A 121,896-nucleotide genomic window follows, 5' to 3' on the forward strand; every position below is an offset into this window, starting at 1 on the left:
TGAGAAATTCTGAGAATCCTGAAATCCTGAGAAATCCTGAGAAATTTCATGTTGCTTCTGTTTTTTAAGTTTATTTATTTTGAGAGAGAGAGAGAGAGCACGCGAGCATGAGTGGGGGAGGGACAGAGAGAGAATTCCAAGCAGGCTCCACACGGTCAGTGAAGAGCCTGACGTAGGGCTCGAACCCACAAATTGTGAGATCATAACCTGAGCCAAAATCAAGAGCCAGAGGCTTAACCGACTGAGCCACCCAAGAGCCCCTCTCATGTTGCTTCTCACGTTTACCTACTCTGGGCTTGAGAATTCTTTTTCTCAGGTCTGCTAAGTCAATTACCACATGTCTATCTGCTTTCCAGCTTCCAAAGTTTTGTTCTTTTTCCTCTCTTGTTACCTTGTTCTTGTGAGATTTTTGTTTTTAATCTGCAGTTGCTTTAGTTGGATTTCAAGTGGGAACTGAGGCAAATGCATGTGCTCATTCTGCTATCTTTGAAGTTTCCTTCCAGTCTTTAATTTCAACAATTACATTAATTTTTAAAATACACTATCTTTGGGGCGCCTGGGTAGCTCAGTCGGTAAAGCTACTGACTTCAGTTCCCATCATGATCTTGCGGTTCATGAGTTCAAGCCCTGTGCTGACAGCTCACAGCCTGGAGCCTGCTTCAGATTCTGTGCCTCTAGCTCTCTGCCCCTCCCCCATTCATATTCTCTCTCTCTCTCTCTCTCTCTCTCTCTCTCTCTCTCTCTCAAATGCAGAACAATTTTAAAAATTAAAATAAAATAAAATACATTGTCTTAGATCAGGCTCCCTAGAAGCAGAACCTGAGATGAAGATTCTTGTGTAAGTGCCTTACTCAGTAAGGGAGCACTCTCAGGAAAAACCTGTACTTGAGACAAGCAGGGTAATGCAAAGGAAGATGCAGAATACAGGTGTGGTTTCTGCAGAAATTTAGCCCAAGCCTAAGCCCACAGGAGCTCTTGAATATGAAGGGTATCACAAATGTATTCCTGGCCTTTTGTACCCCATAAAGTTAGCTTTGACTATGTCTCCTCAACCTGATGTGAGGGCAGTTATGGGAGAAAGGGGCAGCCGTCAGTAAAGGTGATTTTGGCAGAGTGCATCAGCTCCATTCCCAACCTTTTACTTTTTTTAGAGTAGCCTAATTGTTAATTTTTCAGGGATGCAATAGTCTTCTCTAGTCACTCAGGAAATGAATTATCCCATTTCATTCTTTTTCCTCCTGATTTTGTTTCCTCTAGGTTAGTTCGGAAACGGAAGCTCAGAAACTTTAAGTTATCAAGCAGAGAAAAGGATCAAAACCAGGGCTAGAATCTAAACCAGTCTGATCCTAAAGCTCATTTCTTAACCATGTTAAACCACATCCTTTTGGTACATCTTAATGAAATAATTTAAATGTTACCTCTCCGGCTTTAAGGGTGTAATAGTCACTTGGATTTGGTCTCCTGGATAGCAAACACACTCACCAAAGCTACCTACCCTCTGTCAAATAGAATCCGTATTTGCCGGTAGACTCAAAAGATTTATTCTGCAAACTTTCACTGAATACCTACTGTGCGCTAGAAGCCACACTAGGCGTGTGTGCAAAGACGACCTAGACTCGGTGCCTTCAAAAAGCCAGTGATAACTCGAGGAGGCAGATACGAGCGCACGTGAAACCGTTTTTACAAGGCGTGAGCGCGGCTCCCTGGCCGAACCTAGAGGCTACCGACCGGCACCAAACCTGGGAATTTACCGGGGAGAAGAGATGGGTCTGGGGGTGCTCCGAACTCCTGTTCCCAAAGGTTTCCCCAAGGAAAGGGAACTCCGTTTTCCTCAAGGGAGATGTGGAAGTACTGGGAATTTTGGGGGGTATTCGTTTGAATGTGCAAGAGGGAAACAAAATGTGCTGCTGGGATTTCACTTCCCACTTTTCCGGCCCGCAGGCTGGGCGAGAGAAAGTGCAGTTTTCCGGGGAGGGAGCTGTGATTGGCGGCGAGACTCCCGCCTCTGCGAGTGCGGGGAGGGTGTCGGAGTAGCCCGGGGGCTCAAACCTCCGAGAGTGTAGGGGCGCCCGGACGCCGCAGACCCGGAGAGTCCAGCTGCTCCGAGTCTGCGGGGGCAGACGCGGAGCTGGGCGGTGCCCGGCAGAAGGTGCGATCCGGACGGGCGCCGAGGCCGGGGAGCCTGGACAGCGAGACCTGTCGCCGGCGGGGTGCGGGCACGTGCCCGGTGCACCCTCAGGCCTGGGGGCCAGATTGGCCCTCGCTGGGCCGCGGGGCGCGGCGGTGCTGGCCCCTGGCCCCAGGTGCGCTACGCCCCCCGGAGGATTTTCCGGTCCCGTGTGCAGAGGGACGACCAGGAACTCGGGCTCAGTCTCCACCCCGAAGTGGGGCGGGTCCGCCCGGAATAAGACCCGCTGTCCGGCCCCGGCAAGGGTGTGTTCTGCGCGGCCTCAGAGGACGAGCGCTGCCCATTCTCGGCACTAGCGGTAAGGGGGCGCCAGGACGGGGGATCCTGGGCTCGGGGAAGGGGGCGCAGCAGCCTCGGGGAGCCTCGCGGGGACAGCCCTGCGCCGCGCCCAGGAGGGGGTGCCCGCCGCCGGCCTGCGGGCGGGGCTCGGCGGCCACGGGGTGGAGCTGGCGCCGCCGGGCCGGGGCTCGCTCGTGGTGGGCCAAGCGGAGGCAAACGCGGCCCACATCCACCGGTACCTTCCAGAAGGAGCAGTTTATACGGCTCAGAAAGTAGACCAGAGACCACAACAGTTATTCATTGTGCCAAGCACTGTGCTGGCTTTGGGAATTAACTAGAAAGGATTGAGTTAATACTCCCTGCAGCCGACTCCATCTCATACCTAAGTTTTCTTTTGAATTCTTTCTTTCCTCTTTTTAAGAAACTACTCCCTTTCCCTAGTTTCGTACCCTTTTCTTGTCGTGTATCTAATGCCCCCAGCATAATGTCTGGCTGGCACATGGGAATCAGTTGTTATTATGAGATACATGACTTGAGCCTGAGAGTGGCACGGTCTCACTCTTTTGTCTTGGCTTTGACTAGCGGGAGATTTGGGGCCCAAGAGGCTATTGCTTTTCAACAGTCTGCCCCACTTGAAGTGTTTCCCAGGTTGATGCAAGTCTGTGAGGTGTAACGAGTAACCCACACCTTTTGTGACAAGTGGCCGGCCATCTGCTCTCTCCCGCTGATGGTGGGAAGAATGGATAGGGTCCCCCCCTCCAAATTATCCATCCCACCTCCTCCTTACATTGCAAGTAACACGACTGATAGCCAAACCCTCGCTCTTTAGCTGCCAGGGAATTGTCAGATGACAGAGAGGCGAAAGAGCAAGCAGGAGAGGAAGAGAACAGGAACGAGAAAATGGGTACTCACAGCCACCCGAAATCTGCTTCCTTCCTTCCTTGCCAGAGCCCAGCCCTATCTGGCCAAGGCCAGATCCCTTACATTCAGCTCAGGCCAGATTTCTCTTGTTTTGGGGAAACACACGCACGCACACACACTCAAGCACATGACTATTAGATCTAGGGTGTCTATGACTTTCCCTCCCAAATATTTTTACATTTGGCTAGGGATCGTTTTTCTCTGAAAGCAAGTTAGAGAGTAACATGCACAGTCAAGTCAAACCACACCAGCCCTCAGCATCTTGAAGAGTGAGCCTTCTGGTCATCCATAGACTCATATCCTTTGGCCCATTTCTTTGCTGATGTCTGGCCACTCATTTGTTTTCCCCATCTTGATCCTCTGCTTGTAGACTAAGCCTGCTCCTCTTAGGGGGAGGAGGGGGGATGGAGGTGAGTGTCAGGCACTGCCAGGGAATACTAGAAGCTTCAGAATAAATAAGGGGGGAGGGTTCCTTGGGTGTCAACTTTACCCAGACATTTGAGGTTAAAGTACTTTTTATGCTAAAACAATCATATATTTTGGAGTAGAATTCAGAATTTGTATACTTTTTAAATATAAAACAGGAAACTTAAAAAAAATTCTTCTGCTTGGGCTTTGGGCTGTGCTTTGGCCCAAAGCTAGCCCTTGAGAGTTTCTTTTCTTTTTTCTTTTTTTTCTTGAGGGTTTATTTTCACTGCAGTTAGGGCTACAATGGCGGCAATTTGATAGGCACTGTGATGTCTTCCCTGGAGGGACTTTGAATAACAGTCATGCTTGGTTAATAATTTAATCTTCATTTCCACCTGAGGTAGGGTTAGTAACCTTGTGTTACAGATGAGGGGGCGTGGAGACACGTATTAATAATGCCCCTACATTCTTGAGGGGCTTGGCCTGCGGATGAGAGAATAAACTCACTCATTGTGGCATTGGGCAGAGCTGGGTTGGATGGTAGGTTCTGTTGAATTTAAGTTGTGGCCTTTGAAACCCCTAGGCTGGGTGGACTTGGAGACGGAGAGCTTTCTCAGCAGAGGTGTCTAGGCAGGGGCCTGGTAGCCCCTTTTGGATGGGGCTGTGAAGGGCAGTAGGTTAAACTAATATGACCTCTAAAGCCATATTTTTCACTTCAGGGTACCTCAGAATCCCTCGGGAAGCTTGCATAGCATACAGATTCTTGCCCCACTCCCCACAATTCTGATCCAGTGTAAGAGGGTTGGGTCCAGGAAAATGCATATTTAACAGGTTCCTTGGATGATTGTGATTCAGGTGTTTCTTGGACCTTGTTTTGAGAAACTAAGCTTTGGAAACACTTAAATGAATGTGCATGCCTGATAAATTGAGTAAAGCATTAACAGAAACACAGGACTTCGGGGAACTTAGCCTGTCATTGTGCTGTAAACTCTAATAATGTGGTAAAAGCTGGAATTGTCCCCATTCTCAAGGACAGCTCTTTATTATACCTATTACATCAAATCCCATAGTCTTCCAGTGCTTGACACCCCGAGACCAAATAAAGGGTCTAAACTAAAGGGGTTTTGTCTGCTTGTTTTTAAGCCTAATTGAAACTGAGATGGATTACTATATTGAGGTTATTTTCCCTAATAATTTAGGATTTCTAAGGCCCGTTGCTTGTTTAAAAAAATTTTTGTTTAATGTTTATTTATTTTTGAGACAGAGCACAAGTGGGGGAGGGGCAGAGAGAGAGGGAGACACAGAATCCCAAGTAGGCTCCAGGCTCTGAGCTGTCAGCACAGAGCCAGACGCGGGGCTCGAACTCACGGACTGTGAGATCTTGGCCTGAGCTGAAGTCGGACGCTCAACCGACTGAGCCACCCAGGCGCCCCCACCTTGCTTATTTTGAAATTAGGAGTGACATGTTAGTGTTCAGTGTTTGAATTGGACTAAGAGCTTTTGCTATGGGAACCTGAAGCACCACTTTGGAAGAATTCTTTTTAAATGTTCAAGATACTTGAGGTCAGTAAATTGCCATACTGCTTCTTGGTCTGTTTTGCTAGGCATAAGAACCCAAGTGTATGTTTGCACTAGAATGAACCATAACAGCAAGAGGGGAGAATTGCAGCTATAGGCCAGACTGTAAATTGCTTTGGAAACGCCTTCATCCACCCTACTTCCCCCTTCCCCTTTAAGACGTAGATATAACACAGCATAAGCAGGCTGACTTAGAGCAGGAGGCCCGGAGAGTGCCCTTTGTCAGGTCAATAGAAAGACCTCCCCACCCAGTCACTGTGGATTCATTCCTGGGTTGATGCACTCACCTCACTCCTCCTAAGAGGTAACATTAAATTATTACCAGAAGCTAACATAGAAGGACTGGTTTGTGAGTGGGAACAAGTTCTCCTAATTTATGTGTAATTGAGTCATCTCCCCTGGAGGAAGTCCTTACTAGATACAAGCCTGTTGGTATAATCGGTCCTCAGCATCTTCCCTCTCCTCTCCAGGGGGCTCAGAAAGTTTCTGGGTCCTGCCTAGCTTTAACTTCTGCTATTGATGCTTTTTGGTGCTATACAAGAATCTCTTGACTCAGTAATTCTTATCCTTGTTAGTTAGGACCACTTTGAGAATCTGATTAAAGCCATGAAGTTCTCTAGAGAAAAAGAAACACATATTTGACATTGTTCATACAATTTCAAGGGGTTTATAGACATCTGTCTAAACTCAATCATGGATACATAGCAGTTATGTAGGTTTACTGTTCAGAATTGCCCTAAAAGTTGTCAGTTTGTCAAAATTTAAAAAATGGTTTTGCCTTTGTTCTGGCAATTTGAATTCTGAATTTATCATAAAGGTATACTTGGATATGTATGTAGAGGCATGTGTATAAGGATATATATACTGCAGCCTTGTTTGTAGCAGCAAAAGAGTGGAAATGAGCTAAATATCTATCACCAAGGGGCTGGTTAAATTATGGAACATCCATTCAGTGCAATACCATGCAGCTATTAAAAAGTGATGCAGGTTGAGGGGCTCCTGGGTGGCTCAGTTGGTTAAGCATCCATCTCTTGATTTTGGCTCAGGTCATGATCTCGCAGTTTGTGAGCTCGAGCCCTACATTGGGCTCTGCCCTAGCAGTGTGGAGCCTGCTTAGGGTTCTCTCTCTCTCTCTCTCTCTCTCTCTCTCTCTCTCTCTCCCTCTCTCCCTCTCTCCCTCTCTCCCTCTCTCTCTCCCTCCCCCACTCTCTCTGCCCCTCCCCCCTCTCTTTTTCTTTCTCTCTCTCTCTCTCTCTGCCCCTCTCCCTGCTTGTGCTCTCTCTCTCTCTCAAAAAAAAAAAAAAAAAAAGTGATGCAGGTTGATAGGAACAGATACAGATTGATATTGAAGATACATTTTTTAAAAAGCAAAATACAGGTGTGCATTGTATGCTGTTTCTTTTGTAAGAATGATGGAAGCTATTTGTAGTCTATATGTTTGTTAATGCATTAAATATTTCCAATAGTATGCACTATAACAGTGGTTGCTATAACTAGGTAGGGGGTAAAGTTCATCCAGATTTACCCCTTTATACCTTTATATATTATTTGAATTTTTATCATATTTTTTTAAAATAGAGAGTTACAGCTATCATCTACCCATTTAACATTGTTTGTGAAGAGGGAGAATGAAGTAGAAATGAAAAGTAGGTGGGCCGGGTGACTTAGTTAGCTGAGCGTCTGACTCTTGGTTTTGGCTCAGGTTATGATCCCAGGGTCGTGGGATCAAGCCCTGCGTTAAGCTCTGTGCTGAGCATGAAACTTGCTTAAGGTTATCTCTCTCCTCTGCCCCTCTCTCCTCTCCCTCTGACCCTCTCCCCAGCTCGTGTGCTCTCTCTCTAAAAAAAAAAAAAAAAGTATATTATCAAATTTTTCCAACCTCAAAATTAATACATGATCATATACTTTCTTATTTGTATACAAAGAGCTAACATGCAATTATGCTTCATTTTCCAATGAGATGTAATAGCAATTGCTCATTCTTGTCACACATTTCAGTTGGATTAATTATTTATTTGGCTTCACTCCAGCTAGTTCCAAAAGGAATGTAAGGTGCCTTGAACTGCATGGTGGAGAAAGCTCTGATTTAAATGGTCTGATCAGTTTCATGTGTGTTTAGCTGCAGAAGCAGAGAGAGGAGGTAGATGGAATATGTCCCAGCTTGTAGACTAGATAGACCAGCTTGCAGGGCCCTAGGTCGAAGTCCTAGCAGTGATATCAGACCTTGGCACTGAGGGGCCTGGCCTTGGCTCCAGAGCCTGGACCTCGTCTTCAGCCAGATGTGTCTTAGTCAATGAGGGCTCTGCCTCTGCATGTCAGAGCCTCCGTGTCACAGATATTAATAGGTAATATTCACCAGTGTTTCCTATGAGCCTGACCCTGTGCCAAACAACTGGCATGTTATTTATTAAATTTTCATCCATATTATGGGGGTGCTACCATTATTGCCCCATTCTATAAGTGAGGAAACTGAGGCACAAAGGGGTTGAGCAATTTGCTGGAGGCCACATACTAGCAAGCCGTAGAATCAAGATTTGAATATAGCAGTCTGATTCAATATTTTGTGCTCTATCACTCTTTTATACCATATAATGGATTAAGAATGGGGAATCAGCCTGAATAGGCAGGGCTGGGACATTAAGATGAAAGTGGGGCTGGACCCTTTCAGAGGGGAAGAGGTAGAGCCTGTGTCCATACCACTTGTCCATGATGAACTCGATCCTAACCTTGTAAGTATCCAAGGGGTCCCATGTGATAGATGAGTGAGGAGTGTGACAGGCGCGGACCAAGGCAGTGTGCTGCTCTTGGTTCCATAGGCCCATCCATGTGGTAGCAACACTTGGGGCAGCATTTAAAGGTAGGAGAGATAGGTCAGCACTTTGGGGAAGGGTCGTTAGGTGCTAGGCAGGCTGTTGGCAGCCCCTGCCACATGGATAAAGTTTCACTTATTTATTATATAATGTGACAGGCACTAGAGATTCAAAGATACAGCACACAGACTCCATCCTTAGGGAGATAAACAAGCAAATCAATAATTCAAAACTCCTAGGACTGCATGATAAATGATTTGATACACTATGCACAGACTGCCATGGAACAATAGAGGAGGTGTACCTAACTCCATCCATCGTGGGTGGTCAGAGAAGGCTTCCTGGAGGTGGGTAGGAGAAGAAAAGTTTATGTACAGGCTTGAGGATGACAAAGCAAGACCATTATTCACTGGAGGTGTGGCATATTGATCGGAGCTGGTCCCAGATGGAAGAGTGAGAGGGCGCTCAGAAATTCAGGTCATTCTGTAGGCCTGCGGGAGCCGGGACCAATCAGTGTTGGGGGACAGGTCCTAGCAGGTCCAAGGATTCCATAGTTAGAACTTCTGTCCTGGATTGTAGATCCCTATTTTCTTTCACATCTGTTCTATTGCTTAGTACAGTTATCTTTTTATTTTTTATGTTTTAAATGTTTATTTTTGAGAGAGTATGCCAGCAGGGGAGGGGGAGGGGCACCGTGACAGGGAGAGGGAGAGGCAGAGAGAGGATGGGGACAGAGGATCTGAAGCAGGCTCTGTGCTGATAGCAGACTTAATCTGGGTGAGGGGCCTCTCCATGCTCCTGTCTCTCTGTGATTCTCCTATCACAGGAACGGTCACACCTTATTGTGTCTAGTTCTAGGCCTCGCCGGCCCCTCAGCTCTGAGCTCCTCTGAGGGCAAGAACTGTACAACCTCCATCTCCTGGCCTAGCATATAGTGTGTATTACTGTGTGTGCTGAGTGAGTGTATGATTTCCCATGGCCTGGAAAATTTAGTCCAGCCTCCAAGCTCACAAAACGAACCATTTGTGAAAATTCTCTCTCCGGCCTTTGTCTCCCACCACTCTCTCCATGGTCTAAAGCTCCAGCCCCACCCTGAATGAAATATTTTCCAAAGCATAGCTGAAGCTTCATTTTTACTATTCTCTCTCTGCCTGCAAAACTCTTTTGTCATTGGAATCCTATCTGTCCTTGGAAGCATAAGTCACATGAGAGCATTTGACTGGGGAGGGGGCAGGGTTGGGGTGGGGAGCTTTGTCTTCTCCCACCATGCAACTCTGATAAGTTACCACATGCCGCTCTGTCTTTGAATTGGCTATGTATCGGTTTATTTCTCATACATGCTCCTTGACAGCAAGATACTGTCTCCTCTGTCTCTGTTTCTGTCACAATGCCTGGACCTGATGGGGTAAAATCAGTATTTATGTAAGGACTATGAGTGCCTGCATGCATGGTGAGCGGCAGTTTTGGAACTGGGGTCTCACACAAGGGACCACCTGTGTGAGAAGCAGGGCCTGGAACAGGATTTGAGGGGAGTAACCAGAGGTGCTTATTGTAACTAGATTCAATAAGGGCTTTGGGCCCCACCCAAGATTTACTGACTCAAGCTCTAGAATACAGCAGCTCCCAAATCTGTATTTCTAAACACTCCCCAGGTGATTTTTGTGCTCACTAAAATTAAAGAATTTTTTCCTAGAGATCATGTTTGGTGCTTTACAGTGTGTATTATAATTAGGATCCTTTTGAAGCCATAGCTACAGATGCGGTGTCCCGACATCATCCAAGGCCAGAAGAAAGGAGGAAGGTGGCAGGCTAACTTTGTCTTTTTAGCCTGGGGGGGGGGAATCTTTCTCCAAGCCTCTTGGTAGGTTTGTTCTTATTTCTCATCGGTCAGAGTGGGTCACGTGGCCACTTGAAAACTGTTTGTTGCCGTTGGAATGGGGTTGCCTTAGACCAATCATTCTTTCTTTCCTGGTTTTCCAAGCCCAACCACTAAACCCATGAAAAGTTCTCTAATGAGGAAAGAAGGTATGATGGGGATTGACATTATTACTAATCCTCTCAGAAATCCTGCACAACAGTCACTACTATGTCAAAATTTTATTCCAGAATAGAGTAGCCGTCTTAGGTGAGGTTAAATCTGAAGGGCAGAGCAGAGACTGGAATTTGGCCCTTGTTCTGGATTCCCAGCCTGCTATGTCCAGCACAGAATGAGCTCCATTACAGCCTCTGCCAGCATGTGGGAAGAGAATTGAATTCAGAGTTTCACAGATATCATAAAATAACAGATCGGGTCTGCCAGGAGTAATACATGTTTGCAGTGAATGTTTTTGAGAACTCTACTATTTAAATAATCTTGGTCGAATACATTTCCTGAGTCATATTTATGCAGATATTTGAAAAAAATGTTAATGTTGGGTGCCTGGGTGGCTCAGTCAGTTAAGTGTCCGACTTGGGCTCAGGTAATGATCTCATGGTTTGTGAGTTCTAGTCCCTGCATGGGGCTCTCTGCTGTTGGCACAGAGCCTGCTTCAGAGCCTCTGTCTCCCTCTCTGGCCCTCCCCCTGCTCATACGTGCTCTCTCTTTTTCTATCTCCCAGAAATAAGTAAGCATTAAAAAAATGTTACTTTATGACTTTTCCCTCATCGCTATAATTTTTCCTGTTTTTACCCCCATTCCCTTTTGCTTGATGTATGATCATGAATGGGAATCTATACTTAGGAATGACCATGAAGCATTTTGAGGACCTTTCTGAGCATCAGTAGTTGGAATCTAGAATCATTACTATAGGGCAATAGTTCTCAAGTTTGAGAATGCATCAGAATCACCTGGCGGGCTTCTTCAAAACCATATTGCTGGGCCCTGCCCTCAGAGTTGTAGATTCTGTAGGTGTGGTATTGAGTCCAAGAACGTGCACTTTTAACAAGTTCACAGCTTATGGTAACATTGGTCTGGAAACCACACTTTCATAAACGCTGAGTTATATGAACTTCTTTTAGATTGAAATACTGGTCTGGTATTTATTGAAAAGATAACACAATGAGATTCTAATTGTGCACGTGGAACATTCTATTCTTTCCAGGTTCTCTTGAGCTCCCTATTATAGCTGCCCTGGGGTCTCCCCACTGAGGCTGTGATTTGGACAGACTGGACTCCCCAGATTTTCTGTGGTTTGGTGAATCTGTGGGAGGGTTATTCCTTGGAAGTGAGAGGGTGGAGTGACACCCACATGCCCTCCCTCCAGGCCAGACATGGTTGTGAAATACTCGAGACACAGCAGTGGAATATGATATGGTTCCACATATGAGATACCTAGTAGCCAAATCCAGAGACAAGAAGTAGAATGATGGCTAACAGAGGCTGAGGTAAAGGAGAAATGGGGAGTTACTATTGAATAGGTACAGAATTTTTGTTTGGGATGATGGAGAAATTCTGGAAATGGATAGTGGTGATGATTGCATGACATTGTGAATGTAATTAATACTACTGAATTATACACTTAAAATTGGCTAAAATGGTAAGTGTTGTTATGTATATTTTACCACAATTTAAAAAAATATCTTGCTTTCGTTACTGTCTCCCAGTGGTCTGCTGGAAGGTCCTTGTATTAGTCTATTAGAAGTGATTGTTAAATTGTCAGGGGTTTGTGATCTGATGGTTAAATATAGTCACTATTTAAAATTCAATTATATAAATTTAGGAGTAAATAAATTACATTAGGGGCGCCTGGGTGGCTAAGTCCGTTAAGCATCTGACTTCGGCTCAGGTCATGATCTAGCCGTCTGTGAGTTTGAGCCCTGCGTCAGGCTCTGTGCTGACAACTTGGAGCCTGCTTCAGAATCTGTGTCCCGCCTCTCTCTCTGCCCCTCCCCTGCTCGTGTTCTGTCTCACTCCCAAAAATAAATAAATAAATGTTAAAAAAAAATTTTTTTTAAGTATCTCTTTCCCCGGGCGCCTGGGTGGGTCAGTCAGTTAAGCATCCAACTTCAGCTCAGGTCATGGTCTCACGGTTCATGAGTTCGAGCCCCACAACAGGCTTCCTGCCGTCAGCACAGAGCCTGCTTTGGATCCTCTGTACACCCCTCTCACCTCTCTCTCCAATATAAAAAAATAAACATTTTTAAAAAATGAATAAAAGTATCTCTTTCCCATTGCTAGAACAATCACTTTATTTTATTTCTACTAGTTTTTCTTCCACCCTTTTCATGTTCCAATTGAGGGCACTCCTGCCCAGGATGTTAAAGTAACTCATTTACTATATGACTCATTTTGTTTCCCACCCACTCAACTTAGCCACAACCTCTTCTTTTCTATGCACCCCAAAATACCCAAAGGCACGGCTGTTTGGAAAGGGCTAGAATTCAATTTAAGAAAGTTTCCTTGGAAGATCCCAAGTAGCTGGTGCGTTATTCCTACAAACATATTCCAATCCTGCCCCACCAGAAAGATATGGTAAGGCCAGCAGTTTGCAGATAAACTGAACAGCTGGGCCTCCAAAGAAAGAAAACCCTGATTTATGGCCATTTCTTTGGCATAAATGCCAACATAACTGATTTCAAGTTACCCATGTTACGTCACTGAATTTAGAACTGGAAATAGGTAGTAGTACACCATTATATTGTGTTTCCAGACAAAATAGATATAAGTAATCACAAGAACATATATGATAATAAAAGGTAGTAAAGTAATTAGAAAGTGATGTGATTTTAAATATAACTTATCTATAAATATTTATATTTTAATTTTATTTATTTATTTATGTTTATTTTTGAGAGAGAGAAAGAGACAGAGCATGAGTAGAGGAGGGACAGAGAGAGAGGGGGAGACACAGAATCTGAAGCAGGCTCCAGGTTCTGAGCTGTCAACACAGAGCCCAATGCAGGGCTTGAACTCATGAACTGACTCAGACTCCAACCGACTGAGCCACCCAGGCACTCCAAGAGATACTTTTAAAGAAAGTTTTTATTATGGACGTTTTCCATCATATACCAGAGTGAGAGAATAGTAAAATGTATCTATTCATCACCAAGCTCAACAGTTACCAATCTTTCACCAAAAAAGAGACCTTCCAACTACTGAAGTAATAAGGGGGAGGAGTACAAAGGAAAAAAATGGCTAGATAGATTGAAAATTTTCTTCCAAGTTTTGGCTGTACTGAATTAAAAGGATGATGTTAAATTGGTAAAATACTTAATAATACATTTAGATATAAAATATTACATTTTATAACATAATAATTTCTATAAATGTTAGTAAAGAACTAAGATGCTAAAAATGGGTGAAAAATGCCAACAGATAATACACAAAGAGGGATATGAGTTGAAAAAAGAGAGAAAGATTCAGTGTTCCTATAACTAATCTAAAAAGCAAGTTAGGGGCACCTGGGTGGCTCAGTTGGTTAAGGGTCTGACTCTTGATCTCAGCTCAGGTCTTGATCTCAGGGTTGTGAGTTCAAGCCCTGTGTTGGGCTCCATGCTGGGCATGGAGCCTACTTAACAACAACAAAAAAGCAGGTTAAACCAATAATAAGGTTTAATATTACACCCAAATATTACGTTATAAACACATAAATAAAGCAAGCAAGCATATGGCTGGCTGGGCTTTGGATACCCTTGTAAATTTGGAGGACAAATGGAAATTTTCATAAATATCAGATATCATAAGAAATAGGTCAAAAGAAGAATGAAATATCTTACAAAGATAATTATAAAGATTGTAGCCTTGTTTATATGTGTGTGTGTGTGTGTGTGTGTGCATGTACTATTTTAATATATAAATATATAAAATATGCTTCAGGGGCACCTGGGTGGTTCGGTCAGTTAAGCATCCAGCTCTTGGTTTCAGCTCAGGTCATGATCGAGCCCTGAGTCAGGCTCTGCACTGAGCACAGAACCTGCTTAGGATTTTCTCTCTCTCCCTCTCTCTCCCTCTCTCTCTGTCTGCCCCTCCCTTGCTATCACATGCTCTAAATAAATAAATAAGTAAATAAATAAATAAACAAACACATCTATCTATATCTACATATATAGATATAGATAGATATAGATAGATATACACTTCCCAGCATGCATTTGTGCGAAGGTTCTTCTCATTGGTCACCTTTCCCTGCATCCATTTTGCCACGACTGTGTCCACCTAACACCTCTTTGCTCATTTGGAGGTGAATAGGGTCAGTAACAGACCCATCTCACAACTCCTCAAGTCGGATTGGTGGGCTGGGATGAGGTTTTCTGGATGGATCCCCTTATCAGACAGAGCTGATAGGGAGTTATAACCCATCTCCCCACTATCATGTACACACATACAAACACATGCACATACACACACTTACTCTCCATCTGTCTTAAATTAGTTTCTATTCCTCTTGGCTTCTGACATAATCTCATGTCAGTCCTAGGCTTTTCAGTTTTGCCAGGAGTTTCTTCCTGCGCCTCCCCATGCCTTCATCGGGTTTTTGATGAAAAATTGGGAGAGGCTACGTCAGAAATAGCAAGTTCCCTATGTGAATCAGAATCCACTGTGGAAGAATTTGAACAGTTCTGTTTTTGTATTCTTCTGCCAGAGTCAGCTTGAATTCTGGCAAGATTTGGAAATAGAACCCCGCCCTGGCCCACCGAGGGAGTGGCTGCTCCGGGGGCTGTCAGCTGCCCACAAAGCCAGAACTTGCATATTTTCAGGGCATGGGAGGTGACAGGAGAAAATGTGACATTTAAGAGAGCAGTGTTTATTCTCTGCTCACTTCCAGATCTCAGAGGCTGAGCCGCTGTAAATCTACGAAGGAAAACTCAAAGCTTTCTCTGTTCATCTGGGAAGAGAGTTTTTCTTCCCTCCTGGGCAAAAAGTGGTGGTGTTGATAAGGAAAGGATTGGGCTGCATTGTACTCTGTTTTCCTACCTACAAATAAATAAAACCAGCCAGACAACACGGAGGCTGGCTGCATGTCTGGTTTCTCACCGACTCCTTCTTTCCTGTGCTTCAGTTTCTCATTCAGATCCAGATGTCTGTTCCCTTCCTGCATCGCAAGGCTTTTGTAAAGAAAGATGGAGTGGATTTTAGTTCTCTGGGAAGGAGTGTAAGAGAAAGAGTAGATGCTAGATTCAGGGTTCTTTTTTCTGAAGAGGTCCTCCTCTTGCCTTATCTCTAAGACTCATGCTTGCTGACACAAGAAAAGATACCAAGACCTTGGAATCTGGGTCTTGGGACATGGCAGCCTGAACTATGATTCATAAGGAGAGGCCGGGGTGACTCAAGTGCAGATGGACACATGAAAACATGATGCTAGAACAGACCAGAACTGGAGATCGGTGCAGGAGCTTGTGACGAGTTGCGGTTTCTGCATCAGATTCTCACTTGCCTGGAATAGTTTATTTCTGGTATTTCTGAAGAAGGAACATGGAATAAAGTGACCATTCACTTTTCCTTGAAGTCCTCTGATTCCAAAATAACTCTGAAAATGGGTCAGTAAACATAATGTAACCTGTTGGCAAAACCTAACCACAAGGAACAGATTTTCTCTTTAAATAATTGTTATACCTGAGGAGACATGATTTTGCCCATGATGCTGTTCAAAAGCTATATGGAATTTTAGGTTCCACAGAGTGAGGTTTTGCCTTAAAAGTGGGTATTGCTAAATGAAGGGTAAGAGCAACGTGCTTGCCCTGAGAGGGTACTATCAGCATACAAAGCTGAGACCTTGGCCTCTTAAGCTGTATAGATGTATATTATTTTATTGAGGTATAATTTACATACAATAAAATGCACAGGTCTTAACTGGTTAGTTTAGTGAGTTTTTTTTTTTTAACTTTTTTTAATGTTTATTTATTTTTGAGAAAGAGAGAGATCATGAGCAGGGGAGGAGAAGAGAAAGAGGGAAACAGAATCTGAAGTGGGCTCCAGGCTCCGAGCCGTCAGCACAGAGCCCAATGTGGGGCTCAAACCCATGAACCGCGGATCATGACCTGCACTGAAGTTGGACGCTTAACCAACCGAGCCACCCAGGTGCCCCTAAGGAGGTGTTTTGTTTTTTTTTAAGAGTTCACATTTTAAAAAATTATTTTTAAAAATTTTGGTAAAATAGACATAGGGTAAAATTTACCATCTTGACCATTTTAAGTGTATATAGTTCAGTGGCATTAAGCATATTTACAGTGTTTTACAACCATCACCACTGTCTAATCACAGAACTCTTCATTTTGTTAAACTGAAACTTTGTACCTGCTAGACTATAACTTCTTATTCCTTCCTTCTTTCACCACCTGACACTGCCATTCTACTTTCTGTCTTATGAATCTGACTTCTCTAAGCACCTAAAATGAGTGGAATTATATAGTATTTATGACTTTTATTACTGGCTTATTTCACTTAACACAATGTCCTTAAGGTTTATCAATGTTGTAGCACATGCCAAATTTCCTTACTCTTTAAGGCTGAATAATACTCCACTTTGTGTACATATGTACCAGATTTTGCTTATCCATCCACCCGTCAATTGAGACATGGGTTGCATGTGGTTCCACCTTTTGGCTACTGTGAATAATGCTGTTGTGAACACAGGTATACAAATATTTCTTCAAGGTTCTGCTTTTCAGTTCTTTTGAATACCTATGTACCCAGAAGTATATATATCTAGAATATATACCCAGAAGTGGAATTCCTGGACCTTATGGTAATTATTCTATTTTTATTTTGGGAGGGGGGAACTGCCATACTGATTTTCACAGTGGCTGTACCATTTCACATTCTTTTTTTTTTTTTTTTTTTAAGTTTTTGAGAGCGTGAGCAGGGGAGGGGCAGAGAGAGAGGGGAACAGAGGATCCAAAGTGTGCTTCACACTGACAGCACCGAGCCCAGTGCAGGGCTCGAACCCATGAACCGCAAGATCATGACCAGAGCTGAAGTCGGACACTCAACTCACTGAGCCACCAAAGCACCCCTGTACCGTTTTACATTCTTACAATAGTATGCAAGTGTCCCAATTTCTCCACATCTTCACCAACACTTTTTTCTCTGTGTGCGTTTTTTATAGTTGCCATCGTAATAGGTATGAGGTGAATTCAGTAAGTTTTGACGAATGCATACAGCTGGGTACTATTGCCTCAGTCGAGATAAGGAACATTTCCATCCCCACCTAAATTTCCCTCTCTCATGCTTCTCTACAGTTAGTATGCCCTCTGCCTCATCACCACCTCCAACCCCTGGAAAGTGAGGGCCCAGGATGGAAATCTGGTGAGCAGAGTCCAGGGGGGGTGCCATCTTAGAATTCAGACAGCTGTGAGGACCATGATCTTGTCAGAGGACAGACACACACAGACTTGGTGGCCAAAGGAAACATGTGGGAAATCTGGTTTGACGTGTCGGTAGACGTGAAAGCTGAACTCTGTACCTCTCAGGTGTTTTTAATAAGGATAGAGTTAGTAACCCATACCTTACACAGCTCACTATACAGGTAATGCTAGAATATGTAGATGTGGCAGTAAAGGTTACTTGGAGAGAATAGAGTAATAAAAAGAATAGCTTACATTGTTGAGTACATAATGTGTGTACCATTCTAAATATTTCATATGATGTAATGACTTGATTAATCTTTGCAACAACCCTATAAAGTAACTATTGTTATTAATTCCATGTTGGGGCACCTGGGTGGCTCAGTCAGTTAAGCCTCCGACTTCGCTCAGGTCATGATCTCATGGTTTGTGAATTTGAGCTCAGAGCCTGGAGCCTGCTTCAGATTCTGTGTCTCTGTCTGTCTCTCTTTCTCTCTCTCTCTCTCTCTCTCTCTCTCAAAAATAAATAAACATGAAAAAAATAATTGCATGTTCCTAATGAGGAAACTGAAGTGCAGAGAAATAATAACTTGCCCCAGGTCAAATAGCTATGAGTGTGTTTAGGAGAGTTATAAACCCAAGTGGTTGGGCTCCAGGCTGCAGCCACTTTGCAATGGAGGAAATATGACATGGTCTTTGAAGGAAGAGTTCCTGCCTGTCTGAAGGCCATCATGTAAAATTAGCAGTTAGACCACGAGGCTGGCTACACCACCCTCAGTGTGGACCTTCCTGTTCTGTCTCTCATCAGAAGGATGGCATGGATTCTCCTGTCCTCGGGGGCACCCGTGCTGCCCACCTCAGGTCAGAAGAGAGAACCCAACCCATTATTACTGTGCACATCACCCAGAGGCCAGACCCACCACTTACGTGTAGACACGTAGGCTGTTTCCCATCTGCAAACTGAAGGGGTGGGCTGGGCATTCTCTGAAGTCTTGTCTACGCTGACAGTCCTACACTGTCAGGAATGAGCTCTTTCTGGAGGCAAGTGTTTCCTCCCATTTCTGCTCCTGCTTTCTTTGGGCACTTATATCTCAACCTTGAAATTACTCTCTCACCTGTGGTTTGGTGGATATTTTGACCTGAAATAGGGGAGAATCAACTCTGGAAGATCGAAAAAATACTTGTTTTGAGTCTAGAGAGTCACTGCCATAGCACATAGCATAAGTAACTGCCATCTAGGGCTTGAGAAAACATGTCATAGCTGTGCCAAACCCATCTTAGGCTTTAAATGAAAGCATGTAATGTTTTTGGTTCATAGCGTAAGCCAGAAGAGCTATTTCTGGCATTCCTTTTTTCTCTCTACTGGTATGTACTGGATAGTCTTAATATTGCTGGCATTAGGGAGGGTCTGGGTGGCTCAGTCGGTTGAGCATCCTATGTCAGGCTCTGTGCTGACAGCCCGGAGTCTGGAGCCTGCTTCAGATTCTGTGTCTCCCTCTCTCTCTCTGCCCCTCTCCCACTTGTGCTCTGTCTCTCTGTCTCTTTCAAAATTAAATAAACATTAAAAATTTTAAAAATATTGCTGGCATTAGGATACACATAACAAAATGGGGTCATTATTTCTAACCTCCTTTGATATTCAATTCAGACTACTCTAAGAGCATGATGCATCCGTCTCTGACTCTGGGGGGTGGGGAAGGTGGACACAGAAGGTGCCTGGTTGGAATCCTTATGTCTCTCCCTAGGGATGGCACCACTCTCCCTAGGGATGGCAACATCTCTCACAGCAGACACGTTATCACAGAGCCGTGTTGAGTTATTCTCACACCAGAGAGGCTGGGTGGGTGAACTGGGCAGGGGCGTGTGGGTTAGAAATGTGCTTTCTCTCCAAATAGCCAACAGTCTTGTACAACACTTTGGACTGGGGGTTGTCTGCCAAAGGGTAGCTAGTTTCCACCAGATAAGTCTAGGAGAGGAGTATTTTTCTTGTTACTTTGTTTGATTTTGTTTTGCATCCAGCTTGTTAAAGATATAAAGAACAAGAAAGCACTTAGCCCAGCAAAAATGTGACATTTCAAGTTTTTAATTCCATTGTTACTCTAAAAGCTTCTAGCATTGCCACCTGCCTATATACACATGCACACCTGTGTGCGTTTGGCATGGTATAATATAAAGGTCTCTAGAGTCAGGCAGATCTGTGAAAAAACAACTCGTACCACCTACTACTTAAGTGATCTTAGGCACTATGCTTAACTTTTCTGAACTCACGTTATCAGGCCCAGTTCACTGGACAGTGAAAGGGCAAAATGATACCATTTGGATAAAAGCACATAGGGACTCAATATAACTAAGTGGTCAATAAATATTTATCTACAAATAAAGTCTTTTTAGCTCCAATTCACAAGGTAAGGAATACACGGCTAGCTTTCCTGGTGCCGAGCCACCCGCAGTGGCAGAGCCCACCCCGTGGCAGGTGAGCCCCATGACCAGAAGAAGGATGATTAAAGGCTGGAGGTGACCATTCAGGAACCTTTTGTAGAGAGTCCCTGCAATGGGAAGCAAGTTCAATGGAATTATCTCTAGCAGCCTCCAGGATTTCTTTTTAAAAAAAAAATTTTTTTTTTTAACGTTTATTTATTTTTGAGACAGAGAGAGACAGAGCATGAATGGGGGAGGGTCAGAGAGAGGGAGACACAGAATCTGAAACAGGCTCCAGGCTCTGGGCTGTCAGCACAGAGCCCAACGCGGGGCTCGAACTCACGGACCATGAGATCATGACCTGAGCCGAAGTCGGACGCTTAACCGACCAAGCCACCCAGACGCCCCTAGGATTTCTTTTTAAATGATAGACTACTCTTGAATAGGCAGAGCATAGGGGATATTTTCTGCCTGCAGGGTATATAGGTGGAAATTAAGATATGCCTTTTAGCACCTAAAATGGTCTCTGGAATGGGGCAAGCATTCCAATAATGTTTATTGAACGAATGAATGGACAAATGTGCATGAAACATCAGTGAAACTATCATGTAAGTCCCATGATTATGAGCAATAATCAGCATTGTCAGTACATCAACTTCTTGTTGCTATGTTCACTGCCCCGAGACCAGGGGAGTTCAAACAGTTTGTTTGCAAGTAAAAGGCGTAAGAGTTAGAGAAAACAAAAAAACACTGCCACCAACAAAAGACCAGCCAGTGAGAATGCCAAAGGTCCAGTCCACAGGTGGGACTGGGAGTTGCTCAGATAACAAGAAGAAAATCACTTAGGAAAATCCGAAGCCTTTTACTATGCAGGCTAAATACACTACCCAGAGAAACAAGGCAGGGGAGCTACACATCTACAAAGTTTATCAGAATTTGCTTTGATTGTGCCCTACTCGAAGCTTGTGCCTGGGGAAACTGAGGTATTATGTGAGGTACAGAGACATTTAGCAAGGCAAGCATTGAACTAAGAGTACAGGACCCAGCCAGTCTCCCAGCCAGCGCTTAGGCCATCTCAGCTGCCTTTTTATTTTTCTAATCTTATCTCTTAATACGATATAGAACTCACCATAGGCAGCTTTCATTATTATGTCATCCAGCTGGATTGTAAAGTGGAGATAATAATCATGACTCCAGGGACACCTGGGTGGCTCAGTCAGTTACGCGTCTAACTTTGGCTCGGGTCGTGATCTCTCGGTTCAAGAGTTCGAGCCCCACATCGGGCACTGTGCTGACAGCTCAGAGCCTGGACCCTGCTTCAGATTCTATGTCTACCTCTCTCTTTGCCCCTTTCCTGCTCGCACTCTGTCTCTCTCTCAAAAATAAACAAACATTAAAAAAAAATCATGACTGCAAAAGTTACTGGGTAGATTAATTAAGATAATGTAAAGGAGTATTAATAAATGTACCTTCCCTCCTTCCCCCTGCCTTTTGGACAAAGGAATCGTTGGAGTAGAGAAAAAACTTTAATAGACTTTGGCATGATGTGGAAATGGTAGAGGAGTGGGGATGTTTTAAATTCAGTGTAAAACATGTGTTTTAAAATCATTTGCGGATTGAAATTACTATTATTGTCCCCCACAGTGCTGTGAATAAGTGGCTAAAATTTGGACAAAAGATGTCAGTAAGTTATTTGCCAGGTCCTGGGTTGGAATAGATTCTTCCTCGAGATTGCTTAGCAGACAGGTTTCCAAATTCACCTGCCTTCATTTAGCTTAACACACTTTGTTTTTGATTAAATGTTTGAAAATTCTTATTTCTCCAGACTCAAACCCCATCACGGCAACAAGACTCCCTTTAACTTTAGAAAGATCTGAGTTCCAAGGGAAAAGGGTTACATTCATTTTCCTATTTCATGGACAGTTTTGAAAGCCCTTAGTGCTTGGGCGGGGCCCAGTCACACCCTTCACAAATCCCCAGACTAGAAGTTTAATTTTGTCATCCTGTGGCATGTAAAATGAAACCACGTACCATAGAAAAATGATGAGTGACTCACTCGCATGTGATCTTCCAGGGAAGAGAGGGATTCAGTAAGAATGTGCCACAAGGACAGCAAATCCCTTCATAATGGACGTTCTGGTTGCCTGTCCTGGGACCTGGGTCAACGTCATGAATCTGAATGGAGGCGACCAAGTTAAGGTGGGGTCTCAAGGGGAGCATCCGGCACTGGGGTGAGTTCGTCACTGTGCCACATCCAGCAAGACCAGAGCAATTGCATTCATCAGCACACTAAGAAAGGGTTCAACTCTCAGGGGCAGGTTCATATTTACAGGCCCACCACACACATGCCGTCAAATGCAGACACACACATGCTGATAATTTATTTATTACATTGAGAAATATAATTGTTACTTAGAAATACCCTGTACTTTGAAGACAGGTCCACATGGGAAGCCAAACTCTAGTTTGGGGTTGCTTTGCAATCACGGAATCAGAGCAAAGGGTATTAGATCTGTAACAGAGCAGGGGGAGATACCTGATTCTGGACCATTGGTTCCTAAGGCCAAGCCACCCTTTCCTCAGTACAGGGCTTTGATGAATATTTCAGAGTAAGCCTCTCAGGATTTTTTTTTTAATACTCTATGGTTTTTTTTGTTTTTTTTTTTAAGTTTATTTGTTTTTGACAGAGACAGAGCACGAGCATGAGCTGGGGAGGGGCAGAGAGAGAGGGAGACACAGAATCTGAAGCAGGCTCCAGGCTCCAAGCTGTCAGCACAGAGCCTGACGCGGGGCTCAAACTCACGAACTGCGAGATCATGACCTGGGCCGAAGTCGGACATTTAACCGACTGAGCCACCCAGGCGCCCCAAGCCTCTCAGGATTTTGTGTGGCATTTGCATTGCCTATGGACACAGTCTTTGTTTAAAAAGGCTAATACTTTCAGCAAGCGGGCTTTAGTGCAGGAGCCATTTTTTCTCATCGAAATAAATTTGCATATCTTTGTTGTGATGGCTATTTGCTCATTTTGCTAGTCTAATGCTCAGGAAACTAATTTGCCTGTTTTCCAAATTGTGGGTGAGCGGGGAGGAATCCACCACTCTGCTGTCCCCATGAACGGCCTACTGAAATATTACATGAAATCAGAGATCCTTGTTCCATGCACCTGCATCTGCCATAAGGACATAAGAATCTGGCAGTTGATACAATAGGGCAGTTTGTGGGATGGTGTGATAATTTCCTTTCGTACTTCCAAGCAGAAAACTATATGGATCCGTTCTCGACATATCTAATTTTTCATTAGGAACCCATCATAAATTACTTCTGCAAATTTTTGTAATCTTTCCTGAAGTAAGTTGAACTCACTTACGAATTAGTGTTCCCTTATGTAACTGCCCTTGGGATAGGTCTCTTCCTTATTGTTCTTTTAACGTTTATTTGTGTTTGAGAGAGTGCGGGGGAGGGGCAGAGAGAGAGGAGAAGAGACTCTGAGGTGGGCTCTGTGCTGAGAGCAGAAAGCTCAATGGAGGGCTCAAACTCACGAGCCCTGAGATCCCAGCCTGAGCTGAATCAGACATTTAACCAACTGACCCACCCAGGCGCCCCTCCAGGGATAGGTCTCTTCTGTTTAGTTCCCAGCTTTCTTTCAGTTGCTCTAAAACGATGTCTTAAAAATTTCAGGGGCCCTATCATGAGCCCTAGTTGTAGAGTTCAGATAATTATAAAGAAATTGCAGTTTCCCACCCAGATAGTGCATGACCCTTAGATTTTTTTCAGGTATCACTAACATATGGTCCCTTCAGTCTTCATCTTTCCATCTTGAAGAGTCCTCAAGGTGGAAGGTCATTTGAGCCATGCCCCGAACCTCAGGGTTTGCCTTTTTACTAAAACTGCAGCACAGTTACCAATTATTTTGCCCCGCCTATGAGCAGCAAAGAAGCTTTTAAAACCCCAACACTAAGTCTGAGTCCTTGTGAACCTGGTGATATTATTCAGTTTATGGACTTGCAGGCTGGCCTTCAGAGAGACTGAATGAGTGAATCAAGGAAGCTGAGGCAGGAAAGGGTTCCTGTAAAGAGTCCTTGGCTCTGTGGGCTGGAGGAAAATGTGGGAGGACTTTTAGAGGTTGAGCTCGGGGAAGAAGGGCCTGGCATTCTTTGGGAGCTGATCATTTTGTGCTGTTAGGAAGAGGCCCGCAACTGTTCTGTACCAGGGGAAACTAAGTGATTCCTTCCCCTCCTTTCTGCTCCCCACCCATCCTTGTGGAGAGTTACTCACACCCCACAGGTGCCAGACATGTTAGTGAGCGTTTGTGTGGGTTCACTTTACACGTATTTTCTGATATCTAATGACAGAATCAAGGGGTACCATTTCTGCATTCATTTCTATAATCGACTGAGAAACTCGTTTGGTACTAGTGAATAATAAATATACAACAGCTGTCTCTATGTAAATGGACTTATGCTGTGTGCTGTCCAAGTTTCAAAATAGATTGTCTGGCTAAAAGTACCCTGTTTTCAAGTATGATACATTTTTTTTTCCTTTAGTAAATTATTTCTAGCTCATTGAATAATGGCTCTCAGTATTTCCATAAGGTTTTGCTCAAGCATTTTTTCCACCTCTTGCTGTGGTCAGAAGGACTGGAAGTATTTATATTAAAGGCTGGCTTTTTGGAGAGGTGTTTCCCTTCCCTGCCCCCTTCCTCACTGCAATTACAATAGTTCCCCCTTATCCACGGGGGATACATTCCAAGAACCCCAGTAGATGCCTAAAACCACAGGTAGTGTGGATCCCTATATATGCTGGTTTTTCCTATACATACAGACCCTATGATAAAGTTTAACTTATAAATTAGGCACAGTAAGAGATTAACAGCAAGAACTGATATTAAATTAAAACAATTATGTTGATATACTGTAATAAAAGTTACATGAATGTGATCTTCCTTGAAAAATATCTGGTTGTACTGTACTTACCCTTCTTCTTGTGATGATGTGAGATGATAAAGTGTCTACGTGATGAGATGAAGTGAGGTGGATGATGTAGGCAGTGAAGTAGCATTAAGCTACCACTGACGTGATGGCAGGAGGATGACCTCTGGACTGTGATTGAGCAAAACCACAGATAAGGGAGGACTACCTTAATTCCCAAACCCCATAGAAACAAAGGGAGGGCACTTGCTTCTTAAAGCTGGGTCTGCTAGGTTGTCCACAGATTAGCAGAAGCTCAATCCAACTCACATGTAAATTATACTTAATGAGAGATATGGGCACATTTTGATTATTCATAGGATATGAAACAAGACCTCCAGACAAATTTAAGGCTAAGCTTCAAAGAGCCCTGCTCATAGCTTCCCCTGGCACATTCTGGACAGACAAGAAATACCCCTTCCTGTCCCCTATAGATAGTCTTGTCTCTACTCCAACCCCATCTCATGCCACTCTGGTCCTTGTTCATGATGCTTTTGCTCATTCCTCTAACACAGTCACTTCATTGCTGCCTCAGGGCCTTTGCATTAACTGTTTATTCTGCCTGCAATAGTTCTCCTCGAGCACTTTGAATAGTGAGCCTCTTCTCCTCATTCAGGTCTTAGCTCAAGTATCATCTTCTTGAAGATGACTTCCCTGGTCACCCTGTCCAGGCTAGCTCCTTCTCAGTAACCTGATCACATTATCTTCCAACCCAGGATTCAGCAAACTTTTTCTGTGAAGGGCCAGGTATTAAATATCTTCAGCTCTATGAACCATGTAGTCTGTCACAAACTCTCACTGTAGCCTGAAAGCAGCCATAGATAATATGTAAATAAATGGGTGTGACCACGCTCCAGTAAGTATTTATGAACACTGAGATTTGAATTTTATATTATGTTCATGTGTCATGAAATATTATTCTTTTAACTTTTGTCCCCCATTGAAAATGTAAAAACCATTCTTAACCTGTAGGCCATACAAAAACCAGATTTGGCCCATGAGCTGTGGTTTGCTGATCCCTGTTCTATAGCATTGTCCCGTTGTATTTTCATCTTACTGATCTGAAATTATCCTATTTGTTTGTCATCTGTCTTTCCTTGAAAGCTCCTTGAAGTCACATTCTTTGTCTTATTCGCTATATTATCTCTGTCAACTAGAATAGTGCCTAGAATATAGAGATACTTTATGAAAGTTTGGTGATTGAATGAATAAATTCATATAGACCGTGAGCCACAAAATCCAGCACAGAATTTCTTACAAATATTTTCCATATATATCCTGTTCCAGGTGCCACACCCTGCCCAGGCCTCTAACTCTGTCTGTCTGTTCCTTAGTGCTTTCTCAAGATTTCCTGACCTTCCTCTCACTCCTGTCTACCCTGTAGAATAGAGCCTTGCTGAAGCATGCCTTTTGTTATATCATTTCTCTGCAAAAACCAAAACCTTTCCACTATTTTACTTACCATTACCTACAGATCAAGTCTGACTCCTCAGTTGGGCATAGGAGGCCTTGCCTAATCAATCCCCACCTGCTTTTCCAACCTTATCTCTGAACCTTCCCTCAAATGAGACCTCTGCTCCAGCAGCCTCATCTCTTCATTGTCCCTGAGGCCACTGCTCATTCCCTCCTCTGCACCTTTGCTCAGGCTGTGCCCCAGAAGAAGTTGGCATTCCCCTCAGGAAGGAATTGAGCCCCTATGTAGCTATAAGGGAAGTGTGCAGTGAGTGATGGGATACAAGGAAGAATGGTGCTGAGCCTCAGGAGAGCTGCAAGATAAGTGGTGAACAGACCTGACTCAATTGGTAATAAAATGGGTTAAGCAGGACTTAGTTATTCTCAGGGAATAATTGAAAAGTGCTGCTTGGTAGGGCGATCTAGGCCAATGCTTTTCAAACTACTGTGCAGACAGGTATTGGGAGAATTTTGTTAAAATGCAGATTCTGGCAGTAGGTGTGGAGTGGGGGCCTGAGACTGCTCCCAGATGATGCCCATGCTTATGGTTCCAGGATGATTCTTTTGAGGATCAGGGAGCTAACAAAATGCTTAGGAAAGAAACCTTTCCCATAGGACTCAGATATGGAAACAGGAAGTCAGTTGGCCTATCCCTCAGAGACCTGCCTATCTATCATGAGGCCAGGACTCGTAGCCTACAATCAAGGCTCTCCTTGCCTTTTGAATGACTGAGTACATGTGTGAAGATCTGAGCGACCTTGCTGAAGAGAACCAAGCACAAAGCTGCGTGTATAGGGAAGAAGCACCTGTACGTCCTGAGATAGCGGCAGGGAGAGGCCATCTGGAAATGACAAGCCTAATGTTGGCTGGGCCACTGGCCATCACACACACGCACACACACATACACACATGCACAGAGTGTGGGTTGGAGTGCGATACTTCTCCCTAATGCAATTGGATTATCTTTTCTCCAAGGAGACACCTCTTCTCCACTAGAGCTTACAGTTCAGAATCCAGGTATGGCTTGAGTACAAGTAATATACTTCATCCTAACAAACAATAGCAATCACTTCTGTAACGTGTTATCTCCAAACAGAAGAGCAGGTAGGGAAGTATTTTGTCGGAGTGATACATTTGCCTGTTTGAGCAGTTTGTCTTTAATTATTACCCTGACCTTTCTATCTTTGGCTAATCAACAGCTGGCCTTCTGATGAAAATGGATGCTATTTCCTAATTGTTTAACTTTGTGTAAACTACAAGTTACCCTGTTTAATGATTTTAATGCTACATCTCTCATCACAGTAATTTCCCCTCTGCTTTTATCACAGAGGAACTTCTGCTTGGGTGACTGAACTCTGATCCTGATCTAGAGTCACGGCCATGGTAAGTTGGGGAGTGCCTCACCCTACCTGGTGCCAGGCACAGACAGGTACAGGATGTGTGTGCAGGGACTGTTGACTTTACAGAGGATTGTTTGCTTAACAGAGGGGAGAGAGAAGGAAATGAAAAGGCAGTTTCTTTCTTTCCTTTTTTTTTTTTTAAGCACTATTTTAATTTCTTTCAGGGGTGGTGAGAAATTTGACCCTGAAAATTAATTCAAAAGATAATCCATTTAATCTGTCTGACATCCTGAGATACAGAAATAAGTTGTAGTTATATCTCTGCAGGGGTACTACATGTTCATTTTAGGAATTTTCTGCAAATAAAAAAGAAAAAGAAAAACCCCACAGGTTCTACCTTTGGGAGACAAGTGCCATTCACATTTTGGTGTAACCTCATCAGGCTTATCAAGGGTGTTTGTTAGCCATATGGTCTTGTCATCTGCCTCCTGTTTTTGGCTGTGACTGGACTCCTCAGAGTTTCATTATCTGATCTTTGGGACAGGCAGGGAATTGGATCCCTTTGAGAGTTCCACAAAGTTCAATGCTGTTGTGGAAGCTGAGCCTCCTAGCTGCAAATAGGCTCTACCTGAGGCTGGCCATCTGCTCTCCTTCTCCCACCCAAATAAGGTTATCTGAACAGGCAGGTGGTTTTGGTTCCTGGTATTCTCAGCAGAAATAATAGCAATAGAATCTTACACCTGGAGAGGCCCAGAGTTTCCACCAGCGTTAAATGGCCTCCTTTAGGAAGATAGACGTGTAAACTATCTTGAACAACTGGTAATAGACTCATAACATTGTTTTACATTAGACATTCTACAATTTTCTTCATCATCCCTGACAGTCAAAACCTTGCTCATATCTACTCCAAATCTCTATGCATTATTTTAAAATTAATTTCCTTTAGGGGTGCCTGGATGGCTCTGTCGGTTAAGCGTCTGACTTTGGCTCAGGTCATGATCTTGCCGTTGGTGGGTTCGAGCCCCGCTCTTTGCTGACTGCTCAGAGCCTGGAGCCTGCTTCAGATTCTGTGTCTTCCTACCTCTCTGCCCCTCCCCCACTTGCTCTCTATCTCTCTCTCAGAAATAAATAAACATTAAAAATTTAAAAAAAGAAAGTTTTACGGTGTCCTGACTTTGTGCCAGGTGTGGTACTTGGCTCAGGGGACTCAAAGTTAATGGGACAGTCTTTCTGTCTGCAATAAGCTCACAGGCTTCCGATATGCAAAGCCTGTAACCAAGTGACCTTTTAGTGTGCTTTCCACTCGAGGAAAATTACCTCAGTTGCTCTCATCTTTCCTCCTAGGGCCTGTTTTCCATCATCGCTGTTATTTATTGGACAGATAAAAGACATTTTTAAAGAGTAGGAAAAACACAACATAGTCACGATATTGTAATTCCCAATTGTTGTCCATCATTTTATTTTAGACCCTACTCACATGTGTAATAATTTTTCAAACAGTAGTAATAAGCATAAATAACAATTATGTATTCATTATAATCTTCACTTTGCTAACATGTTTATATTATATTTTGTGGCATATTAAAATCATTTATTCTAGATGGTGGAATTATGGCTGTTTTAATTTTCTTCTTAATTCTTTTTTTTTAATTTCCCAAATCTCTACAATGACCATATGATACATTTCTAAAAACAAAATGTTTTTGTGTTTATCTATTTTATTTTTGAGAGAGAGAGCATAAGGTGGGGAGGGGCAGAGAGAGAGAGCGAGACACAGAATCCAAAGCAGGCTTCCAAGCTCTGAGCTGTCAGTGCAGAGCCTGATGCGGGGCTAGAACCCACGAACCATGAGGTCATGACCTGAGATGAAGTTGAATGCTCAACTGACTGAGCCACCCAGGTGCTCTGAAAATATATTTTAAAAGCTACCAGGGGCGCCTGGGTGGCTCAGTCGGTTAAGCGTCCGACTTTGGCTCAGGTCATGATCTCGCGGTCCATGAGTTCGAGTCCCATGTTGGGCTCTGTGCTGACTGCTCAGAGCCTGGAGCCTGTATCAGATTCTGTGCCTCCCTCTCTCTCTGACCCTCCCCTGTTCATGCTCTGTCTCTCTCTGTCTCAAAAATAAATAAACGTTAAAAAAAAAAATTTTAAAGCTACCGTATGTTTAATTTACATATAGTGGAATGCACCACTCTTAAGGTTACTGGTAGATGAGTTTTGACAAATATATGGACCATATAACCTACTCCTCTATCAAGATAGATAGAACAGGGGCACCTGGGTGGCTCAGTTGCTTAAACATCCAACTCTTGATTTCAACTTGGGTCATGATCTCACGGTTTGTAGGACTGAACTCTGCATAGATCTGTGCTGTCAGTGCAGAGCCTGCTTGGAATTCTCTCTATCTCCCTGTCTCTCTGCCCCTCCCCTGCTCATGCCCTCCCTCCCCTCAAAATAAATAAATAAACTTTTTTTTTTAAAGAAGCTAGAACATTTCCTCACTCCAGGAAGTTCATTTATGCTCTTCTGAGTCAGTTCCCATGCTACTTCCACTCCACCCCAGAAATGTAACCTCTCTTCTGATTGTTATTACCATAGATTAGCTTCAACTGTTCTAGAGCATTCTATCAATGGCATCATAGAATATGTACTCTTTTACGTCTGGCTTCTTTTGCTGGGTGTTATATTTTTGGCAATCCATCCTTGTTGCTGTAAGTATCAGCAGTTTGTTCCTTGATTCCTTTTTTATTGCTGATTAGTATTTGTTGGGGGATCATCTTCAAAAAAGACATGACCACTGACTGACCCATAAGCTGGACCTGGCCAATCGAAGGCTCCTCACTCCTTCCCCTGCTTTTGGAATGTGGGTCCCACTTATGCTCCCAGAGGCTGCTCCAAGGATATAGCCCTGAGATGGCAATGTGTTGAAGACAGCTGCACAGTGTATGTGACTGAGCCCATTTAGGACCTCTTTATAAAGTTTTAAGATTTGGAGGATGAGTGCAGGGATCAGTTTGTCTTGCTGCAGCCCAAGACGAGCCTCATATGTAAGTTCCTTTTGCTAATGTTAAAAGGGCCACCTACAGACGTGGAGTGGCCTGCCTCTTTCTTCAGTCTCTGCCTGCTCTCTGCCTGTGGGGCTAGGTTTCAGATTATACCCAGAAAGCTCCTGAGGAGGTTGTGAACCTACAATATTCCAGTGTATGGTATTCCAGTTTTTGGCATTATTACCTTCCTGATTATTGTAATAACTGAATAATATTTCATTGATTGTGATCTAACACCTGTTTCTAGCTGCTCATTTTTGTTATTCTTTCCTACATCACCCCTGTTTCCTTTGCTGCCACAAGAATCCCTCCTGAGACTCCTTTGGCTTCCCAGAACGGATAATAGTACATTATGCCTTGGAATTTGATCAATACAGTGACTTTAGGGCTAACCAGAACAAATTTTCTCAGCTTATCTTTTTCCGGGAAGAATGAGTCACTAAGAATGTTAATTGATAAGCTGAAACATCTTTGCAAATCCCTCCATCGATTCATCTTGTTAGATATTAGTTTTAATCCCACAGTAACATCCCTCAGCAATGCAGTTTGTGTTAAAGTCGACTGCAGAGTTTGGGCACCATCCAAAATTTTTTCAATACTGAAGCTCCAAAAGAACCCTGTGGAGTATTTCACTCGGAAAGCTGTCTCATAGTGGAGCCAGCGGCTAAGTTAGGCCATGTTGGAATTTTGACAGCAAATCACCAGTTTGCTTGTTGCTACTGATACACAGTAGAAGAATTAAAGTACCTGTATTCATTTCCTAGGGCTGCCATAACAAAGTCCTACAAACTGGGTGGCTTAAAATAATAGAAATTGGATGTCTCACAGTTCTGGAGGCCAGAAACCCAAAATCAAGGTGTTGGCATGGCCAGGATCCCTCTAAAACCTGTAGGGGGCCTCTTTCTAGCTTCTGGTGGTTTGCTGGCAGTCTTAGGCATCCTTTGGCTTTCTGCTGCTTAACTCCTGTGCGTGTCGTCATGTGCCGTCTTCTTTTTTTTTTTAATCTTTTATTTTTTTTATGTCTACTTATTTTTGAGAGAGAGAGAGCGAGCATGAGTAGGCAAGGGGCAGAGAGAGAGGTAGACACAGAATCCGAAGCAGGCTCCAGGCTCTGAGCTGTCAGCACAGAGCCCAATGTGGGGCTCAAACTCACGAGCCATGAGATTATGACCTGAGCCGAAGTTGGATGCCTAACTAGCTGAGCCACCCAGGTGCCCATGGTTTTTTCTTTTTTCTCTTTCTTTCTTTCTTTCTTTCTTTCTTTCTTTCTTTCTTTCTTTCTTTCTTTCTTTCTTTCTTTCTTTCTTTCTCTTTCTTTCTTTCTTTATGCCTTCTTCTTATAAGGACACCAATCATGTTGGATTAGGGGCTCACCCTACTCCAGAATGACCTCATCTTAATTTAATTAATTACATCTGCAATGACCCTATTTCCAAATAAGGATGCATTCCGAGATACTGGGGTTAGGACTTCAACATTATCTTTTGGGGAGGTTACAATTCAGCCTGTAATAGTGCCCAAGGAAGTTAATTTCATTGATTTCTACTTCCCTCTGTCAGGTGTATAGAGGGAGGTGACTAAGTATTAGATGCTGATTATATTAGATATCTAATATATCTAGCATTTTACCTAGATATCTAGATAAATATAGTAGGTGAAAGTTTGGATTTTCAGCAGATAAGGCCCACACTCTCTGGTACCTAAGGCCTTTGGATGGACTTGATGTGAGCCACAGTGATCAAAGTCTGACTTACTAGAGAACCACCCTAAGGGCATAAAAATCTTTTATTCCTTTATTTTTTTTTTAATTTTTTTAATGTTTATTCATTTTTTTTTTGCCAGAGACAGAGCACAGTGGGGGAGAGGCAGAGAGAGAGGGAGACACAGAATCCAAAGCAGGCTCTAGGCTTTGAGCTGTCAGCATAGAGCTGGATGAAGGGCTTGAACTCACGACTGTGAGATCATGACCTGAGCTGAAGTCGAACACTTAACTGACTGAGCCACCCAGGCACCGCCTCTATCCTTTTAGATGGTCGATGTTGTATCTTTGGATCGAGTTAAATCATCAGAGAGCCTTAGATATATTCTACACTGTTTTTGCTACCTGTACATATGCTCGATTCTGGATTTTGCTTTGGCATCATTGCCACATAAGCTTACGTTAAGAGATATTGTCAGAAATAGAAGAATCTCACTCTTCTATTTACTGTAGAGATGTTGTTGAAGTCATATTATTTTTAACGTTTATTTATTTTTGAGACAGAGAGAGACAGAGCATGAACGGGGGAGGGTCAGAGAGAGGGAGACACAGAATCTGAAACAGGCTCCAGGCTCCGAGCTGTCAGCACAGAGCCCGATGCGGGGCTCGAACTCACAGACCGCGAGATCATGACCTGAGCCCAAGTCGGCCGCTTAACCGACTGAGCCACCCAGGCGCCCCTAAGTCATATTTAATAATAGTGGTGATGATGATAGCCATGAGTGAGTTTTTGTTTTAGGGTGTTCTGTTTGCTGGACTCTGTGCTAAGTGCTTTGTTATATTATTCTGCTTCATTATTACAACAACTGTGTGAGTGGGTATCATTATTCTTAATGTACAGGTGAGAAAAATAAAACTTCCCCTATAGACAACATAGCTAGAAGGGGTTGAAGCCAAGACTCAAAGCCAGGTCTATCCCCACTCCGATGTCTGTGTCCCCTCCTACTAAGCTTTACTACCTCTCACTGTAGCCCACGGTGTCCCCTTTGCAAAGTACCCGCAAATGAAATCTCCCCCAATATTAGAATTCCCTTTATAGTGTTTGTGACCCCCAGAGTGATGTAGAAGAGACAGAACTGTCTCCATGAATCTTAGATTTTACTGGATCATGGGCACAAGGCTATGGGTACATTTTAACCAAGGCTATGTGAGATGTAATACCCTTCTCCCTTTGCAGTAATTCATATCATCTCCCTGTTCTGTTGCCTCCCATCACCATAACATCCTACCACCTTTTCACAAAAGGGGCATTATCAGAAAAGTCAGGAAAACTAGACTTACTATGTGACCTGAGCCCTAAATTTAGCCTTGGCTATCTCTTCTTACCCTCAGCTTGTGAGCTCTTAGCATCTTAAAAGCACATAGCACCAGCTAAGGACAAAGGAAGGTATTTATCTCAGTGTAAACTCTATTGACATCTGGGCACCAAGAATATCACTTAGTGGTGCCTGGGTGGCTCATTCCGTTGAGAGGCTGACTCTTGGGTTTGGCTCAGGTCATGATCTCATGGTTCATGAGATAGAGCCCCACGTCCTGCTTGGGATTCTTTTTATCTTTTCCTCTTTCTCTGCCCCTCCCCTGCTTGCATGCATGCTTTCTCTCTCAAAATAAATAAATATACATTTTTTAATAAAAAGAAAAAGAAATCACTTAGATCCTTCTTCATTGCAATCTAAGCCAATCAAATGCACACCATAATGGCAGACACCTGACAGATTAACTAAAGGAATGGAGATGAGGCAGAACAATTTTAGTGCTGTTATGAGTAATTAGGTCATTTAAAAATTATTGCATTTATTTATTTTGAGAGAGAGAGCAAGTGGGAGAGTAGCAGAGAGACTGGAAGAGAGAATATCTGAAGCAGGCTCTGCACCATCAGCACGGAGTCTGATGCAGGACCCGAACCCACAAACTATGAGATCATGACCTGAGCCGAAACCAAGAGTCAGACATTTAACCAGCTGAGCCACCGAGGCACCCTAATTAGGTCATTTTTAAAGAAAAGAAAACAGAATTCAGAATATCAAAACATAGGTTGCTAAAGGCCTTTATAATGCTTAGTGTCAGACACAGAGGGAAAGATATATTTAAAACCAAAGCTAGTTTGATTCTACCCCCTACTGCTAAATCAGGGAGCCCAGAGAGCTCTAGTAATGCAGATGTCCTCTCTGTAAACTCAGTACAAGGAGAAGCTGGGCGTTTCTTGGACAACTGGTCTCTTTTCCTTTTATAGACCCAGTGAGTCTCATTGCCGATTACAATTCCCTCTTACTTTGGCTTCTGTGCAGAAAAATCTGTGGCTTCCCTCTAACAACTACACAGGCTCTTAAGGTTTGCATTGTTTTCCTTCCCACCTCCCTAGTTTTACCTTAGTTTTCTGTGTTTTATACCCTGTCACTGAATTTCCACAACTACTTATTTATTTTTTATATTTAGTTATATGTATTTCTTTACACTACCTTCCACCACATAAATCACATATAAATACATCAGTAAATACATTCACAATATCCAGGGCACCTTGATCTTAATCAGTAAATTATCTCTAAATCATAATCCAACTGAGATGGTCCCTACTGGTCATTAGCCTATGTTTTGTTTGCTGATGTTTTTAGTTTTTCATTTTTATTTGAAGAGGGTCAGGCTAACTAATTTTTATTTTTTATGTATTTATTTTAAAAAATCCCAGTATAATTAACATACAGTGTTACATTTGTTTCAGGTGTACAATATAGTGATTCAACAATTCTTTACTCAGTACTCATAATAATAAGAGTACTTTTAATCCCCTTCACCTATTTCCCCCATCCTCCCCCCTCCCCTTTGGTAACCATCAGTTTGTTCTCTAGAGTTAAGATTCTGTTTTTTTGTTCATTCGTTTTGTTTCTTAAATTCCACATGTGAGTGGCATCTATAGTATTTGTCTTTTCTCTGACTGACTTACTTAACATAATACTGTCTAGATCCATGCTGCAAATGGCAAGATTTCATTCCTTTTTTATAGCTGAGTAACATTCCATTGCATCATATATACCACATCTTTTTTATCCATTCGTCTATATGGATGGACACTTGGGTTGATTCCATATCTTGGCTATTGTAAATAATGCTGCAGTAAACATAGGGTGCATATATCTTTTTCAATTAATATTCTCAGTCTTTGGATAAATACCAGTAGTGGAATTACTGGATCATATGGTAGTTATATTTTTACTTTTTTGAAGAACCTCCAAACTATCTTCCACAGGGGCTGCACCAGTTTGCATTTCCACCAGCAGCAATGAGGGTTCCTTTTTCTCTACATCCTCACTAACACTTGTTGTTTCTTGTGTTCTTAATTTTAGCCATTCTGATAGGTGTGAGGTGATAGCTTGTTTTGGTTTTGATTTGCATTTCCCTAATGATGAGTGATGTTGAGCATCTTTTCTTGTGTTTGTTGGCCATACATATGTCTTATTTGGGAAAATGTCTATTCATGTCTTCTGCCCATTTTTAATTGGATTTATTGGTGTTCTGTTTTTGTTTTTTGTTTTTTTGGGGTTTTTTTTGGTGTTGAGTTGAATAAACAATGTATATTTTTTGGATATTAACCTCTTAATAGACATATCATTTGCAAATATCTTCTCCCATTCAGTGGGTTGTGGCTTTGTTTTATTGGTGGTTTCTTTCACTGTGCAAAAGCTTTTTATTTCGGTGCAGTCCCAGTAGTTTAATTTTGCTTCATCTCTCACGCTCACTGCCATATCCCCAGCAGCTAGAATAGTGTCTGACCCATGGTAGGTGCTCAGCAGGTGTGTGCTGAATGAGATGATGGCTCTCAGTCACATCTTTCTCTGTGTGCTCAGGCATCCAAAGGAGGCACCGTCAAAGCTGCTTCAGGATTCAGTGCCACTGAAGATGCCCAAACCCTGAGGAAGGCCATGAAGGGGCTTGGTAAGTGTCCCATGGGGGTAAACACTCTCTTGTGTGTTGTATATCACAGAGTCACACAAAGGGTGCTGTGTCCACTGGCAAAAAAAATGAGGAGGTCTCTAAGAAAATACAGTGGGAACAAGTTGGCTTTTCAAGACAAATGGGACAGGAGGACATTAATTACTTATATTACAGAATTTAACATTTAAGGCACTCATTCTGGATTGCCCCAATTATTTAAATCTGTTTTGCATTACAACCATATAAATCTATATGTAAAACTTCAGAAATGTATTTGTTTTCCAATTAGTGCCGTATATGTACAGTGTTGTAAGGTTTACAAAGCACTTTCACAAATATTATTTCAATGGGTATACACAACAACCCAGTAATTTAGTGAAAGCGGCTATTGCTATTGTTATTTTCACCCCATTTCACAGATGTAAAACTGAGACCCAGAGAAATTAAGTCGCCTAAGAAGTGGAACGAAGCCACAGCAGGCAGAGGCCTCTGGTGGGTGTAGTCATGTGGGCATACCGCAGGCTGCGCTGGGTTAGCCTCTTGCCTGGGTGGACATTTGGCCAGAGAAGTGCCCATGGTTTGTAGCTGCTATTATAATCTCCTTGAGATATTTGGATAAAAACATTTGGTCACACAACTTTATTTCCCAATTTTTCTCCTCCCAAAGAGCTCATTTTAGTTAGCCCCAGTGTTACTAACAGCAACAGCGACAACAACAATAATAGAGAATGTTTATTAAATTCTACTATGCATCAGACACAATGCATTACATAGATTATCTACAAACACATTATGGGGATTATAACAATCAACAGTTTGTTTTACTGACGGGAAGTTGAGAGTTAGAGAGGTTAGGTAATGAGGTTAGCTAATGTGCCCAACATCTCGGAGCTAGTAAGTGTTAGAGTCAGGATTCTAGGCAATTCCAGGCAGTCAGACCTAGGCAGTCTGACTCCAGAGCTGTAGTTTACGTCACTATACTATCCTGTTGCCCACCTCTGAACACATTGTTGTTCTGAATCTAACGTCCTTTTCATTTTCCCTTCTTCATAAATAAGATGGAAAGTGTCCATGGCCCATCCTTTTTCCATGTTATCCTGCTTCTTTGGTATATAGCAAGAACCCTATAGTTCATAATGTGGACCACATGGCATTCAGAATTCTCAAAATAAAAGTCAGGAGAATTTGATAGCCAATTCTTGTCAGTGTCTGCTGTGTGGACCAATGCAAGGCAGACAGTTGGAGGAGACAAGCATTTTAAAACCTAGTCCAGGGGTGCCTGGGTGGCTCAGTCAGTTAAGCCTCTTACTTCAGCTCAGGTCATGATCTCAGTTAGTGGGTTGAGCCCCGCATCAGACTCTCTGCTGTCAGCACAGAGCCCCTTCAGTCCCCCTCTCACTCTGTCCCTCCCCCACTCATTCCCTCCTGCTCTCTCTCTCTCAAACAAGTAAATAAAAACTTAAAAAAAAAAAAAAAAGAACCTAGTCAGCTAGTCCATGGATGCTAGATGGTAAGGCATGCATGGAAACAACTATAATAATATGATAATAGCTATCACAATATGATAGTGATAGGAGGGGTGCAAATAAGATCCCATTAGGTTCAGAAAGGAGATCGCATTTAATTTGGGAGCATCAGGCAAAACTTCTTGGAGGATGCAGAATTTGAGAGGGACTTTGGGAGATAAGTTGTTTCAGTAGAGATAAGAGAGAATGTGTTTCGGGTGAGTGGAATAGCATAAGCAAAGGGCATGGGGTGAGTGTGAGCACTGTCCCATTTTCCAGTTTAGCGGAGGCTTAGGGGGAGTCACAGTAAATACACAGAAAGGTGGCTTGTGGCAGGAGGTACTTGCAAAGCAGAAGGTGGCTGCTACCAAAGGGAGGTCCTGGGGTTGCTACTGAGAAGACCATCTGTAGAATCATAGGCATGGGGGGGATGGCCCAAAGGCACTGGCCAGGAAACCAGTGCCACAATCATGGCACTACGTGGAACAATTAGGGAGACATACAAACCAGTAGACTGAGAATGAAGGAGGTCAGGAGAAAGGAATGTAGTACAGTTGGATCAAGTATAATAATTGAAGAGCTAAGTCTGTGAATTTGGCTGCCTGGTATCCTTTCGTGTGGATAGTTACAATAGCGAATGGGATATTGCAGAAAGTCTCAAATGCCAGACTGCCATTCCTGTAGTAAATCCAGCAGACAGTGGGGGGCCCTTGTGTATTCCTGAGCAGGGGAGAGACAGCATCAGAGTTTTTCTTTATAGGAAAATGAATCTGACAAGACTTTGGAAAGACCAATTAGGAGGGAGGTAAGAATACCAGTTAGCAGACTTTGCAGTTGTCTAAGACCCTAAAATCCTGAATTGGAGTGGTAGTGGTAGGAATCAAAGAGGGGACAGATGCAAAAAAGATTTTAGAGTTAGATTTTGTATGTCTTGGCAAGAAATTTGAATGTGGAGGATGAGAGGGCAGTAAAAAAAAAAAAAAAAAAAAAAGCTATGGGGCGCCTGGGTGGCTGACTCTTGATTTCATTTCTGCTTAGGTCATGATTTCACAGTTCATGGGGTTGAGCCCCACCTCAGGCTCGGTCCTGAGCATGGAATCTGCTTGAGATTCTCTCTCTCTGCCTCTGCCCTTCTCTCCTGCTTGTGCACTTGCTCCTTTCTCTCCCTCTCAAAATTAAAAAAAATTAAAAAAAAAAAAGTCAAAGCTGTTTTGAGGGTTCAAACTTGACTGACTGAAAGAAGAAAAATAGTGTTTTTTACAAAAACGGGCGGGCATAAAATGGACCTTTTCCCGCTGAAAGTTCTGAAGGAGACAGGATGGTTGTATGTACTATACCTCTTCTCCTTCTTCTTCTTCTCCTCCTCCTCCTCCCCCTCCTCCTCTGCCGCCACCACCTTCTTCTTCTTCCTTCTTCTTCTTCTTCCTTCTTCTTCTTTTTAAGAGAACAGAAAGTAGGTCCCTAAGATGTGTAAACAAAGTTTTACAGCTTCCTCCCTATAGCTTGCACTTTTCTGGATCTCTAAGCTTGCAAAGAATGACTCTGGTAAATCTATATTTTTTCATTTCTCTCTGAAATATCCCAATAGAAGTTCTCTAGTCCATCACAACTCCCCATACAGGATGAACCATGGGGAAGCAGAAAACTCACCCAACATACATGAACATCTAGCTGTTACTAAGATGAGGCACCAGTTTTGAAAAATCAGAATAAAGCACCCCCCCCCGACTCCCCTGGTAAAAGCTGCTTCAAGAAACAGGCAGGCAAAATTTAAGCCATTGAAAACTTGTAATTCTCATTATAAAGTTTTGGTAGGATATTGCGTGGTGGTAACTCATAAGCAGTTATAAAAAGGGAACCATCTGAGGTCAGGAAAGAGAGCTTTGAAATGAAAAACACATTTATGGATCTCTAAGTACAGTGCATGCAATGAGCGACCCATAAAACCCTGCACGTGCCAGGTGAAATAGGTGAAGGGGATTAAGAGTGCACTAGTGATGAGCACTCACTGATGTATGGAAGTGTTGAATCACTATATTGTACACCTGAAACTAATGTCATACTATATGCTAATTATACTGAAATTAAAAAAAAACAAAACTGCAAAGTGCTGAGTGAGAGTCTGAATTGTTTCCAAACTCAGAGGAAATGATAACAAGATTAAAAATAAGGAGAGAAGGGGCAACTGGGTGACTCAGTCACTTAAGCTTCCAAGCCCAACTCAGGATATGATCTTTTGGTTCGTGAGTTCAAGCCCCTTGTCTGGCTGTGCACTGACAATGTGGAGCCTACTTGGGATTCTCTTTCCCTCTCTCTCTGCCCCTCCCCCACTTGCACATGCATGCGCTCGCTCTCTCAAAATAAATAAACTTTTTTAAAAAATGAGGAGAGAAAAGGCAAGAACATAGAAGATCCAGGAGAACCAAAGACATGAAGAGAATTGCAGAGGAGGGGGAAAAGCCCGATGCCAGTCAGCATTTAGTGAATATTTAGTAACTGTGGGGCATTGTGCTAAGGAAGTCACGTGCTTGTTTTATTGACCGCTTGCAGCAGCTCTGTAAGGGAAAGTGCTATGATCACTTACATTTACGGGTAAGGAAACTAATGCTCAGACAAGTTAGCTTCTTTGTTCACTGGTAAAAAGTTGATTAAAGGAGGGCTAAGACTCACATCTAGTGTCTGGTTCCCCCAAAAAATAGACAAACCTACCGAACAAGGACCTCTTTTGTTAAAAAGGTGTAAGTTTGGGTAAAGCCAGTGTCCTCGCAGGAACCTGTTTTCTCATTCCTCTCTCAAAGCACCTCACTCACTGTCCCCACTCTCTGCCAGGCACCGACGAAGATGCCATCATCAGCGTCCTTGCCTACCGCAGCACGGCCCAGCGCCAGGAAATCAGGACGGCCTATAAGACCACCATCGGCAGGGTAGGCCGCAGCCTTTCCGGGTCTCTTCCCGATCTAGACTCTGGAAGTGGCCTTGTGTTTTCAAAAGGTGGACCCTTGCCTCATTTAAAGATGTTCTTAAGAAAAAACAGTTTCAGCATGTTACCTCCACTGTCCTTAGCCAGGAGTGATTTCTGGGAGCCCTTGGTTCCCAGAGCTCAAGCCAACCTTGGTGTCTTCCCACCCAGCCTCTTGTAGGGACTTGGTTGCTCAGTGGATTCCACCACCGCCCTTGTGAGCCAGGCAGGGCTGAGCCTCCAGCGTTGCTTTCCTGATCCTGGTCAGCCTTCTTTTAGGCCACGGTGGATAAAGCAGTATTTAAATCTAGTTTGTTTTGAATAGGCTCTCCTAGGATTTAGTCTATTTTGACTCTTCCACATAAACCCATCATTCCTTTGATGATTCTCAGTTGGGGGACACCCCCTCAAATTCTAGAATGGGGTTGTGACTATGTATATAATTTGTTAGCTTATGGATTCACAGGGTGTTCACTCACCCCTTCTGGTTTGAATCCTGCACCCCCGGGGGACCCTATTTCAAACTCTTGTTTTCAATAATTCACTCACCAGAGCCATTCCACCCAATCTTTCCTCATCACTGAAAACCTGTCTGTGTGGTGAATCTTTTTACTGAGTGAGGAAATGTTATCAATGAGTGTTCTAGGTCTCAGAGTACAGTAACTCTGATAAAAATGTCTATCCTGGAGAACCTTACAGCCAGTCAGACTGCAGCTGTTTCTCGAAGACTGGCCCTAAGCTCCTGGCTGGGACAGAGCTGGCTCAGCATTCCCCAGCACATCTGCAAGCAAACCTTGGCTGGGACCCCAGTAGGGAGTGGGATTATTCATAGCTCAGACTATATTTTGAACATTTGAAACTCTTCTCCATCCCAGAGTCCTTTAATGAGCATAAACGAGTGTGAACATGCATGTAATGCGTGAACTGGAATAGTTAGCCTCAGAACTAAGCTAATCTGATGACAATTTGTTAAGATGACCAACATTAATGAGTTGAGCCCTAATTTGTTTGTTCATTCATTCATTCATTCATTCACTATGTGTGGATGTGACCTAAAAATATGCACAAGAGATTGAAATATAGGGAGGGCTGTGCAGTCAGGTTTGTGAGAATCAGAGATCTGACTTAAACGGTATCTCAGCTCCTTATTTTGGTTGATCTTGAGCAGGGTCTTAAACTCTCTGACCTGTTCTAGGAGGAAATGTAAATGCACATCTTTAGAATTTGGTCCTTTGTCCAAAGAATTACATTTCTTTTTAGGAATTGAATCTTAAGAAATAATCATGAATGATCCCAAAGATATAGCTAAATGCGTGTGTACATAATGGCACAAAAATAGAAACAAGGGACTGATTAAATAAATTATATTGCACCTACATATAGAAATTTCAGCAGCTGTTAAAAATGCCATACGTGATTATTGACTTGGAAATATATTCAAAGTATATTGCTAAGTGAGTGAATACATTTAAGTCAGTGTCTACAAACTTTTTGATCTCAAGACCCTTCTACACTCTTATTGAGGACTTTTTTTGTTTTTGTGGAATATATCTATTGATATTTACCATACTAAAAATTAAAACTGAGGCATTAAAATATGTATTCGTTAATTTATTTAAAAAAACAATACATATATTACATATTAATATAAATAACATTTTAATGAAAAATAGCTATATATTCCAAAGCATTAACATTTAGTGAGCAAATTGGCATTCTTTTACATTTTGCAAAGTTCTTTAACGCCTGCTTTGATGGAAGACAGCTGGATTCTCATATATGCTTCTGCATCGTTTGTTGTGATACGTGGTTTTGGTTGAAGTATAGGAAGAAAATCTGGTCTTGTACAGATATGTACTTGGAAAAGGGCATTTTAATAGCCTTTCAACAGAATTGTAGAAATGTAGGTATGTCAAGTAGCCTTTGCAAAACTCCTCTGTAAAAATGGGAGAGAATGACAATGAAAAGGCAAATAATGTCTTAGTGTTATCATGAGGAGAGCTCTGACCTTGCAGGCCTCCTGAAGGAGTCTGGAGACCCCAGGCATCCCGGACCACACTCTGAGAGCGGCCAGGCTGGTTTAAGTTAGCATGGCAGTTAAACAGAGCCACTTGCTTGCCTTGCAGGACCTGATAGATGACTTGAAGTCGGAACTGAGTGGCAACTTTGAGCGGGTGATCGTGGGAATGATGACGCCCACCGTGTTGTATGATGTGCAGGAGCTGCGACGGGCCATGAAGGTGTGTGTCCCTCTTCTTCTGCAGCCACGGACCAGCTTCCTCAAGAAAGTGACAAAAACCCTGTGGGAGAGGGGAGGGAGAAGTTCAGGAGAAAGATTTTCCTTCACTGATGACAACTCGAAAACATGACATTACATTATAGCAATTGTAAACTTCAAAGCTGTTCTCCATAAAGTTATGCAATCATTTGCTCTTTCCTGTGGCTCCACGGGGAGTGGTTAGAGTTGTGCTTGTGGTGCAGCTTCAGGACCGTTCTTGTCATGTTAGCTGCTTTTGAGACACGAAACTTCATGGCTGACACAGTGGAGCCTCTGGGGCTGCCAGAGACTTACTACTGGCAGAAAGGGTTCTCAGCCTCCCTCAGTGCTAGATCCACTGTGCCTTAGCCCTAGGCTGACTGTTTTTAATGACCAACTACAAAATTCAAATACAGTTACCCTCCTCCCCGAACATGCCAGTAAATAGCCTTGTGGAAGGTTCTCGGCTAGGCTCTGGGAAAGCAAAGAGGTAACAGTCTTTGCCAGAAGATTCTGCCTTTCAAAGGAAAAGTACGGGGATGGGGGAGGCAGGCAACTGGGGGGCTTAGTCAGACTCTTTTTAAATTTTTTAATGTTTACTTTTGAGCGAGAGAGAGAATGAGCTGGGGAGGGGTGGAGAGAGAGAGAGAGAGAGAGAGAGAGAGAGAGAATCCCAAGCAGGCTCCACGCTGTCAGCACAGAGCCGCATGTGGGGCTCGATCTCACTAACCATAAGATGATGACCTGAGCAAAAATCAAGAGTCAGATGCATAACAGACTGAGCCACCCATGTGCCCCAAGCATTGGACTCTTGATATCATCTCAGGTTGTGAGATTGAGCCCTGTGTCAGGCATGGAGCCTGCTTGGGATTCTCTCTCTCCCTCTCTCTCTGCCCCTCCCCTGCATGTACATCTGCACGGTCTCTCTCTCAAAACAAATAAATTAAAAAAAAAAAAAGTACAGGGGAAGTCAAGGAAAGATGAAGCCTTTAGAGGGCAGACACTGCCCATAACCTGGCAAGATAATCAGCTGATAGAAACAGCCCGTAAATGTTTTTATTATTAAAAACAATTATGGTAAACATTGGAATTTGGGCAGGACAACTTAAAAATTAGCAAATCCTGTTGCTAGAACCCAATAGGTTGCTTTTTTCTCTGCAGATTCCTGGTTATATGCCTCTGTGTCTGGGATTCAACATTATAAACTGACTCATAACTCCCTCTTCTCTGGGTTTCGTGTTTAGGGAGCTGGCACGGATGAGGGCTGCCTGATTGAGATCCTGGCCTCCCGAACACCTGAGGAGATCCGACGTATAAACCAGACCTACCAGCTTCGTATGTAGCATTCTCAGGGGCCCCACTGAGGTTTCACTGTGATCTGAAAAGTAAACTAGCAGTGGGTAGTTACCTACTGATTAAACTTTCTTCTTAGAGGGGCACCTGGGTGGCTCAAGTCAGTTAAGCATCTGACTTCAACTCAGGTCCTGATCTCGTGGTCTGTAGTCCATGGGTTCAAGCCCCATGTCAGGCTCTGTGTTGACAGCCTGGAGCCTGCCTCAGATTCTGTGTCTCTCTCTCTTCCCCTTCCCCACTACACTCTGCCTCTCTCTCTCTCTGCACTCTCTCTCAAAATGATACATAAACATTAAAAATTTTTTTTTTAAATACTTTATTCTTACAAACACTGACCATGAGGGATCCTTAGTTCCAAGCTCCACTTTTAGGCAGTTTCCTGTCTAGGCAAATGACAATCTGTTTGCTTCTCAAGACTTCTTAGGTGAAGATGCCACTCCCAGTGCAGTGTTTTATTACCCTGAAAGTTGTTCCTTATTATGAAGCAGAGAATCAAACATGTTTGTTCAAAAGTGGTGGCACCAATGAATCTTAGCATTTCAGGGAATGCCCTGGAGGGGCTCTCTCGCCCAACTTCTTACCTCCACACTGGACTGTATACCCTCCAGCCACCTAAGAAAGATAGCCATTTATTCCCCTCTTAAAAATCTCCAGAGGATGATGTTTATGAAGAGTCTTTAAAAGATAATATGCCTTTTTGCCCTAAGAATGTAATTTAAAAAAAAACAAAACTGCTCAAAGGTTTAGATCCTTTGGTGCTTGTTTGGTATTGTTTATATTAGCTAAATATGTCCATCAGTAGCAGATTGACTAAACAAAATATGGTGCACCCACACAATGGAGTATTATGTAGTCATCAAAATGTATATTGAAGGATATTATTAAATTCTGTTAAATGGTATGGTATATGGATAAGTGAAAAAGACAAATCATAAAATAGCGTGCTATGATGCCATTTTTTTAAAAAAGAAAAATAACAGGGGCACCTGGGTGGCTTAGTCAGTTAAGCATCCTATTCTTGATTTCAGCTCAGGTCACGATCTTGTGGTTCATGAGTTCAAACCCTTCATCAGTCTCTGCACTGACAGCGTGGAGCCTACTCGGGATTCTCTTTCTCTTCCTCACTCTCTGCCCCTCCCCCGCTCATGCTGTCTTCCCTCACCCCAATAAATAAACTTAAAAAAAAAGAATAAAAGAAAAATAACATACGTATATAAGGAAAAATGAGGAAGGAGACTCACCAAGGTGGTATCAATGATTATTTCTGGGTGATTAGATTATGGTGGAGTTTTGTGGAGTCTTTTTCCCTCCATTTTACTTATTTGTTTTTCCCTGAGTTTTCCATGTACTACTCTGGTAGAAAGGAAACAAAACAGTAAGAGTTTTGGTAAGTGTTCAGGGCAGGAGATACTAAACCTTGGGAGCTTCGTTCGAACACTCCAATCCCCATGTCTGCCGAATGGATCTTCTACCCAAGGGCTGTGAAGGGCTGCAACTTCTCTGGGGAAGCTCTTGGTGGGAAGCTGCTAGAATTTGGGTCTGACAGCCCCCTGCATGTCCCCAAACACAGGCTCAGAAACTCTGCTCTGTTTGCCTTTCCATGTGCCAGTCAACAGTCACCGTTCCTTCCATCACTGAGAACCACGGTGGGGGCAGACTCCTGGACAGTAGTAACTGCAGGAGGAGGAGTACAGCCCCAGCCCTCTTGACCTTTCATTTTAAGGACCAGGAACATATTGTTTCTACTATAATGACAAGCTAAACTTGCCTTGACCATTTTACAAGAGTTCATTTTTGAAAAAACTGTGTGTGGGGTTGAAAACCCTCATAACAAACTGCTTCGGTAAACCGGCTGATCCTGGGGAGGACAGATGGTTCTGGAGCATGACGCAGCGCTGGACAGGACTCTACTCTGATGCAGCTAACTTTGCTCTCTTGCCAGAATATGGGAAGAGCCTTGAAGATGACATTCGCTCTGACACTTCATTCATGTTCCAGAGGGTGCTGGTGTCTCTGTCTGCTGTGAGTCGCGCCCTCAGTGGGCTGCTCCTGATGGGGGTTGAGTTCTATCGGGATGCTTGCTCCAAATCCCCTTTTCCAGCCTTGCTCATCCTTTCATCCTGCCAGATGTGAATATTCCCCAAGTGTTGTTCGTGGGCCTCTCTGCTGTTTTAATCCTCTCTCTTTTAGAGACTCTAGCTACTCACGCATGCCCATTTATTCAAATTTATATATATAAGTACCTAATACATGCCAGGTACCCTTGCTACTCAGTGCATTGAGACAACTTCTAGGCTTTAAAAGTTTATGTTGTCATAAAGGAATATATCAGGTACACAGATTGCTATAATAAAGGCATGAAAAGTGCCAAAGGAGGAGCACAGGGTAAAAGGAAGTTTCAAGGAGAGAGTCTGGTTGCAGAAACAAAGAGCAGCCTTCATGACAGAGGTGCTGGTTCAGAGAGGACTTGGAGGGTCGCTAGGATTTCAAGAGGCACAGATATAGGTGAGTGCGTTACAGGCAGGAAGAACAGCCAGAAAGAGGCAAGGAGGCAGGGACATGGGGTGTGGGGTGTGTTCAAGGAATTGTTGGCTGAGCAGTTGGTTGGTGATTCTAGGAACAAGGTGGAAAGATGAACTGAGATCCCTTGTTGGGAGAGCAGTAGGGAGCTGCTAAAGGTTTGGGATCGCTGGAGTGAACTGCATTTTTAGAAGAGTAATGTAACAGTGATGTGTAAGATCAGTTGAACTGGAGGCTGGGAGGCCTGGTAGGAAGTTACCTCAATATTCCAGATGAGAAGTAAAGCAGGACTGGGCTAGTGTGGGAGGAGGGGTACCAGAAAATAGAAGATGCATACATGTGACATCTCACATGACTTCCCAATTTTGTCTTTATCCTGACGTCCTTCCTGAGTGTAGGACTCTCATTTCTCACTGCTTTTTAAGGTGTTTCCTTATAGTCTACAATCACCTCAAATCAGTCCTCCTAAACTAAACCTGAACTCATCTCCCCCCCAAACCAGCTCATCTTCCTGACTTCCTGTTTCTGTTAATATTGTAAAACAATAATATTGTTTCTGTTAATATTAACAAGGCAGGACCCCGGAAATCATCTCCAACCCCACCACACTCTGCCTGTGATATTTACTTAATAATGCTGACCTGCTTTACTTGTTTCCTTATTTTTTCCTCACTCCTTATTTCTTAGCATTTCTTAGCATTTCTTAACCCATTTTGTTCTTTGCCTTTCAGATTTAGCACTCTGCCAAGCCATGCCTAGGCCATAGAATATTGAGACAGCATAGCAATAGAAGTAGTCTAACAAGGGGTGCCTGGGTGGCTCAGTTGGTTAAGCATCCAACTCTTGATTTCAGCTCAGGTCATGATCTCACAGTTTATGAGTTTGAGCCCTACATTGGCCTCTGCACTGACAGCTCAGAGCCTGCTAGGGATTTTGTCTCCCTCTCTCTCTGCCATTCCCCGTGCTCTCTCTCTTTTCTCTCTCTCTCTCTCTCTCTCTCTCTCTCTCTGTCTCTCTCTCTCAAAAATAAATAAATAATCATTAAAAAAAATAGTCTAACAATCCAGAGGAAAGTAGCCTGTTACTCCTTACCATTCCTCCCAGGCTTCAACCCTGCCCTTCCCATGAGCTGATGTTGGTGAGGGGTGAGGCGTTTTCACATGCTCCTTAAGCCCCACTGCTGGTCCTAGACTCTTGATTCTCCTTTGTTCCAAGCCCTTATTTGGCAGAATTGATCAATGTAGATTTGCCGGCTAGGGAGGCCTTGAGTCAGCTGGGAAGACATAGGAGTGAGGTGAGCTGGCAAAGGGAGGAGACAGCAGTGGAGGGAGCAGTCAGCAGGCAGTGTTTCTCTGCTTCCCCTTCTGCTGGCAGAGACTGCCCAGGCAGCATGAAGGAGCCGCTGGCTCTGGTTGGTCATGTTCTCTAGGCACAGACCAGAGCCACAGGAATAATGCAAACACATTCAGAGGACATCTGCCCTCTCTCCCTAGGCTGGAAGGGTGACCTCTGTGGGCATTCTAATTACCATGTCCTTGGGTTCCCAGACATTCTGTCCTAACAGTGTGCCCCACCACCATCTTCATGGATACTCTCTCATTCTCTGTTTTGTTTTTCTCAGGGTGGCAGGGATGAAGGAAATTATCTGGATGATGCTCTCATGAGACAGGATGCTCAGGTTAGTAGACCTGAAATTTCTTTCTTTTCTTTGGCCAGTAAGACATGCCTTAGTTGGTGGATCCCCTCTTATATTTCAGTGTATATTGCCTGGCTGGGATATATTAAAAAAAAAAAAAAAAGGTTCCCATAGATAACCTTTAATGCAGAAATTTCTTGCAGAGATACTTGGGGCTTGGGGGTGATACAGGGCATCATTATATAAGCCCCCCTGTGTTCTTGACATTGGGACCATGGTACGGCCACCCCAGAGAACCATGGACCATCTTTGGAATCACTTGAAGGTGAAGGGACCTGCCTTTGCTTTATTTACCTTGCATTTTTACTTCCCCAGAGAGAACATTTGACAGCACCTGTGTTAAACAGCTTGGCGCAGTGTGTACCCCATTGGGGTAAAATTAATATCAACCCCCAAGAGGCAGTTGTTTCCCTGGTGCCCAGCCCACTGATGCTGCCCTGGCACTGATGCCTGATCTATTTACTGCAGCCAGGTAACACTGACAATAAGAACTAATAAAAAGTGGGTCCTTACCAAGTGCCAAACACTGTTGAGCTCTTGATACAAAGTATGTCATTGAATCCTTGCAATAACCCTGTGAACCAAGTATTGCTATCCCCGTTATATGGACAAGAAAATTGAGGCTTACAGAAGTCCAGTTCCTTGCTCAAGTTCACAGATAATACATGGCAGAACTGGGATTTGAACCTAGGATCTAGATTTGGATCTAGATCCTGTACTCTCAACCAATATACAACCATGGGGAAGAACTGTTCCCATTCATTATGCAAGGTATGAACCACTATGGATTCTGCAGGAAAGAACCCGTTGCTTTCACCAAGAGGGAGAGGGGTATGTGTGTGATAAGAGTTCTGAGGATGCAGGGAGGCCCATCCCATACTAGAGAAATAGGAAATTGCCTCTAAAACAAAAGCTTTGAGGAGGGAGAAGGTATTGAAAACGCTGAACTCCTGGTTGCTTACATGAATTTCAGCTACCTCAAAGACAACATTTTTGGGTATGTTGGAAGGAGTCTCCGTAGTACAGGTGTATCTCAAACTAAATGAAGAGTTAGCAAGCAATTTATTCCTGAGACATTATAGCCACTGTCAATTGTTGGTGCGTTTCTTAGATGCCAGGCATTGCATGAACTGCTTTGCGCTTTTTCCTCATAACACATCTGTGAAGTAGATATTTTTACTTCTGCTTTAGAGATTAAGAAACTGATGTGAAGATTTAAATAACTTATCCAAAAAAATCATTCCTAACTACGGTAAATGATAAATAAATAAATAAATAACTTGTCCAAGATCTCCTAGCTGGTAGAATTGGGCTCCTTGAATCCAGGTCTGTCTGATTTTTTTAAACAAATGCAGTTCAATCAACTGTTTTGAGGGCTCTTCAAGGAGCCTCTTGGAAGTGATCAGCTGAAAGGGGTTTCCTACCAAGTTTGGGCTGGGAAAGTTGGACAGAGGAAGTAGAACTCAGAGTAGGTTTTTCTGGATCCTTCGCCAAGAGGATCCTTCGCCCACTGATATTTCAGCTCTTGTAGGATAAGACAGTAGGAAAACCTTGTCAGCCTTTGCTGTGGCTTGTATCAGCAGTAGGGGGAGTGGTTGCAACCACTAGGTGTTATAGCTGGATTTTGAGGAAAGTGAATGAGTTTGAGATGAGAAGAATGATCAGGGCAGGTGGAATCAGGTCATGGTAACTTACAAAAGGTAGAAATCTTAAAATTTAAAAAGGCTGTTATCCAACGAATCCAATTTCATCTGTTCTTGGGATGAAACTTGCACTGAAGGACATCATAGGGAGTGCTCAAAATTCCTACTTTAAAAAGAAACTCATGATATATTAAAACTACCCTAGGGGCACCTGGGTGGCTCAGTCGGTCAAGTGTCCAGCTTCGGCTTAGATGGTGATCTCAAGATTCGTGAGTTTGAGCCCCACGTCAGGCTCTGTGCTGACAGCTCAGAGCCTGGAGCCTGCTTCAGATTCTGTGTCTCCCTCTCTCTCTGCCCCTCCCCTGCTTGGGCTCGGTCTCTCTTTCTCTCTCAAAAATAAACATAAAAAAAGTTTTTAAACTACAGTAAAAATGCCCTTCAGAGCTTTGGCTGGATGACACATTTTGGTTCTCTTCTCCTGAAAAACAAACAAACCAGCAAATCTAAAAAAGGGAAAATCTGCATCAACACTGGAAACCATGGAGGAGGGCCGTTAAAATGCCAGATGGGCAGCAAACCTGGGCCAAGGATGCAGGAAGGACATTTCTGCCACAGAAAAGAGGCCAATGCCCCCAACCTCAAAGCACAGTGACTTTGTGCGAACAGGAAGAAATTCCTCAGGGAACTCCTGTGTCTCAGCAGCCCTCCGTGGACTAGCAACTGGTGCTCCTGCTGGAACTCCATCCATATAAAAAGTGAGGAGCTCCGAGAAGAATCCCCTCACCTTGTTCTGGAGGAAAAGAACAGATCTGGATAGACTGCTCATCACTTAAAAATGAAAAAGCATGACAGTCAGCAAATCCTCAGATCAGACACTATGTGGCCTGTGAACAAACAGAAGCAGCAAGGGAGGCAAACAGGGCCACACTGTCAGGAAGAGGCAGATTTCACATGGCTTTGGACCCTAAAATACACAAGAGAAAAACAGGTTTCAGTGAAACAAGAGCTAAATAAAAAGGCAGTGAGAAAAGAACAGAGATGAAAACGGAGCCAGATGAAGGGCAAGAAAAGATAAAGGAGCTAGATGAGCCGACAAGAAGTGATCTTAGACAAAACAGGAAAATCTGAATTTTAAAGCTTATTACTTTATTACTTAGATGAACTCTTCGTGCCCTCTGAGCTTTAAAATTCCATGGTTCTGTGAATTGACTCTAAAGCAGTGAGGAAATTAGACAAAGAAGTGAAAGAATAGGTGAGTAGATGGAGGGAAGCCCAATGAGTGACAAAAATGTGTCAGTTAAGGGCATTTTGAGAAACTTAACAAGCCAGCTGCTGATTATAAATAAACAGTAGGGTTTTAAATTAAAAAAATTTTTTAAATTTTTTAATAAATGTTTATTTTTGAGAGAGAGAGAGAGACAGAGTGTGAGTGGGGAGAGGCAGAGAGAGAGGGAGACACAGAATCTGAAGCAGGCTCCAGGCTCTGAGCTGTCAGCACAGAGTCCGACAAAGGGCTTGAACCCACGAGCTGTGAGATCACGACCTGAGCCGAAGTCAGACACTTAACGGACTGAGCCACCCAGGTGCTCCAAAAACATTTTTAAAATACAACACACATAACATAAAATTTGCCATCTTACCCATTTTTAAGTTCAGTAATGTTGGGGCGCCTGGGTGGCGCAGTCGGTTAAGCGTCCGACTTCAGCCAGGTCACGATCTTGCGGTCCGTGAGTTCGAGCCCCGTGTCAGGCTCTGGGCTGATGGCTCAGAGCCTGGAGCCTGTTTCCGATTCTGTGTCTTCCTCTCTCTCTGCCCCTCCCCCGTTCATGCTCTGTCTCTCTCTGTCCCAAAAATAAATAAACGTTGAAAAAAAAAATTTTTTTTTAAGTTCAGTAATGTTAACTATGTGCATATTCCTGTGCAAACAATCTCCATAGCTTTCTCACCTTGCAAAACTGAAACTCTGTACCATTAAACAACTCCTCATTTCCCCCTCCTCCCAGCCAGTGACAACCACTCTCTGGCTTTCTGTTTCTATGAGTTTGACTAGACACCTCATACAAGGTAATCGCACAGTACTTGTGTTTGTGTAACTGGCTTATTTCACTTAGCATAATGTCCTCAGGGCTCATCCAGGTTGTAGCATGTGCCAGAATTTCCTTCCTTTTTAAGGCTGGATCATATTCCAATGTTTGTATAGCCCACATTTTGTTTATCCATTCATCTGTCTGTCGATGGACAGTTGAGTTGCTTCTAACTTTTGGCTGTTGTGAATAATGCTCTGTGAATATGGATATACAGATATTTCCGTAAGATCTGCTTTCCATTCTTTTGGCTATATACTCAGAAGTAGTATTGTTGGATCATATGGTAATTCCATTTTTAATTTCTTGAAGCATAGCCATACCGTTTTCTATAGAGGCTGCGTTATTCTACGTTCTCATCAACAGTGCACAGGGTTCCAGTTTCTCGACATCCTCGCCAACAGTTGCTATTTTCCTGTTGTTTTTTTAAAATAGCAGGGAGGTAATATGAATAGTAGTTTTGATTTATTAGTAATATAGTTAAAGTGGCCAGAGTCAAATTCTTATAGTCCTACCTGTTTGGAATATAAACAATTACTAATGGGGTCCTGGTTCTACTGTGACACCTTGTGTAGCCTTCGGCAAATCACAGATCATTCTACAGTAGTGTTGTCCAGTAGAATTTTCTGCGATGCTGAAAATGTTCTACATTGGCACTGTCTCGTATGGGTGTCCACTGGCTAATTTTAATTAACTAAAATTAAATGAAATTTAAAAGTCAACTCCTCAGCCAGAGTAGCCACAAATGGCCACAGAGCACCTGAAATGTGTCTAGTCTGACTGAGGAGGTGACTTGTAAATTTTCATGAATGAAAATGTAAGTAGTCACATATGGTTAGTGACTTCTGTATGGTAAGCCTAGTCTAGGGCATTCCTTTCAGCTCTGATGATAGAACCATGTAGTCTGTATATAAGGAGCCGCTGCTGGTGCTTGCCCTCTCAAGGAGATAGTAAAAGGTCCTATTAGTCATATACCTAAGGAAAAGTCTTGAGTCATTGTTTGCCACTCACCAACACCACTTCCACCCTCATCACCAACAAAATAAAACGCAGCCAGCTCAGCTCCTTGAAGTTCTGGAAATATTTATATATTTCCTGGCACCTTCTCTGTGATGTTTTAAACTTGTGCTTTGTTTGGCTTCAGGACCTGTATGAGGCTGGAGAGAAGAAATGGGGGACAGATGAGGTGAAATTTCTAACTGTTCTCTGTTCCCGGAACCGCAATCATCTGTTGCATGGTAAGGCACTTGCCTCATCTTCCAAAGAAACTGTTTGAAGGACGGTGAAAACTATATTGTCCATAATTAATTTAGAACCTTTACCCCTTTACTTGGTACAAAGAACTGATTGCACTGAACTGTCTTAGATATCTTACCTTGGAAATGTAGGAGTGCAACAGTGTGCATGAGAGCCAATTTCTGAAATGTTAATGATGAATAATTAGTGGATATACAATGTATTCATAGGGGTTTGGCATTCCTGTTTGTAGGAAACCAACGTTCGCGGTCAGTCCTTTTTCTAAAGCAGCCCCATTTAATTAAAAAAAATTTTTTTTAAGTTTACTTATTTATTTTGAGAGAGAGAGAGAGAAAATGAGTGGGGTAGGGGCAGAGAGAGAGGGAGAGAGAACTCCAAGCAGGCTCTGCACTATGAGTGCTCGAACTCACGAACTGCAAGATCGTGATCTGAGCCGAGATCACGAGTCGGACACTAAACCGACTGAACCACCCAGGCACCTGCCCCATTTAATTTTACTTACATAAGAAAAAATCTTCAGTACATCAGTGAGTAATGAAGTAGAATTGTTGGTTGATATTTATTCCTATTTAATATCCAAGTTGTAAAGCTAATAGAAATGATTTCTTTAGGGAGTATGTGGCATAAGATAAATAGTGGATAGTTTCACATTTTATTTCCTATGTGTAATGTTTTTAATTTGCTTCTGGTAATGCTAGTCTTTGTAATGTGCTTTTAAACTTCTTTGGGAAAAAAATTGTGGAACATTTGTCGTCAGGTTTATTTTCTTGTAAACAGCAATAAGGATTAAATAGGATATTTCGTCTTTTATATAAGCTCTTTAGGTCTTTATGTTGCAGTACAATTTTATAAACCCACCGTGCTGTATAATCACACACAATTTACAAAACCTATGGGAAATTTGAGGATGAGTTCGCTAAATTGAAAACATAAAGTAATTGAAAATTACAACACATTTGGAAGTTGCAGTGATTTCAGATATTCCACAGTGCCTAAAAATAGGTAATTACACCTGTTAATAAATGTCACGGGCTACCATCAGATGCACCAACTTCTGACTCAGCTCCTTATTTCTTCCCCTTGCCAGATTACTAATTACATAAATCTCCACCTGGTGGTATTTCCCAAGAACTGCAGGTCTGCTAAAGACCATGCAAATACCTTTGTAACAATTTTCACTTCTCAGCACAATTGTCGGGAAGTTATAAAATATCTGCTTGTAAACGACTGGAAGAAAATCTAAGCACTATTTGGATAAAGAAAACTTCATAATTTTCTTACCAACAAACAATAATAGTGAGGATTCAAATAACTAGGGTTTTATTAATTATCTTCCCAGTGCAGTGCTAAGCATATGATAAGCATTGTTTGTTGCAATATCCCATTGGAGCAGCCATTATTTCCCCCATTTTACAGTGGAGAAAACTGGGACTTTGAAAATGTTCAATGAGATCTTTCGATTCCAAGCAATAGACACTGACTCCAACTTAAGTAAGAAGGAGAAATAATACAGAATGGGACAAGAGGGAAAATGGAAAAAACTGGTGGCTCATAGAATCGAAGGAAGAGCTGAACAATTCCAGGAAGAACAGAAATCAAGGCAGTTCTGGGGATCACAGTGGAAGGGAGTCACATATTTTACTTGTAAGGCAGAGTTTCTCAGTCTGGTCTTCGTTGAAAATGCTGGTTCTTGAACCCCTACTTCAGACTGGCTGATTTAGAATCCCTGAAAGTGACATCCAGGATGTTTCCCAGGTTCCCCAGTTAATTCGTCTGTTCTCTGAGGTTAAAGCTGACTCGGTGCTTTTGGCCATTCCCATTATCTGCTCATTTATAAAACCCCCAGGAGGGGGAAAGCCTGGGTGGCTCAGTCAGGCATCAGACTCTTGATTTCAGCTTAGGCCATGATCTGATGGTTGTGAGATCGAGCCCCACATCCCACTCCGTGCTGGATGTGGAGCCTACTTAAGACTCTATCTTTTTCTCTCTCTTTAAAAATTAATTAGTTAATTAATTAATTAAATTTAAAAAGTCCCCAGGAGGGTAAGACTGGCTGTGGTCCGATGAACTGCCCACTGATTTGGTAGAGCTTATGGTGTATGTTGGGGGGCAGGGGTGTCTGTGGGTTGACAGCCCTGTGAAAATCACACTGATGGGGCCTGGGGCAATACCCCAAGGAGAGCAATGTTAAGAAGAAAAAACAGATATCCACTCTAAGAAGGCTCCAGAAGGAGACAGCGAGAGGAAAATAGGTTCATCACATTTGAAAATACTTGGCAAAAAGTGAAAGAAAAACTAATTATGTTACAGTCTATTAAAAGAGGCAACCATTTGTGTCAAATGTGACTCAGTATTCAAGGGGTTGACTTACTCTAGTTTTAAGCCAAAAGGAATACACAGGTGATTGCCAAGGCCAGAATTACAAAAAGACATGTTCTGCTCATTAAGAGAACAATGAGAAAAGAAAGCACATCTCTCTAGATGTTATGTTCATTTTATGTGTGAGAAAACAGGGTCCCAAATAAGGGAAAGGACTCACCTGATCTCCTCCGAGAGTCAAAACATTCCTTCATCCTCCCCTCGCACCCATTCCACTTGCCTGTGCCTCCTGGGTTCTCACTGACACTGCTAATTACTTTCTTCCTGAGGTGTGCCAAAGAATAAATAGTGACTGCTTTGGATTCCGTGTCTCACTCTGTCTCACTCACACTCTGTCTCTGTCTCTCAAAAATGAATAAACGTTAAAAAAATTTTTTTTTTCGGGGCACCTGTGTGGTTCAGTCGCTTAAGCATCTGGCTTTGGCTCAGGTCATGATCCCACGGTTTGTGGGTTTGAGCCCCACGTCAGGCTCTGTGCTGACAGCTCAGAACCTGCAGCCTGCTTCAGATTCTGTGTCTCCCTCTCTTTCTGCCCATCCCCCACTTGTGTTCTGTCTCTCTCAAAAACAAACATTAAAAAAAATTTTTTAATTAAAATAAAAAATGGGGGTGTCTCTAATGTCCATTGATGGATGAATGGATAAAGAAGATGTGGTATACATATACAATGAAGTATTACTTGGCAATCAAAAAGAATGAAATCTGGCCATTTGCAACTACGTAGATGGAACTGGAGAGTATTATGCTAAGTGAAATTAGTCAGAGAAAGACAAATGTCATATGACTTCACTCATATGAACACTTTAAGATACAAAACAGATGGACATAAGGGAAGGGAAGCAAACAGGGAGGGGGGCAAAAACATAAGAGATTCTTAAATATGGAGAACAAACAGAGGGTTACTGGAGGGGTTATGGGAAGGGGGATGGGCTAAAAGGGTAAGGGGCATTAAGGAATCTATTCCTGAAATCATTGTTGCACTATATGCTACCTAACTTGGATATAAATTAAAAAATTAAATTAAATTAAAATTTTTAAAAATACTTGTAAAAAAAAAATGGGGACACCTGGGTGGCTCAGTCGGTTGAACGTCCAACTTCAGCTCAGGTCACGATCTCCCAGTCCACGAGTGCCAGCCCCACATCAGGCTCTGTCATGACAGCTCAGAGCCTGGGGCCTGCTTTGGATTCTGTGTCTCCCTTTCCCTCTGCCTCTCCCCCACTCACACTCTGTCTCTGTCTCTCAAAAATGAATAAATGTTAAAAAAAATTTTTTTAAATAAACAGTGATCTCTAGGATGATGCTCATTCTCTCCATAAATTTCAGTTTCCTCTATTCTTTTTATTATTTATGATTCCATTTTGTTATTGTTTGTAGTGTTTGATGAATACAAAAGGATATCACAGAAGGATATTGAGCAGAGTATTAAATCTGAAACATCTGGTAGCTTTGAAGATGCTCTGCTGGCCATAGGTAAGTTGGTAGAGGGTGGGAAGTAGAGAAACAAATGTTTACCAACTTTTCTCCTTACTAGTTTGTTGTCATGGTGATATAGGTGTTTTCAGGGATTTAAAAAAAAGTTTCAGTCCCTCATAATGGGACGCAGAATTTTAGACAAGAAGTATTATATATGATCTGATCATTATTATATTATGTAGCTTTATATATTTTATATCCTCTGTGCCTTTATATCTGAATATACCGGAGAGATAATCCTATATTAGCTGCCTCTTGTAAGTCTATGGATGGTTAGAACTAATAACTGTTTCATATGGTAGACATAGTAATCATTTTGAAACTATATGCTGCCTTTTGCTTTAATTGCCTTTATTAATTATTTCTCCATGGTCTATGTTCATAAAACATAGACCTTGGCTAAAATTCTTCTGACAAAGCAATCAAGAGAATACTACTTCATACCTTGTAGAAACAGAGGGAACAATTGCCACTTTTTTCTCATAGCTTTTATAATTTTTTTATTTTTTTTTATCTCTTAACAGTAAAGTGCATGAGGAACAAATCTGCATATTTTGCTGAAAGGCTTTATAAATCTATGAAGGTAAATGGCTCATTTTTAGCATCTCAATGACTCCAACATGTCTTATGTCCACCTTCATGTTTACTTCTGTTTCCCATACAAATTAACCAAAATCAGCTTGAGATACTCAGTTCAACTCATCAAATACTTCACCGAGTGCCTGCTAATGATAATACTAGGTAATACTTATTGAGTACTTATAACATGTGATCACCATTCCTAATGCCGTATACATATGGATTAATTTTATCCCTACAACAGCTCTAAGGGGAAGGTCCTATTATTAACCCCCATTTTACAGATGAGAAAACTGAGACATAGGGAGGATGTGCAGTTTGTCCAAGGTCCTCAGTGAGGAAGTAATGGAGCAAGGATGCAAATATTGGCAGTTTGGCTTCAGAGCCCAAGCGCCTAACCATGCATCATACTCTGTGCAGAGACCGCTGCTGGGAACCATGAGAGGTACAGGAGAGATCAGAAGGTAGGAAGGGGAAGACACATGTGTGCAAAATACCAGTAAGGACAAAATAGAATATAAGACAGTAGTTGAGGATCCAAATATATAGGAACACAGAAAGAAGAGTATCTTCCAGTATTTGTTTAGGGGGTGAAGATCAGAGAAGAATATTTAAAGAAGTTGGTATATTTCAGCAGGACCTTAAAGGAAATTTTACAGGGGCACCTGGGTGTATCAGTCAGTTGAGCGTCCGAATTCGGCTCAGGTATGATCTCACAGTTTTGTGAGTTCAAGTGCTGCGTTGGGCTCTACGCTGACACTTCAGAGCCTGGAGCCTGTGTCACATTCTGTGTGTATCTCTTGGCCTCTTCCCCACTTGTGCAGGCCCTCGCTCTCTCAAAAGTAAGCAAGTAAACGTTAAAAAAATAGATAAAGGGAGTTTTACGTTGGAGGATTTCATCTGGTAGGAAGGATGGTAAGGCTGGGGAAGGAAGGATGACATTCAGTGGGGAGGAATCATTGCAGGTGAGGCAGGCAGTCTGAGAACAGCAGAGTATGTGTCTCGAATGGCAGAGAGCAGTCTCCTCTGGTCTGAACACAGAGTGTTGGAAAGGTAAGTTGTGGAAAGCCCTGAACACCATGGTGAGGAACAGTATTCCACAGGCTTCTACAGGCTTTGTGGTGCAAAAGACGTCATCAGGAGAGCCATGCATAGGCTTGCCTTGATAGGCTAAAGAAGAGCACTGAGAACCAGCATGGATCTTGTTTTCTTCCCTAGGGCTTGGGCACCGATGATGACACCCTTATCAGAGTTATGGTTTCTCGAGCAGAAATTGATATGATGGACATCCGGGAAAACTTCAAGAGGCTTTATGGGAAGTCTCTGTATTCCTTCATCAAGGTAGGTCATGAGAGCCCGGCCTTGGCCCAGGGGAAAGCTCTGAGAAAAGAAATGGGGTTCTGACCTAGGTATTCAGACACTTCTTATCTGTTCCCTGGCAGATAGCACCACTTTTAAAGATCTTACTCTAATTCAGGTATTTCCAGTTTCTTTCCTTTCACACAGATGTTTAAATCTCTGCTAGGTTAGAAGCTGGAAATGTTTGCCTTCTAAATACAGTAATTATGTTGACCCCAGACAGAGAAAGAGTATATTGTAATGAATACTTTTAAAAGTGTCATTTCCTTGCCTGCCTGCTTACAGTGGAAGATAAGCAACAAAGTCAGTCATCCAGAACCCTACCCAGGGCCAGCTAAGATCTACAGTGGGAAAGCCTGTTAGTTACCCTGGATTTCTGCCTTTGTTTACCTGGCAGCAGACTTCCCGGAGTCCTAACTGGGCATGAGAATGACAAGAAATGATTCACATCCAGGGGCGCCTGGGTGTCTCAGTCGGTTAAGTGTCTCACTTCGGCTCAGGTCATGATCTCACAGTTCGAACCCCATATTGGGGGCTTCAGGCTGACCGTGGGGAGTCTGCTTGGGATTCTCTGTCTCCTTCTCTCTGTGCCCCTCCCCTGCTTGCGCGTTCTCTCTCTTTCAAAAGTAAATATTTTTTTAAAAAAGCAAAAATGACAAAAGTAAGAAAAATGTAAGTTATACTTATAAGGAACAACTAGAATACAGTGACATGTAAGCAGCTGTAAAAAAGAGGCCAGGGAAGAGAACATTATGCTATAAGGAAAAAGGGATTATGCTATAAGGAAAAAGAATTTAAGGAGAAAACACATTAAATAGGAAAAAAGTGATCACTTTATATTAATAAAGGCAACTATTCACAACAAAGATTAAGTCATGAAATTTTTAAGTGCCAAATAAGTGTTGCATTCAAATCTATAAATAAGAAATTTGAAGCTCCAAAAGAAGACATTGATGGAAAAATATGCCAGATAGAATTTAACACATCCTTATTCTTTGGCAGATTGATGAGACAAAACATAAAGATATATTAAGATTTAATTTAAGAGATATATATTAAACTTTGAATCCAATAGACAGAGATTCCCTCTTTTCTAGTGCCCATGAAGCACAAACAAAAATTGATCTAATAATTAGACCATAAAACATTATATGTAGAAATTATAGCACCTTTCTGGAAGGCTATTTTGCAACATGTACCAAAAGGCTTAAGAAAATGCACAATCATTGGGGCACCTGGGTGGCTCAGTCAGTTGAGCACCCGGCGGCTTTGGCTCAGGTCATGATCTTGTGGTTCCTGGGTTTGAGCTCCACATCGGGCTCTGTGCTGATATGACAGAGCCTGGAGCCTGCTTCGGATTCTGTGTCTCCCTCTCTCTCTGCCCCTTCCCCACTTGCATTCTGTCTCCATCTCTCTCTCTCTCTCTCTCTCTCTCTCTCTCTCTCTCTCTTTCTTTCTCTCTCTCAAAAATAAACATTAAAAAAAATGTTCTTTAAGAAAAGGCACCATCATTAATCTGGTAATTCTCATTTTATGAAAATCTATCCTGAGTAAATCATCAAGAAAATGCACAAAAATTTAACTACAATTGCTTATTATAACAGTATTTATAATAGTGAAAAATTAGAAAAGATAGAAATATCTAACAGTGGGGGAGGGTAAGCAAATTATTTTACCTATATAAAATGGAATACTATTTAACCATTAAAGAATGATGTTGTAGAAGAACATTTAATAAATTAAAATAGGGAAATAATCTCTATTATGTAAAAAAGCAGAATACAGAATATTGTACCCCCTCACATAGGAATCTATACACATAGAAAAAGGTCTGGAAGGGTATTGCACACACCAAAATACTAAGAATATCTCTAGATGGTGGAATTAGGGTTTTTATGTTCTTTTATGTCTTTATTTCCTATATTGAACAGGTATTACTTTTGCAATAAAAAAATACCTCTCTGAGAAAAAGCCAGAGAAGACTGAAAAAGTTAACATGGTTGACTCCGATCTGTGTATTCCTTTTGAAAACCCACTTATCAGATTGTTCCTTTGCTTCCCTTGCCCCCAGGGTGACACATCTGGAGACTACAGGAAAGTACTGCTCATTCTCTGTGGAGGAGACGATTAAAATAAAATCCAGGAAGGATAGGAGGATTCCCAACACTTTGAATTTTTTTTTCACTTCATTTTTCCACACTGCTATTAGTATTATCTCAGAATGCTTATTTCCAATTAAAACGCCTACAGATGCTCCTTAGGATATAGACTGTATTATTATTCATCTATAATTACTCATTATGATGCTTTAAAGCTGTACTTGCATTTCAAAGCTTATACAACTTGAAAGGAGATTTTAAATTAGAAATAAAAATGTACTCCATGGTTTTAACAGATTTCTTCCTTGTTTGTGTTTCACAGAAATTGGAATGTATTAAATTTATTTCATGGTTTTGGTGAAAAACTATTAAAGCAGAAGACTCAAAGACTGCTGTAAAATCACTTTGCTTCCCTAATTCTGTTTTCAAAGTGGCTAGTAATTTCTTTATTTGAAATTGTGAGCATGTAGTTCTTAAGAATATCAGTTCGATTAGCTGTTTTACATGGTCATACTTTGAAAACATCCACTAATCTCCTTTGTTTAGATTTTGTCTATACTGTTAGTTGATCTCTACAAAAGTTTGCATGGGAGACTTCCTTTCTCACATCTTATATTAAGATTACTTACTCTCTCCAGGTTGAAGTATACCAAAATCACCAACTCGTCTGAGCAAATTAAATTCTAAGTGTGGTTATACAGGTCATATATGTCTGGTTAGCAAACATAAATGCTGAACATTCCACAATATTATGGTTAATGTCTTAATCCAGCTGGAACATGAATGGAAAAAAACTAAGTGTCCAACCAGGTATTATACTGATGATGGTGTAATGTTCTGAATTTACTTTTATTTACAGGAATTTTTTTGTGCTAAAAGTAATTTTTTAAATATTTTTCAATTTTGTTGATTTGTAGTAATTTACATTTGCACTGTGCCTTTCAACTCTAGAATTATTCTGAAGTTGTACTTGATTTTATTCAAAGGTTCAGTTTATATACGACGTGGAAAAAATAATTTTAATAAAACATGGTGTCTTTAAAATGTCTTTAAAATATTCTTTCTCTAATTGACTTTTCCACTTCGGAGATTTTTCACCCTGGCCCCGAAAGAAGATATCTTTAAAAAACTTGTGTTAGTCAGTTTCTGTTAGAAATTACAACCTAAAGAATACATCCAGATGGCCAACAGGCACATGAAAAGATGCTCAACGTCGCTCCTCATCAGGGAAATACAAATCAAAACCACACTCAGATATCACCTCACCCCAGTCAGAGTGGCCAAAATGAACAAATCAGGAGACTATAGATGCTGGAGAGGATGTGGAGAAACAGGAACCCTCTTGCACTGTTGGTGGGAATGCAAACTGGTGCAGCCGCTCTGGAAAGCAGTGTGGAGGTTCCTCAGAAAATTAAAAATAGACCTACCCTATGACCCAGCAGTAGCACTGCTAGGAATTTACCCAAGGGATACAGGAGTACTGATGCATAGGGGCACTTGTACCCCAGTGTTTATAGCAGCACTCTCAACAATAGCCAAATTATGGAAAGAGCCTAAATGTCCATCAACTGATGAATGGATAAAGAAATTGTGGTTTATATACACAATGGAGTACTACATGGCAATGAGAAAGAATGAAATATGGCCCTTTGTAGCAACATGGATGGAACTGGAGAGTGTGATGCTAAGTGAAATAAGCCATACAGAGAAAGATACCATATGTTTTCACTCTTATGTGGATCCTGAGAAACTTAACAGAAACCCATGGGGGAGGGGAAGGAAAAAAAAAAAAAAAGAGGTTAGAGTGGGAGAGAGCCAAAGCATAAGAGACTCTTAAAAACTGAGAACAAACTGAGGGTTGATGGGGGGGTGGGAGGGAGGGGCGGGTGGGTGATGGGTATTGAGGAGGGCACCTTTTGGGATGAGCACTGGGTGTTGTATGGAAACCAATTTGACAATAAATTTCATATATTGAAAAAAAAAAAGAAACTACAACACTTGATTTCTGCTCGGTCATGATTTAATGGTTCATGTATTCAAGCCCTGCATGGGGCTCTGAGCTGAGTATGGGGCCTGCGTGGAATTCTCTCCCTCCCTCTCTGCCCATCTCCCCCCCCCGAAATAAATAAACATTTTTTAAAAAGAAACTACAACATTAAGAAAAAATAACATATTTAATCTTATGTGCAGTCACTGCTATAAAACTAATGTTTACATATACCAAACACTACTTAATAATATAAAATAATGTATTTAATTTATTCTCTGGAAATAAGTGATGCTCTCTTATAAGTGGAACATTTGTATTAAATAAGACTACTTGCCTTCTGGGGCACCTGGGTGGCTCAGTCAGTTAAGCATCTGACTTTATCTCAGGTCATGATTTCATGGTTTGTGAGTTCGAGCCCCACATCAGGCTCTGTGCTGACAGCTCAGAGCCTGGAGTCTGCTTTGGATTCTGTGTCTTCCTCTCTCCCTGCCCCACCCCAGCTTGCACTCGCTGTCTCTTCCTCAAAAATAAACATTAAAAAAATTAAGAAAAAGAATAGTTGCCTTCTTTTTTCCTTCTATAATATCTATTGTATTTTGATAGATGAAATACAAAGATTTTTTTTTCAATTTGTTTTTACTTGCCCATTATAAGTGCTTGAGCTAATGGTGAAGGCTATTTGTACAAATACTTAGTCATTCCAATTAATTACAGGAAATAGTACTGCTGCTTTCATATGTACCTAGAAGAGTATGGAATCTCCAACTTTATTTGGCTTTGGAAGCATTACAAAATTTTAGTAGTTTTAGCTTTAAATTATATATGATTTAACCAAATTTTTTAAAACAAATTGCATATGGTGACTGGATATTAACATTTGTTGACTGGAAGCAGGATAAAGCCACCTTGGAGGAATGTTTGTTTATTGTGAAGAACAAGCATGACTTTGGAATATAATTATGAGGCAACTTTGTTCTTCTGTCCCACTGTTTATTTACATTTATTCATGAGTCTACTTCTCCTGTCATTAGATGAAAATTCTGATAGTGCTGGAACTTTTCTGGTCACCCTTAGGTTTTAAAAAGTCCTACTGTGCAGTCCCTTATGGTCATTTTAGTAATTAATATGTCCAGTCAAAATTCCAAACTTGATTTATAATTGAGGCTTCTTCAGTTCTGGCCTATTGTTCAGCTCTGGACTATTGCCAGCAGGAGTAAGGAATATGGTGGGTTTCTCTTCTTTCTCCACTTTGGTTTCCTTCCCCACACCCATCCCTCCACCACAGCCCAAACTTAGCCAAAAGAGTAAAGGGGAGCAGGAAAGTTCTTACCCGACGGTTCTTGCTGTGGTGATAGAGGATCAGTACTGTGAAACAGCGGCAGATATTTAAAGCTGAATCTTAGGGACATTCTCCTGGGTGCCTTTATCAATTCCTTTCTCAGCCCCTAAGAATCTGATAATACTTTCAGGTTCTTGGCTGAAGCCAGTTTGACATTCCACCCAGGCCTCTGGGACAGAATCTAAGATGATCCCATGCTGGCTCTCTTATGGTGGCCCACACTTGCTCCATGGGAAACACGTGCGCGCACATCCCTTGTGCTGACAAATTCTAGGCATGAAGACTGATCCCCTTGCTGCCACCATTGTCTGCTCCCCCCCCTCCTGCCCCCACCCCACCCCCTACCAAATTGCCTCAGCCAGCTTCTCCTGATTCAAATTTCTCAGGCATGAGTCAGACACTAGTCCACTCAGGCCCCCAAACTACATGTGGTGCTGATGAGAGTATAAATTGGTTTAATCATTCCAGAGAACTTGGCAATAGCTAATAGAGGTGGAAAGTTCCCAGGAAATCTACTTCTAGGAATCTATTTGGTGAATCTTTGTACACGGTGTTCATTGCTACTCTATAAGAACATTAAAGTAGAAACAACCTAACTCCCTCAAAAGATAAACAAATTGTGGATTAGTGACACAATGAGCAATGAAAATTAACTGGAGATTAACTAGATAAGTCTTAAAAGTAAAATTTTGAGAAAGAAGAAAGGTGCAGAATGATAGATACAATATGATTCCATTTAATTACATGCCTAAATGTGCTAAAGAACATACAGTGCTTATGGGTATATGTTTAAGAACATGCATGGGAAAACGATAAACACTATTCTCAGGATAGTGGTCACCACAGTGGAGGGAGAGACAGAGATGGAGAGGGGCTCCGGGCTCTGAGCTGTCAGCACAGAGCCTGATGCGGGGCTCGAACTCATGGACCGTGAGATCATGACCTGAGCCGAAGTCGGACGCTTAACCGACCGAGCCACCCAGGCGCCCCAAAGCTATTTTAATTTTAAATTATCATACGTGTGGTGGGACCATAGGTGTTTACCGTATTACTCTGAGTAATTCATTGTAAACACTTTATTTAAAAAGTAGCAGAATGGTGTCAGGGAATGAAAGCTGGCTGTCCAAGGCAGACAGCTGTAAATTTTGCTCCGGCCTCCAGAAGGCACTGTAAGCCCTGCCAGTACTGGTACAGACCCTACTCAGACGTTTCACTGCAGCTAGAAGGGAAGCTGGGAATTGCAGGGAACCTTTGCCATAACCCGTCTAGGGCGGCAGAAGGCCGATGTTTAAGAAACACAAAGGCCTAACGAAACTCCACATAGTAGGTCCTCCTCCCCGAGGAAGCCTTGCCAAATGCCCGCAAGGCGTGATCCCAACTAGTGGTGAGCTCCTCTAAGGAAAAGCCCAAACAGCACCATCTTTTTTGCCCCTACTTAGCACAGAGCCTACTAGGTATCCGGAACTCAAGGAACTTTTGCAGAAACAATCAATAAGCTGGAACTCCCGGTCGGGCTAATACAAAGGGGTGTGTGAAGTAACGCTAAAATCCAGATTGGCCCCAAATCTCATGGTAGCGCGAGACCCAAGCGGAGAGCAGGCCGCTAGCCGCCTACGCGCCGGGAAGCTCCCCGGCTCCAACCCCCTTTACCTTTCAGCGCAGGCCCCACCCACCACGCACACTCGCCTTCCCCCGCCCCTTCCGGAGGCTCGCCGCGCGCACGCGCCTTCCGGTCCGCGCTTTGTTGCGATAGCGAGGGGGCGAGGTTCTGCGGTCCCGGCGCGCCGCGCGGCTGGACGCGGCGGGCGGGGCCGAGGATGGAGGCGGTAGCGTCCGCTGCGACGGTTGGGGCTGCGCGTGAGAAGGTGGCCGTGTAGGCACCTGGGCTGGGTGGAGGCGGGCGGCGGCCGGGCCATGGCGGGAGACCGCCTCCGCTGGGCTCCCTGAGGTGCGCTCCCTGAAGTCCTGGGGAGCCGTGGTCCATGGGCTCCCTGAGCAGCCGAGTGCTACGCCACCCGGGGCGAGCCCGAGCCCAGCAGGAGCCGGGTTCTGGGGCGGGGGGCTCGACCCGCAGGCCGGAGTCTGGCGGCGACGCAGCGGGCCACGGCTTCTGTTACTGCCCAGGCAGCCGCAAGCGCAAGAGGAGCAGTGGGGCCTTCTGCTACTGTCACCCCGACTCCGAGACAGACGAGGATGAGGAGGAAGGGGACGAGCAGCAGCGACTCTTCAACACCCCGCGCAGGTACGTGGAGGGACGCGCCCGCACCTGTTGGGCAGCTCCAGGGCCCCGCCTGGGGACAAGCCCGGCGCCGGGTGCGCTTGGGGGTGCGGCGCTCCCCAGCGGGTGAGGAGCGGACGTGCCCTTGACCGGGAAACGTGGGAGCCAGCCTGATGCGGGGCGGATGGGGATCGCCTTGGGAGGCGCCTGGTGTTCTGGATTATAAACCACAGACGCTGCCCGAGTGGTGTTACAGCCCCAAGATGAGACTGGCAAACGCCAAGCCAGAGCTCACGCCTCATTAAAGCTTAGGCTCCAAAGGCTGGCTGGCCTTCCGTAATACACCTTTGTCCTCCTCTCTGAGTGGGTGGCAGGAGAAGTTGTTTTGCATCCGGTTACCTTAAGGGGCACGTCCATCAGTGTAAAGGGAAGTTATTACACACACGAGAGTTCTCTTTAACTGTAAAGGTGAAATTTATCATTAGTGTGCATTTGTTCCTTATTGGGAACAAAGTTAGAGCCTCTAGTACTTGAACGTTGACCGTGGATATGTGTAAGTCATTGCTGCAGCTTGCTTAACCTTTTTTCAGAGTTGAAACACAGGATGTTTACTTGTGAATTAGAAAATTAGAACGTAGTTTATGCATAGAATACGTTTCCACATAAAGCAATCTGATTGCCTTTTTTTTTAAGATCAGTGGGATAAATGCAGTATTTTAAATGAAACTTCAAAAAAAAAAGATTGAAAAACTTTGCTACACAAATGTAACATATTTATTGTGAAATGAAAGTATCATGGATAGCCTCTGTTAATAGTGTGTTATCTAAAAATCTTTCATAGAGTTTTATGTATGAATGCTTGTTGTTTATTTACAGAAATGACCACCACCCACCCCCACCCCTGTCAAATTCTTCAGTTACCTTTTTGAAGAGTCAGTATAGTATAAAGAGCTCAGATTCTGAGCTTAATAGCCTTTTTTCCTCTTAAGTAAAATGGAGAAATTAATACTTGCCTTTTTTTAAGTTTGTTTATTTTTTGTTTATTTGTTTACATATTTAGAGAGTGTGAGCAAGAGGGGGATGGGGGGCAGAGAGAGGGGGAGAGAGAATCCCAAGCAGGCTCAGTGCTGTCAGCACAGAGTCTGAGGTGGAGCTTGAACTCACAAACCATGAGATCATGACCTGAGCCCAAACCAAGAGTCAGATGCTTAACCAACTGAGCCACCCAGGCACCCCAATACTTGCCTTTTAGGGTCCATATAATGCACAGGGCCTGGTATTGAAGTGCTCTGTAAATATTATGTCTCCTTGATAAATTGACCTCCTTTAACATTACAAAATGTCTCTCTTTATCCCTGGTAATATTTCCACTACTACTTTCCACTACTACTGGGTGTTTAAAATGTATATCTTTTCCATTGTTTTCTTTTTTACCTGTATCTTTATATTTAAAATAGGTATCTTGTAGAAAGCATATAGTTGGGTCTAGCATCTTTTTTAATCCATTAGGATAATCTCTGTCTTTTAATTAGTATTTAGACCACTTGTATTTAATGTCATTGAAATATATATGTCAGGATCCATTCAAAAGAGAAATCATGCAGCAATTTGAAAAAGGAAAATGTAATATAACCATTAACAAGGAAAGGGGAATTAATTACTGAAGGTAAACTACTAAGGTAAAGAGATTTCTAAAAATGTATAGGAATAGAAGATGGAGCAATTCACCACTTCTCAGACTGAGAACATCCAAGGAAGGAACAAATTTTGAATAGAGCCATCTTTCCCAGAGTGAGATTCAGATATTGGAGGAGGTAAGGCTGTAGCCCACTAGATGGTAGAGAAGCTGAGATGTGGTCGGCTAAGGCTGGTAAGCAGGCAGCTGCTCACTGGGATGCCAACAAATTTGCTTAGAGTCTGTCTGGCCCACAAAGCTGAAAATATTTACTGTCCAGACCTTTACATAAAAGGTTTGCCAACCCCTGAACTACATGAGTGGACTAGAATGGAAAGTCTTTAAAGCAAACCTTTATTAGAAAATACATGCAGAATTTAGGGGTGCTTAGATGGTTGAGCATCCAACTCTTCATTTCAGCTCAGGTCATGATCTCACGGTTTGAGGGTTTGAGCTTTGAGTTGGGCTCTGAGCTGACAATGTGGAACCTGCTTGAGATTCTCTCTCCCTCTCTCTCTCTCTGGCCCTTGTGTCAACATGGTCACATGGTGTCTCTCTCTCTCTCTCTCTCTCTCTCAAAATAAATAAATTTTTAAAAATTATTTAAAAAGAAAAGGAAATACATCCAGAATTTAGTATGTTTTATATCAGTGGAAGAGGCCTGGCTATTCAGCCCAGTGTGGTTGAAGTGTGTAAAAAGATACTAAGACCCGGAAATTTGTGTGTTGACACTAATTATGCTCCCTGAGGTTGTTCTGAGCACTCTCCCACCTCAACCAGCTACTCCATGAAAAGTTTTGGCTACCAAGCCCACCTTCCATTTCATTCATACCTTTTGACAATTGCATATTTTACTTTTACATTAACATGACTGTTGAAACTCAGCTGTTCTGCAACCAGATCTTGGTTGTTTGCTGTGCCTTGGTTGTAAAATTTGAAACCTAGTAAACAGTATTTGTTATTATAACTATGTAAATATTGTTCACTACAAAGTCAAGTAGTGTGCTAGGATTATAAACCATACTTCCTGGATCCAGTGTCACAACGCTTTGTTTTTCTATTGGAGAAATTTTCTAACCTTGTAGTTAAATGGAATCTTTTTTCTACATTCCATCAAGTTTTCAAAGTCAGACCCTGTTTTCATTTGTATCTTTTTATGATAGTTGGTTTGTTGTTGTTTTTGTATTGCTTTTTAATTTTCCTAGAATTTCTAACTGCCCCCCACCACCATTGACAAAAGAATAATATCCCTTCATTATATATTCACGTTTTCCTATCTTTCTAAACACGCTTGCATGGTGTCCTCCTCTAAACCCAAGACCCCCCTCTTGGGTCCCTTCACCCTCCTGTTCCATTCTGGAACCATTGCTTTCTGGGTCTGTGCTTATCCTGGGGCTTACTTTCATCCCATCTCTAGGATTGGATCTACTGTTTTCTGTAGCTTTTATCTTTTTCTTTCTCACCCATTTTGGAGAACTGTATCCTCATGTATTTTACTCAGAAGGGATGCAAAAGGAGGTAATTTGTGCTTATCTGAATGTAAATTTAGTCTCTAACTTTATTCATCCTTTGAGTATGGAAATCTAATCTAAAATAACTTCATATCCTTTATGATATTACTTCGTTGTTTTCTCGCCTACAGTGTTGATGAGAAGTATGATGCTGGTCTAACTTTCTTTTTAGGTGGCCTTTTTTTTTTCCTCTGGAAATTTTGGAATTTTTTCATCGGTGTTTTGGAATTTAACTAGAATGTGCTTAAGTATGGGTTTTTTAATGGCCGCAGTACTTGGTTGATTCTTACAATCTGGAGACTAGTTTGGAAAAATTTCCTTCCATTAATTTCTCCATAATTTCCTTTTTCCTGTTATCTTTGTTTTCTCTTTCTTGGACTCCTCTTAAACCAGATTTTGGATTTCTTGGATTGTACCTCTTTCTCTTTTCTTTTTGTCCTTTCTAGGTCTTTTTTGCTTTATGTTCTAGGAAATTTCCTTAACTTTCTCAGTATCCTCTCTTTTGGCTTATTAATTTTAGCAACCATGTTTTTAATCTCGAAGAGCTCTTTTCTTTCTTGTTTCCTTTATCATAGTATCCTGTTGTTTTATAAATGTAATAATCTCAGATATCTATATCTAGATGTGCTAATTTTAGAGTGTTTTAAGTTCTCTTTTCCCTGAATTAATGTATTTCCTCTGGGGCCGGTTTGTCTTTTTAATGGTCTTGAATACTCCAGATTCTCCTCATGTTGGGTGATCCTTGGTATTTATTTATTTATTTTTTTCAACGTTTATTTATTTTTGGGACAGAGAGAGACAGAGCATGAATGGGGGAGGGGCAGAGAGAGAGGGAGACACAGAATCGGAAACAGGCTCCAGGCTCTGAGCCATCAGCCCAGAGCCTGACGCGGGGCTCGAACTCACAGACCGCGAGATCGTGACCTGGCTGAAGTCGGACCTGGCTTAACCGACTGCGCCACCCAGGCGCCCCAGTTGGTATTTAGAATGAGTAACACGTGCGTGTGTGTGTGTGTGTGTGTGTGTGTGTGTGTGTGTGTGTGTGTGTTAATTGAGTAAATTAAACTAAGCCTTCCCTTTAAGTAGAAAGACTGATTACTAAATTGGATATGAGTGGGGCATGCTTCATTTTAGAGCAGAAATTCCCAAATTTTTTTTGTTCACAGCACCCTGAGAGTCTCAGTAGTTTTTTAAATGGTACCTCTGGTCCTAAAGAAATATCTCATAGTTAGTATGACTATGATAGTAGTAGGTAACATGGTATCTCAAAGATCTTGCTGTGTTTCCTTCAAATATAAAATATTCCACACACTTCCCTGAGTTTGGTGTGGTGCTCTAGGTGCTTTAACACATAGTTTGGGGACCATGATTCAGGGTGAATGGGTTAAGAGCTAACAGGCTACAGATTCCCCAAATGTCAGAATAAGGATTGCTTTGTGTGGGGTGCCACCACCTATACTAAAGTCTCAGCTTCTCCTGATAGATTTGTCCTCTCTCTCCTTTCTAGAAGAGCATTGGAATCTTTATGCCTGAGTTGTCTGTGCTCTGGTTATCTGTACTCTGTGTTCATACATTGTGGAGGAGGCTATTAAAGGAACACATTTCCCCACTTTGTGCCTTACTTCTGCCTTTTATTACCCCTGAGATCTCTCCTAACCCACACACACTTCTGAAGGGCAGATGGCCTTCAGCCTTCATCCTAGACCTTCAGAATATATTCTGGTCTCTTATCAGATGATAAACCCACCTTCCTTTTTGCTACTGTGGGCTTATTCCTTTCTGTACTTTTTTTTTTTAATTTTTTTTCAACGTTTATTTATTTTTGGGACAGAGAGAGACAGAGCATGAACGGGGGAGGGCCAGAGAGAGAGGGAGACACAGAATTGGAAACAGGCTCCAGGCTCTGAGCCATCAGCCCAGAGCCCGACGCGGGGCTCGAACTCACGGACCGCGAGATCGTGACCTGAGCTGAAGTCGGACGTTTAACCGACTGCGCCACCCAGGCACCCCCCTTTCTGTACTTTTAATGCAATCTGGGGATGGTGCTGTCAGGAACTAAAAACTATATTGTCTCATTTGTTTCTCATAGTAACCCAATAAAGTGCTTACTATTAATTTTTCTTTGCATCTGGAGTAACTGAGCTGTGGTGGAGCTGGGACTCAAACCCAAGCCTCTACTACCAAAGCATGTGCTGTTTTTACTGTCTGTTGGGAAGACATGTCAAACACATTGGTTCAAGACATCATCTGAAACAGTTACTTCATTTTTAAAAAGACTAAAAATTTTGGGGTGCCTGGGTGGCTCAGCTGGTTAAGTGTCCCACTTCCGCTCAGGTCATGGTCTCGCAGTTCAAGCCCCACATCGGGCTCTGTGCTGACAGCTCAGAGCCTGGAGCCTGCTTTGGATTCTGTGTCTCCCTCTCTCTGTGCCCCTTCCCTGCTCGGGCTCTGTCTCTCTCTCTCTCTCTCTTTTTCTCAAAAATAAACATTAAAAATATTTTTAATTAAAAAAAAAAGACTAAGAATTTTTAACTACTAAGAAAGCTTGTCAGGATTGGCCAGGAACACAAAAAGGTATTTATCGGCCTCTGCCTAGGGCTTTTCTTATTCATTGGACCATCTTGAGCAATGATTATCAAATTAAAATTATATATATGTATATGTATATGTGTGTGTGTATGTTGTGTGTATATACACATATATATACACACACATATATATACACACACACATATATATATAGTTATCTTTTAAATGAAATTTTATGCAGAAATCCTCAAAATGTGATGCTGCCCTAGTTGAAGTTAGTGAGGATGTTCAGAGTTCACTCCTCAGCTATCCCTGGTGGCTCCTAAGACGTTTCTCCATTGAGCAAAGTTTTGAAAACCTTTGATCTAAGGCTGCAAACCATTTGACCAATGAGGGTGAAAATGCTTTTAATGAGTTTAGGAATAGTTTGATACCAAAATAAGATTAGATATAAATTATTCTCAAAATTACTTGGATAGGTAAAATTTTTATTCTTGTTCTGCACTTTGTAGTTGCATAGCAGTAGCATTGAAGTTGTACTGAGATCCTCCATAGTACTCTTTTCTAAATGAGGAAATAAGCAAAAATCACGTGCTGACCTACAAGTAATTCACTTAGTTCGACAAACACATATTGTAAGAGTGTACAGTGAAAGGTCACCTGTACATGCTATCCCATCTAGCTGGCCACTATTAACCCTCTTGGCAATAGAGTACCCTAGAGATTACTACTATCATTAGTTTCTTACGTACTAATGCAAATTTGAATATATAATATCCCTCTTTCCTTTTACACAATGAATAACTTGGCTCTATTTAATAGAAATTGAACAAAAGGAATATTTTGAGTTTTATGCAAAATCAGTAAAACACTCAGTTTTACACATATGTAACATTTGCATTTCTTTTAACAGGAAAAAATTAAAGAGTACATCCAAATATATTTATCAAACCTTATTTTTGAATGGAGAAAATAGTGACATTAAGATATGTGCTCTAGGAGAAGAGTGGAACTTACACAAAATATATTTATGTCAAGTAAGTATTTTATTTTTCTATTTGAGTAAGCAAGGTAGTCACTTAAAAATAGCTCAAACTCTTTCAAGTCCTGTTCTTTCTTATTGCATTTCATAGTAATTGTTTTGCATGAATAGTGGTTGTCTAAATCCTGTCATCTTACAGAGTCTTGTTTTATCAAAATATGGCACACTCTGTTAGTGGAAACTTAGTTTAGTCTAGAAAACAGATTTTGAATTTTCATTGTCATACCAGCCTAGCAAATACCTTTTTGTCATTACTTCAATAAGGTTCTTATTTTAGTGCCCTCTGCTGACAAGAGGGAAAGGGGGGGGGGGGGAATGCCTAAAATTAAGATTGTTGAATTTGTTTATTTTGTATGTAGTTATTTAAATTGAATAAATTTAGCTGAAATGTTCCTTTGTAGTTACGGTTGAATGGAAAATGCAGTTAACTTAAAGACAAGACCCAACAAATATAGACCAACTTATTTAGCTGATATACCTATTTGGTTTGTGTGCTGAAAATATTACTATCTGCCATCCTATTGTAAAGATTCAAAACTCTCAAAAGGAAAAAAAAATGTTGCTCTAATGGCTCAAATATTTTACTCATTCTTTCATCAAATCTATCTATTCTTTCTTCAAATCATTGTTCTAGGCATTGGGAATAGAACAGGGAACAATTCAGTTTTTATCCTATGGAGTTTATATTTTCTGTCTTCTTCACTATTTGACAATAATTACTGGTAAGACAGTATAGTATAAGATTTTCCAGTAGAAGTATTTTAAGGGAACTTTTTCTATAACATTTTAATCATAATCATTATCATAATAGTCAAGTTTAATTTGGCCAGAGGTATATAGCCCAGGGAATATATCAGAATATTGCTCTCAACTTGACAATAGGGTCCTTTCTGTTTTTAATCTCAGAGAGCACTTTTGTGAATTTAAGGATGAGAATGCCTCTGTGTAGGCTTTCACTCTCAAGAGAAACTGTACTGATTATAGGACAAACTACATGCTACAGTCTAATAAGCCCCCTGAGGACAGAAACAGTGTCTGTTTTGTTAACTGCTATATTCACAGTGCCTTATACATACTAAGTATTCAGTAAAATTGTTAATATTTGATCTATTCCAAAGTAATTCTAGTTATGAGAGGTGCTATCTAGAAGGTAACTAAAGACTTCATCCATTCTGGTACCTTTCCAAGAATCAGGTTCATTCTGGAATTTTCTGATTAGATAAAACTAGACTTTAGATTTATCCTGATATCTGGGGATCATCCCATTAATGCTGACTTCGGACTGGCTTGGACCCTTTACAGCCCGTAATACAGTAAGGATTCAACAGTATGAAGGTTCTTAGCCTTCTGTCTTCCCCAGTACATGATTGTGTATTCACCTTGTGTGTTGTCATATGTTCATGAGAGACTTAAATATATATTTTCTAAGCTTGAATTTAGAATGCCATTGAGAAGGAAAACATACCTGTAATAGACTCAGAAATTGTTTTAACTAAGTAAAAAGCTAATGGGAGGCTCAAATAGTAATACAGGAATTCAGATAGTAATATGAGAATTTGGTTTTGTTTTCATTAAACTAATACTAAACTGAAAGTATTTTGACATACTTAAAAGTGTCCTTATCTTAATTTCATTTTTCCTGTAGACATATTTAGCAATTCTTTTTCTCCCAAAATAATATGGGTTCATTTTGATAGAACAGTTGTTTGGAATTAGAAATGGGAAAATAATTCAGAAGACCCAGAAAGTACTGGATAATCATTTTGTTTTGTTTTGTTTTGTTTTTTCAAGTCTGGCTACTTTTCTAGTATGTTCAGTGGTTCTTGGAAAGAATCCAGCATGAACATAATTGAACTGGAGATTCCTGACCAGAATATTGATATAGAAGGTAACCACCACTATAATTACTACTATGCAAAAATTATAACATATCCTTTTTATTCTTTTGGTAGAAAATAAATATTTTCTTCTAACTTTGCAGGCTAGATAAAAGCTCCACTTAACACCCCAGCGTGACAGCTTTGTACTGATTTGCTCCATAGTTCTATCAATTCTATTCTTTTTTTTTTTTTCTTTTTAACGTTTATTTATTTTTGAGAGAAAGACAGAGCACAGGCAGGGGAGGGGCAGAGAGACAGGGAGACACAGAATCTGAAGCAGGCTCCAGGCTCTGAGCTCTGAGCTGTCAGCACAGAGCTCAATGCGGGGCTTGAACCCACGACCCATGAGATCATGACCTGAGCTGAAGTTGGACGTTTAACTGACTGAGCCACCCAGGCGCCCCTTATCAATTTTGCTCTACCTATCCTTAATCTACTTAGTCATATGGGCCTTATCAGTCTGTTTATTTATTGTTGTAAATATATCCGCCTGGGGTATTGAGGATGTAGGGTGAAGGAAGGAAGAGTGTGACTGTTTTTTAAAATTACATAGTTAAATGTAATGGTTTAAAAAAAGAAAAAGAAAAGTGGGTAAATAGTGTTTATTGATTATTCCCCATGTATGAAGACTTTCTCTGGGAACAATAGGGTATGAATCACGTAATCAATGTTGTTTTAGAGCTATGAGTTCTTAGATGAGGAAGCTGAGGCCCAGAGGATTTAAGGGGCTTACATTCATCAGTCAGCCTGTACTCCTAATTTCTGTTCCAGTGCTCATTTTCTGTTTCCCTGTTTGATAACCCAAGTGGAAATAACCAGTACTCACCACATAGGCAAAGAGAAAAGTTAAGAATATTTAAAAACACAAGTGTGGCAGTGGAGAGAAGGAAGGGCAGGCTTAGATAGCTGGGGTGACTGGGGGAGCATGTGGCGTGGATAGGAGCCAAGAGCTATTCCCCACTCCCCAGCAGTGAAGCACTGGAAGCACCAGGGTTAAGATATCATGGGGTCTGTGTACTTACTGATTAGTCTACGCAGAGGTATCTTTATAAAACTTTTTCCAAGAGTGTCTTAACTCTAACCACCAACTAGTATCAAGATTAGATGTAGAAGAATCCAGCTCTTTTATTTAGCTAGAATAAATGGAAATTTATAACATTGTTATTAAACTAGCTCCATTAATCAGTAACCATTACTAACATTTTAATTAGCGTATTTCCCTTCTCCTGTTATGTACATCCTAAATTCAGATGCATGCCTGAATTTAGGCATACATCTGAAGAGTGGGAAGATGGTCATTGTTATTTTTGTAATAATTTATAGATAACATTGTATTTCATTCCATGCCTGTACTTTTGCTTTCAGCACTGCAGGTTGCATTTGGGTCACTGTATCGAGATGATGTCTTAATTAAGCCCAGTCGAGTTATTGCCATTTTAGCAGCAGCTTGTATGTTGCAGTTGGTGAGTATGTACCTTATTCAAAGAAAGGATCACAGTTGGACCTTTGGTTCAAAGTATCTATTGCAAAAACAAGAAAAAGCTTAGCTCTTTACAGCTTTTAAAATAAAAATGAAATATGTAAACATGTCACTTGTGATAAGTCATTTAAAAAGCTTAACCAAAAAAATACTAATAAAATAAAATTTATTTTTTTTCATTTTTTATTTTTTTAAATATATGAAATTCATTGTCAAATTGGTTTCCATACAACACCCAGTGCTCATCCCAAAAGATGCCCTCTTCAATACCCATTACCCACCCTCCCCTCCCTCCCACCCCCCCATCAGCCCTCAATAAAATAAAATTTAAAAGCAATTTATTATAGCTGAGGGGATCATCATGTCTGTGTAGCATGAATGCAAGGTATTTGGATGTAGATACTGTAGAATTACTATAGTGTGGTAAGAATTTTTTTGTCTAGGTCCATTTACAGATTTCAGTTCATTAATGGTTTATCTTGACTGTTAATAAGCAGATTGCTTTGATTACTAATTCATTTAGTTCATGGGTTTGAAAAACATTGAGTGCTTACTTTGTCAACTTTTTCTTAATTATGAAATAGTTGTGGTAAACCACATGAATATATATAATCTGTTGGTAGATTGACAGATTTGTTCATTCAACAGAAGTATATTGAGCAACATGTTAAACTTGCAATAGAGATCCAAAGGTAAACGAAGATATAGTCTGCTTCAAGGAACTCATAATATAATGTGTGTGGAATGGGGGAAGGGAGGGTTGATACACAGACCCAGAGATAAAGTAAGAACTGACCAGTGTACCATGAGTATGATAATAAACATCCCGTAGGATTTAGCAGATGAACAAAGGAGGGAGTGGTCAGTTCAACCTGGTGGTGCAAAGAAGGAAGTTGAGTCTTGAAAACTGGAAATGTATTTATGTTGCAAAGAAAGAAGGAAGCTTTTTATATGAGCAAATTAAGACCTGGAGATGTGTGACATGGAGGCCTAGAGAATCTGAGTGGAACATGACGCTAGCACAGAAAAGAAAAAGGGTTGGAGAGAAGGAGGCAGAGTCCAGATCATGAAAATCCCTCTGTACCTTTTAAGAAGTTTAGATTCAAATGTAGGTACTTTTGAAAGATTTTAATCAGAAGAAAGACAGTTATGTTTTAGAAAGAATACTTTGGAAATAATGTAAAGGATGTATTGAAGGAAAGAGGAGTACATTAGAGACAAAAGCTTACTGCAGTAGTCCCAAATCAGAGTCTGAAGTAGGGCAGTAGCAGTAAGAATGGAGAGGAGAAACTGGATCACAGAAAGATTAAGCAGGGATAATCCACTGGACAGATAAGATGTTAAGAGGAAGGTAGAGGGGGCAGGAGATGGGTAGTCTCCAGTGACTTCCAGGTAAGTTTAAAATCCTAATGGAGTCAGTGTTTTATTTTGATCTTTAAAAAATGTTAATAAAGTTTCTTTTTATGTGACATTTGTATACTGATTTATTTGAAGTATTAGTTAATAGCTTGCTCAGTATACATGGCTGAGATCATTTGGTTTTTTTAAATGTTGTGATCCTTTCAATACTTACTTCCAACAAGTACACTTTGTTTTCTAACTTTAGTCCTTTTGGTTTTGTCCTAAATCCCATTTTCTGCATTACCTTTATGACTTAACTAACTAATTTAATAATATACTTGCATGATGAATATATTTCAGAAATTTAAGTAAAAAGTGACATTCTTCCCATATATTGAATAAAGTTCATTTGAAATCTTACATATAAACATTTTAGATTAATATTGCAGTGTAAGTTTAAAATAATGTGTTTTAGGTGCACCTCTTAGAAATTGATGAGTGTTTTATACTTTAATAAACACTTTATGATGATTCATACTGTTTACTTGCCTAGCTCCATCACATAGTCAACTGAGTATGTTAAGAGATCTTAATTTAATGTTTTATTTATTTTTGAGACAGAGAGACAGAGCATGAACGGGGGAGGGGCAGAGAGAGAGGGAGACACAGAATGGAAGCAGGCTCCAGGCTCTGTGAGCCATCAGCCCAGAGCCCAACGCGGGGCTCGAACTCACGGACCTCGAGATCGTGACCTGAGCTGAAGTCGGACGCTCAACCGACTGAGCCACCCAGGCGCCCCAAGAGATCTTAATTTAAAAAGAACAGGCAAAACAGAATGCCGCTTAAATTTGCAAAGGTCCCAGAGTGTGGAAGAATAGAAAAGAAAGAGAAAAGCAATATTCATCTCTACATTACTACCTTACTGCTTTTACCCCTTGCCCCCTTCCATTTTTAATTCCAAGTATTCAGTTGAATACTTGCTGGATTTTTTTTTTTTTTCAGTATTTTTACTGGACTTAAAAATTTAGGCTTGCTGCACTTAATGAGTTTTCTTTCTTTCCTTCTTTCTTCCTTTTTTTTTTTTTTTTACTTTTTAATGTAAAAGCACATATTCAGAACTAATTTTTCCCATGTGAGATGGGCCTTTCCAGTGCTTATTTATATTTACAGGATGGTTTAATACAGCAATGTGGTGAGACAATGAAGGAAACAATTAATGTGAAAACTGTATGTGGCTATTACACATCAGCAGGGACCTATGGATTAGATTCTGTAAAGAAAAAGTGAGTTACCTTTTTTATTTTTCCTCCCATCCCACTTTTTGGAATTTGGCTGCTTTGGTTTCTTAAGAGAATGTATAGCTATAAGAAAGAAAGGGGGGAAAAAAAGATAGGGGACTAGAATTTTGTTCTAAAAAGTCCCTTTTTACATTTGGATGAATTAGTAAATTCCTTGAAGGTGTTGTCTTTATAAGTGACCATGAGTGGGTTATACATGTTTATATGTGGCTTATAAAAACTATGGCCATTCTTTACAGGGAATTTTCTATTAATTTTTTTTAAGTAGTAGGCATCATAGACATTGTATCAGTACAGTTACTGGCAATGTTTTTAACTCTTGAGAATTGCAGGACCTGTTTTCAAATTATAAAGAAGGTAATAGAAGTTTGTAAGCCCCTTCCTAAATGATTTAACATGAACTTGAAATGAGGTTTTCTTAATTAGAAATGCTCTTATTAATATAAAAGAAATATTTCCTTAATAACTGCTGACAAAAATAATACTAAATTTTCAGTTGTTAAATTTAAAACTTTGAGCATGTTCTAGCAAGACTAATATTCTGTTTTTATTTTAACTGTAAGTCCTACTAAGTAAGTCATAAATGCATATTTATGTATCATGTGATAAATAATTCCATGTTTTTAATTTCAGGTGCCTTGAATGGCTCCTGAACAATTTGATGACTCACCAGAATGTTGAACTTTTTAAGGAACTCAGGTATTTTAATTTTAAATAACTTTGCAATTAATTATCCTAAAGTAATATTTATTTGTTAAAGTGTTTATTTGTTTCATACAAAAACATATTCCTTATGAAAAAGTCAACAATTTAATGAAAGGTATCTTGACTGTATCTATGAACTAAAGAAATGCTTCAAAATTTCTTTGTCATAAATAACGTATATTATGTCTAGTATTTGAGCTAATTTCTATAGAAAAATTCACTGCTACTATAAAACCATAGAAGAAATCTCAAGTGTTGCTTCATTTTTGCTGGGCTCTTAGAGAATGTACAAGTTTTATTTTAAAAATTATCTTTACCATTCATTGTAAAAGTAAGTTTGAGGAAGTTGTTTTAAACTTTTTGCGAAGCCTAATGAAATTAAATTCATAATCAGGTTGGCCTTTTGAATTACCTTTGCTTGTCTTTCCTTCCTTCCTTCCTTCCTTCCTTCCTTCCTTCCTTCCTTCCTTCCTTCCATAAACACTTCCTGAATGTCCACTGTATATAACAGTACTCTGTCAGGGGCTGTGAAGGATGCAGAGGTGATTATGTCATGGTCTCTGCCCTTAAAGGGATCATTCCTGTGATGTCAATTTTACTAATTTTTTATTTATTTATTTTTTGTCAGGCGTGGGTGGGGAAAAAGATAAACATTTTTATGTTTAAATACAGTATGGAATATAGAGAATTCTGGAATATAGAGAATTCAAGTTTCTTTGAACCTTAAAGATGAAATACAAGAAGTAGTAGAAATGTTATTTTTATGGCTAGACCATCTCCTGGATTCTTGGATCCATTCCTTTCCTCTGCCTTTAAGAGGTCCTTTGGCAGAAAAGTTTGAGAAGCATTATTCTACACAGAAAAAAAAAAAATCATTTCCTAGTGCTATCAAGGTATAAATGAAGTTCTACATTATATTTGGTTTGGAAATCATTAGAAATCATTTTTCTCTTTTATAATTTCTCATTGAGCTTTTTCAAAAAGAAGATAAATTATAGTGGTCTTCCTAAAATCCTAGATGTTCTTCTGGCTTTTTATGGCTTAAAGGAAGGGGTGAAAAAGCTACTGGTGATATCATTTCCACTCAATCTAAGTTTAAACTAATATATACTTCTTGATCTTACTGTCTTTAATAGTAATAAAAACATAATTTATGATTAAGCAGTTCTCTTAAGCCTCAATGTTAAAGGTTATTTTGAAGATATAGATGATTCACTGAAATTTGACATTTTTTTTTTTTAACCAATGAATGAGTAGGAAAGGCAAAAGAGGAACACTGCCACTTTATCAGAGCATACTAAAAGTTACCTTCTTCAGGGCCACCTGGGTGGCTCAGTCGTTTAAGCATCTGACTCTTGATTTCAGTTCAGGCCATCATCTCACAGTTTGTAAGATCGAGCCCTGTGTGGGCTCTGTGCTGACAGTGGAACCTGTTTGGGATTCTCTCTCCCTCTCTCTCTCTTGCCCCTCCCCCACTCATGCTCACTCTTTATCAAAATAAATAAATATTTATAAATAGATAAAAGTTATCTTATTGAGTCCTTGTTTTAACTTTGATTACTAGCAGATCAGTGCTCTTTGTTTTCCTATGAATTCAAAGAAAGACCTTTCATAGTATACTATCTGAATTAAAAGTGTTCAGATAGGTTATTTCTAAGATTCTTTGTCTTGAGCAAAAAGACTGAGGTAATTTTAAATTCCACATTTGTTTTTCATAAGAAAGACTTAGATTTTTTAATTCTACCAGGGTGGTTTAGCCTGTGCATGAGGAAAACTCACTACTTCTATTTTATCTTTTCTAGTATAAATGTCATGAAACAGCTCATTGGTTCATCTAACTTATTTGTGATGCAAGTGGAGATGGATGTTTACACAGCTCTTAAAAAGGTATTGGCATAATATGTATGTAAGGGTATCACCTCAGCATTTCTTATAATAGTGAAAAGCTGGAAGCAGCTAGTGTCCATTGATAAAGGAATAGTGTAAAAGTAAGAAAAGTAAAAGGAAATAGGCCAAAATATTAAAAAGTCTTTGTTTAGAGATTTGCTATCCTGAGTGATTTTAATTGCATTCTTTATACTTGTCAACTTTAAAAGTAGAGCCAGTTATTTTACCAACAAAATGGATTTATTTGTGAATAGCAGAGGAATTGTAATTTGGGACATGTAAGCTATGGCAAACCATAAGCAAGTCCAGATCTCAAAGGAGAGGAACATTACTTTGTAGAGAAAAGGAGGAAGTCGGGAGGGGCTGCTTTGAATGAAAGTTGGTTGGAGGAAAGTGAGTTCCTTGTTGTCTGAGTTGTGGTATTTTCTTGTTGGCTGATCTTACAGCTAAACTGGGAAAAATTCTTTCTCTTGCTAGACTAGTAAAGTAGGCCTCTTCCGGTTGGGAATGTAAGATACCTCTCTTCCTGTTGGGGTCTACACTTGAGAACAAGTGGTGGGCCATGAGAGCTCCCATCCTGTTCCTTTATTTGGTTTCACATACTTTTCTATCCTAGGAATGTGGTTGTTTTTTTTTTCCCAGATTCTTTTCAACAACAAACATGTTATTATTATTTACATGCAAATGTTAAATATTTTATATGGTTTTCAGAAATGTTTTCAAAGTTGAGCTTTAGTTGAATTAATGACTTTATGAGGAAATTTTCACACTTTTTCTAGAAAATGTTAACATTCTAGGACACCTGGGTAGTTCAGTCGGTTAAGCATCCGACTCTTGATTTCTGCTCAGGTCATGATCTCATGGTTCATGGGTTCCAGCCCTGCATCAGGCTCTGTGCGGACAGTGCGGGGCCTGCTTGGAATCCTCTCTCACCCTCGCTCCCTGCCCCTCTCCTGCTTCACGCTGTCTCTCTCTCTCTCAAAATAAATAAATAAACTTAAAGGAAAAAAATGTCGACATTCCTTGAAGACCTTATTTGCACTTCAGGTATATGTTTCACTTCATACTTTTGAAAAGTTTTAACATTTTTAATGTAGTTTTATTTTCACAACTCTGAAGAGACAAATTGGCTATCATTCTTGTTCTATAGATGATAAGACTTAGAATTCTTATAGCTTTTAAGTGGCAGACTTGAGGCAGAACCCACGTCTTGTGAGTCCTACTCTTACTGCTTTTCCCACTTAATAATTTTGCCTTTAACCCTTTGTCCCCAGCAGCAAAGTCTGCATTTAACACAGCTTTGAAATCTGGGAATGGGACACTGTCTAAGTTGTATCATGGCGATTGTTTGGTTTTGCGGTAGGAATAAGATTCTGTTACTGTTTTGTTTTGTTTTGTTTTTTCAAGGAAGTGTAGTAACTAAGTTACGCAATCATTAAAGAAAGAGTAGACAGCCCATATCTATCTCTGAGCCACTGGTAGGATTCATTGTTTCCTGTTGTAATTGCTTTTATGCCAGTAATGATAAGTGCTTACTATGTGCCAGGCACTATTCAAAACATGTTACACTTGTTTTGTGTAACAAATTCTTTCAGTGCCCTATGAAGTTTCATGCTCATTTTACAAATGAAGAAATTAAGACCCAGAGAAATTGGGTAATTGGCCCAGCTGTTGATTGGCAGGTCCAGGATTTAAAAGTCCATGCTCCTAACTACTCTGCATACTGTCTCAAGAGTGAGAAGACAATAATGAGACAATATGAAACTTTTTTTCCCTTGTTTAGTTTATTTTTATAATCTTATACAATATTTAGCAAAATTTAGTTAATTAGTAGAATAAATTAGTGTAAAATTACTAATGTAATATGTATATTAAACCTTTTGATTGTATGAGTGTACTGTTTGATGCCTTAAATACTTTTCAGGAATTAGTTTGTTCCTTCTCACACACTTTTAGTTCAATCATTAATCATTGGACCATGATTAATGCCATGATGAATTTAAAGCTTGTAAGTGTATCATATGATAGTTCTACTTCTGTCAGTTGCATGTACTGGAAATTAAACTTTTTAGATATTATTTTTTAAGGTGGAAGCAGTTTGAATAAAAAATCATAACCTGGTGAAATCTTGTAATTTTTTCTTAAATTTACTTTTTCAACCTAGTGGATGTTCCTTCAACTTGTGCCTTCATGGAATGGATCTTTAAAACAGCTTTTGACTGAAACAGATGTCTGGTTTTCTAAGAGGAGAAAAGGTATGCCTGAAAACTTTATTTAGAACTTGTTTTAGGGGCCTTTTTAAATTGAAATTTATTAAAATCATGTCCTAACTTATTTGTAGACCTAGAGAATTTTAGGTCTGGAGAGGACTTTAAGCAGTTATCTAATTCAGCCCCTAATTTACACTGAGAAAATTAAAGCTGGATAAGAAAAATGCTTTGCCAAATATTAACTGAATTATTACTCCTTGAACTACCACCATAGTTTGATCCCCCAAACTATTATTTTTCCCATTTTATCACCAACATGTCTTGTGATTAGTTTACAGTAGCAGTTCTCAACTTTTTTCTCCTATCCTAAATAGCAACAGGACTGAGTATGCTCCCATGCATATACCTTGTTTAATAGAAAACAGGCTAGAGCTTATGCACAAGTTCCTGTTTGATAGTAGTAACTCTAGACCTTTCCTTTGCACTCATGAAAGCACATTGGAATGCAACTGAGAGTAACTATTTTTCTAGAAATATCCTTAAATTCTCCCTAAAAGAAAAAAATTCATGTACTTCATAAATGTGAATTCCTTTAATAATAAACACTACCCATGTGTTGCAAATCAGTGGCTGCAGTGTCTTTGTATATTCTAGTTTGAGGAGGGTGAATGTGTTAACTAATGGTGTTCATCTCATGTAGCTAAAGTATAAATTAGATGAATCCCAAGAGACAAATCCATGTCCTGTGTATCTTATGAAGACCCTTCAGGTTGGCATTTGAGCTCTGGAGTTCCCAGTGGAGTGCTCAGTCCCTAGGAGAGGGGATTCTGGAGAGATACCATAACCCAAACTACTATTCTCCAGCCTTCTTTCCCACCTGGCTGCACTGTAAGCTCCAAACCCCAGAAATAAGGTGCACAACTGAAGTCTCAGTCCAAGGGTCACTTGGGACCAAAGTTAATTTCCTGGAGCTACTTCCTAAATCTCCCTACGTTTTTATCCATACACCTCAAGTTTATATAATCTTTGAAAACTAGCTTATTTATTTTCTAATAGATGTGTGTGTGTGTATTAAAAACATTTAAGGATAAAATAAATAGATTTGAAAAGAATGCCTATTTAAATTGTTTTTTGTAGATTTTGAAGGTATGGCCTTCCTGGAAACTGAGCAGGGAAAACCATTTCTGTCAGTATTCAGGCATTTAAGGTTACAGTATATTATCAGTGATTTGGCCTCTGCAAGAATTATTGAACAAGATTCTCTAGTACCTTCAGGTAAGAGAACATGATGGAATTATGATTTTAAGTGACATCTTTCTGATTGTAATCGTACTCTACGTCATTGAAAAGAATAATAAATAGAAATTATCAGGGTGCCTGGGTGGTTCAGTAGGTTAAGTGTCCAACTCTCAATTTTGGTTCAGGTCATGGTCTCACGGTTCCTGAGTTCTAGCCCCTCATTGGGCTCCATGCTGGCAGGGCAGAGCCTGCTTGGGATTCTCTCTCTCTTCCTCTTTCTCTGCCCCTTTCCCCACTCCTGCTGTCTCTCTCTCTCTCTCTCATCTCTCTCTCTCAAAATAAATAAACTTAAAAAAAATAACAATATAATGATGAACCTGTTTTATTTACTTTCATCCCATATTTCTCAAACTCACTTTAGCAGGGATTCTTTTTTCTCAACATTGCATTTGAACCGTGTTCTGTGGACTTCCTTTTGGGCTGCTGGATGAACTACCAGTGACTAGAAAGATTTCCAGTTCAGCTTTTTACTCATTTAGATTAAGGCAAGAAAAGGGAGACAAAACTACGTACCCATTTTTTTAACTTGTTGAAGTGCTTTTAGTTCTAAAGGAGATTATTCAAAGGTTGTGAGAATCTTAAATTTTAAAATTAAATTAAAAAAATTTTGTAATGTTTATTTTTGAGACACACACACACACACACACACACACACACACACACACAGTGCGGGCCAGGGGGAGGGGCAGAGAGAGAGGGAGACACAGAATCTGAAGCAGGCTCCAGGCTCTGAGCTGTCAGCACAGAGCCCAACGTGGGGCTTGAACTCATGAACCATGAGATCATAACCTAAGCCAAAGTTGGATGCTTAACCGACTGAGCAGCCACCCCTAAAATTAAATTTTAAGACATTTTCATGGGCTATATCTTACATGATATTTGAGAATATATATGTATAACCCTTTCATTCCAATTTTATAAATGGATCATGAAAAACATATTGTTTCTCTAGATCAATGCATTTTAAACTATAGGCATAACCATTAGTGAGTTGAGAAATCTATTTTAATGAGAAAGGATCAGCTCTTCTTTTTTTTATAAAATACATTAGAAAAGAATTTAAAAATCAGAATGTATTCCAGCAAGATACAGAGTATGCATATGTGTATACTGACTCACATAAACTTTACTTCTAGTCTTTACCTACTGAAGACAAATGATCTGTAGCCTAGATATTTAGCAGTTTTCTGCATAATAGCAAGGATATTTTGAGAGAAACATTCAAAGTGTGTTTTCTAGAAAAGTTTAAAGAGAGATACTAATAATTCAGTGCAAATCGTCTGGATACCTTTTTTGAGTAGAGATTTAGGAAGTGAAAATCCAGATTTTAGTCACACTAGGGTTTGCCTTCTTCCTTCATGTAGAGATTGAGAAATCATTTAACTTAAAAAAGTAGAAAAACTGTTCATTTGGTTGGGATTAAATAAGAACAGAAAACCAAATATGGTACTAAGCCAATTCTACCTATATTTTTAACAATTTTTTTTAAGTTTTTTTTGTTGTTTATTTATTTCTTTTGAGAGAGGCAGAGAAAGAGAGAATCCCAAGCAGGCTCCACATTCAGCATGGAGCCTGATGCGGAGCTTAAACCCACGAGCTGTGATATCATGACCTGAGCTGCCATCAGGAGTCAGGGGCTTAACTGACTGAGTCACCCAGGCGCCCCTTTAGTAAATTTTTTAAAATAAGATTTCAGTTTACCAAGACTTACGGAAAAAAATTGTATGCTCGTTAAAGGAAAAATATAACTTTTATTCCATTTATAATAACTTAAAATGTCTTTTTAATGAGTTACCTAAATCTGATATGCCAAAATTACTTTTGACTATGCATGATTGATCTGATAATTCAGAGATGGTTTATCTCCCATTAATTAGCAATTATTTTTAGGTAATTTAATAAAGATACAATTTAATAGCTTTCTTCTATTAAAAGTTATATAAAAACAAAATACTACTTTAGATATGTTTCTCATAAAAATTAATATGAGCTATGAAAAAGAAACTATTAAATGCAAGAATCTACTTTCTTTAATCTACTTTAAATCTACTAAAGATTTAAATTCTAATTTAAATGCATGTAATCTAAGCAAAGTCCATCTTAAAGCAAAGCAAAATAATATTTACCACTCTAAAAATCATTAAGCCATATTGTTATAGCATATTTGTAGAATATAAACTACCAGCTTTATTGCTTTCTATTTTAAACTTGACTTTAGAAGTGGTAACAATTTTATCAACTTCTTAAAATTTTTAAATGCTTTATGTTCTTCCACATTTACCATTCTTCTTTTATCTTTGTTTATTTTTGTATCTTAGAATGGCTATCTTCTGTGTACAAACAGCAGTGGCTTGCTATGCTTCGGGCAGAACAAGACAGTGAGGTGGGGTAAGTATATTAGATGATATCATTGTTCATTAAAAAAAAAAAAACTTCTATGAATTTTTAAATGCATTTATTGTATTGAAAAATCAAGAGGTGTTAAAGTAGAGAAAAGATTATTAATCAACTTTTATTCTTACATCTCTATAACATTATCCATATTATTAATATCTTTCTGATCAATTAATGGAATGTTTGAATAGTCATTTGCTATATTTGTAAAAATTGAATAATTCATATACTTTGTTTCACCTAGTGTTATGATTTTCTTTCAACATACTTAAATATTGCTTAGAATAATGCTTTCACAAAGCATGATTTTCATATTTGTATAATAGGTAAAGCTAATTTCCTTATTTTGTGGTAGTGGGAAATTCTGATTAATTTTTATTAACTACTAGGTGTTTTTGAAGACCTTTGAGTCTGAAATGAATTAACATAATCCATTTACAAGGCCTCTGTAACCGTAACCCCAAAAGCATATGACACACAAAATATTTCTGTTTTCTTCATTTTAAGGGAAAGCAGATTATCTGTTCTTTGAATGTGCTTTGCAGTTCATAGAAGTACTTCCACATTTATTATTTGATCTTTATACTAGCTCTCTGGTGTAGGCTGTGTGAGGAGACAATCCATCCATGAGTGTATATGGAAGAGGCCTTAAGTTTGGCCTTTTGGGGTGCCTGAGTGGCTCATTTAGTTAAGCGACCAACTCTGAATTTTGGCTCAAGTCATTCAAGCTCCACTGCTGTGTGCTCATTGCACGGAGCCTGCTTCAGATCCTCTGTCTGCTCTCTGGCCCTCTCCCACTCGTGCTTTCTCTCTCTCTCTTTCCCAAAAATAAATAAACGTTAAAAAAAAAAAGTTTGACCTTTTTTGCTCCTGACTTCTTTTAAAACATTTTTTTTAATGTTTGTTTATTTATTTATTTATTTATTTATTTATTTATTTATTTATTTTTGAGAGAGAGATAACTAGAGCAGGGGAGGGGCAGAGAGAGGGAGAGAGAGAGAGAATCCCAAGCAGGCCCGTCACTGTCAGTGCAGAGCCCTGTGCAGGGCTCGAACCCACAAACCATGAGATCATGACCTGAGCCAAAATCAAGAGTCTGACGCTCAACCAACTGAGCCACCCAGGTGCCCCTGTTTTAGCTAATTTTTATACACCAAAAAACTTTCTAAAATATATGACCTAGTTATGTTTATATTCAAACAGTGAGTATATGAAAGTGTTACACAAACTCATGGTAATGATTATGAGGTTGTTATCCAGGACTCTTAGTTTCTATTTTATTTATAATTTCTATTCCATCTTTCTCCATATATAGTCACAGCATACTTATCCTGCACAAATAAAGTCAGATTGTTGAAATAGAAATAACAAAAAAGGAAGTTAACTATTTAATGGAATTCAGATTCAAAGCATTTTATAATGTATGAAGTATTTTCAAAATCATCCTACTTCTTTTGTATCCAGTTTTGAAATGTTGAGTGTTCTTATTTTTCAAGATTTTCCTCATCTGTATCTTTACTGAGTTCAACATAGAGTCTGACCTAAGAGACTGAGCTGAGAAAAGTGGGTTTCCTCCCCTCAGAAGTGTATGTATGCTTGTAGTAACCCAATGATTTGCTCTGTTTCACAGATACAGAGCATCTGCTCACTGCTGCAGGGCTACTAACGTGAGGAAGACAGTGTATTTTCTGGATGTTAGGTTCTAATCTAATAAAGTCTGTCTCCAGGGTTCTCCTCTTCCATACTCTTCCACATTTCTAACAGGTTATCTTTCTGAAGCAGAAATACAATTGTGTCACTTCCCTGCTTAAATATGTCCAGAGATTTGATGACAGGGACAATTGTTATTCTTTGTGTGTGATATATATTATGTTAACGTATTTTAAAAGTCCCCATCTTTAAGAAGTACATTCTGAGGGGCGCCTCGGTAGCTCAGTGGGTTAAGCCCACAGCTTCAGCTCGGGTCATGATCTTACAGTTTGTGGGTTCAAGCTTTACATAGGGCTGTGTGCTGACAGCTGAGCTTGGAGCCTGCTTCGGATTCTGTGTCTCCCTCTCTCTCTCTGCCCTTACCCGGCGTGTTCGTTCTCTCTCTCTCTCTCTCTCTCTCTCAAAAATAAACATTTGAAAAAAAAATACATTCTGAACTATTTACAGATTAAAGGATGTGATGTCTGGAGGATTAGCCTCAAAATGATCAGTCAGGAGGGATGTGGGGAGTAGTGGGCTTGGAGTAAAATTGAAACAAGAGTACTGAAGCTAGATGGTGAGAAAATGTGGCTCATTATACTATTTTATTTATCTTTTTGTTTGAAATTTTTCCTCATAAAATATAAAAATAACCCAAATATCTTTTACTTCGTTTCCTCTTATGCTCATCTTAGGCTCTGGTTCATACATTTGGTATTCTTTTATGCTCCACATTCTTTTTACCTACTATTCCTTCTACCTGGGATGCCCTTCCCCTGCATAGAATCCACTTCTGATCTCTATGCCAACAAACTCTCTTCTCTGTGAAGATCTCCCCTCTAATCCCAGACAGTAAATCTGTGCTTTCTTCATGCTCCTAACATCACAACTCTCTCCGCATTATTGTAATTATTACTTATGCCTTTAGTTCTCTACTAGACTGAACTCTTGGGTGTTGAGGATGTGTTTTATTAGTTTTTTTTTTTTTTACATTTATTTTTTATGTATTTGTTTCAGTATTTTAATTTGATGAAGTTTCTAAGCACTTAATAAATGTTGCCTATGATGAATATATTGTATTTTATCATTTGGAACTCCAAGCTAATAATAATGGCCTTTTCTTATCATAACTTGAAATACCAAGTTTCTCTTAGTTGATTAAGGGTTTTAAAGTAGGGAACCAAGTAAAGATCAATTGATAAAATTCTACAGCTGTTAATATTAAATACTGAATTTGCATGGTTATACTGCCTAAAAGATGGCTTGGATGTGAAACAGTAATGTCCAATGGTAATTAATACCAAGTCACATCTTAAATAATAGATTTTAACTTATTTTGCTTAATAGTTAGACTTTTAAGTGTTTTATTTTCTTGATGAGCACAATTTCTTATAGATTCGCCCCCCCCCCCTTTATAGATTTCCCCCCCTTCCCTGGTTTAGCTGAGCCTAATAAAAGTATTCTAGAAGTCAGGGCAATAAATGAAACATTAAAGTTTAATTTCTTTTTTTTTTATTTAGCAAAGGCAATGGACTAAATTTAATCAGTATATTCTAATTTTATACCACAAAAAGGTATTTTTATATCTGTTAGCAAGTTTTTCTCTTCTTTTAATCTTATTCTTTATTTAAACTATTGCCTATTTTTGTGAGATTTCACATCTTATGTGTATTTCTAGGCCTCAAGAAATCAATAAAGAAGAATTAGAGGGAAATAGCATGAGGTGTGGTAGAAAGCTTGCCAAAGATGGTGAGGTAAGCATGGGCTAAGACTCTTAATATTTTCATGAAAATTGTACTATTAGTGCAAAATACACTTTTCAGTAACAATCATGACATCTGCCATACCTCAGAGCTTTTTGGTACAGTTTCTATACCATGATCTCCTAGGCAAGGAGTTAGGTGCTCAGTGGTAATTGATTAGTCAGCCCTGCATGAGAATGTTGAGCTTTCTGTGTCCAGCTAAGAGGCCTAGAGAATCCCTCAGCAATCCAGAAATTACGATAAATAAGAAATTATATGGAAGCTTTTATGTAATCTTAAAAGTCCATTCTTTGTATAAGTACCCTAAATCAATGACATTCGATGAGCACTGGGTGTTGTATGTAAGCGATGAATCAATCATGGGAATCTACCCCCAAAACCAAGAGCACACTGTATACACTGTATGTTAGGCAACTTGACAATAAATTGTATTAAACAAAAATAAAAACAAACAAAAAAAGACACTCAAACCCTTTGATTGCTACCCACATTTAGACTTTTTCATTTTTTTTTCATTTTTTTTCGTTTTTTCATATTTTTCATTACCATATGTAAGTGTATATAAATGAAACAAAAGTATTATGAAACAGTATCTACTGCTGCTGTGTCCAAAGATCCTATTTTGTATTTAACTTTTTAAAAAGCTAACTGTGACTCATTAAATTGATTTTAATAGGACATGAACTACATTTTTTAAAAATCCCACTCTAATTATAATTGTCATCTTAAGAAATCATTCAGCCTGGGGCACCTGGGTGGCTCAGTCGGTTAAATGTCTGACTGAAGCTCAGGTCATGATCTCACAGTCCATGAGTTCGAGCCCCGCATTGGGCTCTGTGCTGACAGCTCAGAGCCTGGAGCCTGCTTCGGTTTCTGTGTCTCCCTCTCTTTCTGCTCTCTCATCTGCTATCTCTCTCTCTCTCAAAAAATAAACACTAAAAACATGTTTAAAAAAAGCATTCAGCCTAATTTAGGTAACCATTCAGTTATTTTTCTCCCAGATTTTCCCTCATTTTAACTTTTTTGTTTTTAGAAGTTAATTGTTTTATGTTTGCATTCATAATTGTGATGTGTGAACAGCATATGAAAGGGGAATAGGTAGGTGTCTTCTTTATTCCTTAGTCTTCCTTGTTGCCTCTTCCAGACCTTGTGCCTCCCTCATGCCTAATTGAACCACAGCTCCTTTGAAGCATGCGCTCTCTACCACACTACTCACTACTTACTATAGCCATCATGCACTGGGCTATCTGCGTTTATCCCTGTTCTTGTTGTCAGTCTTGGTGACTTTTGACCATCTTCCCCACTGTGATCTTATGCTCTACCCTACCTCAGGCACCCATTTCCTGGGAGCATATCCTCAGTTTTTGCATTACTAAATAATACACCCCCTTCAAAATCACCTTTTCAAGTATACCATTTTTAGACTCCACCTCCTTTTACCTTTCTAACACTCTCTAGTACCTGGACTCCCAGCAATTGTTGAACTCCACAGGGATGTACAACACATTGTTCTTACTCCTTTTTTCCCATTATCCTCTCACCCCATCCCTACTTTCTTTACTTACGTTTTATGTTCCATCTTAAAATTGGTCCCTAGCTAATAGTCTTAACTTCCCTTTTTACTCTGTCAAACTTAGCTGGCTAAACCCCAATTCTTGTTAAATCCTAACTTTCTTGCTTCCAGACAGATAAATACGCTTAAAGAAAAACAGCGTACCCCACAGGTTTCACTTGAATGGTTGTAACTGTAAACTTGAAACAGGTCTTTAGTGCTGCATGGTGATCTTCATTTCCCTAGTGAATTTATCTTGCCATTCTTTGAGTACCTCTTAGACCTTCTCAGAAGGGGCAGTGCTACCTGCCTTATTCTTAATCTGATGACCTTGTTTCTTTCATCACTCAGAAAATAATAGCAATAGGAAGAGAACCTATCCATCCACCTACCAAACAGTTCTGCCAGTCTACCTGCAGCTGTACCTGTGTGCTATGCTTTTCCTCCTATCAGAATGGATGAACCATCCATCCCCTCCCCTCGTTACAAACTCCATCCCTTTTCACCTATTCAGAACCTTTCAGTTTTTCTCTTCTACTGTGTCATTCTCACTTAGCATATAACATACTCTACCACCACCCATCTGGGACCACACCCTGACCCCACATTCTTTCCCCCCACCCCACCCCAGCGCTCCATATCTCTGCATCTCTTTTAAGCAAAAAACTCATTTAAAAATGTGGCCCATTGGGGTGCCTGGGTGGCGCAGTCGGTTAAGCGTCCGACTTCAGCCAGGTCACGATCTCGCGGTCCGTGAGTTCGAGCCCCGCGTCAGGCTCTGGGCTGATGGCTCGGAGCCTGGAGTCTGTTTCCGATTCTGTGTCTCCCTCTCTCTCTCTGCCCCTCCCCCGTTCATGCTCTGTCTCTCTCTGTCCCAAAAATAAATAAACGTTGAAAAAAAAAATTAAAAAAAAAAATGTGGCCCATATTTGTCTATACTTCCTGTTTTTTGATGCTCTCTTGAATTCACTCCAATTCATTTATCCCAGTAAATTCCAGTGAAACTGCCATGCTATTTGTTGTCAGTTATTTCCACATTGCCAAATAAGCAGTTTTAAAAGCTTTTTCCAAAAGCTCTGGGCAACATGACATATCTGCACTCACTCTTGGGGTTTTTCTCTTATTTGACTTTCAGGACAGTGTGTTCTGCTGGTTTTCTTCCCAATTCATTGGTTGCTCCTTCTAAGTCTTTCAAGCCTTCGCCTGCATCCTTCTCTTTCTCAACAGATGTTGGCATGACTTGAGGCTGGGTACTTGGACTTCTTCTCTGTCTGTGCTCACTCTGAAGTGATCTCATCTACTTCCTATGACTTTACACTGATGACTTCATATAGCAGCTACCCACTTGACAACTTTCTCAGAATCCTTATAGCATCTTGAGTATAATAGTCCCAAGCTGAACTCTTTGATTTTCACCCCCAAACTTTCTCCTTCCCAAGTAATTCTCTAACCCACAAATGGCCCCTCTGTTAATCCATTGAATAAGCAAGCTCCAAACTTTGGATTCTTCTCTCTTAAATACCACACCTGGTGTTCATAAAAAGTTCCTCCAGACTCTACTTTTGAAATACATTCTAAGCATGTCTACCACTACCACCCAAGTCCAAGTCCAAGTCTCTTGCCTGAACTATTGTAGTAGCCTCACAACTGCTCTCCCTGTTTTTACTCTTGCCCTTCTACGTTCTATTATCCTTACAACAGCCAAAGTCATCTTTTGTAAATGTAAGTTAGATGGTGTTACGTCCTTCCCCAAAACTTTCCATGAGCCTCTTACTGCACTCAGAAGAAATCCATGTCCTTACTGTGGACTACTAAGCCCTACGTTTTCTGGCCCCCAGCTGACTCTCTGAACTCATCCCCATCTTCTGTCTACCTAAGTGATTGCCCTAGTCACATAGCCCTTTTTGCTTTTCTTCAGATATGTCAAGCATGTTTTTATCTCCAGAGCTTTGTACTTGCGGTTCTCTTTGCCTAAGTCACTCTTTCCCCAGATAGTTACTGATCTGCTCCTTAGTTGACTCAGGGCCTTGCTCACCTAGTATCACCTTAGACTTTCTCTGACCACCTGTCTGAACCAGTAGGCTCCCCAGCTACAGGCTCCCCTTCTCTGTGTCACTCTCTCCTGACAGTCTATTCTGTTTTGTTCTCTTCCATTCCATTCCATCAATTCCTTCCACACAAACATATACACATATTAAAATACACATTTCCCAGGACAGAAACTTACTGCTATTCAGCCTAGAGCAGTACTTGGCACAGGATATGTGCTCAGTAAATATCTGTGAACTGTTGAATTAATGTTGTAATTCAGAGTGTCAACCAAATACTTGAAGCCCTAACTTTCCTTTGCTATACCATAACACATCACTTCATAGTCTCTCATTAACTATTAGGTGATAGATTAAACAAACAAACTTGTGAACCTCATGATGGTATTTAAAATAACTCAGTTGTGGGGTGCCTGGCTGGCTCAGTCGGAAGAGCATGCAACTCTTGATCTCTGGGTCATGAGTTCAAGCCCCACGTTGGGTGCAGAAATTCCTAAATAAACTTAAAAAAATAAATAACTCAGTCATGGCTCTGTTGGTTAGATATTTAAGAAATTTAGCGTGTTTTTAAAGGTAGATTTTAATGGGTTCTTATTACCTCCATTAACCTCCCAGCCCCCTAAGCTATACCTACTTAGAGTTGCAGTGAAAAGTCATATTTCTTTCTTTTTTTAATTTTTTGTTTATTTATCTTTGAGAGAGATAGCAAGCAGGGTAAGGGCAGAGAGAGAGAGAGAGAGAGAGAGAGAGAGAGAGAGAGAGAATCCCAAGCAGGCTCTGCACTGTCAGCACAGAGCCTGATGTGGGGCTCGAACTCATGAACCGTGAGATTATGACCTGAGCTGAAATCAAAAGTCAAACACTTAACCAGCTGAGCCACCCAAGCACCCCAAAAAGCTATATTTCTTATGATAGAATTACAGTGTGGAGAGAGAACGAAACAGATCATGAAGAGGTGATATTAGGAAAGTCCCTTAAAGAATGATGACCATAGAGCCTGCTTTTCTGGCTTTGAAATATTCTTTGCCTGTGTGATAAGCCTTTATATATCTTCACAGATATATTCTGTGTGGTAAGCTTTAAGGGAAAGGGACCCATGAGAGAAATATTTGGAATGAGGCAGAGAAAGAAAAGACATTTTGAACTTCTAATTTGTGACTTGCTAGTATGATGAACTGAAGTAAATCTTTCTCTTTTATATTTCTTAGTACTGCTGGCGGTGGACAGGTTTTAACTTCGGCTTTGACCTGCTTGTAACCTACACCAATCGATACATCATTTTCAAACGTAATACACTGAATCAGCCGTGTAGTGGATCTGTCAGTTTACAACCTCGAAGGAGCATAGCATTTCGGTAGGATGAAATTTCCCTGCCACACTCGTCCTCTAGGGGGGAAAAAAATGAAATAAAACCTGACAATTTACACCACAATAGTAGAGTTTTGGTAATACAATATATATGAATGTGCAAGGAAATAATAAAGCTCCATTCCTGTGAGGTGTTAGTAATAATCAAAATCGAAAAGTCTGGATCGAGTATGTCAGAAAGAATAGGCTGGAATATGAATGATATGGGATTGATAACTAGACTTAAAGCTGTTACCTTGCTGCTGTTCTTGCAAATAAAAGGTCCAAACTGGAAATTCAGCACGGTATTTTTCCAGGAAAACATGTCTGGTATTGTCCTTCACCCTATGGGATTTCAAATGTCCAACTTTGCTAGTTGAGCTGGCTGTCTTTCTGGAGAGGATGCTGACAAATTCAAAAATAGCTTAATGAACAGATTTTTTAAAGTCATATATTTATGCTTACCTTAACTCAAAATGGATCAAAGACCTAAACATAAGAGATAAACTAAAACTCTTGGAAGAAAACATAGGGGGAAAGCTTGTTGACATTGAATTTGGCATTGATTTCTTCAACATGACACTGAAGCACAGGCCACAAAAGAAAAAAATAAATTGGACTTCATCAAAATTAAAAGCTCTTGTATATCAAAAGACACTGTCGCCAGAGTAAAAAGGCAACCCATGAAATGGGAGAAAATATTTGTTAACCATGTGTCTGATAAGGAGTTAATATTCAGAATATCTAGAGAACTCCTGAAACTCCACAACAAAAAAATAAACAACCCCATTCAAACATGGACAGGACTTACATAAACATTTCTCCAAAGAATATATACAGATGGCCAATGTGCATTGTTTCATCTTTGAAAGATCACTAATCAGAGAAATACAAATCAAAGCCACAATTAGATACTTCCAGACCCATTAGGATGGCTGTTACCAAAAACAAAGCAAAACAAGTGTTGATGAGGATGTGAAGAAATTGAACCTTTGTGCCTTGTTAGTGGAAACGTAAAATGGTGTATGCTTTATGGAAAATGAAATGACATTTCCTCAAAAAATTAAACAGAATTACCATATGATCCAGCAATTTCTCTTCTGGGTATTTACCCAAAAGCAGGGACTGGGACAGATCATCTTCATACATTCATCATGAACCTGGTACATTCATCTTCATAGCAGCATTATTCACAATGGCCAAAAGTTGGAAGCAACCAAAGTGCCAATCAACAGATACCTGTGTAGATACTGTCCATACCTACAATGGAATATTATTCAGCCTTGAAATGGAAGGAAATTCTTAAACATGCTACAACATGAACCTTGGTGACCTTGTGTTAAGTGAAATAAACCAGTCACAAAAGAACAAATGTTATATGATTCCACTCATGGTACCTAGAATAGACAGGTTCACAGAGCAAGTACGATGGTGGTTGTTAGGGGCTGAGGTAAGGGAAATGGGGAATTCGTGTTTACTGGGTACAGAGTTTCAGGTGGGAAGATGAAAAGGTTCTGGAGATGGATGGCAGTGATGATTGCAAAACACTGGGGATGTATTTAATGCTGAGAACTATCCACTTAAAAATGGTTAAAATGGTAAATTTTATGTATATTTACAATAAAGGATCAGTTTAGAATGTGGAAAGACTTAAAAATCTTTTATCATATAAAAGAATATGGAAGATAAAAGTAAATATTAAAGTGAGGGGGAGGGCTTGTTAAAATTAATCTGTGGTTTTAAAAATCATGTTTAAGGGCACCTGGCTGGCTCAGTTGGTGGGGCATGCAACTCTTGATCTCGAGGTTGTGGGTTTGAGCCCTACACTGGGTGTAGAGATTACTTAAAACTAAAATCCTAAAAAAATCGTATGTTTATTTTTTTATTTGTGTTGTTTTTTTTAAATCCTAGATTACGCTTAGCCTCTTTTGATAGTAGTGGAAAACTAATCTGTAGTAGAACAACTGGCTATCAAATACTTACACTTGAGAAAGATCAGGTATGTCTGATTACTTTTCTGTTGTTTGGTTATAGTATTTGTCTTTTGAATCCTCTTTTGAAAATTCTTAAAGAATTAACATTTGATTTAAAAATCAGTTTACAGTTTTTTTGAAGGTAGAGATGGAAGCACCATGTTCACTTAAGCATAATTTACTCCCATATTATTAGAAGTGTAACTAAGACTTGTAACTAAGTGTAAAAAAGAAAACTCAGTTTGATTTGAGGGGCAGGGGAAAGCTGATAATAGAGAAATAATTGTTTACCCTGAATATCTTCCCCCAAAAGTTATGAATTTTAATTGCTTTATCCATTTGTGCATAAATGCATTTATTTATACATTAATAGCAAACACCATGAAGGTAACCCAGTGTGTCTCCATAGCTCCTGTATGTTAAGAGAACATTATCCTCTAGCGCAATAGGTTTCTAAAGTAGCATCTGTAATTCTAAGTAGCATTCCAAAATTCTCTCTGAAGCCATTTGTTCCTTTATATATCACATGCATGTAGAAGTTTCAAAATGTCATGATGAGAAAGTAAGCCATTTTCGAAAAGTTACATGAGAGCTGTTAAAATATTAAGGAAGTTTACTTCTATTAAAACTAACCACTGTGGGGCACCTGGGTGACTTAGTCAGGTGAGCATCCGACTCTTGATTTTGGCTCAGGTCATGATCCCAGGGTTGTGGGATCGAGCCATGCTTAGGGCTCTGCACTGAGCCTACTTGAGATTCATATTCTCTCTCTCTCTCTCTCTCTCTCTCTCTCTCTCTCTCCCTCTCTCTCTCTCTCCCCTCCCCCCCCCCCCGCACCTCCCCTTTCTCTGCCCCACTCCCCCACTCTTGCATGTGTGCACTCTCTCTCTCTCTCTCTCAAGTAATAAAAATTAACCACCATTCCAAGGGACATACTGTTTTAATAAAGGGTTCAGAGCCCATAGTTCACATAAATTATTAGAAGTTAGCAGTTTTCCTCACACAGAAGAGACTTATAGAACATTAGAATTTAGCATTGCAAGGAACCTTGGAGTGATCATTCTGGCCTCACATACCCTGTATGAGAACTCCTTTAACAGCATTCTTAATGGGATCCTCCACTAGTTGTTGCAATTCAGGCAACAGGGAGTTCTCTCACATAGTAGGTAATATTTGAGAAGGTAGATATATAATAAGAATGTTCAGATCTGCCTTCAGTAGGTCCCTCTGTTGGTCCCTCTGGTGCCCTCTGGAACTGCATGAACAATGGCTATCTTTACCTTCTACCTGGAACATCATAAAAAAATACTGTCATGGCTCAAAGCCAGAGACTTTTTTAAAAAGCACCAGGCCAAGATAATAGTTGTATTCCAGGTGTTCCTTGAGTTGTTTATTCAGCGAACATTTGAGTCCCTACTGCATGCTAGGTTCTGTACTAGGAGTTGGGGAAATAAAGAGGAGCTTATGTTATATAGCTTAGGATAAGTTGCATGGTGGAGATGAGCTCAGAGTAGTGTGTAAAGTTGAAGAAGTCTCTAATCCTTACTGTGGGATTGGGGGCAGGTGTGGTCGTTGGGAGAGGAAGAGAAGGGACAACAGCTCATGGAAAATTCCCTCTCCTGGAAAAGTTGAAAAGTAAATGGATACCTGAATCAAGCTTCAGATGATGAGTAAGAAGCAAGGGAGCACAAGAGTCAAAGAACTGAAAGAGATTTGTAAGAGTTCAATGGGACTAGAGCAAGGGCATGATGGGCTGTGGATGGAGTTTGGACCTTTTCCCAAGATTCTAGTGATCTGTAGAGAAAAATTGCAGTGGGGAGTTGTATATGTGTTTTTTACATAGGTTATAGATATTTGTTATAGAAAAAATAGAAAATATAAATAAGCAGAAAGGAAAATCATATGTATCCCTCTTACAGACGACACCAAAATTAGATGTGTAGAGAATCTGACAGGACAGAAACCTAGGGGTGGGCCAGAAAAGGTAACCTGGTGAGACTTTCAAGAGCTGGGATGGGGAGTCAAAGCCAAATTGCAAGAGTGAATGTATAGATAGCCTATAAAAAAGGAAAGAAGAGGTAGAAGCCAGTAGCTGATGGTTTGAATTTGAGTTGCTTTATATCCAAGTGAGGATTTCCAGTAGACAGTTAGATTTATAGATCCTGGAATTTAGACCTGTATGGTAGAATGGGGGGGAATAAGAGAACTATAGTACAGACTAGTGGTGTGAGCCTCAGAGAAGCAGGGATTGGTAAATGAAGATGGAGAAATAATGGCCTGGAAGTAGAAATGGACGTAGAAAGATGCCACCGCTGTCTGGTGCTGTGATATGTGGGCTCCTCAGCTTCCACTCTGTAGTGGAAGAAAGAAAATGGAACTTCATGGTGCTTCAATGCAAACATGGAGGTAAAGTGAGCCCTCAGGTGGAGTTAAAAGTTTAGTAAAGCTAGGATTAGATCTGTCTAGTTTGGGGACTGAGATTGGGAATTAATACAGTCTAATATTCAGAAATCTGTGTGTCCTTTTAGCTCTCAAGTGATGTCCACCTGGCACCCCTCTTTTCCCCAAGTTGGGAAAAGAACTACCCCCACCCCAGCCTTAACTATATTCAAATACTAGAATCTTCCTTGGAGTCTTTGTTTTGTTGTGGCACTGAATCTTGGTTTTTATCATCAAATATACCTATTGTCAAAGCATATGTCCTCAACAAATTTAGTAAGTGTGCCTTCACCTGGGTTATTGCTACAAACTTCGTCTATGCCAGGGTGACTCAACATCTAAAGACCAACTATGTTTGATATCATTCCTCTCTACTAACCCTGTTAGTGCCATCAGCCCAGGTGATCACCTCACTTGACTCATCTCATCCATCTTGTTCACTAACATTTTTTTTAAGAAACACTATTTTCCCTGTTTGGGGGTATATAGAGATAATGTGTGTGTGGAGGGGTCACATTTGTATTCCATACCTTCTTTATCCAGTTTATCTGCTTCTCCCCCAGCACACAAGCTGTGTCTAGTTAAACCTACATCAGTCATTTAAATGTTCCAGTATGTTAGTTGCTCTTCATCGCAGGAGCATTTTCCTCGTGAAAAAAACAAAAACTCTAGGTTTAAACGGTGTTTAATAGTATGTTCTTCAAAATGTATAAAATAAGGCAAAGCTGATATATATTACTGCAGAGAATGTATCCCAGTATTTAAAAAATGTATCCCCATTTCATTTAAAAAGTAGAAGTTCCAGGGGCGCCTGGGTGGCTCAGTTAATTAAGTTTCTGACTTTGATTTCCAGCTCAGGTCATGATGTCACAGTGTGTGGGTTCGAGCCCCACATCAGGCTCTGCACTGACATCATGGAGCTTGCTTGGGATTCTCTCTCTCCCCCCCTCTCTCTGCCCCTCCCCTGCTCATGCTTTCTCTCTCTCTCTCAAAAATGAGTAAACTTAGGGGAAAAAAAGTAGAAGTTCCAGTGCTGTTCGTTTTAGTCTGAAGACTTACTCTGTTCACCTAATGCTGTTCATACATGGTTCCAAATAGAGATCTGTAGAATCAGAGATGGCTACATCTGTGTCTGTCAAGTATAGGATCAACTCCTATCTCTGAGATTTCAAGGCATTCTCATGTGTACTGATATAACTGAACCTGGAATTGATTTTACATGATAATATATTTTATATTCCAAGAGACAAATAATATATTTACATTAGAGACAGTGGAAGATGTAGACAAGAGTAAGAACCATGCTTGTAGGTGCTAATAGTGACTTCCACCTTCTTCTCAACCATTTGCTATATCTAAGGGCCATCAGGAAATGAAGCCAAATGAGAAGTCTATATTTCTGGACTATATCTGTTCATAAGATATGTAGGTACTTGATAGAAATTTTTCAGTAACGAAAATAACTACCATTATTGAGTACTTCATACATGGCTGGCTTTGCTGAGCCCTCTATGTGCCTTTTCTCATTTAATCCTCACTATAATCATATGAGGCGGGTATTTTTACTCCTTTTACAATAAGGAAGCTGCAGTTGACAAGTCACTGACTTGCCCAAGGTCACAGCTAGTGGATTGGAGTTTTGAGATTTGAGCGGTGACTTTGAGACTTCAGATACAAGCTCTCTTAACCACCATGTGATCTCCTTCAGTTCACTCAATTCAATAGTTTGGTTTTCTGTTTTTTTGTCTTGTCATTAAAGCTACAAATTTGTTTTATAGGAACAAGTAGTGATGAACTTGGACAGCAGGCTTCTGATCTTCCCTTTATACATCTGCTGTAACTTCCTGTATATATCACCAGAAAAAAGAACTGAAAATAATCGTCATCCAGAAAATCCCGAAAACTGAGGATCTTATCAGTTGGAAACAGTAGCACTTTGAAAACTTTATCGGCCAGCTTTAATTTAATGGCCCTACTGATATTCACATCTAAGGTGACTAACAATGACAAAGGCCTTATGAACTGTACAGATGATACAGAAGACTTTTCTTATGCTCATTACATTTCTATGCATATATGAAAAACCATTTTGAAGCCAAGAAAATATCTGTCAAACCATTTCTGTGATAAAGATTTTGACTCATGCTTTTAATTTAGCATCAGTAGAAAATTGCTGTAGGTAAATTTCACATTTCTCTGCAACCCAATATAGATTTAATTTTTAGTTTAAACTTTGATCTTACCTGATGTTAATGAACCTCAGTTATCTATCTATAAACTTATTTTTATTTGGCTAAGACAATGCTGAAGGAACAACTTGGCCAGTTATAAATGCTCTTTCAGTTGGTGCATTTAAAGCTGTCCTTTAATGTTTTCATCTGCTCTTTATGATTTCTCCTCATATTCTGATAATGCCTCCAAGCTATGCTTGTTTTTAATCATTAAATACTTTTTTGTGGTTTTGGAGACTAAGCTGGGGAACTTTTTATTTAATGTGAGCATTTTCATGCTATTTTATTTTGCTTTTAATTTAGCTTTGTTAGGATTTTTAACAAAATCAGCTTCAGACTTTCAAATGAACTTGAATGGGAGAGAAAATCCATTTGAATCTGAGGATATTCCTTTGCCTTACATGGTCATTTCTTTGACATTCTATACAACTTTATTCTTAGGTCATGGATTATTTATGTACCAAATATTACACTTTAAACATTTTCATTTTCTCTGGTCTTCGGAGTTATTTATGTTCAAATTTTGGTTGGGAATCCTATTTCCTACTTAAGCTCAGGACCTTATAACCTCTGAATTGAGTGCCTTTGAGTTATACATGCTAATAGAAATTTCATGGTAAATGTAAATAAAGTCGGAGGATCTCATATAGAAGCTTATAATAAAGCATTAATGTAAAAATTGAACTTATTTTTGTCAAAAATGAGATGTATGGTTGTCATGATTTATATATGTTTGCTCCTTGTGTTTACTGCTATTTTGCAAATAGCCATGCACATCTTCTTTCCAGTCAGAGTAAGTGCTATTTGTGATTAATGTATATTTTTAGTATGTTTTAAAGAATGGGAATCATTTTTATGTATCTGTATAAATAAATACCCATTTGGAAAAAGAATAAATAAGTTCTTATATAAAATGGACAAAAACATTTAGTTGAAAACAGAATTTTTTTTTTCTTTCTAGTTAGATTTTTTTTCCAATTAGATTTAACTTTTGGAATTTGATAGTTTTCTTCCCCAGTAATATGTCCACAGGTTCATAAATTGCTTTTGTCCTTTCAAAATTCATCCCCTTTGACTTAAAGGAACCTTTTAAATGCCCCCCTCCCCCACTCCCTAAGCTGTAGTTTAAATGTTTCAAATACAATAATGTAGCTATATCAAGAGGCCAATTTTTTTTTAAGTTTATGTATTTTGAGATCACATGTGGATGCACTTGCACGAGCTGGGGGAGGAGCAAAGAGGAGAGAGAGAGAGAGAGAGAGAGAGAGAGAGAGAGAGAGAGAATCTCAAGCAGGCTCTGCACTCTCAGCGCAGAGCCAGACACAGGGCTTGAACTCATCATCCGTGAGATCATGACCTGGGCCAAATCAAGAGTCAGATGCTTAACCAGGTGAGCCATCTGGCACCCCAAAGGGCTACATTTCTCAGTTTTATATTTGACTATAATTATATCTTTCATGAGATGCTTTTTTTTCTCTTATTCTAGCATCAGAGGTTCCTTGCTAAAAAATATAAGTAATAATTTGAATTATGTGATTAATTGAATTTTTAGAAATATTGGGAGAAAGAGAAAGTTTGAATATATTAGTAAAATTAACTATTTCATTTTATAAATTAACCAAATTGGAATTCTGTATGGTTCTTGTCCATTGGTTCTTTCCTAGCCAAATTGCTTACATCATCCGCAAACAATAACTACTTCTTCAATCACAAGTAGGTTGTGTTCTAATCTGAAAAACTGGTAATTGTCAACTAGTGGTAGTAAAGATCTGCTTTTGTTTTTGTTTTCTTGGCAACTTTTCATTCTTTCCAATAGGAATATTTTCATTGAACTATTAATAGTGTCAGCTGAAGGTATCATATAAACCATTATATACAAAAGCTTTTGTGTTTGTCTGCCTTTGCCTTATAGCCTTTGCCAAGCCTTTTTTTTAAGCTGCCAAGGCCATAAAACAATATTTACCCATTAATAATTATTATCTAACTTGGTTATTAGAATCGATTAACTGGATTATCAGTAAAGAAGAGGTCTCTAAGAAAATATTCTAGAGTCTCATGCTAAATTATTTTTTTAAGTTTATTTATTTTGAGAGAGAGAAAGCACGAGCAGGGAAGGGGTAGAGACAGAGAGGGGGAAAGAGAATCCCAAGCAGGCTTCTCACTGTCATTGCAGAGCAAGACGGCAGGCTCAAATCCACGAACAGTGAGATCCATGACCTGAGTCAAAATCAAGAGTCTGCCGCTTAACCAACTGAGCCACCCAGGTGCTCCTCTCATGCTACATTATTAGAGGACTATAAACGTACCCTTTTTAAAAAAATGGATTTGCCTTGGGGCGCCTGGGTGGCTCAGTGGGTTAAGTGTCTGACTTTGGCTCAGGTTGTGATCTCACAGTTCATGGGTTCAAGCCCTGCATCGGGCTCTGTGGGGACAGCTTGGAGCCTGGAGCCTGCTTTGGATTGTGTGTCTCCTCTCTCTGCCCCTCCCCTGCTCATGCTCTGTCTCACTCTCAAAAATAAATGTAATAAATTTTTTTTTAAAAATGGATTTGACTTGAAACTTAGCAAGATATAGGCAAAATTAAAAGAACAGTGGTAGTCAGTAGCTTTATTTATTGAGTGTTCAGTGGCTGACACTCTATCACATTTTAAGTCTTTCAATGGGATTGCCATTATATAAAGATAATTTTCAATATCAAGTGCAAAAGGTTACCAAGAGTCACTGTGGCTATTTAAATTTAAGTTAATTAAAATTAAATAAAAGTTAAAATTTACTTCCTCAGTCACACTAGGCACACTGTGACTAGTAACCACAGGTAACTAGTGGCTACAATATTTCCACTGGTGGCTGCTAGTGGAAATATAGAATATCTCCCATCTAGTTGCAGAAAGTTCTATTGGCCCAGAATATTGGTCTATTACAATATTTGTATTTAACGTGTTAATTATAAGTTAATATTGGACTATTTATGTTGCAACTGTATCAGTTATAGTCCCTTAAAGATGACCCATGTAAATAATAGAAAAGATAACAGAGCCAGGGGTGCAAATGATAGATAACTTGTCAGTCACCTGAAATGATATGTTGAGTCATGATTTCAAGCAATGTGGACCTAAAAAACAAAAGGCATAGTACATTTCCTCCCCAGCCAGAGAGTTTGACATTTTTCCCAAGGTCCAGGCATAAGAGTATAAAAGCAAAAAGCCTCAAACATCATCAGTCACTGTTAACTAGTGGCCAGACTGCATCTAATTAGGGAAGAGTTAGGGGCGCCTGGGTGGCGCAGTCGGTTAAGCGTCCGACTTCAGCCAGGTCACGATCTCGCGGTCCGTGAGTTCGAGCCCCGCGTCAGGCTCTGGGCTGATGGCTCGGAGCCTGGAGCCTGTTTCCGATTCTGTGTCTCCCTCTCTCTGCCCCTCCCCCGTTCATGCTCTGTCTCTCTCTGTCCCAAAAATAAACGTTGAGAAAAAAAATTTAATTAGGGAAGAGTTAGATGACTTAATCAACAGCATGCATCCACATGTAATGATAAAGTAGGATATTTTTGTAAAAGCTGATGATTTCTTGTTAAATAAGATTAGCAATGCAAAACAAAATTCAACCAAGGCTAGAAAATAGTACATTTGAGACAATCACAGATTGTTAACGGTTCTAATGTAAGGGACATGTGTGCTTTAAATACAGTTTATTGAAAACTGTCTGGTTGGGGAGGGAACTTAAAAGTGTGATCACAGGTGTTGACCTGACCCCACTGAAATTCCATTAAAATGGAATGGGGGAACATCAAACTATCAAAAATATAGAGGATTTTCTTCCAGATACTGTGCTGAAAGAGACACAGTGCTCAATAATCTACATCCTGAGAGAAGGCAACTTGATCAGTAAGGAAGCCCTGCTGAACCCAATTTCTGTCCCACATATTAAAGGGGAAGGAGCCTTTTGGAGACACCATCTCTTTTCCCACATAAGGTTTAGTCTCAGGACTGTCCCTTTAGGGAACTTATTTCTTTGGTTTTTTCCTTTTCTGTATCTTTACTTTTTTTTTCTCTCTCTCTATACTAACTCACTCACATGAATACTTAAATGCGCTTAAATTTCTCCCATCTTTGAAAAAAACTTCATTTACTTCCACCCACTGCCATTATTTTACTTGCATCAGCTAAACTCAAAGGGTTCTTCAAATTTCCATCTCCACTTCAAAAGCCATTCACAAACACTGAGTCAACAACTTTGTTGCTAAATTTTATGTTAGATGTGGTTTTTTTGTCTTTTTTTTTTTTAACACTTAAAATTTACCACTTTTTGGGCACCTGGGTGGCCCAGTCAGTTAAGTGTCCAACTTCAGTCATGATCTTGCAGTTCGTGGGTTTAAACCCTGCGTCCGGCTCTGTGCTGACAGCTCAGAGCCTGGAGCCTGCTTCGGATTCTGTGTCTCCCTCTCTCTCTCCCCCTTCCCTGCTTATCCTCTGTCTCTGTCTCAAAAATAAACATTTTTTTTTTTAATTTACCATTTTGTCCTTAAAAAGAAGCCTTTTTTTAAACTTCTCTGACATCACACCCAGTTTTCATTCCGTTTCTCTGGCCACTCCTTAGTCTCCTTTTGATGACTTGTCTTAGTCACCTCTGGCTGTCTCTAGGCCCTTTTCTGTCCTGAGCCTGCACCAGGTGATTTCATGCACTCTTATGGCTTCAAATGAACCTCTATATTCTGATGATTTATTTTTCTGTAGTTCCAGGCTGGATTTCTCTTCCGAGCTTCAGATACACATCTAGTTGGCATCTCCTCTTGTGTGTTCAAAATGGCACCTTAAATTAGCTTGTCCGTATCTGAACATCCTCTTTCTCCAGAATTTATCATATATGCCTTATCTTAGCAAGTGATGCTACCGTCTATCTACCCAGTTTCACAAGCCAGAAACCTGGATGTCATTGTTGAATCTTCTAATTGGCTCATCCACTGTAGCCAAAATCATCAAATTTGTCCAGTTGTAGCAACTATTTCTCAAATTCGGCCACTTTCCACCTTACCTACTGATACCATTCAAGTACATGCCACTGTAATTTCTGATCTAGATTATTTTGCCAGCCTCCTAATATATTCTGCCTCTAGTCAAGTATCCATTATCAAGTGTTCTCTGAATACTCAAATCTGATTCTCTCCCATCCTTACAACCCTTCGAAGATTCCCTATTTCCTTTGCCTCAGGATAACACTTTACCATAGATTATGAGCCTATTCTAGCCTCACTTGCCTCTCCCTTGCCCCTTATCCTTGCACATTCAGTGTCCTCTGCCTGAACAATCTCTTCCATTTCTCCACACAAATGTCACCCCATTTCCCCTGGCTAATTTCTACTTATTTTTAAGGTCTTGTTTGGACATTATTTCTTCTTGGAAACTTCTTGACAACCCTCCCCCTCAAAACCAGTTAGGGATCTGTCTCGTGTGTCCTCACAATATCTTGTTTTTCCCCTATCAATGCACTGTTTACACTGTTTACTTGTTTGTATCCCTCACTGGACTGCAAGCAGCTCAAGAGCAGACTTCTGTCTTTTCACTGATCAATCCTCTGCTATATAGCTGTGCAATAAATGTTTGGGTGAAAGCTGTATTTGCCTTTTTATTTCTTTTTTGATGTTTTGCCATCTGGGGCCCTGCTGAGACTGCCCTTCTCAGGGCTAACTGTTCCTGGAGATAGCAAATGTCTCTTCTTCTAGCCAATAAAAGCCCAAACACTCTGACCACCTTCTTTATCAAACTTTCACAAGCGAAGGCAATATGGCTCTGCCCCAGTGACCTCAGAGCCAGGTACCAAACAACTCCAGATAGCCCCAACATCTCAAGGCTGGCTGAAATTTTTCTAACCAATCTCAAACCTCTTAGTCAACTTACCGTGTCTCTGCTATTCCTGCCTGCAAAAACCACAATAAAGTCTCTCATCCATGCCTGGCCCTTGCCCCTTCTGGTTCCTGCCCCACTCTAGCGCTTGCTTGTGTGGACTCAAACTTTGCATATGTTATGTTTAGAATTGGTTTCATATAAAATGTTTTATGCATGTCGGGGCGCCTGCATGGCTCAGTCAGTTAAGCCTTAGACTCTTCATTTTTCCGCTCAGGACATGATCTCACGGTTTGTTAGATGGAGCCCGGAATCTGGCTCCACAGTGCCAAGCTTACTTGCCATTCTCTCTCTACCCCTCCCCTGCTCATGGCACTCTTCTCTCTCTCGAAATAAATAAACTTAAAAAAAAAAATGTTTTATGCATGTGGACAAGAACTGGGAAGAAAAATGGGGGTGGGAGGAATAAGAACTGTATCGGGTGTAGGGTATTCAGCTTTACCAGGCCTTTCCATGGTATCTAGCACATTTTAACACCCGTCGTGGACACAGAAGATGGGGAAGCCACTGGGAAAGTGTGGCTGGAGCAGCGGAGAGGACAATTCTCTTCTCACCAAAATCTTGTTACCAAAGTGGCAGGGCTTTTTTTTTTTTTTCTTTTCTTTACTACTCAATACCGTTTGCCAAATAACCAAACATATTTGACGGCAAGCAAGTAATTTATTCAGTGGCCAGAGAATAGAGAAGGGGAGCTCATGCTCCAAAGTCACTTTTTCCCCATTTGGTCTGATGGTCAGGGTTTTATGGGGTTGGAGTAATTACGGGGCTGGTAAACAGTTGACCTGGAGGTTTTGAGGGGAAGGGAGAAGAGTCCTCTCAGAACCAGAGTGCCAACTCTTTTCTTCCCCAGAATGGTGCCCTCGAATCCATCAAGGCACTGCTAGCTGTGCTTTTTGTTGTTACGATTAGATGGTAATGATCCCGAGGCCATCTGGAAGGTTCCCAGGTAGGCTGCCCTGAATCAAATCGGTGGGTGGGTCACGGGGCGGGGGCAGGAGGCTTGTTTGTGGAGTTTGTGGCTTCCGGCATTTGGCCTCAGTTTCTGGTGGCAAGCAGCACCTGTAAGCGGGGCTCAAAAACTGGGCTTGTTTGGAACTTGTTAGCGAGTCCCTAGTGACAACGTCTGGGCTCAGGAGCCGTGGAATCCGGGCAGGCCGCTTGATTTCTGGGCAGGCCCAGCGCAGCCTGCCTTCTTCAGACGCCGGAACCTTCCAGAGAGACCTTTCTACGTTTTCCAGTCGGCGGTGAAAGCTCAGCGCCCGGCGCTCCCGGAAGTTGTTGCGCAATCATTTCCGGGGCAGGGTGAGGTGGAGGAAGGTTCCCAATGGGTCGTAGCCGCAGCCGTTCTCCACGGAGGGGTGAGTCCAGAAGGACTTGGGCTGGTCTGGGGCTTGGTCGGAGACGTGTCCTCCCTCTTTCCCTCTGCAAGTACGAACGCAACGTGGAGAAGGGCCCTTTTCTCCCGAGAAGAGTGAGAGTGGACAGGGGAACGAGGACCTAAGCCTTATACTCCAGCGGTTTGAAGGCAGTTCCTCCCCAGCCCCTAAGTTAGAGTTCGTGGACACCTTGTCATCCTCCTACAGTAACTTGTTATATTTGTGACTGAGGGATTTGAGTCAGACCACGATTCGCTCAATTTCTGGTGGCATTGTGCAAGTCATCCATCCTTTCTGTGTCCGAATTCCCGTAATTGGACATTGGGGGTGGGGGGTGGGGGTGATACTACCCATCTTTGAAAACTGACTTGAGAATTAATGTCGCATGCCATAACACTCAGCACGTGATAATGCCTGGTTCTTGAATGTTCAATGTTAGTTTCCTTCCCAGTTTATATAATAGGAAAATCGACATTTAGAATTTTGCGTTCAAGGAGCTCACCTCGTAATATCTTCTGGCTCCCACCCCCATAAATGAAGCAGTGGGATGTAAAGAACCCAGGACTTCGATCAGGAGATCTGACTTAAACCCTTGATTCTCCCCCTTCTGGTTAGTTTTTATCACCTTCAACTAGTCAAGACTTGATTTTTTAAAAAGTTAATGAGGCCGCGATGCACATACGGCTATTGAGCACTTAAAATGTGCTCAATCCGAATTAAGAAGTGCTTTTTAAGTGTAGAATACACTCCAGATTTCCTATTTAATACGGAAATAAATGTAATATCTCAATTTTTAATATTGAGTACATGTCGAAATCATAGTTGGGATATATTTGGGTAAATGACATAGTGTTAAAATTAATTCTACCTGTGTTTTTTTAATTTGACTATTAGAAATGGCTGGCATTATATTAATATTGATGGCACAGCTCTAGATATTTGAGGTAATATTTTGACTCTGCAAAAAGATTTTGTGTGTTTGTATTAAGAGCGCAGGCGGTCCCGGTCCACGTCTCGTGAGAGAGAACGCAGGCGCCGAGAAAGGTCCAGGTCTCGGGAGAGAGATCGTCGAAGGAGCCGCTCTCGATCTCCGCACAGAAGACGCTCCAGGTGAATGCAGAAAATAACCAGAAGTTTTACCACAAGTCCCAAAGAAACTAGTCGCTGCCCTTAATTTTGTTTTTTTATCACTAATAAGGCATTTACAGTTTCATGAAATGAGGAGAACTTAAGCCCACCTTATTTTATTTTATTTATTTTTAATTTTTTTAACGTTTATTTATTATTGAGAGACAGAGAGTGAACCGGGGAGGGGCAGAGAGAGAGGGAGACAGAATCGGAAGCAGGCTCCAGGCTCTGAGCTGTCAGCACAGAGCGGATGTGGGGCTGGAACCCATGAGCCACCATGACCTGAGCCGAAGTCCGACGCTTAACCGACTGAGCCACCCAGGCGCCCCTTATTTTATTTATTTTAAATAATTTATTTATTGTTTAATTTACATCCAAGTTAGCATATAGTGCAGCTATGATTTCAGGAGTAGATTCCCTAATGCCCCTTACCCATTTAGCCCATCCCCCCTCCCACAACCCCTCCAGTAACCCTGTTTATTCTCCATATTTAAGAGTCTCTTACGTTTTTGTCCAACTCCTTGTTTTTATATTATTTTTGCTTCCCTTCCCTTATGTTCATCTGTTCTGTATCTTAAAGTCCTCATATGAATGAATTCATATGATATTTGTCTTTCTCTGACTAATTTCACTTAACCTAATATCCTCCAGTTCCATCCGCTAGTTGCAAATGTCAAGATTTCATTCTTTTTGATTGCAAAGTAATACTCCATTATATATGTAGATCTAGATAGATCTATAGATATATATATATATCACATCTTCTTTATCCATTCATCCATCGATGGACATTTGAAGCCCACCTTATTTTAAACCCAACATTTCCATTGGTAAAATTGGGTTAATAACACCCTGACCTAGAGTTGCCTTGAGGAGTAAATAAGAAATAGTACATGAAAAACATTAGCATTGGGCTTGGCAGCAGTAAGAAATAAGCGTATTGTATATTGGGGGGTTTCTTTTTTAATTTTTTTTTTAAAGTAATCTCTACACCCAATGTGAGGTTTGAACTCATAACCCCAAGATCAAGAGTCACATGCTCCACTGACTGGGCCAGCCAGGGGCCCCTGTTTTGTTTTTACTGACTTTTGGGTATTAAGAGTTTATTCAAGTATATAGCCAAGAATGTGAGATCTTGAAAGAACCTTAGAAATTGACTCTTGATTCTTAATAAGTGTCAGTTGCTGTTTTAGTCAACTTTTTGTGTGTTTGTAATTATTAGAAACTTAGTTACATTTTCTGCCTTAAAAAATTTTTTTTTTAGCCCTAGCTGATGATTAAAGCAGTAAACTATATTTTTGGGTTTTGGTTAACAATCACAGGGCCTAGGCAGAACCTTCTTCCTTATTCTGCTATGGGGAATGGACTCCTCATTCTCCGGAGCCTGGCTTTTTGTTCAGCCTTTACCTTTTAGGAGCTCATGTATATCATTGCCAGTCAACACAAGTCACCAGGTATATCTCTGCTTCTGACATCTTTACTTCTTCAATATTAGATCCCCAAGACGGCATAGATCCACATCTCCTTCCCCTTCTCGACTAAAAGAAAGAAGAGATGAGGAAAAGAAAGAAACAAAAGAAACAAAGAGCAAAGAACGTCAGATTACTGGTAATGTTATTAGATAAATAACTGTAGGAAAAGTACAGCCTTGTTTAGATAACTTTAGTCATGATAAAATTATATAAGTATAATTTGAGCACATTTTAATATTAAATTTTTTATACTGTTCATTGCATATGGTTTTGAGATTTTGTTATCATTTGTACCTTAGTGAATTCGTATTTAGCTGTGGTGCTCCTGAGATAGGAAGGACAGTTAAAAACATGAGAATATTCTATTTTGGAAGTACCTTTAAAACTAGTGTCAAATCTGGTATTAAAGGCTCCAAATATCTCCTTTTAAATCAGACCTCTCTGGTGGAGGATAGAGAGCACATTCCTTCTTAGCATCTTAAGTTATATTGTGTCCAGACTGAAGAAGAATTTTTTCCATTAGACCCAAGTCTTTAGCTAATTGTTTTGTGTATTCTCTGCTGCTGAGGTGGAATGACTATTAACCTATTGCTACCTTTTTATACAGATGTCCCCCTCCCCCCATACAAAAGTCAAGCATTCCTATGAAACCTTACTTAAGCCGAAATGGCATAAAGCAAAGAGTATCCCTTACCTTCTGAAAGTTTGTGATATGCCAGTTTGCTTTTACAAAAGACCTACATTAGCACAGTAATTGCTTTTTTCTTAAAATTAAAAATCCTCTTTGGGTGTCTTTTGGTTAGCGAAAATAAGTACTAATGTAGGTCTTTCATAAAAGTAAAGTGTTGTATCACAAACATTAGGAAGGCAAGATACCTATATATAACGATGATAGAGTTTTCAAAAATATTTTATTTCTCTGTTATTTTTGCAGAGGAAGACTTAGAGGGCAAAACAGAGGAAGAAATCGAAATGATGAAGTTAATGGGATTTGCCTCTTTTGACTCCACAAAAGTAAGTAAAACATGCAGCCAGTTAAACATTCTGATTTGAATTAATCTATTATGATTATCACATTTTCCTATATTCTTTTGCTGTTGCTTGTAATGTCTTCCATTGATATGAGTCTTGTCTTTAGAAGACATTAAGTATCTATGTGAAGAGCATTGAGAACACAAAGAAGGAAGCAATGAACTGCCATTAGAATTCAGGGACTGTTTGCCTGATATTTGATTTTGATCTTAAAGGTGATCAGATGAAGAGGAGGAAGATCATTTCAAGTAGAGGGAAGAGCTCCTAAAAATGCCATGTAGGCATGAAGAAGCATAGTATATTGCAGGAATTTCAAATTCAGTGACTGGTAAAAGGGTGCTGATGGGATAGTGGCTGTGAATGAAGCTAGAAAGAGGGATGAGGGGTGCCTGGGTGGTTCAGTCGATTCAGCATCTGACTTCTGTTCAGGTCATGATCTCACAGTTTGTGGGTTCATGCCCCATATAGAGCTCTCTGCTGTCACCGTGGAGCCCATTTCGAATCCTCTGTCTCCCTCTCTCTCTGCCCCTTCCCTGCTCGCTCGCTTGCTCTCTCAGTCTCAAAAATAAACATTAAAAAATATCTTTAAAAAAAAGAAAAGGATAGGAAGCAAATCGTGGAAGGCTTTTGATACTCTTAGCCATGCTAAGGAATTTAGAGTTGATTCTTTAGGTGTTGAGGAGAGGAAGCAATGATTTTTAAGCAGGATTGCATGTGTGTTTAGTTTATTTTTTTTTTCAAAGTTATTTTCTTTAATGTTTATTTATTTTTGAGAGAGACAGAGCATGAGTGGGGAAGGGCCAGAGAGAAGGGACACACCATCTGAAGCAGGCTCCAGGCTCTGAGCTGTCAGCCCAAGCCCAACGTGGGGCTCAAACCCATGAGCGGTGAGATGACCTGAGCCTAAGTTGGACACTCAAACAACTGAGCCACCCAGGTGCCCCTATATGTGTGTTTAGAAAGATGAGCCAGGAGGGGCACCTGGGTGGCTGAGTCAGTTAAGCATCCAACTCTTAATCTCAGGGTCATGAGTTTAAGCCTTGTGTTGGGCTCCGAGCTGCGTGTGAAGCCTACTTTGGGAGAAAAAAGAAAGAAAGAAAGATGAGCTAGGACAACATGGAGGACAAATGGGAGACAGACGGTTTAGATTGGAGGCAGGGAGAACTGCTGGGTCATGCAAGTGAAAGATGATGAAGGTGTGAACAGAGACCAGAATATTGAGTCCCAGTCAGGAAGCAGAGTTGGTGGTGGTGTGGGGGGGGTGGGGAGTGGAGTGGGTATGAGAGTGAGTAGTCATTGATGACTCTCAAGTGACAGGCTGAGAGACTGGGGGATAGGCTTAACCAAGAAAGGTCCTAGGAAGGGGAAGTGTTGTTAAGAATTAAATTTAGCTGTAGAGAAAGATGCCATTGGGTAGCTGCATGCATATCTCCTATCTCAGAAGAGAGGAAGATTAGAGAGTGAATGCTGTCTAGCCTTGATCATAACACTGGAGAGAATAAGGAAGTGGGGGAGGAAAAAGAAAGAAGGTTTGTGGAGAAGAAGATGAAGAGGGATAATAGGGAGGGACAGGGGAAATGGAGAGAGGATGTAGAAAGGAGAGAAGGGATAGAGAGAGGGAGCTAGTAAGAATAAACAGGGAGAGGGCTGCCTGGGTGGCTCAGTTATTTAAGCATCTGACTTTGGCTCAGGTCATGATCTCACTGTTTGTGGGTCCGAGCCCTGCGCTGGGCTCTGTGCTGACAGCTTGGAACCTGGAACCTGCTCTGGATTCTGTGTCTCCCTCCCTCTCTGCCCCTCCTCCGCTTACACTCAGTCTCTCTCTTTCTCTCAAAAATAAACATAAAAAAAAATTTTTAAATAAAATAGGTGAGAATTCATAGATCCCATAAAAATTAAGGAATACCATGAAGACAAATGATATCAGTTATTTTTGTAAGGACATCTACAAGGATGTTAATTTAGTTTGTATGCAGTTGCCTTTATGGCTGTCATCTATAAAGTCTGCTCCTTTGTGTTTTTCAGTAATGTTTTTTGTGACATTTCATCATTGATCTATGGTGATACCTTTTCATATGCCAATGTATTCTCTTATTTTCCCTTTTATTTTCACATTCTGGAAAGCTTCAAAGTTTGGTTATGTTTATTAAATGATAATTTTCTATTTCAGCATGTAAATCAAAACAGGCTAATAATATACAACTCTGCAAATAGTTTTCAAAAGTCAGTAAGCCTTTAGGAAATGAACTTAGTAAAAAGGTTAGCATCGTTTACTTTTTTCTAAGCCAGTCTTTCCAAGTCATGCCTATTACCTATTCTTGGGAAGGCAAAATTATATACCTCAAGTAATTTCTCCCTCTCCCCGCCTCCCCCCCGCCTCCACACACAATATAATGAAAACAGGAATAGAAAAATAAGACCAAGGGGTGCTGGGTGGCTCAGTTGGTTAAGCATCCAATTCTTGTTTTCAACTCAGGTCATGATCTCATGGTTCATGGGTTCAAGCCCCACATTGGGCTCTGTGCTGACAGCATGGAGCCTGCTTGGGATTCTCTCTCCCTCTCTCTCTACCCCGCCCCTGCTCACTCTCTATCTCTCTCTCAAAAATAAATAAACATTAAAAAAATTAAAGAAAAGTAAGACCAAATATATTCATTTTTAGCTCCACCTCAAATATGTAGCTTACCTGTGCGTGCCTTTAGGCTAGTGGATAAAAATCCTGTTTAACCTAACACAGATACCTGGTAAGTGTGCTACACAGAAAGGGTATACTCTCATGAGCAGTAATGGGGGAGGGAGGGAGTTGGAGGTCGCATGTGTTTATGCATGCATGTATGTGTGTGTGTGTGAGATGGCATTACCCAGTGATGTTCATATATTTAATAGTCATTGTCTGAGCACCTGCAAGTACAGTGGCCTAGGATGTGAGAATGCAAAGGTGACCCACATCCATATCCCTCCATCAAGGAGCTTTCAGTCTCATAGGGGAAGTAACATCATGTATATATGCATCATGATAATTCAAGGTAGAAATGGAGGGTATTGTGAGGGAAGCACAGTTAACATTCTGCGGAAGGGTAGAGTGCGCTTTCTGGCAGCTGAATCATTTGAACTGGGCCTTGAATGATGGATAAGAACCAGATGGTTGGGGTTCTTGGATGGGGGTTGAGAAGGCAATTCAGGCATGAAGAACAGCAAATAGTAAGTTAACTTGGCTAAATCAGAAGACCCATAAAGGAATTAGTGAAAAAGAGGGTAGATGCCACCTAAGAAAGGCCAAGATGTAAAGTGACACTCAACAGCCTCTGTTACTCTATATTCTGATTCTTTTTATTTTTTATTTTATTTATTAATGTTTCTTTAAAAAATTTTTTAATGTTTATTTATTGTTGAGAGACAGCGCATGAGTTGGGGAGGGGCAGAGAGAGAGGGAGACACAGAATCCAAAGCAGGCTCCAGGCTCCAAGCTGTCCCCACAGAGCCCGATGCAAGGCCCGAACTCACGAACCGTGAGATCATGAACTGAATCAAAGTTGGACAGTTAACCGACTGAGCCACACAGACGCCCCTAATGTTTATTTTTTGAGAGGGAGCATGAGCAGGGGAGAGGCAGAGAGAGAGAGAGAGGGAGACACAGAATCTGAAGCAGGCTCCAGTCTCTGAGTTGTCAGCACAGAGTCCAACATGGGGCTTGGACTCGGGAACGGTGAGATCATGACCTAAGCCAAAGTCGCACGGTTAACCAACTGAGCCACCCAGGTGCCCCTCTGATTCTTTTCAAAAATCAAAATTTGGGGGCACCTGGGTGGTTCAGTTGGTTGAGCGTTTGACTCTTGATTTTGGCTCAGATCATGATCTCACTGTTCACGAGTTCGAGTCCCACATTGGGCTCTGTGCTGACAGCATGGAGCCTGCTTGATTTTCTCTCTCTCTCTCTCTCTCTCTCTCTCTCTCTCTCTCTCTCTGTCTCTCTCTCTCTCTCTGTCTCTCTCTCTCTCTCCCTCTCTCTGTCTCTCTCTCTCTCTCCCTCCCCCTCTCTGCCCCTCCCCTGCTCGCACTTTCTCTATCTCAAAAATAAATAATACATAAAAAACTTAAAAATCAAAATTCCAAGGCTATTCAAGAAATGGGATCTCAATGAATGGTGGCTATTCCAGCTGTGATTTGAGAATGCTATGAGCTAAAGTCGTAAGTTAAATTTTACGTGAATATGAATTTTCCTAGAGAAAATCTATAACTGGTATTTGGTTTCAAAGAATTCTTTGACCAAAAAAGGTTAGGATTGGGGCACCTGGGTGGCTCAGTCAGTTAAGCTTCTGACTCTTGATTTCCGCTCAGGTCATGATCTCATGGTTCATGAGTTTGAGCCCCTTGTAGGGCTCTGGTTGACAGTGTGGAGCCTTCTTGGGATATTCTTTCTCTCCGTCTCTTTTTCTCTCTCTCTCCCTCCCCCTCTCCCTCTGTCTTCCCTCCCCCCTTCCTCTGCCCCTCTCCTGTTTGCTCACTATCTCTCAAAAATAAACATTTAAAAAAAAAAGGTTAGGATCTGTTACCCTATTTCTCTGCATGCCTTGCACATAATCTATACATCATGAATGTTTGTTGGCTTGAATATTTGAATATGTTGCATTATGTAACTAAAATTGTGAACAGAGTTGTAACACTTGAGAATTCATGGAATATCATCAGGATTTGAAAATTCTCACTACCTTATTCATAAATTTTGCCATGTAAGCATGTCTATAGGATCTAGCTCTTTGAAGCACTTAATATATCCTTTCCATTTTTTATATTTGTTTATTGCTTTTCTCCAGGGGAAAAAGGTGGACGGCTCTGTAAATGCCTATGCCATAAATGTGTCTCAGAAGAGGAAGTACAGGTAGGCTTAGCCCCCATTATTACATTTGAACTAATGATACAAATTATGTGCTTGAGAAAGAATTTATTTATGGGATAATCATGTTTGTAGGAAATGTACCAGTTTCCATATAGTCCTTTGTTTTAATATTCTTTGCTTCTATTCTGATGTGTTAAAACAGTTTCCAATTTATATGTGAACTAATTAACTATTATGGGGAAGGATAGTTAGCTTAAATGTTTTAAAGCTCTGCATAGTTCTTCAAAACAGCATAATCTCAATTCTTTAAGCTTTAATTTCATTATAATTATAGGTTTAAAATAGATCCATCCTGAGTTATTTACCTAGATTGATTGTTTAAGGATTTCAACTGTAAATATATTTTTCTGTTAAGTATAGGCATATTTTATTAATGCCACAGAACGAGTCCATATGTGAAATCTCACAGAATTCCTAATGAATTGAAAAGTTAAGACATTATCAAACATTGCCTTTCTCTTCTACCTTTACCATGGATAAAAGACTAATATTCTGATTAATTTAGAATATGAATAATGTAATCTGAGGATGCTGTGAGTTAAAGTGACGACCAGAATCATCATTAACTGTTCCTTGTAAAATTATCTTCAAATAGAGTCTTATGAGGAGAACTAGTACAATATGCAGTTGAATTTACTTGATGGATACCTATTTTGGAGCACTTCTTCATTTCTTAAAACTAGGTGTTTATAGGTAACAACCTATAAATATAGGTAACAACCTATACATACGGATTTTTTTCAGTCTGTAAAATCTTTCCAAATAATTTTGAAAGTATGTTTCCATACTTCTATTTGGATTTTAAAGAAATCTGAAAGGCTTTAGATTATTTTGAAAGTGAAATAATATCCTTAATTTGAATTAAATAACCATGAATACTTTTTACCCTAGACTTTGCTATTTTAAAGATTATTTATGTTACTATTTTTTTTATAAGAGGAGTTCAGAATTTTTTTTAAATAAACAATGAGTTTTCTCTTCTCATCATAGGCAGTATATGAATCGAAAAGGCGGATTCAACAGACCTTTGGATTTCATTGCATGAGAACTAAAATGTTAAAGAATGGGTTTTTTTCCTCATCTTGCTCAGAAGAGTGGATTTTGTATTTCGTATTTAATATTCATAAAAAAACATGATCACAGTCTTTACTCCCTGTAAAAGTAAGAAAATGTTATTTATGATGTGTGCATTTCACTTACCCTGACTCAAAAAAAGAAAGGTTAATATTTTTTCCTTTTAGGAAATGTCATTTGGGGCAATCATCAACCCCAGTTTTTTGTTTTTATTGTTGTGGAAGCTGTGTATGTTTTCTTCTTGGATGCTCGTTAGGACTTTTGAAAACACATAAAAGTAATTTGGATGTAAGTTTCTCAAATAAAGCAATATTTCTACCCTTTTGTATTTGATAAATATTTTTATTACTAAATAAAATTATCCCCCTACACATTTTCTTTTTTCCTACATAGATATATATTTCATTAGTAATTTTAAAATAACTAGATTTTTGTATCTTCTGTGGTTCTTTCCCCAACTATTTACCCCATTTATTACCTTTCCCCCAGTTATTATTTCCCTCATTTATTTTTTCCCCTTTTCAAAAGCAGTACATGCTTATTGTATAAAAACTTAGAAGAAACCAAAAACTAAACAGAAAGGCAAAAATCGCCTATAATCTACCCCCAGAAAAATCAATATTTTGGTATATGTCTTTCCAGCCTCTATGGTGTATATTTATTGACACCACCCATGATAGTGGAATTTATATGCTGTTCTCTTGCTAATCTTTTTTTCTCCCATGTACTGTGAACATTTTTTAATATTCTTAGATGTTCTTTAGAAACTTTTAGTAGCTACTTGGTTGTATAATAATTTATTAACTAATCTTTTATTAGTAAACATTGGCTTCCCTCCCATGACTTGCTGTTTTAATTAAAACTGAGTAGTATCCCTGTTACATATATCTTTTTGTGCTTGTTGCATTATTTCCTTAGGTTCATTTCTTAGAAGTGGCATTGCTGGGTGAGAACAGGGGTGTATGTGCATGTTTTAGGACTTTTGAGATATATATATATATATATATATAGTTAGAAAGGTAACAACCAACTCTCACCAGTAAAATATGAGCATTCCCATTTCATATATGTACACCAATATTGGGTGTAATAATTTTTTTTTTTAATTTCCAACCTGGTGGGTAAAATAATACTTGGTTTAATTTGCTCAGTTTCTAAGGAGGATGAACATTTAAAAAATGCGTTAGCCATATATATATTTTTGTGGAATGCTAATTCCGAATCTTGGATCCACTTGTCTTGTGTCAAGACTTTCTTTTTCTCATTTGAAGGAAGCCCTTTTTATATTGAAGATAATAGCCACTACTCATTCTGTTTCATATCTTGCTGATATTTGAGGCTCTGTGGTTAGATTTTATTTTATTTTGAGTAAATAATACAAACACATGGAACACAATTCAGATAGAAGAAACGGTATATAGTGATGAGCTAATTGTGTATCCTTTCAGAGATATTCCATATATATACAAACGTGTATATATCTTATTCAAATGTAAGCAGACTCTACACCCTTTTGCATCTCACCTTTTTTTAACTTACTAGTACATCTTAAGATAGTTTCTTATCAGTACATATAATACCACCTCTTTATTAAGGGCAAGAGTTCTAGTTCATTATAGGATGGACTATAATAGTCCCCATTGATGAGCATTC

The 121,896-nt window shown here is 40.4% G+C and overlaps 3 protein-coding genes across 3 annotated transcripts; all 3 read left to right on the forward strand.

The window, feature by feature from the left end:
- The first annotated feature begins 2,070 nt into the window (after positions 1 to 2,070).
- ANXA4 (annexin A4) lies at positions 2,071 to 62,582 on the forward strand. The gene is made up of 13 exons (XM_047068348.1): positions 2,071 to 2,486; positions 27,611 to 27,665; positions 36,274 to 36,361; positions 40,696 to 40,790; positions 42,952 to 43,065; positions 44,327 to 44,417; positions 46,378 to 46,457; positions 48,577 to 48,633; positions 53,523 to 53,616; positions 57,392 to 57,487; positions 58,015 to 58,073; positions 59,288 to 59,410; positions 61,500 to 62,582. Exons 2-13 carry the CDS (start codon positions 27,663 to 27,665, stop codon positions 61,557 to 61,559), a joined length of 960 nt encoding a protein of 319 aa, XP_046924304.1. The 5' UTR covers positions 2,071 to 2,486; positions 27,611 to 27,662; the 3' UTR covers positions 61,560 to 62,582.
- A 4,021-nt stretch (positions 62,583 to 66,603) lies between these two features.
- On the forward strand, positions 66,604 to 104,260 carry GMCL1 (germ cell-less 1, spermatogenesis associated). The gene is made up of 14 exons (XM_047067968.1): positions 66,604 to 67,098; positions 73,703 to 73,826; positions 75,623 to 75,719; positions 77,077 to 77,174; positions 79,703 to 79,815; positions 80,464 to 80,529; positions 82,338 to 82,422; positions 84,587 to 84,677; positions 85,770 to 85,907; positions 88,250 to 88,319; positions 91,693 to 91,768; positions 96,586 to 96,731; positions 98,636 to 98,723; positions 102,915 to 104,260. The coding sequence occupies exons 1-14, from the start codon at positions 66,839 to 66,841 to the stop codon at positions 103,041 to 103,043; spliced, it is 1,581 nt and encodes a 526-aa protein (XP_046923924.1). The 5' UTR covers positions 66,604 to 66,838; the 3' UTR covers positions 103,044 to 104,260.
- A 3,585-nt stretch (positions 104,261 to 107,845) lies between these two features.
- SNRNP27 (small nuclear ribonucleoprotein U4/U6.U5 subunit 27) lies at positions 107,846 to 120,567 on the forward strand. The gene is made up of 6 exons (XM_047068922.1): positions 107,846 to 110,622; positions 111,630 to 111,750; positions 113,264 to 113,376; positions 114,175 to 114,254; positions 119,087 to 119,151; positions 120,160 to 120,567. Exons 1-6 carry the CDS (start codon positions 110,589 to 110,591, stop codon positions 120,212 to 120,214), a joined length of 468 nt encoding a protein of 155 aa, XP_046924878.1. The 5' UTR covers positions 107,846 to 110,588; the 3' UTR covers positions 120,215 to 120,567.
- The last annotated feature ends 1,329 nt before the right edge of the window (positions 120,568 to 121,896 follow it).

The sequence above is a fragment of the Lynx rufus genome, unplaced genomic scaffold (assembly GCF_022079265.1).
Source record: "Lynx rufus isolate CCGP_SWC_20201006 ecotype Redwood Valley unplaced genomic scaffold, mLynRuf1.p SCAF_8, whole genome shotgun sequence".
NCBI classification, from domain to species: Eukaryota; Metazoa; Chordata; class Mammalia; order Carnivora; family Felidae; genus Lynx; species Lynx rufus.

Excerpts from the sequence above, each read along its gene's own strand:
- ANXA4 (XM_047068348.1), top strand. Across the intron at positions 43,066-44,326 it reads AGCTGCGACGGGCCATGAAG|GGAGCTGGCACGGATGAGGG; the intron begins GTGTGTGTCCCT and ends TTTCGTGTTTAG. Across the intron at positions 53,617-57,391 it reads CCGCAATCATCTGTTGCATG|TGTTTGATGAATACAAAAGG; the intron begins GTAAGGCACTTG and ends TATTGTTTGTAG.
- GMCL1 (XM_047067968.1), top strand. The coding sequence starts at position 66,839 with ATGGGCTCCCTGAGCAGCCGAGTGCTACGCCACCCGGGGCGAGCCCGA. Across the intron at positions 80,530-82,337 it reads GAACTTTTTAAGGAACTCAG|TATAAATGTCATGAAACAGC; the intron begins GTATTTTAATTT and ends TATCTTTTCTAG. Across the intron at positions 85,908-88,249 it reads AGATTCTCTAGTACCTTCAG|AATGGCTATCTTCTGTGTAC; the intron begins GTAAGAGAACAT and ends TTTGTATCTTAG.
- SNRNP27 (XM_047068922.1), top strand. The coding sequence starts at position 110,589 with ATGGGTCGTAGCCGCAGCCGTTCTCCACGGAGGG. Across the intron at positions 111,751-113,263 it reads CCGCACAGAAGACGCTCCAG|ATCCCCAAGACGGCATAGAT; the intron begins GTGAATGCAGAA and ends CTTCAATATTAG. Across the intron at positions 113,377-114,174 it reads CAAAGAACGTCAGATTACTG|AGGAAGACTTAGAGGGCAAA; the intron begins GTAATGTTATTA and ends TTATTTTTGCAG.